This window comes from Periophthalmus magnuspinnatus, chromosome 14 (genome assembly GCF_009829125.3).
Source record: "Periophthalmus magnuspinnatus isolate fPerMag1 chromosome 14, fPerMag1.2.pri, whole genome shotgun sequence".
NCBI classification, from domain to species: Eukaryota; Metazoa; Chordata; class Actinopteri; order Gobiiformes; family Gobiidae; genus Periophthalmus; species Periophthalmus magnuspinnatus.
In genome coordinates, this window is record NC_047139.1 from 31,938,843 (window position 1) to 32,079,981 (window position 141,139).

A 141,139-nucleotide genomic window follows, 5' to 3' on the forward strand; every position below is an offset into this window, starting at 1 on the left:
CCTGTCCCAGCACCTCCAGGCCCAGTCCCAGCACCACCAGGGCCATAGCCTCCAGGTCCTGTCCCAGCACCTCCAGGCCCAGTCCCAGCACCACCAGGTCCGTAGCTGCCAGGCCTGGTTTGGCCTGTACATTGGGAAAAAAAAAAAAAAAAAAGTTTTTGTTTGGAAGTATTTTAGGAGAGAAAAAGTAAAATATTTCACAAATGTTTTACCGTATTTTGCTTGTTTTCTTATTCCAAGTCCTTGGCCCCCAGGGATGGCACCTATTGCACCCAGGCCTGTCCCAGCACCACCAGGCCCTGTCCCGGCACCACCAGGTCCGTAACCGAGACCAGTCCCAGCACCTCCAGGTCCGTAGCCTCCAGGACCAATCCCAGCACCTCCAGGTCCGTAACCTCCTGGCCCTGTCCTGGCACCACCAGGTCCGTAGCCTCCTGGCCCTGTTCCAGCACTACCAGGTCCATAGCCTATTGGTCCTGTACTGGCACCGCCAGGTCCGTAGCTTCCTGGGCCAGTCCCAGCACCACCAGGTCCTACACCGGGCCTGGTTTCTAAGCCACCAAGTCCAAATCCAGTTCCACCACTCGGCCCAATGCCTCCAGGACCGACACTTCCATAACCTGGACCAGTACCATACCCACCAGGACCAATATTTCCATAAACTAGGGGGAATCCAAAAACAGGCACACACTAGGTCAATAAACATAATGCAGTTTTTGTTTTTTATCGTTATATTTGGAAAAAATAACAAACCTTTCCCTGGTTTACCAACTGCTTGTCCTGCTCCAGTTAGATAACGTTTGCCTATGGGGAGAAACAGATTTAACGTCCACTCATCATTATTGTGACACAAATGTATAGCGTACCTCCACCTGGCAATACCCCAATACCACCAGCACCGTAATAACCTATACATGTGCACAAAGCATTAAAAGTAACTTTGACAAACAAATGAAATATTTTGACAATGCAAAAACAAGCTACTTACTTTTTCCAGGTTTGATGACACTTGCTCCACCAGGACCTGCACCCCCAGGACCCCCTCCCACACCACCAGAACCCCCAACTACACCCCCAGGACCCCCTCCTACACCCCCAGGACCTCGTCCTACAACCCCAAGACCTCCACCTACACCCCCAGGACCCCCTCCTACACCCCCAGGACCTCCTCCTACAACCCCAGGACCTCCACCTACACCCCCAGGACCCCCTCCTACACCCCCAGGACCTCCTCCTACAACCCCAGGACCTCCACCTACACCCACAGGACCCCCACCTACACCCCCAGGACCTCCTGCTACATCCCCAGGACCCGGTTTAGGTGTCACTCCTAGACCACGGGCAGATTCTCTCTCTCCATCAGGTCCACCTTCACCATCTCCTTCACCTGGAGTGTCTCCTCTGGGAATCCCTTCACATGTTGTAAGTAGAAATGACATACAAAGGGTTATTCTACAGTATCTTAACAGGTAAATCTGGCCTAGAGTGCTTAAGTTTTTCTTTTGTTTTTTTCCCTCACCTGGAGGTTTAATGGGCTTAGCTCCAGGTAGTACACTAGTTGTATCATTACTTGAACCTAAAAGGCAAACAAGTTCTCATGAGTCTATATTAATATAAAGTTTGTATTTTAAATAGGGATGGGCAATATTGACAGAAATGAATTTCACAAACCACCTGATTGCACAATTCCACCTTGAACTGTAAAAAAAAAGAAAATTGTAAAAAAAAAAAAAAAAAAGTATGTTTAATTTTTTTTTTTTTAATACTTTCAAATTTTCTAAGTTAATCTAGCAACACTAAGTTAAATATAGGGATATTAAGTACCTACCAGCCGTTGCACCGGTAGCCCCTGAAAGAATGAGGGAGATACAGTAATGCTATTAATATAAAACTAGCTAAGTCAATCAATCATTGTCATGTTATTTGTTGCCCCTCACCTGGTAGTGATGTCCCATTGAGGTCTGTTTTATGGAGAAAATAGATATCTCAAATAATTTAGTAAGTAATGCTGACAAAATAACAAAAATACATATACCTGGTTTTGCAGCGAGTATCGGAATTCCTGTTGCAATTAGACCATCTTTCTCGCCTCCTACAGGTCCTCCAGTCACACCTATCCCAGTTAAATATTGATGTTGCATTTTGTGCATTAATAGTAAAACAACCAATTAAAAATAAATACATGTTTGCATCAGTAGTTGACTTAAATTAACTGTCCACATAAAGCAAGGTTCAGACTCCAGCCAGTTTAAACACACCTTCCACTGAAGAACCTCCAGACCCCTCAATTATACTCCCCACACCAATCTCACCTGCAATAAAACAAATTCAAAATCAACTGTGAACATTGCTGTATGAAGTGAATATAGATAACATAAATACACATATTAATCAAATTAAAATAGTAAAACTGAATAGTATCAAAATCTCCTCAGCATTGCTTACCTCCGTCACTGTCTTTTCCATCTCTTCCTCTCGTACCCGCACGCCCTTTAAGAAAAAAAAAAAAGTTCTGTTTAGAACTTATCTTATAATTCTTGAAGAATAAACAAGTGCTGTTAATCAGATACCTTCTGATGTTGGGGAAGTTGTGACCCCTGTTGCTCCAAGTCCATCCTGCGATTCACCTATTACTGTAGACAGACTCATTATAACATTATACCACTTCCACCTTTATGATGCAAATAAATCCCACAATCTTAGTAGCTTTAAATTTTCAGGACTTGTAATAATAAAGGCAAAAAAACCAGCATACCTGTAGTTGCTACTCCACTGATTGGTCTGGTGCCATTCCCTGACACTCCTGTCCCATTTGCATTAGTAGCTCCTGCAATGCCTCTCCCCCCACTAGGCACAGTGCCACCAGGCTGGCCTGAAAAACAAACAGGGCTACGTTATCACAAAACTCTATATAGTACAATGTACAAAACATTGTATGATTTTAACTGTATTTCTGCCTTTTTGACCAAGCTGTGTCAGTGTATGCAAATACCAAAATCTTGTTACATCATGTTCATCCAGTGTTCAAGCATAAGTAATGATAATTTTATAATTTACACTTTTAGAGACCTGTAGGGGGCAATATATGAATTCTGCTGAACCAATGTTGCGATTTGTTTTCAACTGACCACAGTGTAACAACTTAATGTATAATGAAATTACTGACCAGTCCGTCCTGTTCCTTCTCCTAGGACTCCACCACCCCCCGCATGTGGAGCTGTAAGATGAAGTATATCATCAGTCATTATTTCCTTTATCACATAATTTTAAAATGGGTTATTACTCTTACTATATTTGTATGGCTTCTGTCCAGTCCCATATCCTGAAAGAAGGGGTTAAGGATTTAGAAGTATAATTTTTTAGACTAATGCTCAATATTAAAAATTTTGACCTGGCCCAAATCCAGCTGGTCCAAATCCTGTCCCCACACCTCCACCAGGGCCAAGTCCACCAGGGCCAAGTCCACCAGGACCAACCCCACCAGGGCCAAATCCACCAGGGCCAAATCCACCAGGACCAACTCCACCAGGGCCAAATCCACCAGGGCCAAATCCTGTTCCAGTCAGTGCATTAGTCCAGTAACACCAATGGGATGCTTTCATATTGTTGTTGTACCTCCAGTACCACCAGGTCCAAATCCACCAGTACCCACTCCACCAGAACCAGGCACTCCAGCAGTCCCCAGTCCAGCCCCTCCACCTGTTGTTATCCCAACACTTCGCCCTGGGATACCTCCTCCAACTCCAAGCCCAACAGATCCTGTACCCAGAGCACCCCCAGCTCCACCTGGCAGTCCTTATGTAGTAAATGACATGTAGTTGGAAAAGAAAAAAACATTTTGGTAAAGATTAAAAACTAGCAAAAGACAGTGTTGCATCATGTATAGGTTAAATGATATATTATCTACCATATCCACCTGTTTACTCACCATATTTACGCGTTTTGGCTCCAGCATAACCTGCAGCATACAGAAAGTTCAAATCCTCAATTGTCTTGTTTATGTTCAAATACTATTCACATTATTATATTAGATTTCATAGCATGATGAGAATGATAATAAAATATGATATATTCATTTTAATATTATATTAATTAAATAATAATATAGGTTTTACCTCCAGGCCCATAACCGGCACCACCAGCACCAACTCCTCCACCAGGTCCAAAGCCAGTACCAGTCCCACCAGGTCCAAAGCCAGTACCAGCTCCACCAGGTCCAAAGCCAGTACCAGCTCCACCAGGCCCGAAACCGGTACCGGCTCCACCAGGTCCAAAACCGGTACTGGCTCCACCAGGTCCAAAACCAGTACCGGCTCCACCAGGTCCAAAACCGATAGCAGCTCCACCAGGTCCAAAACCGGTGCCAGCTCCACCAGGTCCAAAACCGGTGCCAGCTCCACCAGGTCCAAAACCTGTGCCAGCACCACCAGGTCCAAAACCTGTGCCAGCACCACCAGGCCGAACTCCTCCCCCTGGTCCAAATCCAGTGCCAGCTCCACCAGGGCCGATACCAGTACCAGCACCACCAGGTACTCCCAGGGCGCCGCTCAACATGCCTATCAAAATAGATAAACTTTGAGATGTTTTTCTTTGAGTATTTATTAAATTACATATTTATTACCATATTTACGGGCTTTTGCGTCAGCATCATATCCTGAAAAATCAAGCAATAAAGCAAAATTTAATAACACATATAACACAGTGATATTTCCCCTGTTATGAATATTACCTTGTGATCTGGTCCCTCCACCAGGTCCAAAGCCAGTACCAGCCCCACCAGGACCAACACCAGTACCAGCCCCACCAAGCCCAAGGCTGGTACCAGTTCCACCAGGTCCAATACCAGTACTAGCACCACCAGGACCAAAGCCGGTACCAGCTCCACCAGGACCAACACCCATACCAGCACCACCAGGTCCAAAGCCGGTACGAGTCCCACCAGGTCCAATACCAGTACCAGCACCACCAGGTGCAAAGCCGGTGCCAGTTCCACCAGGACCAACACCCGTACCAGCACCACCAGGACCAAAGCCGGTAACAGCTCCACCACGCCCAACACCTCCCCCTGGGCCAAAGCCAGTGTCAACTCCACCACCAGGTCCAACACCAGTACCAGCACCACCAGGTCCAAAGCCAGTACCAGCACCACCAGGCCGAACTCCTCCACCAGGACCAACACCGGTACCGACACCACCAGGTCCTCCCAGAGTACCGCTCAACATGCCTTTTAAAATAGATAAAATTATTTTATTTATGTATGTGTGTGTGTATGTATATATATATATATATATATATATATATATATATATATATATATATATATATATATATATATATATATATATATATATATATATATATATACACACAATAAAATATTTATTTAATAAAATATTTATTACCATATTTACGGGCTTTTGCGTCGACATCATGTCCTAAAAAATTAAGCATGACGCCAATGAAGCAACATTTAATAACACATACAGCATAGTAATTTTTTTCCCCTATTTTCCATATTTACCTTGCGATCTGGTCCCCCCACCAGGTCCAAAGCCAGTACCAGCACCACCAGGCCCAACTCCTCCACCAGGTCCAAAGCCGGTACCAGCTCCACCAGGTCCAAAGCCAGTACCAGCACCACCAGGCCCAACTCCTCCACCAGGTCCAAAGCCGGTAGCAGCTCCACCAGGTCCAAAGCCAGTACCAGCACCACCAGGCCCAACTCCTCCACCAGGTCCAAAGCCGGTACCAGCTCCTCCAGGTCCAAAGCCAGCACCAGCTCCTCCAGGTCCAAAGCCAGTACCAGCTCCACCAGGTCCAAAGCTGGTACCAGCACCACCAGGCCCGACTCCTCCACCAGGTCCATAGCCGGTACCAGCACCACCAGGGCCGACTCCTCCACCAGGTCTAAAGCCGGTACCAGCACCACCTGAGCCGACTCCTCCACCAGGTCCAAAGCCGGTACCAGCACCACCAGGGCCGACTCCTCCACCAGGTCCAAAGCCGGTACCAGCGCCACCTGGGCCAACTCCTCCACCAGGTCCAAAGCCGGTACCAGCGCCACCAGGACCAACTCCTTGACCAGGTCCAAAGCCGGTACCAGTGCCACCAGGCCCAACTCCACCACCAGGACCAATACTGGAACCAGCTCCACCGGGGCCAACTCCTCCCCCAGGCCCAAAGCCAGTTCCAGCTCCTCCTAGCTGACCTAGATGGTTTAACACATAATTGGATGAAAGTTTCTCTATACATATTGTGCAAACATAGCATTTATATATCACCGCAATGTTACCTAAAGAGTAGCCTTACTTATTCCTGTTCCAGGTGCTACTCCGCCACCCCCGGGCCCAATTCCAAATCCTGCCCCACCCAGTGCACTGCCCTGACCAAGGGTTCCTGATCCACCTGGTCCTCCAGCTCCACCTTGGGATATGACATGAAAAGATATTCCTATATGGTATTTTCTTATAGTATAGACAATATTTGTATCTGAAATAATATCCATACCATATTTTGTTGCTGCTTTACTTGCCTTTTTCGATTTTCCTGCACCTAGAAAAATGTTTTATTTGAAGATGCACACTATACTTTGTAAATGTTTGTAAATGTGTTTTACCTGTTTTAGGTGAAATCAGAGGGTACCCACGAAACACTCCAGGTAGCGGCTGACCCCGACCATCTATAGAATAATTATTTAACAGGATTTAAATGGGCACTATATAATATTCAGGAAAATCTTAGGAGCAAAATATAGGCATATATATACATTGAATCTATATTACTTACTTCCAGTGCCTGGCCCTGCTCCCCCTTGGCCAAGTACTCCAGACCCTGTGAATGTAACAGATTTAGATTTTTAAATAAAGTTTGTTATTGGTATAATTGATTTTATACAGTTAAATTACTACATTACTATATTTGTTAAGCTTTGTTTTTATACTGACCGCTCTGAGTACCAACTCCAGCTCCAGTGACTACTCCAGGTAAAACACCACGACCTCCGAAACCTGTTCACACAAAAATAATGTTGCCAATCACAAATTGAACAGTTGTTTCCTAAATTTAATGTTAAAAACTGACCTTGACCTGGAACATAACCTCCTTGGTAGAGTCCTGGCACTCCCACCCCTGTTCCACAACAAACTGATGTGTCAATAGCCTATAACATTATAAGTAATGGCATCTTCTGGTGACACTCTTTTAGCCTGGAATTTACCTGGGACTTGTTTTGAGGTCTTAGGTCCAGTTTTCCCCCCAGGCCCCACTCCTGTGGTTCCAGTTTGTGGTATAGCTGAAATTATATGTATAAAGATTTATAAAGGAAAAAAAAGAGTATCCAGCGTCTTACAACTGATACATTTATTTTACATAAAAAAAAAAAAAAAGTACCTCCTCCAGGTCCAACTCCTGTACCCCCTGGTCCAACTCCTGCCCCACCTGGGCCAAAACCGATTCCACCTGGTCCAACTCCTGCCCCACCTGGTCCAAACCCGGTTCCACCTGGTCCAACTCCACCTGGTCCAACTCCTGCCCCACCTGGTCCAAACCCGGTTCCACCTGGTCCAACTCCACCTGGTCCAACTCCTGCCCCGCCTGGTCCAAAACCAGTTCCACCTGGTCCAACTCCTGCCCCGCCTGGTCCAAACCCAGTTCCACCTGGTCCAACTCCTGCCCCACCTGGTCCAAAACCAGTTCCACCTGGTCTAACTCCTGCCCCAGCTGGTCCAAAACCAGTTCCACCTGGTCCAACTCCTGCCCCACCTGGGCCAAAACCAGTTCCACCCGGTCCAAATCCTGTACCACCTGGTCCAAAACCTGTTCCACCCGGTCCAACTCCTGCCCCACCTGGTCCAAAACCAGTTCCACCCGGTCCAACTCCTGCCCCACCAGGTCCAATTCCTGCCCCACCTGGTCCAAAACCAGTGCCACCAGGTCCAACTCCTACCCCATCTGGTCGTACCCCTCCCCCTCCAAGTCCAGCTCCTGAACCTCCAGGTCCAAAGCCTGTCCCGCCTGGTCCAACGCCTGGTCCTGGAGACACAAACATCATTTGATCGAGTTTTAAAAGTGAACCTAAACGCATGTTGTTAAACTACTCTACCTGTTTTAAAAGGTTTGACTCCACCAGGGTATTGTCCTGTGCCAACTCCACCTAAGGGACAGTTCAACAAAAATCTATTACTTGACATGACTTGACTAGGTCAAGTCATCAACCAATCTCTAAAGATGGTGCAGTTTATCAAACATACAGTTCTGATGGAAAAATGTAATTTCTGAAGTTAAGATGTTTTAGATTGCTAATGTGTTTTATAATGAACAAAATGTAAAATATATTTATCTACTTCCATGTGCGCATTACTAAACACCAGAAACGCATAATGTCTTCTTTTTAAAAAAAATGCAATCATTTTAAGTCATTTGACCCATGCCTCATGAGCCCTATCAAATTAATTTAATGTTATCTAAAACATTTAAGTAAAAGGTATCGTTAAATCTAAATTTCCTCTACATCTGGGCCCCTCGATAATGTAATCAAATTATGATGAAGCTGTCACTTTTGATCATGAGATATTCAAAAAACACAAAATGTGCTTTAACTGACCTATTTCTTTAACAAAATGATTGGACAACATTAAACAGTTCCACAAACCCAGTACATAACCCCGGGAATAATTTCGATGCTGTCACCAATAACATTTGTCCTGTAAAGTCATCGCACATGTGCGCAGGATGAAAACCAAAGTGGAGTGAAATTCTTCAGCAGAACTGTTATTGTGAGTGATGTGATGACTTCTGTCCTTTATCGAGGGGCTGTCATGCCTAATGCATTAGCCATCACTGCACCAAAATTTGGTATATTAGATTGAGATAATGAGGAAATGAAATAATATGTCTGTGGCTGAATCCTGCTCCTCTCAGTTTGTACTGTACAGTACTGAGTACTGTACAGTACTGAGTACTGTACAGAACATGATCTCAGTGAGGCTTTGCTGCATTGATTAAAAAAAGTTTCTGTTGTTGGTGTAAAAGTAATCTGTTATCTGCTCTTACCAGGTCCATAGGTTCCAGGTCTGACTCCTTCACCACCAGGCCCTACTCCACCAGGCCCCACTCCACCAGGGCCTACTCCACCAGGGCCTACTCCACCAGGCCCCACTCCACCAGGGCCTACTCCACCAGGCCCTACTCCACCAGGCCCCACTCCACCAGGCCCCACTCCACCAGGCCTCACTCCACCAGGCCCCACTCCACCAGGCCCTACTCCACCAGGGCCTACTCCACCAGGCCCTACTCCACCAGGCCCCACTCCACCTGTCAGAAAAAATCAATATGCAATAATTGTCACGCACAGGCTTTCCATCTTTCCATCTGAAGATTTTAAGACAACATATTATTTTTCACTTACCAGCTCCAACACCTGGACCATAGGATCCTGGAATAAAACCTCCCACACCACCAGCACCACCTGGACCAATACCCCCTGGTCCAACTCCACCTAGTCCTAGGCAGGGGAGATCAAATGTAGTGTTATAGTGTTAGAGGCTTTTAGGGATTTAGAATTATTTGCAATCTTTGAGAGGCAGTAATTGTGAAAGGTTTTACCTCCTCCAGTTACAGGACCAAGACCCCCTAAACCAGCACCAGCTCCTCCTGGTCCATATCCTGTCCCTGCCCCTCCAGGACCAAAGCCAGTTCCAGGACTGACACCAGTACCAACACCAACTCCGCCTGCTCCTCCGGCTGGTATGTAAATGCCTGGTTTAAGCAAGCCAGTTTAGATTCAGTAAATGGGAAAGCTTGACAAAAAGCCTCACACATTTATTCCATTTATGAGTCATCTGATAAATTTAACAAGACCAAATTCTTACGAAATCGAATAACCTAATTAAAATACCATCTCAGTTATCTACCATTCTCAATTTTTTTTAATCAAAACATTACCTCATACAAAAGGCATTCTTTATACGATCATTATGCACCCAAGTTTTATTTTACAAATCATAACAATCATAACAGACAAAAATAGAAACAAAGAGAGCCAACACCTATATAAGGAAACATTTCCAATTGCCCAGATGTGAGAGGAAGTCTGTAGGGATTCCTAAAGAATGTGAGCAACTCTGTCATAGTAATCCTGAATACACCGCACCAACAAAACAGTAAATAACTGTGCAGCTTGATCATTCAGCTCACCACGCTCGGGGCAGACTCTGGCCAAACTCTGGCCAGAACATGATCATAGCAGCTATTCATTGTGTTGAAAAAAGGGTAAAATGGTATTCACTATATTTTGATGGCTACAGTAAAAAGGTTAAAAATGCATGTTGGAATCACAAAACAATAATCCAGTAATCAATTTAGATTCACTAACTCTAAAAAATTGTCATTTTTTGTAAATGAATGCAATCAATTAAAGCTGAAGTCTTTACTCTGCTCTTCTTAAAACAAACCCTTAGGTGCCATTTATAATGAAATTGTGAATTTTGAAAGGTGCCATGGCTTTGATCTTAACTCATCCTGATTCTAAAGAATCATTTCTATATTCCATATAGATTGAAAGGTTAGACAGGTTTACTAGACAGCAGGATTACAGTCAGACTGAGTTACTAACAGTCACTCTGCACTACAACACTATAAAACCATGCTGGGATGAGATCAGGAGACTGCAACCAAATTGAAAGCCTTTAATTAGCCATCACACTTCATTAACAGCTCTAACTAAGACAATGTCTCTCTCTCTTTTTTTTTTTTTTTTTTAAAAAAAGGAAGATAAAAATTACCCCAGTACTTTGTAGAGAATCACTGATCTCACATTTACTAAGAAAATCTATATTCACCAAAACACCTGGCTGGAAGCAAGGGCTACATATATCCTATTATTATAATACAATATTTCACCGTCAGTCGGTAACACTAGCTGAATGTTGAAAAATGAATGAAAATATAGACTGTAATTCCAAATAAAAAGAGGAATGCATATGAAAACAAATCACAGTCAGTTATAAAAACACAGTTATAATCTAAAATGAATGGGTCACTTTTCTTCACATATAGTCATAGTGCATTATTTTAATGTACTCAATAGAAATTACTTGTTGCAAACCTTTCACATGACAAGAAGTACTACCTATCCCCTACTCACTGTATCCATGTGTGCATAAAATGCATGCCAGTAACACAAAATAATAATGTCACCGGTTCACAGAGGTAAAGCATGCACTAGAGATGACCCACCTCCTTCCAGCGAGGGCTTCCACTGCGCCAGGAGCAGCACTCCAAGAAGGTATGTAACTGCCGCCCCTTTCGCCATCTCGCTCCCAAATGTCCCTCTGTTCTCCCAAACTGCAGGTTTTATTCCCTGCAAGCCTATCAGTGCTTACCCGGACCTTTTAAAAGAAGGAGGGCAAAGCCAAAAAAAAAGGGACAGGATGTTAGACAGGACACAGTGCAATTGCCCAAGACACACACAACTCAAGGAAAGCTAGAGCAAGAGAACACTGACTACATCACCTCATTAGACCAAAAGGGTTGTTCTAGCCCCCCAAAGACTGTTAGCCCACATTTATTTGGTTGTCTACTGCCAGGAAACTGGGAGGATAGGGAGTGTGGGGGGGGACTTTGGAGAGAGGGAGATACATACGGGGGGAGCAAACACATGTCATGCAAAGGTTGAGCTGGATTCCTTTTCCTCTCCTCTAGAGACTGAAACCTCAGATACAATAAAATCATTCATAATGACCAGATTGATTATGACATACATATAGCATCTTAATATGTAACAGTGAAGTGGTGCTCAGTCATGTTTTTATAAAGGGGGTGGAGGTGACTTGGCAAGCATCCACATATTGGAAAAGAAAGCACGCTGTCACTGATGAATGACATGTATGAATGAAAAATCAAGTATAGTTCAATAATCTTAATACTACTGAATTACACATGTCTAATGTAGGACTTTGCTCACATCATTTGCAATTTTGAGAGGTGAGATGTATGTATTTGATGGCTTGTGCAATTCTTGCTGTAACCTCAGATGAGTGCTGAGTTTTAAGTGAGCCACCCCTGTATTTCTCCTGTGCCTGCTAAAGCCCAGAGCATCACACCAGGAGATGACGGTCTTTAGATCAAGTCTATTTGGACACAAGTGTAGCCCACTCAAGGGGCTTCTCTTTTATCACCCTGCATTATGATTTTGATGCACACCATGCAGTGTCAATACTGATTAACAAAGAAATCAATCTGCCTTATAGTTGATGAAAACCTGTTTACAGTTCGTGTTGAAAAATGTATTACTCACATGGATTTCTGTTGTGTGTAGCAGAACTTGTACATGCAAAGTTAGAACAGCAAACACACACAAATCATTAATCATGTAGCACCATGTGGAATCTGAGAATATGATAAACTTCCTACTCTGGCCATTAGTGTAATTCATTATTTACTATACTATATTTTCTGTATTCTTTTCAGCAAAATAGTAACAGTGAGCAGACTACTGCTCTGATGAAACAAAAACTATATAGTAATGTAAGTTTAAGATCAAAATTAACTTTTTGTAGTGTAGTATGTGTTATGCAAATGTTCTGATTATGCACAATGGTACACAATCTATATTTTTATCTAATGTTATCTAGTGTTTTCCAAGACAAGTTATGATGTCAGAATGCCTAGCACACTTGAGGCTTCACAAAATAAAATCTGATCTGTAAAATATAATCTCCAAAGAATCTGGAAGAAGTCTGGGTTGTTTATACATCATGTAGTGCTATCAGAAAGGGTTTTTCCATGTTTGGGCCGAGTCAACCTGGGCTCTCTCTAGTTTCTGAATTTGGCCAAACTAAGGCAGCATTTTTAAGTCTTGAGGCAATTAAAACAGGTTAAATAAATATAATGATAATAGTAGCATTGTAAAAATACAGTATAAAGATATATTTATTCAGTCTGCTGGGACAGAGTGAACTTGAAGCCAGATAGTGTCTGACATGTATGTGAGTCATTAAAGAGCAATAGTAATACAGATCTGCACATAATGTTGAGCCTCAGATAGCATCGTTTGTCAAAACAATGTCCTTTTGTTGTTTTACATCAGCTCTTGGTTTCACAATATTTTACACTAATTTAGAGTTTCTCTCTAAATCAGTAGCAGACAGTGGAGTTACAATGGACAATTGAGAAAAATACCTCTCAGATGTGAACTATCCCTTTATAGAATTGTGTATTTATATGTCTGTGTTTGGTGAGCGAATGTGTTTGTTTGAGCAAATGGCAGGGCTACCTGAGCCATAATTGGTCTTAAATGGCTCTTTTATTGCCCTTTTCTAGATTTGGTATGCTTTGAGTTGAACTTTGATGAAACTACATAGTTGTGCAATGAAAGAATACAAAACAAGAGACAGGAACAGGAAAAACTTTATGTTGAGGCTCATATGCATTTTTTTGGTTGTGTGTCATTACATTACAGGTGTGAGTTTGTTTGTCCAACAATTAAACACTGTGAACACAGCAGTTTATAATAGCCTGATTAGAATTACCTTTGGCAGGTTAGGTCCATATGCTGAGAATAAGTAGTTGATTGATTCATAAACTCACTGCATGCTTTTACTAATATGTACAATCATCTTGCTCTACAGTTTAGTGCCTCAGAAAGTGAACCTTTGTAAAAACAGAAATGAAGCCATTCATTTGAACAGAGCATTTTCCACAGGCCCTCTTCCATCATATGGTGGTGACGTCGTGTTTTAGCCTGGTTACTTGTGTGCCACAGTGGCAGCTCGTTGGCACTGGGCCCAGGTTGTGTTCGCCTAGAAGATGAATGAAAGCATCTTTCATATTGGTACTACAAAGTGTTTATTATCATGTATTACTTCATTAGTACTGGGTAATGGTAAAAAGGGGCCCATGGTCAACCACAGCCTCACTTAATTAAAGCAAGAAAAAGTTTAATCCATTGAAACACCCATGTAGTTAAAGTCAGAGGTGTTTACATTAAAAGGTGATCTTTTTTTATTGTTTGTAAAATATTTTATGGGGTTATTATAGCCTTCAGTTAAAGTGTGTAGACGTGACCTCATGGAGTGTGCAAACATCCATTTGTGGTCAAAGGAATCCAAATAAATACAAAAATGAAGCCTCAATTGTTATGTCCATAAATAGTTTTGTTTCTAAATATTCAGATTCACCACTCCTTTCATCCATCAGTCAGTCTAATCCACCTGCTGCATGGACCACCAGGTCCTGCAGCCTTGTTATGCAGCGTAATGAGACAGAATGCTGTTACAAGTCAAGTGGCCAAGATTCGTTCTTTGAATGTTTTGAGTTTACCTCATGTCTACCTCGAGTTTACTGAATGTCTGCTGCCTATATATGGCCCTGTGCTCTGTGGAGCAGTGTGGAGACCCCCTTCGGCCTGGCAAAGTGCCCCTTTGGGTGGGATCCTGATAGAGAGGCATGGTTTGACGAGCTCGGCCTGGATTGTAGTGACCTGCTTTTGTTGCTGTGAGTAGTTGCTCATCTACTTAATATTAGTATGTAGATAATTTTCCTTGAAAATATACAACAGCCTGCAACAGAACCTAGCCTAAAATTATGAAAAAGGTGGTTAAGAACAATAAAATATGTGTTATTAGTGATCTAGGGGTTTGTAATAGACCGTTTCACATGAATACGGTAAGCATTTACCTAAGTGGCCTAATTAAGTCATTGGGGCCCAAATTACTTCATGATAGCATGGGAACACTTACATGTCCCTAAGTGTTTTCTTTCCAGTTTTGGCAAACAAAGTCTCAGACAACAACCTAGTGCAAGCATTGTTTAGGGGGATCCATATACATGATAACAAGTGCACATTACACATAGCTAAGGCCAGTGCGTGACATCAGAGGAATAACTAGCCTGGCTCTTCCCATGACTCATAGACCCAGTGCACAGAGGGGAGAGGCTTCACCACCCAGGAGGGCTGAAACAACACCATATCAAGAGCAGAGCACTACACAAACACTGCTGCTCCAACACGCCGCTACATCATCCATCACTGCTGCAAACACAAAACAGAGGAGTGTAGTTGAAAGACAAGAGGGACAGAGCAGAGCACAGAACAGACCTGAGGGTACGGACCCCAGAGCGCGTACCTTGTAAAAGTGAGGGAGTGTGCGCAGTAAATGTCACTATGAATAACTCTGCTCTGATATCAATTATGGTGGAGATACAAAAGGCCAGGTATAATCTTAAAGATATATTAAGACATTTGAGATGAGATCCCTTAGAGTTTTCAGACACCGTACCAACTTGTACTTGAGTGGCATATTTTATTGAACAGTACTCTTACTCAAGTAAAAGTTTTGGTTACTATTCCCACTCTTAGGTAAGTGGCCAAATCTTGATGTTGACAATATTAAAGGAACTGAAGATTCAGATTTTGTTTTTTGTTTTTTGTGGTTTATTCTTTGAAAATGAATGTAAGACTTTTTCCTTCCAATTACATCAAAGCATACAGCTCAGAGTGACTTTCAATTACTTCTTTAGTTGTAGTGTCTCCAAATACTCTGATGCTAATTTCTTGGAATGAAAGAGAGATATGTGTAGCTTATACTTATCTAATCTATGTTCTAATTTTGTTTCCTCATCACAAACATATCTGGAGTTTAGCTTTGTTTCATTCACTCATGTTTAACACACAAATCCTGCATATTAAGGCTGAGTTCTCTCAACCACATGTGATGTCATGTGGTAATATAAGAAGTGCTCTACCATGTTTTTAGACTCCATACACCTTCACTAAAATCATTTGGATGATTGCAGTCCTAGAACTGCCAATTATTACTGAACTAAAGGTAACACGTAGCTGTTAACTTGAAAACTGCCATTACATGACATCACAATGTGGAACAGAGCTTTTGAGACCAATAATGCAGGATTATTCAAACATGTGTGAATGAAACAAAACACAACCCCAAGTATGTTTTGATGAGGCAACAACACAACTTGGCTAAAAGCTTACGTGAGTCAGTTTTGCGAAATATGGAACCTTCAAGACTTCAGATGTTTTAGGTTTGCCCCTTCACACAGTTATGTTATGATGAAGTCACTGCTTTGCCCCTTGGTCTTGTACCACAAAGACTCTGAAATGACAAATCCTTAAATGTTGGACACAGGCGACTTGAGTACACAAATGGGGCTTCAGTTTTCAGCAGCACCAATAAATAAAGGTCTTTTGCAATAGAGGCCATTAACTCAATTACTTGTTTTATGTGTGTGGCAAATGCTCAAAATGAGAATAGATAACTTTCCATTGTGTTTAGCATTTGGTTGTGACATCACCCATTTTATTGTCTACACATGGAGGCAGCACGGTGGCTGAGTGGCAACACTCATGCCTCACAGCAAGAAGATTTGGTTTGATCCCCGGGTCGCCCAGGCCTTTCTGTGTGGAGTTTTGCATGTTTCTCCCCGTGTCTGGATGGGTTTCCTCCGGGTACTCCGGTTTCCCTCATCAACCAAAACATGAACGCCCTTCGAGGCAACTGTTGTTGTGATTTTGGGCGTTACAAAAATAAAATGAATTGAATTGAATTGAATTGAAATACCTTAAGCGTTGTAAGTATGATTGAGATGCAAATAATAATATACATTTATGAATAAATGTAGCTTTGACCATATAAACATCAGTGATAGTATGAAAGATGGTGAAATAAAGGACAAAGAAAGGCTGAAGTGGCTGATGGCTCAAAGGGACAAAGGGTAGGAAACATAATGGCCTTTACTGAACTTCTGCTTCAGCTTTATATTTGCCAGTACTCTTCCCTACATGTAGCTCTCCTTGAGTCTTGCAGTTTGTGAGGGTAAATGACAGACAGTAATGCACTGATTGTCTTACTTACAACAGACATAACGGACTGATGCGATGGCTCCAATTCTGCAGTCTGAGGTCACTGGCCCCCCGTGCGCAGCTCTGGGTTTAGTAGTGTCCTGACGATGAGCCCTCTGTGTCATCACTACTCCACTCGTCCAGATGGAGCCAATTTGAGCTTGGAAATAATCTCATTCTCCTGCAAACTTCAGAGGGGGGCTGCTTGCACCATCTACCCCCCTGCCCATGCCTGTAGGTACAACGCAACAACAGATCACTGATGGCTAGAATCTGGTGTAGCCTGGTGATGTAGGCAAAGCAGTCTCTGCATAAACATCATCTAGCCTATTTGAAAACAACCTTTTCTTTGGGAAAAGGGGATTAGCTAAAACAGTATTTGTCCCTAAGGTAATATTTAATTCTGTCTTGCATATCCATTCATAGTTGTGAATGATTCACAGATTTGTTGATTATTGGATTATGTCTGCTGTATTAACAGAAGTAGAGGACAGATTGCTGGCAAACCATCACAATACATGATAGCACTTTTTTTTTTTAACTTCATTTTCTCTTGACTGTAATTACAACAGGTAGTGTTCATAAAAAGGTAAAATGCAAACATAAACAGTCATATTAAAGTTATGTGTTATGTAAAATAATCCTGATGGAGTTTAAACTGGAGGTCAGTGTGCTGTCTATACCATAAATCTGACGTAAAGCATAAAGAATCTACCCTTAATAGACTGTGCTTTGGTGCCATAAGGTGAGTTGTGGCTACATCACCAGCCTTTCAGTCACTGCTTAAATATGTGTGTTTTACCTGAAGTCATTTTCACACCATGCACTTTTGGCTCTAAACAAGCTTTTCCCTTCATATTTGGCATTTGAACAGGTGTTATAAATACCAGTCCATCCATACCCAGACTTTGTTCTTGATAAGAGACGTGATTAAATAATTATTCCACCACTCCAGATCAACTTCAGATCACCACACTGATCACCTCTGGCTTCACTGTTTAAATTGTACCCCATGGTGTGGTACAATCATAGGCTATAAAGAAGTGGACTAATTAAGTGTGACGTCATCCATAGTCGTCGGCTCCAGTCAAATAAAACTCATCAAGGCTAGCAGTTATAGGGGTCAATTTGGGGCCAATCCCCATATTTAGAATTCCGAATGAGAATATCATAGCAACCAAAGAGCCAATCTGAAGCGAGGTTGTTGACGGTAATTCCCCTTCCTGCCTGCACCGCCGCTTTAGCAGGGAGCAGGTACTTAGCAATGCTGTCAATCAAACCTTTTGCTAGCGCTAGCAGGAGTAACATCATGGAAATAAGGCACCTTATTTTTCTGTTAATAATGTTTATATCTTGATTTATAGACACAATAGTGAAATAAAAAGCCCAAGATCATGTAGAGCAGGTTACTACGAACATTTAAGACCAAAATGATGAGTCTGACAGCAGCAGTTACAGAGAGAGGGGCCATAGTTTTTACATAGAAAGAGAATTGGAGCTGGAGTCGATGGAGCCAGAAGTGCACCCATGTTCACTTTCTATTTAGAATGGTTAGCAGGTTAGCTATGTCCACTTATTTATATCGTCTATGGGTACAATCTAAATAGTGAAGCCAACACAAAGTAGCGGAGTGAACTTACAAGAAAATTTAATAAATGCATAAAATTAAACAATAGTTTCCACATAGTGAAAGTAGTAGTCATTTTGGCACAAACCCACCCCAATCATCAATTTGTAGCGCATGTCTTTTGTATAAAGGTGGAGACAGGCCATTTCAAGTCATTCAACACGTAATTCATTAAATGATTTGCAAATGCTATACCAGGAGAACTAAGAATATCCTAACTAAAGAGACAAAGATGAACAAAAGGCACCTGGAATACATTTAGACAAAGTAGCATGACACACTGACTTCAAATTGTATTAATAATTCTGTGATAACATCTTTTTGGAGTTTTGTAATAGTTTGAGCAATGTGTTTTAGCCACAGACGTATTATGAGAAGAAACAAGTGCTACATACAGTATGAATCACATAGAGTGTATTTCACCAGCTTTTAATGATGCATGGGACAGCCTGCACGGGTATGAGGATTAGAATGTCACTGTAATGAATATCTATGCTAGAAAGCAGAGTATAATGAATTTGCTGCTGAAGTTTGACTGCGAGTACATTTTTTAACATACCTGACTAGGGTGCATTTTGGCTACATTGTCCAGTATTGTTGTGTTATCGGTGTGATTGATGCTATCTAAACCCACCATGCCAGAAGACTGGTGCCATGCATGTAGGTCTGTCACCAAAGACACAGAACAGAGCTATGCTAACACCATATCATATCAGCTCAAGACTGAATACATAACATCATTTATTCTTGAGACGTTTTATTTGGCACTTGAACATGTTAGAATTTCTGTTTTATTGTTGTCTTAACTACTGTGAGAAAGATAACACAAGACGTTCATGTGTTTGATTAAGTCTGGGATGTCTGATTGAATGGAGAATGCTGTCCCATAGAGAGAACCCCCATTGTGGCCTGTCATGGACAACACACAGCTGTAACACCCTGGCACAGATTTTGTGCAGTAGGAGAACATGGGCATGTTTTATGTTATGCAAAACAGACCACGCAGAGTCCATGGAAATAAATGAGGAGGTTCAGATAAGGTTTTATTGTACTATTGTACTTGTAAGTTATAAAGTCATAACATAAACCATGATGCCGTGCCATCATTAGTATCACATAATTTGATTTTCAAAAGATAATTTTGTGGTGATCTGAATGTTATGAGCAAATATATTGGTAACACACATTGGTAATTGTACATAAAAAGCCTATCAGACGTTTTTGTGCTTTCAAAGTTATGAGGTCATTGTACAAACATTGCTGTCAAGAGATAATTTTGTTGTGATTTGAACAAAGTCGGTCAAGTGACGTATACACAATCTTGCTGTCAACACTGCGAACAAATCATCACAAATCCTTTCCCTCAAAGCTACAAAAGAATTGCCGATGTTATACTATGTTTGGATCTAGGCCTGTCACGAACAAATTTTCAAGTGTGATATATGGCTGAAGGAAATATAGATGATAAATAATAATACTGAAACCAAACCATAAAGCAGAGTAATCCATCAAAAACAAATTTAAATATACAATATGGTTAAAAATATGAGCTGCAATAAATAAATAACAGAATGCAACACTTAAGTAGTTAGTTTGAATTCACAATGAGCCATAGAAGATCATAATTCAATCTTCTACAGCTCAAATCTCATTGTAGAACAGAAAAATAACCAAACTTCTCCCACTAGTGCAAAAAAAATATGCCCACGATGAATACTGACCCACGGAAAGTATTATTCCATCTGTCATGTGCTGAACAATAGGTCAATATTCACATTATTCCACTCCGCCCACTTTTGCTGTAAATACAACTAAACTGTGCTTTCTTTGTGGCGGCACTTCCGGTTCAGCAGGAATCCTGTTGAATAGTATGTATTGTGACAGGCCTGTTGGGATCTTATATTGTAGACTGGAGAGGCATCAGTGAACATTTACCCACAAATCGTACGTACATGTTTACTATAGCTGCTGTGTCCAAGCCACAGCTGTGTGTCATTAGCTCCATGTTACTGTGTTTTGTAGATAGTTTCCTTGAGCTTTAAATCCTTCATAACCACGTAACGTGACTCATTACCATTTATGCTGCTTTAAGACGCTTTGTGCCCAGGTTTGACATCACTCGTCATGTCTTGTCTTTTAAAACTCTTCCTCTGGCCATGTACAAATGTTTACAGAGCTCTCTATTGACGTTGCAGGCAGTTATGGCTTCAATGGAATACAGAATAACTAGTTTAGCATTAAAACATAAAAAGGATAACTTCATCAAATAATATCTCCCAGGCTTCTTTGCATGTGATCACTTATATTTACATCATGATCTCAGTCCAGTAATCTTCTCTTAATGTGAGTTTTTTAGAGAGTGGGTCATGCAGATTTATTTAGGTTGACAAGTCTTTCAACAAAAGCTTTTGGCTGAGCACCAATGGGAAAAAAACTAAAAGGTTAGGAACCCTACCTTTTACTCACAGAGATAAAATATGAGACTAACACTTTAAGAGTGGTTAAGAATGATTAATAGCTGTCAAAAACTGCATTAACAAGAGTAATTTATTTATGCAGAGGAGGTTTTGCAATAAAACCTTGTCTACCAAAGTAGTTGTAGATGATTTTTAGGAATGATCTATTGTTTGAAAAATGGTAGGTTTTATTCTGAGATGGGGTGAAATATTTGTGCTAGAATCACTTCGTAAATTAGTGCCTTTGCGGTGGTCTGTCTGTACATATTGTTTCTAGTTTCTAGTTTAGTTTATTATAAAATGGGTCATTAATCTCAGCAGCATATTGCACAGCTTGCCCATCATAAAAAAGGTCATTAGGAAAAGAGGAAACTGCCAAAATAGTTTCAAACAAAACAAAGTAAGCAGGCATGCAATTATAATCCTGATTGCCCTTTAGCACATGTACAAACTTAATTACATCAGGTGCCTAAAATTACAAAATGAATCAAAAGTATCTCCTTCCATTAGCTTTCACCACACCTGACTGCGAGCATTGCTTTTTAAAACACCCACACAACTCCAATGTTAGTGTGTCAAACGCCATATGGAGTGGCTTTGCATGCCTCAGCCATGACCAAAACCAATCTGAAGTTTGAACTGGGTCCAGAATGTAACACAAGGAGGTAATTGCATGTAGACACAGAAGAACTGACAAGAAAACAACGTGAGACAATTGGAGCGAACTGCCACTCTCCATTTTGGCAGCTGCAATTAAGGCCTCTGCTTGTGGCGCATACCTGCTCTAGCCTGACCATACATAGAGCTAGGCACAATCACAAAACCATGACATAAATATTGAGTGTATACTTTTTGGCAGCAAAGATGCAGATGCTAATGCTGAAACTATGAACAGCTTTGAGAACCGTTTCTTGGAGAGCAAATATGAGAAAATAAAAGTAATGAAGTTACCCTAATCTTTTTATAGATTATCGGAGCAGTCTGGCCAGTGCCATTAATCATGCACAGACATGAAGTGTTAAAGAAAAGCTATTTTGGGCACTTGTCAATGTGTCCATATGTCTACATGTTTTAGTCCTTTCTAGGTGATATACATTTGACTACAATTGACTTAAAACATCAGGTCTGGACACCACAGTTTTTCTAACATGGAAGTCAGCAGATTGTTTCTTTGAGTCTTGCGTACTTTAAGTCATTTTAGAGGAATACTGCGATTTAAAATGTGCCAATCATAACAATGATCCATGGGTGTTATAGCAGACACAAGCACAATATGTCTTCTTTAATTATGTCTCTAAGGAAACAAGGAGCTGATGCAATCAAGCCAAGTGACAAGTCAGATCTGTGTTTTTTGTTCTGTTTTTTAGCAAGACAATATCCGTAATAAAATAACTACAAGAAAGATGCATTTAATTTCATACTGAGGAAAATTCCAGACATAGCAAGAACATGGAACATTTTCTTGTAGACTCTCTGTTGTGTTGTAGATGCCTGGTCTCAATTGCCTTTCTGCTGCATCCTTGAAGTATGAGGTGTGTTGCTGAAGGCTACGAGCTGTCCACATGTCCATGGTCTAGATTGTAGTCCAGGTGCTCTGTTTAACTAATGTGGAACCAAGCCAAGAAGTAAGACTAAAACTGATACCATTCATTGAAGCTTGCAAACACACATCAATGTGGGAAATGTTAAAGACACAGCACAAAAGGAAATATTAACGGGGAGAACACTGGATTTTATAAGGTTTGTTTTGATTCCAGCCTGAATTACAACAACATTTGGTTTCAGATGGTCCATGCTTTTTAGAAAGACATTTGTCCCATAGATGTACACATTTGGGTCCTTTTAGCGTTTTTTTTTTTTTTTTTTTCTGGCTAATTTTTTGAAAAACTTTGCCAGATCAATCCCTCTAAGCTGTAAACTTATTATTAGCTGCCGTCACCCTGCAAAGTTGGACAAAAATTATGCAAGTTGACAGGAAACCGCTAGGGGCTAAAGGCAAATGAGATGATGATACAAATCAATAATTGGACATGGCATTCTTACAATTTTGGCAAAAGATTCAAATTGTATTGTAACATAAAAATAGCTTGCCGCCAATTCTATTTATGCTCCTCTTCTCATACTTGGTGATAGCATTCCTCTCATTTTACCACACTGACCTATCAAACCCACTACCTCTGGACTTTGGTATGTGCTGTGAAAAGCCCATAGAGAGGAGAATTTGTCTTTTCATCAACAGTTTAGAGATACCGCTGTTATCTGCAGCGGTCCCTGTGTCTTGGGCCAAACCATGAGCTCATTTCTCTGTGGGAAATGGCAGAAGATCTCCAGGACTCAGCCATGTTTGACTCTCGCTGTTAATGATAGGGATTCTCTACTCACTCCTTATCAGACTAATGGATTTAATTATCTAGTAATCGTCCATGTGCTGAAGACACATCTTTGGATAGCATTAAGGCAGTGTGCTTTATGTATTAAGAGGCTATTGTGCTGACTTTTTTGAGCTTTTAATCATGTTTTAATGCTGTATCCTCATCATCTCCCTGCCTAAAAAACTTGCCCTCTCCAATATAAAGTCAAAAATGTTGACCCTATTTAAAAATATTATCATGTGAACTTATTTCATTCATTTTTTTTTAAAGTTGATCCAAAGTAAGTAATTTAGAATTTATTCAAAATCCATTTAAGATGTATACATTAAATATGTCACACAGAATATTATTGCAGGGTCAACATTTTTTTGAGTGAACATCATCTGTTCTAATCCATGAAGATACATTCAGTACCTTCATCAGACTTGTGAAGTAAAATGTATACATGTATACTGACCATACCATCTGGGTTTTTTGAATAACCAATGACGCAATGCATTGTGGGTCTCTATCTATACCAAAGATATTGACAGAGCTGCTCGTGTTGTAAACTATATCATAAATCCTGTCCAGTGATGCTTCTTTTGAGGGGAATATTCTCTTTCAGCGTTTCCTGTAGAGGTCAGTTAGCCGAGACAGGAAGCACTGATGTCATTGTCCGGGGAATATCTCTGATCCCTCCTGCTATGCATATTTTATTTAATGCACAAACTCGTACCATATTGTCAATATTAGATGTTTCATTCTACAGTGAATATATATATATATATGCTCATGGAAGGACATGAAGCATCGGTACAGTAATGCTGACACAACTCACTGGACTCACACTTTCCACGTCAGGCATGATTTTAGACATGCTGATGCATGCTGACTGTAACATATTTAATATACTACAGAGTGGGTTTGTGCACTCACTGTATGGCTCACTGTATTCATGCAGAGGCCAGCCATTGAAAAATTGCATATATTTAGTCCTTACTATATACATTTGTCCTTCTACTCAATTTTCAAACTATATTTTGTTACTAAGTGAAAGGCTCAATACTCAATAATGATTTTGATATAACAAAAAAACACGTAGTAATTCAATTCTAATTCTAAGTCAAATTATTCATTTAATCATGTGCCAACTTCTAAACCTGTTATTGCTCACCTTTGTCTTCATTATGGTTGTATGGATTATATGGATTTGAATTTGTTTACAATAATGGGCAACTTTTTTTTGTAAATGCCGTGCTCAGGACCATTATGGGGTAAAACAACGAAGTTAAATCTGTCAACTGGACAAATCTTGTAGGAGTGAAGACGTTTCGCTGCTCATCCAAGCCGCTTCTTCAGTTCTGGTCAGAATGCTGGTGGCCACTGCTTTTAAATCTAACTGAGGGGAGGGGCTAAATACACTGAAACTGTAAACAGCCACTAACCACTCCTTTGAAGATAGTGAAGTTCAGATCTTAGCCAGAGAAAAGAAATGGTTTGAGAGAGGAGTTAAGGAAGCTATTTTTGTTAGGAAAGAGAATCCTTCCTTAAACAGAAATGGGGACCTGAGACATAATCTCTCCCCCATCTACAACTTCATCCTCAAACCCAGAACAATGAGAACAATAGCAGGGTCGTTAAGGGCTGAATAGGGTAGTTTCAGCTGAAACTGGAGACAATAGCTGTTTACAGCTGGTTTGCTATGGATCAGACCTGGATGACTGAGGGTCTACACAGACATTATGGGGTAAATAAAATTTTGATTGACAGGAAACTTGACAAACAATCAGTAAATGAAATCTTCACTTTTTAAATAATACAATCCTTATGTGTGTCCTGTATTCTAGGCTACTAGGCTATGTTAACGGCCTACCATCACCATAGAAATTAAGCAATTCAAATCAGAATATCTTCCCCTTGAACTGCCAACTTATCGTGGTGGGGGAGTTTGTGTACACGAATGATCCTAGGAGCTACGGTGCCCAGGGCATTATGCCCCTAATGGGGTCTCCCATAGCCAACAGGTCCTAGGTTATGGGTCAGACTACTGTTCAAGGAGGTCAGTTCACAACACCTCCATGAACAGTAAAATATCAAGGACCGTGACATCCCCCGGTATGGTGGAGTCGGGGCCCCACCCTGGAGTCAGGCCTGGTGTTGGGGCTCGAATGCGTGCACCTGGTGGGAGAGGACACCACCCACAGAGGGTTTCATAGAGGTCGGGTGCGAGGACGATTGGGCAGCAGTCGAGCACAAGTGTCTTGATGGCCTTGTCCACAGACACAGCATCTGGCTATGGCAAAGTGGAACATCACCTTACTGGGCTGGAAGGAGCCTGAGCTTGTGAAGAAGGTCGAGAGGTACTGTCTAGATATAGTCGGGTTCACAGCTTGGGTTCTGGTACCCAACTCCTTGAGAGGAGTTGGACCCTCCACTTTTCTGGTGTTACCCATGGGGACAGGTGGTGAGCTGGTGTCGGCTTGCTTATAGCCCCACAGCTCTGCCCCCATGTGTTGAAGGTCACCTCACTGAATGAGAGGGTCCCTGCCCCTTCAGATCAGGAACAGGTCTCTCACTGTTGTGTTGACCTACGGGCCGAAGAGCAGAGTACCTGGCCTTCTTGGACTCCCTGGGAGAAGTACTGGACAGCGCATCAATCGGGGACTCTGTTATTCTACTGGGGGACTTCAATGACCATGTGGGCAACGACATTGACACCTGGAGAGGGGTGATCTAGAAGAACGGATGACCTGGTCTGATCTGAGTGGTGTTTTGTTACTGGATCTCGGTGCTTGTCACATTTTGCCCATAACAAACACCATGTTCAAGCACAAGGGTGTCCATCAGTGAACATGGAATGGGATACCCTAGGCCAGAGGTTGATGATCGACTTCGCTGTCATTTCATCTGACCTCCGGTCGCGTGTCTTGGACACTCGGGTGAAGAGAGGGGCAGAGCAGAAGATGCCAAGATGGTGCCACGTACGGTCGCCCTGGTGATTTGGCGTCCTTACCGGACTCTTTACTAATCATCTTGGGGGATTTTAATAAAGGAAATCTGAGCCAGTAACTGCCCAAGTACAAACAGTTTATTAAATGCCCGACAAGAGAGCAGAAGACGCTGGATCATTGTTACACAACGGTCAGTGGAGCCTACAGAGCCGTGCCCCGCGCTGCTCTGGGATTCTCTGATCACGTCATGGTTCACCTCATCCCTGCTTACAAACAATGGCTGAAACTCTCCAAACCTGCTGTGAGGACTTCTAAGAAGTGGACCAGTGAGGCTGTGGAGGAGCTTCGCACGTGTTTGGATACTACAGACTGGGATGTATTCAAGGCTGCCACAGACAGTTTGGTGACAGTACACAGACACTGTGACATCATACATTCAGTTCTGTGAGGACAGCATCATTCCATCATGCACCAGGGTGATTTTAACAACGACAAACCCTGGTTCACACCCAGACTGAGACATCTAAGGAGGGAAAAGGAGATGGCTTTCAGGGCAGAAGATCATGAAGGCTACAGGCGTTGCAAGTATGCTTTTAGCAAAGAGGTGGAAAAGGCTAAAGCAAAGTACAATACACATCTGGAGCAGCATTTCTCCACCAACGACTCTGCTTCTGTCTGGAGAGGGCTAAGGCAAATCACCAACTACAGGACCAAAGCCCCTCCCGCCGTGGACAACAAACAACTAGCAGAAAAGTTAAACAGCTTTTATGCAAGGTTTGAAGTTTCACACCCCTCCCCCTCCTCCCCCACCATCATGGACATTACCTCCAAACCCACCTTGGACCCCCCTCCTCCCCCAATGCCCTCACAGTTTTGGAGCAGGACGTGACTAAGTTTTTCAGGAAGCAGAATCCCCGTAAGGCCGTGGGCCCAGATGGTGTCTCTCCTTCCACCCTTAGACACTGTGCTGAGGAACTGGCTCCTGTCTTCACGGACATTTTTAACACCTCCCTGGAGTCATGTCATGTCCCAGCCTGCTTCAAGCTGTCCACCATCGTTCCGGCCGCAAGAAGCCCAGGATCACTGGACTTAATGACTACAGACCTGTGGCGCTGACATCCGTAGTCATGAAGTCATTTGAGTGCCTGGTCCTGCACCACCTCAAGTCCTTCACCTCCCCCGTCCTGGACCCTCTGCAGTTTGCCTACAGAGCCAATCGTTCTGTAGACAACGCCATTAACCTGGCCCTTCACTTCATCCTCCAGCATCTGGACTCCCCGGGAACCTACGCCAGGATCCTGTTTGTGGACTTCAGCTCTGCGTTCAACACCATCCTCCCTGCTCTGCTCCAGGACAAGCTCGCTCATTTCAATGTGCCTGACTCCACCTGCAGGTGGATCACTGACTTCCTGACAGACAGGAGACAGCGCGTGCGGCTGGGGAAGAATGTCTCGGACACTCGGACTATCAGCAAGGACTTCCACAGGGCTGTGTACTTTCTCCCCTGCTCTTCTCCCTGTACACCAACTGCTGCACCTCCAGCCATGACTCCGTCAAACTGGTTAAGTTTGCGGATGACACCACCCTCATTGGACTCATCTCGGACGGCGATGAGTCTGCCTACAGGAGGGAGGTGGACCGGCTGGTGTCCTGGTGCAGCAGCAACAACCTGGAGCTTACCGCCCAGAAGACAGTGGAGATGTTTGTGGGCTTCAGGAAAGTCACAGCCCCCCCTGCTTCCCCTCACCCTGACGGACTCCCCCATCACCACTGTGGACTCTTTCCGCTTCCTGGGCACCGGCATCACCCAGGATCTCAAGTGGGAGCCAACCATCAGCTTCCTCATCAAGAAAGCCCAGCACAGGATGTTCCACCTGCGGCAGCTGAGGAAACGCAAGCTGTCGGTCCAGATGATGGTGCAGTTTTACACGGCCATCATTGAGTCCATCCTCACCTCCTCCATCACTGTGTGGTTCGCTGGGGCCACTGCCAGGGACAGACAGAGACTGCAGCGCATTGTGCGCTCTGCTGAGAAGGTGATTGGCTGCAGCCTTCCATCTCTACAGGACCTGTACGTCTCCAGGACTTGGGGGTGAGCAGGCCGTATCGCAGCTAACACTTCTCACCCTGGACATGGACTATTTGAGCCACTTCCCTCTGGCAGGAGGCTACGGTCCATTGGGACCAGAACCTCTCGTCATAAGAACAGTTTGTTCCCCTCTGCAGTTTGTCTCATGAACACTTTATAATATTTGCACAAAACTGGACACTTTATAACACCGGCCACTTTAATAAGTCTTGTTTGCACTGTTGTTCCGATGCTGCTGTTGTATATATTTTCTACCTTTAAGTAGTTTATTTGATTTTTAAGCATATCATTTTTTTTAACTTCGTGCATGCCCTTATTTGTATTTGTATTTATTCAGTGTGTTTTATGTTTTATGTTGCACTTTATCACCAAAATAAGTTCCTAGTTTGTGAACTGTGTTCACAAACGATGGCAATAAAAGGATTCTGATTCTGATTCTGAGCTGTCAACCAATCACTACATGGTTGTGAGTTGGATCCACTGGCAGAGGAGAAAGCCGGACAGACCTGGCAGACCCAAGCGTGTCATCAGGGTCTGTTGGGAACGTCTGATGGAGCCTTCTGTCACGGGGGGGCCTTCAACTCACACGTCTGGGAGAGCTTTGGACCATGTTCTCCACCTCCATTGTCAATGTGGCTGCTCGTAGCTGTGGTCGCAAGGTCTCTGGTCCCTCTGGTGGTGACAACCCCTGAACCCAGTGGTGAACGCCGGAAGTAAGGGATGTCGTCAGGCCCTATCAAGCCCTGTTGGCTTATGGAACTCCTGAGGCAGTTGACAGGTACTGACGGGGCAAGCGTCTCGCAGTTTGTGCTGTTGCAGAGGCAAAAGCTGGGAGAAATGGGCCATGGAGGAGGACTGTCGGTCTTTCTCAAGGATATTCTGGCAAGCCATCCGATGCTTCAGGAAGGGGAAGCTGTGCTTCACCAACACTGTTTACAGTGCAGGTGGAGAGCTGCTGACCTCGACTGGGGATGTTGTTGGACAGTGGAAGGAATACTATGAGGATCTCCTCAATCCCAATCCTTCCGAGAAGGAAGCAGAGACTGAGCCTCCAGAGACCACAAATGTTGAACCTGATCATTCCTATTAATGACTAGACCCAAGACCTCACTCTATGACAACAAAAATCTGGATTTCAACAATATTAATTTGAACTGCCCCACATCTGTAATAAATGTTATTGGATAGAATGTAGAATGTTGTGATATCATCTGAATCCCAGCAGTTGAAAAGTCTAAATACATGCGGTGTGATACCAGTCATTCCTGTATTTTGGTCCAATTTGCAACATATGTTTTTCAATCCTGGACAGGTCAATCACTTATAGGCTTTAGTATTTTTTAATATAAAATGGTACTGACACATATTTTAGACAAGTGTTCTCTTTACACACACATTTGATGCAATAATTTCATGTCTGTCAGAGCTGAAATGTAGACTGGTCCACACCAGAGTAAATACATCACTGTCTAACCTTATATTTATTTGCATGCAAAGTAAGGAATAAACACGCCCTATTCATTAATAATGTAAACAGAAAAACTAAAGCAGTCTGTAGCAGCTGTTAGAACTTGTAGCAACATAGGCTTTAATGTGACACAAGGCCAAGCAAAAGACATTACTCAAATAATGCTCACCTTGTCCATTCAAGATTTCCTGATGTGGCGATATGGTTGGTTGGTAAATAACTCAACAGGCATCAGCAATATCCATGTGTTTTTGTTTGTCATTTACACTTATTTGACACCACATTGCTAAATCCTGATTTATTTTAAATACATTTTGATTAGATAAGCCTTTATTGTCTTTTTGTTGAGCAAATGTTGTGTTTTGTGCCCATTACTTGCCCAACAGGAATGTATCCATAAGGAGACAATAACGGCTAATCTAATCTAAATTTATGAAAAATAAAATCACGATTAAATATGACCTAGCAATGTGGTATCAGTTTTAAGTTTTTGTAAATGTTATCAAATCAAACACACAGAGCAGTACTGGATATTGTGGATGCCTGTTGAGTGAACTCCCATTCCAGAGTCCCGATTCCAGACAATAGGACCATGTGCCATTAGTACTTTTTTCCACAGATTATTAATTGTTCACTGAGTTAAACTAAGCAAGGAGTGAAACAAAAGCCTGGAAAAAGAGACAAACAAGTCTCAGGATAACCATCTTTTAACATCCAGCGCAGAAGTTTGGCTGCAGCCCAAAAAGGGGAACACATTTATTCACCTTTCAGCCGTCTACTATGAACAGATTAGCTTCTCAGTAATGACTAACTGCTATGTTATGTTAGCACTGCCTTGCTTTTTTCCTGTCAGCCATGCCTCTCCCTTCCTCGCTTCTTCTATGCTATCACAAGTTAAACTTTTGACTTCAAGAACAAGCTCGACAACCTACAACTTACATTTGAAAACCTGATAAATTTCACAAACAAAAACAACATGTAGAATAATCTCTCAACCTATTTTAGCACTTGCCTATCTGTGCTGCCACAGCAATTCTCTCCTATTGTGCAGTAATTCATACACGAACTTGGCATAGATTCTGCACCTGCACCTGATCTGGGCAACAGTGGCTCAGTGGTTAGAGCTTTGGTCCCCCAACCTGAAGGTCAGAGGATCGAGTCCTGCTCGGACCAAGACACTTCATCCACATTACACAGTATGAAAGTGGTGTGTGCGTGAATGATTGGTGGTGGTCGGAGGGGCCAATGGTGGAGATTGCCAGGCTTGCTTCTGTCAGTCTGCCCCAGTGCAGCTTACCATCACCAAGTGTGGAAGTGAATGAATAGTGTAGCACTTTGATAGGCTTCGACAAGCCTGTAAAGCGCATTACAAGTGTAAGTGTAATTTATTATTATTGAATGTACTTCATAATAACTTCTCTTCTCTAGGGTATGTTATGTCTCAAATTAATTACAGTTATATCTTGTTGCCACTAAAGGGGCACTATGTAAATTTTCAGGTGGAGAGTTAGTTACCTGCTTGTCGTCATGGATGTCATTTCTTTTGCCTGGGATATTCCACAGTTTATCTCCAAGGAGGCTAGTAGATGTCGCCATCAGGCCAGGTAACAGGTCAGATTAGTGGAGAAGTGACCCCATTCACAGTAAGAATGCATATTTTTCAAGGTATTTTTGCAATAAAAACACCTGCAATAGAATAAATGCAAGATAGATGCCACACTTTGTAACATTATAGGCAAAGGAATGACATCTCCTTAGAGGCAAGCACCAGAAAAATTACATAGTGCACCTTTAACAAAAGTAAATATTGCAAAGTAAAGTACGTCATTTTGTCACGGTACAATGCTCAATCAAATGTACCCCATGCACTGACCACTAAAGTACATTTAATTAGCTGATATAACGAATCAAATCAAATCAATTTCAATCTGTTAACAAATATCTATCGAGGGGTTACAAATTGAACATAGCTCATTAGTCTAGAAAACTGGCCTGATTTTGTGATTCTCGAGAGTATTTTATCACACCAAGCAAGTGTGTGGGGGGCTGTATGTGTGCTATCAGCCCCTGGATTATGTAACTTTTCCACATGATTAAAAGGAGATAAGGTACTGTCTGGTCTGCTCCATGAAATATGCATTATCTTTAGGTAAACATTGTGTTATGTATGTAATTGACACATGTAGATTGAGGTCCTGGCTTAATGAAAGTAAGTGTACATTTTTTTGGATTTTCCAAGGTGGAAACCATCATTGCATCTTTGATTTTACATAACTGATTACTTTTGTGTAACTATTTTGAGCAAGCAATGTACAAAACAATTGGGACTTTGTGAATTGTCTCGGTGTTTTTGTATGAGACAGGCTAAGGCTGGCCAATGCAATTTTGGCAGAAAAGTACCAGCCTTGCACTGCCTTAAATGGAAAACACAAGCCCCAATCTGAGTTTTACTACAACATGGTCCTGATTAAATCCAGATTGGTCCAACTGTGGTGGAGATCAATAGTGAGGGCCTGCTCTGGGCTACCACTGTTTAAATGCACACATATTAATCTGTGTTAAATTTCCTTCATTGTAAAGAGATGTTAATGAATGCGCAATTGTCATACAAGCAAGGATGAACATGCTGTTTTATTTGATCACATCCCTGTTTATTCATATCAACTTTAAGATTATTGGAGTGAGTAATTTTGTTTATAGACAATAGTCTATAGTTGATATTTTTAACCAAATACTACTATTACAGTTCTTCACATCCAAGAAAAGCAGTGATTTGGTATAAACAAATTCTCTTCATCTCAGAGATATAATCACCTCGATTTCAAGGGTTGAAAAATAAAGTGTCAAAACAAAGAATGAATAAATAAATAAATAAACTACATAACTGTATATTTCATAATTTCTCGTCCTATTCTTTATTTTGGGGGGAATATCGTAGTTATATAGGTTTAATTATGTCTTTCACTTTGATTTGTCCTTCGTCCTTTGCCGTACGTACGTCACCAAAATATGTCCCTCTGAGTAGCATGAAGGATGCGACTCGCGTTTGACCTTCAGTTATTTAATCTGCATTTAATTTAAATTTCAGTCAGTAGTGATTTGTGCTGATCTTGCGTCTCTTTTAATTGCTACAAGTGCTACAAACAGTTATCTTCTTTTCTGGTGTTTCTAAGGTAGGTTTAACCTAATAAAAAGCTAGCGTTAGCCGCTATGATACTTTTAACTGTATTCTGGATACCTAGAACTTGCTTGTAAGGTCAATGTTGATAATTTTTGTGATACTTTCGTAATGTAATAATTAAATGTACTTTCTACGTCTGCGGGTGCCTATGAATAAACGCCCTCGTTTAAATTTCAGCTGCTACTGTGAGCTACATGAATCTAGGAAGATGTCTGTGAAAAGACCTGCCGTTCAAGCCACATGGATCATTGGGAGAGTTATAGGAACCAAAATGATAAAGACTGCCAAGGTTAGAGTCACCAGACTGTCGCTGGACCCTTATCTGCTCAAGGTAAATGCTTTCAACTAACTAAAATGTTATGAATAAGATTGACTTATAAATATGCAAATAATTGCATATGGTATACTAAAGGCAAAGCAAAGCAAAAAGTATATATAACTAAAACATATACAAGCAATGCCATCCCTTTTATTTGACATAAAGTCTAGTGAGCAAAATTATTTTATTGTTTGCAGTACTTCAACAAGAGGAAGACCTACTTCGCGCATGATGTCCTGCAGCAGTGCACTGTGGGAGATATTGTCCTTCTCAAGGCTCTTCCTGAACCCAGGTCCAAACATGTGAAGCATGAACTAGCCGAGATTGTGTACAAAGTGGGCAGGGTAGTGGATCCTTTGACAGGCAAACGAGTGGCAGGAGCAGAGTTTATGGAGCCTCTGACAGAACCTACAGAAAGTCTCTTGGAGAACATATTATCAGACAAACTGAAGGAACTGAACATTTCTGCCACCTCCAGTGGAACTAAAGCTTTATTATCTTCACAGACATAATAAAGACACGAATCGTCTGACCCTTTTTTGGTTATTGAACTGTTTGTGATTGCTTTGAGCCGACAAAGTGGGTACTAATAAACATATTTTCAAACCTGTTCTCCTATTGCTCTTTAATGTGTTATTGATTGACGACTGTAGAGCTACATAACCAACACAAGCCGTAAAAAACAAGTCTAATATCTTCAATAGACGAATGGGATATTCAATGTTGCGTTGATATAATTCAATTTTTTAGTAGGTCGGTTTGCAAGAGTCTTAGATAATAGTCTGCAGGTCATTACATTTTCCAAGAACAAATACCTATATAACGAAGACAAATTGTGTGTCGGCAATTACAAATGTAATAGATGTTTTTGCCCGTGAGTGGGCCACAGCCCTCCTGTCGCTCAGAGCTGAGAGCCGTTGTCAGGTAAAGATGGCGACCAGGGTCCTTCAGACAGTCGGCAGCGGCCTGAAATGCACAAGAAATTGGTTTGTGGCGAACGGACAAATCATTATAGCCACAAGGTAAAGGCTTTTGCACTGACTGCCAGCATTCCAGGTGAAAATACAAGATTAGATTTGTGTTTCCTGCGTACAGCATCAATGACAAAGTACAGTATGCTATGTGGCTAAGCTAACGCTAAAGTTACGCACAGCGCTACCCAACGTTTGTCCAGTGACATATGATGCTAACATTAGCCGCAGAAATAAGTTATATATTGACCTTTTAAAACGCTGCAATTCCCATCCTGGATTATCCGATGTTGAAGCAAATACAATATAAGAAGTGCAGTGAACGGTGTAGTTTTGTGACTGAATGTGCATCTAGTTGTGGCGTTGTAAACGGCTCCCCAACTCTATGGAAACTTGAAGGTCAAAATGTCCCGAAACACTTATCAGAAGGATTTGATCTGTCAGTGAATTTGCTGTAACATGCTTTGTCCACCCTATTATTCAAATTTTGTTTGGGATTTTCGTTATTTTATTTTCATGATGTATCATTGTTTTGATTATCCAATGTATTACGTATTTTCCCAGAACACCTTAGTTCAGGGTCCTGTAACAAGTAGCTTTACTCTATTGTGCAGCCTATGCATCTTACTCTTAGTTTAGGCCAAACCTAAGAGAATGTTGTTTATAGATAATAGAATGTTTACTTTAGTCGTGAAAGTAAAGGTGGGTCATTATCTAAATACAGAAATGTACAAATACCCCTTTTTGTGTCTTTCAGGAGCATCTCTGGTTCTCCTGACAGTTGGTTCAAGTCTCTGTTTGTGAGAAAGGTTGACCCTAGGAAAGATGCTCATGCCCAACTGCTCTCCAAGAAGGAAGACAACAACTTGTACAAAATACAATGTATGTAGCAACATTTGGTATTTTGAGTTGTTATCAGAAATAGCAACATAATTAATAATTAACTTCAGCTAATGTCAACTATCATTAAAACTACTGGTAATCAAATGTAATTCATGTGAAGTATTTGAAGACGTCAACTTGTAATCTCAATTGATCCATATATTATTTTAATTCGTTGTCTTTTGTTATTTAGTTCACAATGTCAAGCCAGAGTGCCTTGATGATTACAATGAACTTTGGTAAGGATCTCCTTATTTACTTTAGGTGGTTATGTATATGCCTTCATGTGACAATGTTATTTCCCTTTAGTGAAGAAGTGTTGCCTTCAATCCACGCTAACCCCGAGTATCCCTGTGAGCTGGTGGGGACATGGAACACATGGTACGGGGAGCAGGATCAGGCAGGTATGAGACCCACAAACAAATATGTCAACTATGTGTGCAAGGTATTATAAGATTAGCCTCCTTACAGCAACTTTAGAATGTATGCCAACCAAAAAAACAACAACATTACAACAATACAAATCCATACATCGGAACCAACTATCAGTACATCTAGCTACCTAAAAGATTAAAGCAATGTGTATATAAGGTGAACTTTTTTATTAAATGCATAATTGTTAGATCCTGATAAATATGGCATACTCTAAAGAAACCAAAGACATTCCCTCAAATGTACTAGCTTCCTCTTGCTATATTACAGTCTTATTTGTGTTCCAATATTCTTCTGTGTATATTTATACTTCATGTGGCATCCAAACAATTTCTGTTAATTCATGAATAAACAATGATAAAGAGGTGTCATCATGAGAGAGCTGCATTATTGTTGGCTCTTCTGCTGCTTCTATTCCAGTTCACCTGTGGAGATATCGGGGAGGATACCCAGCTCTCACCGAAGTCATGAACAAACTCAGACAGAATAAGGTAACGGGTGGTCCAGATTAGATCCACAACAATGAGTACCCCCATTTGGCAAAATAAATTTACCACCCAAAAGTAATTAGTAATTGAAGTGCTTTGCTAAACGATAAAGTAGGCAAAAGGTTTTGCTGCTATGACACAATTTGATACCTACCAATATTGTTGTTTTTACAGGATTTTATTAAGTACAGAACAGAGCGAGGGAAGATGCTGCTGTCCCGTAGGAATCAGCTGCTACTTGAGTTCAGTTTTTGGAATGAACCCACTCCTCGCCCTGGACCCAACATCTATGAGCTCCGGTCTTATCAGCTCAGGGTAATTTTCTATTCATGTGCTGTTATTTATTAAAATAACTTTCAGTTTCATCTGTTTCTATAATGTTTTTGTTAGCCAGGAACCATGATTGAGTGGGGAAACTATTGGTGAGCTTACATTTTTTTTAAATGTATTTGTATTTCTTTTGTGTTGTCGACTCATTGAGTTTGTTTGTTCGAGTAGATGTCCTTGACCAGTATTTTATTGGTTTTTCAGATTAAGCAGAAGTTAATGTGACTCAGCGGTATTTTATAGCAATTTAGTTCATGCATGTTTGAGTATGTTTGCTCATTAATTATAATTGGTATATTCAGTACTTTTTATGATTAATTATGTGTAAATTGGCCTGGTAATAACAAATGCAATTCCTAACATTACGTTGAATTTAAGGAAGGTAATTGAGTGTAATTTACTATCATTAATTATGAATATTTGAATATAACTCTCTAGGGCTCGTGCCATTGACATTCGCCAACAAAACCAAGAGGCAGTGGGAGGCTTTTTCTCACAGATTGGTAGTCTGTATCAAGTGCATCACTTGTGGGGTAAGTACTTTACTGAATGGATCTTTCAATAACTGTTTAGTACCTCTTTCAGTAAAACTAAGATATGTTCAAATTTGAATTACAGCATATAAAGATCTGCAATCAAGAGAAAACACCAGAAATGCAGCCTGGCAGCGAGAGGGTTGGGATGAGGTGGTCTATTACACAGGTACTACCTTGTTCAAAGAGTTATTCAAATTGTAATGTAACTACTATGTTATGTTTTCATTATTTTTTCAGTGGGAACCACTTTTATGTTGTAATAACTGACACATGATTCAAGATGAAATTAATAGTATGGTATACATACTTGGCATAATTAGGTCAATGTAACCTGACTCTTTGAATTGGCAGCTGGTCTCTTTATGTCCTGTTCATAAAAAGTATTACTAACTTCCCTTTTTACCTTTCTTTCCACAGTCCCTCTGATCCAGCACATGGAGTCTAGAATAATGATTCCTATGAAGACTTCACCCTTAAAGTAACTATGGCTTATCCGGATGCTGTACAACCATCAGGCCTATCAATATTTTAACAAACCATTGGAGTGTGCACTGCCAGTGAAAAAAGCGGCATGTCATGTGGGGTTTCTATCTGCTTTTCTCTTTTTTGTGTTTTTGTATCTTTGTAGGGCTAGCTCTAGCTCAAAACATACATGTTAAGAGTGACATCATGCAAAAACATACCTGTTGCAAAGGTCACTGACATTGTGTTACTGAATTGTTGTATGCAAACAACATTGGCATGCTCCTTCTTTACTGTTGCTATTTTAACGGTCAAATTTCAAGCTCCTCTAATGATAATTAACAAATTACATCACAGAAAATGAATCAAGGTTAAAATGTCTTAATTTTTTAACAATAATGTATGTGTAGTTCTCTGTAACATCAATCTTTTATTTTACAACAATACGCCATCTCAAATAATAGAAATTCAATAATTTGGATATTTTGTGTCAAATGTTTGGATTGTCTGTTCTGTATGTCTGAGAGGAGCCTGCTGTTTACAAATGAAAGCATCTCAAAATGATTGTAATGTTCTTTTGAAAATATATTTATTTGTTCAAAATATACCCAACTGGGGGAAACTGCAGGATGTTGAAGTACTGTTAACTTGCTGTGCAATTAGGTTTGATGGCTGAAATATTGTTGAATGCACAATTGAACAAAAATAAGCTTTGTTTTAGTATAAATATTTATTCTTTCAAAATCTTAAATATGACTCAAATTTCTAGCATCTCTGGTATTGTCTTATGTTTTTAATTGATCTCTTTAACAAAAACTACATTTGTATCGATTACTGCTGTACACAGTCTGAACTTTGACATGGATTCAGTTAATGTCAACTAAATGAGAATATTTTTTTCAAATGATCACAGTACCTAATTGAGTGATTGGCTCCCCAAGCGAGCCATTGTTACTGTCCGATTTTAACTATAAAATTAAATGGCTGCCTAACTTTAAAATACATCAATAAAAGACATGACATGGTGGGGAAAAAATTGTTTTTTGCAGCATTTAGGTTAGAATGCTTTGCCATGTATGCAGAAAAAGAAAAAAAAAAAGGCTAAAAGAGAAATAAGAACTGTTATTTAAAGATGAGATACAGTCGCATATAGCAAGAACAAAAAAGGAAAAAATACTTAGAGATTTTTTTTGTAGAATTTATGAATTTGGAATTGTTTAAAGGGTAATTTCTGATTTATGATGATGTTTCCTCATCAAAAACATAGAGTTTTGTTTCATTGTTTCATGTTACATGTGTAACACCAAAACCCTGCATATTTAGGCTTTTTGAGAGAGTTCCTCTCAAAAAGAAAACTTTCTGATTCAACTTGTGATGTCATGCGGTAATACAGGAAGTGCTCCACTGTGTTTTTAAACCTCATGCACCTTCTCTAGAATCATTTGGATTTCAGCTCTGGAATTGCCAATCTCTACTGATCTAAATGTAAAAGGAGCTGTTAACTTGAAAACTACCACTACATGACATCAGAATGTGGAACAGAGCATTTTGACCTTTGGAGATGTAGACAGACTAATAATAAAGAATTACCTAAACATGTTTATGGAACAAAAGACAACTCTGAAAATGTTTTTGACTATTATAACATAGCTTGAAGCTCACAAGAATCAATTTTCTGTAATATAAGACCTTAAATGTAAATGTCCAGATTGTTTTCTATTGTTATTGCCTTCTGATCCGGTCTGTCCTTCTTCCATCAAAAGAAGGCAGTGGCAGATGGACACTCCTATGCTTCTTACATAATCAGCTAGTTGTCTTTAGTGATGCCTTCAAGTTCAACTAGGAAATAACGGAAATTCAATGAACAAATTGTAAACACATAATCAAAGTGGGTAATCTTTATTCTGAAAAATAATCACATTCACACAGATAAATTCCCTAAATCCTAACTGAGTTAAACTTTTATGGGAGATAACACAAATCATCAGGCTCAGGCTGACTGAGGTAGATATCAAGCATTGTTAAACCATAAACCATGGAAGTTCAACATTAAAAGACTTGGATTTCATATCTATTATTTCTCTATTATGAGAACGTTGCATGATACACACATTGTGACTTGAATCCTCTATTTGAGAATTTGGGTTATATAATAACAGAAATCTTAATACATCTATTTGATGAATGCTTCTATTTGCGGCTTGTTAATATTTCAAGCCCGGTAAGTCAAAGTGAAAGTATTGACCTTTAGAGTATCTGCATTCCCACTCTGACTGCTGCTCATTAAACGCAGCCTCAGAACACGTGTCGGAGCCTTCTGGAAGCTGCTTCTCTTCCCTTTAGCCTCTGAGCTGAGCGGTAGACACTCCTTACCGGCGTTACTTTTGACTTAATACCGCTGGTAGAGCTGCTTCGCCATGGCTGCGGTAAAAGCCTTGAACCCGAAAGCGGAGGTTGCGAGGGCCCAGGCCGCTCTGGCGGTCAACATCAGCGCGGCTCGTGGGCTCCAGGACGTGCTGAGGAGTAACCTGGGACCGAAGGGAACCATGAAAATGTGAGTGCGTCTTTGTGCAGCACGCGCCGCTAAGCTAACAGGTTAACAACGGCTAACGGGCTAACGACGGCTAACGGGGCTTAGCTTCAGCCCGGCTTCTTGCACATGAAGCGTGGTTGTTATCACAAAGCGCATAATGTGCACATGGTTGTAGCTGCGATGTGTATTCTGTATATTCAAAATAAGTTAAGAAACCATATATCCCCCAAACTTTATAAAACTATGGCCTCCGCTTTAGATGTAAAATCGTGTCTATTGCACTGTCCTGCCCAGTCATCGTTGTAAGCACCGCCACTGCGCTCATCAGCATCATCCCAGCTCCTGAGCAGCGTACAAATACTATGATGTCCGGTAATGTTGTGGCAGTAAGCATTCAAATGGATTCTCATTGTCACTATTCATCAAATGCCATTTAAAATGAAAATGAATCAAGTAGAGTTTCGTTGAGGAAGTTCAAACAAAGGATGCATTTGGCGCATCTTGTCCTTTTACGACAACGACTCATCTTAAAACCTGACAATTCTGAGTTATTAGTATAATTTCAGATCTGAATATCACAGCGTGCTACAGTTTATTCATTGTTTACATTATTTTTGATCTTGTCTTGTTCACAGGCTGGTGTCTGGTGCTGGAGATATAAAGCTCACCAAAGACGGCAATGTTCTGCTACACGAAATGGTACATACTGCTCAATTTAAACTACTTTCTAACATGACTTTAATACTAATTTTATAATTATATTCTGCTTATAGGTGGCTATAACATTTTACTCTCTTGCAGCAAATTCAGCACCCAACAGCATCTCTCATTGCCAAAGTGGCAACGGCACAGGATGACATTACAGGAGATGGTACAACATCAAATGTTCTTATCATTGGAGAGCTGCTGAAACAAGCAGACCTGTATATTTCAGAGGTGAGATGAGTTGATCATTGACCATTTTATACTGGTTGTTTGAGCTTTGTTAATACCAGATTTTACTAATGCTGTAGGGTCTACATCCAAGAATAATCACAGAAGGATTTGAAGCAGCGAAGGAGAAATCTCTGGCCGTTTTGGAGGAAGTCAAGGTGACACAGGAAATGAACCGAGAAACACTCATCAATGTGGCGCAGACTTCACTCAGAACCAAGGTCCATGCAGAACTGGCAGATCTCCTCACTGAGGTACAACTGAAGGCTGCTCTTTTATGGAACTCACCGTCTTTTTAAACTGTAAAGTGTTTGAGCAAATGGAAGTTCTACACTGGCATTTGTGCTTGACCGTAATAGTCCTATAAGATATGCCTTTATTAGTCCCACAGTGGGGAAATTCCAGGTAATTCCAGATATATATCTGTATCATCACAAAAATGTTTAGACTCTAGCCTATTGGCTCAAATAACTTCATAGAACATTTGTACTTTTGTTGAATTAATATGGAATTTAGTGTTTTTAAAGGCTATAATAAGTGGATAAGGCTTGGATTGTACAATGAACACCTAAGGCTGCTACTGTGGGTCTGAAACATCTGTGCTACAGAAACACTGGTTTATACCTCTGCATTAAGAGAGCCCCATCTCTCCTACTTGTATTCAGCTAACCAGGATAAAATAATGCCATGTTTTGTAGCTAATAGGGCTTGGTCAACCAAAGGCATTCCGTGCTGATCAATTAGTCGACTAAAAAGGGGCTGTGGGAAAAAGCCCTCAAAACTATATGCGTTTCTGTGTCTGACCCAAACTGCACTCTGAAGACTACACCTGCACGGGAGTTCATGCAAAAACAACTATTTATGCAGAAAGAGGTATTAGGAAATGATGTATAAATACAAATTAATCAGTTTAATCTGCCTTTTTACATCAATGCCAAAAACAAACAAAAAAACACAGAATCTCCACCTAACTCAGTCACAAACCTCTCCTTTTGGCTGTTGTCCCTATAAATCCTTATAATCTACATAAAGTTATTAGTCTAACCAATTTATTAGTTGATGTTGTCTTAGTTGACCAAAACTTGTATAAGTAAACGCTAAATGTCTACAGCCTAGAGGCTAATAAATCAGAAGCATTCGTCAAAACAAGTAAATGTTTGTTCATGTTAAATGGGGAAAGGCACAAGATGACAAAATAGAAAATAAAATTTTAAATTGTGTTTTTATTGACAGGCTGTAGTAGATGCTGTGCTGGCCATTGCTCGACCCAATGAACCCATTGACCTGTACATGGTAGAGATCATGGACATGAAACACAAGATCGACTGTGACACACAGTAAGTGGCTATTCAGTCATTCACAAATGGTTTAAACAAAACATGACTATCCTCCTGCTGCCTTCAATTAGAATCATTGTCTACATCAGTCATTTTTTTGGCTGGGGGTACCTCTCTAACACTTGTGTCTTTACCCACAGGTTGATCAGAGGTTTGGTTTTGGACCATGGTGCCCGACATCCCGACATGAAAAAGCGAGTGGAGGATGCCTATATTCTGACTTGTAATGTGTCTCTGGAGTACGAGAAAACTGAGGTGAACTCTGGCTTTTTCTACAAAAGTGCCGTAGAGCGAGAGAAACTGGTGGCAGCCGAGAGGAAGTTCATTGAAGACCGTGTTCAGAAAATCATTGCTCTGAAAAACAAAGTATGTCCCAATGGAGAGAAGGGCTTTGTCGTCATCAACCAGAAGGTATGAATAAACAGAAGAAAAGCACATGATGGATGGTCTGTTAAAAGAAAGTAGCTTTTACTATACTTTTTACTATCCTAGTAAATATTCAATCTGTAGACAGTTCTGTCTTATAAAACAATTGGTCATTGTCTGGCCCATGATTTCTCAAACATTTTCAGTTTTGTATTTCAATTTACTGGTGCCCCCTTAAATCTTTAAACATTCACCCTCTTTACCAATTATTGCCAAACTTTTACACTAAGGATGGACAAAATTAATTCTGAAACGGTTTTCTTTCCTTAAATTATTAGTTACAAAACATTAACTCTTAACTGCATAGTGAACACCCTAGGGTGCTCCTGTAGGTACCTCTGGTCAAAATGTCTGTGCCACAGAAACTCCGGTCTGTACCTCTGCATTATGAGGGCTCCATCTCTCCTACATGTATTCAGTGGACCAGGACTAAATGCCAACCTTGTATCAAAGTACAGTCAGGTGTATGTTCTTAGATATTACATCTTTATTTTGTGTGTTTCTTGCAGGGTATTGACCCATATTCTCTCGACGCTCTGGCTAAAGAAGGTATCGTAGCTCTACGTAGGGCCAAAAGGAGGAACATGGAGAGGTGAGTCCAACCCATAATTGGACTATTGGATTTAGTTATAATACACATGTGTATTTTTATTTGTTGTGGTTGATTTTGACCCTGTAAACTAAGAAAAAAGTTTGCAAAAGAATTATAAAAGTATTACTTGGAGGGTTTCTTATTGTTTTATTACTTCAGCCATAAAAAATGGTGACACGGTTCTTCAAAAGCACCATCAATTCTTTAGTAATTGTCTTTTGGAGCGTGTTAATGGTATTGTTTTTACCCCCAGACTGACCCTTGCTTGTGGTGGCATTGCCATGAACTCTGTGGAAGACTTGACTCCAGAGTGTTTGGGAAATGCCGGTCTCGTTTATGAACACACATTGGTAAGGATCTGCTTTCTCTTTTTTTTTTTTGAAAATGTAGAAGCTTTGTTAACTTGAGTTAATTTTGAGTGTATTTTTTTTTTTGTCTCAGGGAGAGGAGAAGTACACATTTATTGAGAAGTGTGGGAACCCTCGGTCGGTAACACTGCTGATCAAAGGGCCAAACACACACACTCTAACACAGATCAAAGATGCTGTAAGGGACGGACTTCGTGCCGTCAAGAATGCCATCGAAGATGGTACGCGTCATGTGGGAGTTCATAGTTGTATGTGTATAGTTTGTATTTTGCACAGAGAACACCCAGAGACGCTCCCGTGAGCCTCTCTGGTCTTGAATCTGTGCTACAGCAACTCCGGTCATTTCCTCTGCATAAAGACAGCTCCAGTCTCTCTTTCATGTATTCAGCTGACCAGCACAAAATAACTATGCTCATAATACTAAGGACTGTTGAAATAATTTTAGGTATAGACTAAATTTGATTGTTACTTCAAGTTTATGCTTGCTCCCTCCTGTAGGTTGTGTAGTCGCGGGGGCTGGTGCATTTGAAGTGGCTGTGGCTGATGCTTTAGTAAAGCACAAGCCCAGCGTCAAAGGCAGAGCTCAGCTGGGAGTCCAGGCCTTCGCAGATGCCCTCCTCATCATCCCAAAGGTAAAACACAGCCTTGTAATATGATAAACTCTTGAGCGAAATTATAAGACTGTACAGTTTATCAATGTGTTCTTTTTCATTGTAGGTTTTAGCTCAGAACTCTGGGTACGACCAACAAGAGACTCTGCTGAAGCTGCAGACTGAGTACAAGGAGTCTGGGCAGCTTGTGGGAGTAGACCTCAGCACAGGTCCAGTATTTACTATAGACACCTGGGGGCAGTATAGTCATTATGTAGTGAGCCTGCTCAGCAATAAATTAGTATTACACACTTCTTTGAATACAATGAGGGAGGAAAAACTTTAATATGACAAAGTAACTCAAAATAGCATTGTTAGTGTTTATGTACATTATTGTTTTTCTGTGTAACGTTGCCCTTTCTAAATTTACAGCTATTTTTGGAAGACCTGTTTTTTGTAGTTATTGGTCTGTAGTGTTATGAGTAGGCCTACTAATCTTGAGCATGTTTGTTTTGCAGGTGAGCCCATGGTGGCAGGAGAGGCAGGTGTATGGGATAACTACAGTGTCAAGAAGCAGCTTCTTCATTCATGGTACCAGTCTAAATTAAAATGATAAAACCATATTCAGTTGTACTGAAATGTATTAATGTGCTAATCCTACCTACCTGCATTGTGTTTTTGCAGCACGGTCATTGCCAGTAACATCCTGTTGGTTGATGAAATCATGCGAGCGGGAATGTCTTCACTCAAAGGTTAAACTGGACAGCAGCTGCAGATGTCAGTACTTACTGAGTTTACCGATGGTTTAGGTTTCCACTCCCTGAACCACTTTGGTCTTGAGGACAGCCTGTGACCATCTTCTATCAAATATAAATGTTATTCATGGATTCATCAAAAATCCATCTGAAGCAATGAGTTTCTTTGAGATTTAGTTTTGACCGGTTTTGTTTCTACACATTAAAGTGTTCTTGGCCCTTGGACTGTTTTTGGTGTGTTTTCATGTTTGTGTAACTATATAAATCTTTATGTAAAACTTTACATAAGTGGTGTCAGAGTGAATGAAGTCATAAAAGGGAGACTTTGCTGCTAACCTGTAAAATATTATTTTTATCCTGCCATGCTACAAATTTGCACTGTCTACATTAGACAGTATCCCACATAAGTTCAATAATTTACTGTAATTCTTTAAAACTTTTTAGAGTTACATTTCGTACCGGCTTTCTGATCTAAATCATTAAAGGTGAAGCACAAGCGGAACTTTTAGTAATGCTGCGGTACAACACGGAACCTTTTAGCGGTTGGGCAAGTTATCGCGTTACCTCAACAATGTTACTTCAGTATTATTCTGACCAAGTTTAACTCCATCCACAAATATCAGTTCTTGTGTAAACGTAAATCCTCAAAACGACATGTGAAGGCAAATCGCACACTTGGAAAAATGCTCGTGATTTGGATATGTTCAGCTGTATATTTGCTCACAGCAGCAGCAGGTAATTCATTTACTCAAACTTACCTTTTTACATTATGCATTGACTCGGTTCTTTAAATTGACTGCAGAAGATGGGGCGGTGAAAATCACTGGAGGAACGTTGTTGATGGGGGCAAGTGCATCTGATGGGAGAGAAGGAGAGTCCCCAGTCAGAAAAGTCAAAGTCCAGACTTTTGTAATAGACAAGTATCCTGTAACTAATGCAGACTTCAGGTATTTGAATTAATCAGTTTGATCAGTTGTTGGTACAGTGACAAAACTATTGAAATAGTATGCATTAATTTAAGGGAGTTTGTGAGAGCAAAAAAATACAAAACAGAGGCAGAGACGATAGGATGGAGTTTTGTGTTTGAAGATTTTGTGCCAGAGGTGACCAGGAGCAAAATCACAGAAAGGATAAAGGTACTTTTAAATAATACCTCAATGTCATATTTATCTATCACTTTTAAGGCTTGAGTCCACCTATTTCCTTGCGTTTCTTGCAGTCAGCGCCCTGGTGGTTGCCTGTATGGCGTGCATTCTGGAGACAGGTAAGGCCACATATTTTGGGTCAGGTATCAGATATAGCATTTAGATTTAATTTTCTAGAGCACTTTTTATGTGCAGTAAGTACAGTGTGGAAGGTACATTACAGAGAACACAGCAACACTGATTTATGTGCTCAAGTAGGATTGCATGCTGTTTGCTGGATGTTTTTGTATAAAGCAACCCCTGCTTAGGTCAAGTTCCACACAAAAAAAATTCAACTTCAAAAGCGTATTTATTCTACCTCATTATGTCAAAAAGTGATATTGGTAATAGATTCCCCCAGTTTTTAACAACATAGTTTTAGCTGCACGACTATACCAAGCTTTAGTGTCCAATGATTTGATGCTAAAAACTTGTGTTTAATTTTTTCAGCCCGCAGGTCCTGCTTCAGGGATAAAAGAGCGAATGGATTTCCCCGTGGTCCATGTGAGCTGGACCGATGCCCAGACCTTCTGTGAGTGGAGAGGGAAGAGACTACCCTCAGAGGAGGAGTGGGAGTTGGCTGCACGAGGGGGGCTGGAAGGTACTTATTTAATATGCTCAAATCTGCAGTCAATATGATTTGAAATTATGAGTTATTACCAATATCCAGCATAAAGCTTTGCATGCTCTGAAAATAGCATGGTTTATTTTTACCATGTGGTCACATGGTAAAAATAAACCATCTTAAAAAAACAGGAAACATAAAAAGCTTTATACCTACATCATTTTATTGTGTGTTTTGAAAATATGTAGAACTTTGTATATTATTAGTAAGTAATTTTATGTTTCTTCTCAGGTCAAACATACCCATGGGGCAATAAGTTTAAAGCCAAAAGGGCCAACTTATGGCAGGTTTGTTTCTTTCTGTGATACTCGTTATTTGCTGTACACATTATCAGCAGTCGGTTTGTGGTTCTTATAAGAAATTCACCAGATCTAATGCACTTTCCAACCACCTGATATGAAACTATGCCCTGAAACTTCTCACTCTCAAACTGTGTGTACTGTTACTGTGTAGGTGTTTACTCCTTAACAGAACCAGCCACAACTATTTAGTTAAAGGTTAAAGAGGAGCTTGAGTTTCATGCACAGTACATTGATCTGTAAATACTCAGTCACTGTAAAATGCCCCCCAAAAAATTCAATAATACCTTGTAAAAAAATTTTAAACATTAAAAAGAAATTATTAGTGATTGAAGGAATATTCAAGGGTTTCACTTTCCTCTTTATAGGTACCATTTTGAGTACATTTTTGATAAAGAATGCATATTTTTATTTATTTTTTCCACAATATTTTTTATGTAACATGAATACTGATATTTGTAAGGCAGTGGTATTGAAGCCACGGATCCCCTGCAATGTGGGATGTGGCTGCATTGATTTAAGCAAATTCACAGTAATGGACCTCATTTTTTAGAGGCTCTCTCAAGATTTGTCCTGCCTATGCTGCTGTTTCAATGATTCTAAGCACGTTTGTTTAAACTTTTTAACATAATGGGGGAAAAGAAATAGCAATTACTACAGTCTTATCTATACTCTTTATGTTTTAGGGAACCTTTCCTGACAATGACACTGCTGAAGACGGATTTCATGGCGCCTCTCCTGTGACTGCTTTTCCCCCTCAAAACAGTTATGGTAATTGCAAGATTTGATACTACCATAATTAACAATGTACATAAGCCTAGATGTCACACTATGAGCGCTAGTGAAGGTGGAGTTAAAGTTAAACGTACATTGCATAACTTTTCTGGTGAACGATACACCTGGAGTCTGTCTCCCTGGGCAGGTTATTATTTTTCTGATATTTCACAGTATGGTATTAAACTAGTCAAGACAAGCAGGTGGCGGCATCAGGCTAAGTTACATCTAAGTGGAGAGGGACCCCACTCACAATGAACAAGAATGTTTGTATTTAAAATAATTTTAAAGCCCCACCATGTAGTTTTTAGCTAAAAAAAAACTTACGAAACTTTCATTTAGGATGTTTTTATTGCACTGAAATGCTTGTCACCTCTGCAAACCTGACTTTTATTTTGCCTGGCTCCTTGTGACAAAGTGGGCCTTTGTCCCTTTTTTAATATTTACCATTTTGTTTGTGCACACTTTCAAATGGTCATTTTCAATAATTTTGCAATACAAAACTAAATAGAACTATCCCAGGTTTGTTTAGTTTAGTTTTTCAATTAGTTAAATCACCACACACTTGTTAGTTTAAACATATTTTATTTAGTTAAATGTAGAGATGTTGCGCTCGAGCCTCTCAGCTCGACACTGTACTGACCCTATGAAGTGGAAGTGTTGCCGAGCGTTGTTTCGATATGCGCTTCACCACGCCAAAAATCACGTGACCAGTCAAACCGAGGCCTCGTTACATCAGAAGTGTCAGAGATACGTGTTGAGCTCTGCTTTCAAGCTGCTTTGCGGGAATTTTGATGGGGGTGGCTTATAATTGTGTCAAAGCTTTAAAAGAGTCTGAATCCCCCCCAAGAATTGTGGGTATTGAGAGGAGATTTTGTTGACGGCATTTCTAACACTATACTAGTTATTCAATAAGGGAAAGTTTATATTAAAGCAGGTAAGAATAGATTACACCTAGTACAGATACATTTATATACACTTGGTGTATATAAATGTATAACACTTACAAGATACACTCCACCACATACACAGATTCACATCAATATACACCTAGGCCTAAATAATACACAGTCATAGTTTTAGGTAGGTGATATAGGTAAGTAGTAGGTAAGTGTTGAGAGTGAGTGAGTGGTTGAAAGAGTGTGAGTGAGACAGTAAGGAGGACATATAGAGGGACAGCCATTGCCACCAAAAAGAGCACGGTCATATGCATGGGAGCACTTTGACTTAATAAACCTGAATAAAGTCAAGTGTTTGATTTGTGCTCAAGAGAAAATCTTTAAAACTTTATAAATACCGTATCTCACATTTCCCCACTCACATCCCTGACACCTTTTCCAAAAATGTTCCAATTTCAGAAAAACTACAGTTGCACAATCACTATCCCAGTTGCTTAACCACATCATTTTATTCTCCAATTTTTCCAGTTTAAAATGCCTCTGTAGCTGCAAACTCTTTAGTTGGCCGAGTCCGAGTAAAACTAATGCATACATACAAGTATAGGACACAAAGACACCAGTTTGAAAAGTTTTTTTTATTTTTTTTTTATTAGAAAATAGCTATTTTATTTGTATACCACATTTAAAAACGTGAGTTGTGCCAAAGAGGGAAAAGCAACTTTATTTAAACACAAGTTGACACAAAATAATGCAAAACAATATCATAATAAACAGGAGAATAAGTTATAATAGAATAAAAATAAAATGGAAGCTTTACGTCACATCCACACAAATGCATTACAGAAAAATCCAGCAGATGTCGCTCTTCTGACTGTGTCAAATGATTTGAAGCAGTGTGTCATTTTCAGTGCAGTTGTCTCAAAGTGGTTCAATGTTTCATGAGGTTTCGGTTTTACCATCACTAGTTAAATGTGTCAATTCAGTTTAATACATCAAGCCACTTACCTGCATCTCCACATGGTCCAAACAAAGAGGGGGCGTGCCCTTTGGGTGTGGTCGCGGGCCAAACCATGTGGAGGGAAAACTGGTTTAAGTTTATTTTTTGTGTTAATGTCTTATGTATTTTGGTTTCAATGTTTTAAGTGTTTATGGTTATTGTGTTAAACACTTTAGTTTAGGGACTTGGGGGTCTGAGATATGGCTTTACATTTAAGATTCTGCTAATGTTACACCCACAGCACCTGGGGAAGCGATGGTGTATACCAGGGGGAGGTGCTTCAGGTGCAGGAGGGTATTTTAGCAGGGCTAATTAGACAGAGTAGAGACATCAGTGTAGCCAGGGTACATGTGGCTTTTTCCCTTAGTTGTTTAAGTTCTGTTGCTTAGTTTTGTTGAGCACCGTTAATTTTTGTAAATATGTATGATTTTTTTTGTTGATGGGGTACCACAACGCTGGAAATTAATTTTTTCTAATGGGACTTTTTTTTTGAGTCTGCCTCCTTCCTACTTGATCGCTTCGGGCCAGCTTCCCCACACTCCTCCTGCTTGTTTGCATGCGTGTTATTCCTTTGGCTTCAATATTCCACAGAATGGCAAAAAACGAATCCACCTCCATGGTGAACTCATGATGATCTAAAGTATGATTTTAACTTTATATCCATGAAATGATGTAGGTGATGTGCCACTTCAAGAAAGTTACACAGTGTTGCTTTAAAGCCATGTAGACCAGGAGATGCTGTAACCTGGCTATGCAGTTAATTTTTAGATGAATAGAAAGTCTGAGAAGAGAAATTCTGATGCTGGGGGACTGGGGCAGAGCATCTCCAAAGCTGAAGCTCTTGTGGTGATCTGCACCTGTCAAAAGCGGTTCAAGGATAGGAATGCTAGAATAAACAGTGTAAAATTATACCTAGTTGCCATACTATAAAACATCTTCTTGTTTTGAAATATGTCATTTTACATTATAGGTTTGTATGATATGTTGGGAAATACCTGGGAATGGACCTCAACTCCATTTCCTGAATCTCAGAAGATGTTTGTGCTGAGAGGAGCTTCATGGATCGACACTGAAGATGGATCAGCCAATCACAAGGCCAGGATCACCACCAGGTCAGTCCATACAGGAAGTAATTGATGTAAAGTAATAATACAATAAGATTTTGTCTTAAACATTCCGTTGTACTGTTGTTTAGGATGGGAAATACCCCTGATTCTGCATCTGATAACCTCAGCTTCAGATGTGCTGCCTCCATTAACAACAAAAAGGACAAAACTCATAACAGATCTGAATTATGAATTATGTTTACACTAATAATAAAATGATTTGTCTAGGGTTGGGTATGCAGTACTGTGAATGAAGTGACAACTGCATTGCTCCTTTGGAGACTTTAAATATATTTGTGTTACTTGTATTTTTATTTATTTTCTTTATAAACTTTTACTGTTGATTTAAAATGGCATTTGTCAAACATGTTTGCAACAAAAATATTTTGCTGCACAGTTTGTTTCATTACTGTGAATTTATTTCTAGTAAACAACCAAAACTTGACTTTTGTAACATTCCCCATTCAGTACTTTTAAGAAGTTCATCTTTTTGATGTGACAAAAGTCCAGACCAGTTTTGGTCCAGGTCTTTGTTTCCTCTGTTTGCTTTCCCATGTGTGATTGAAGGGGCAGAAACACTGGGCCTGATTTATAGAAGGTTTCAGGTGACTGTGCAAACACAGAAAGACGTCATTTAAAATGCCAAAGGATCCAATTTGACATGAAACAAATTTTAACTAGAGTATAAAATTAAATGGCCCATATTACATGACATATTTGTCATGTTTCCATGTCATGTTTCCATCAAAAAAAATGTGACCATCTGTAGCTTTTGTTTATTCTACAAGGCCATTTAACCCCTTTCTTCCAGTAATATTCATTTTAGGGCATAAATTACAAAAATACTGAAAATGGGAAAATATATGTACATGATGATTTAGTTGTTGGTTTAGGAGGTAACCAATTTTCTGCAGACATTAAGGACTCAAAGATGACGTAAAATGTGTAATTAATGCTAAAGTTTCAATCTATAAATAGCAACATTTTTACTTTGTCCAGCGTCATCACTTCCTTTGTCACTGTTGACTTGAACACATTCATAAGTTCACACTGGAGTTATTAAATTCTTCGGCAATTGAAACACCGCACCAATTACAAACTTGCAAAGATTATGCATATTACCAATTTATAAAGAAGGCATCCAGAAATATGTCTGTAAATGCACAATAGGTGTACTGCATAACAGACTTATTAATGTATATTAGCATTACATCAACATGCTTATCATGTCCTACTTGGGCCCAATCGTTGAGGTAAACCGGTACTTCCTGACAGATATTTTCAGCAGAATGTTGACTCACTTCTATCTTTAATGATCACCAAAATTAGCCCCTATGTTTCCTAAAGGTCTGTTTGTTCATAGAATTCCCCACATGATCATACATAGCTGATGACTAAGTGTGGTAACGTTGCTTTTTTTATTTTTATGTACTGACTTTGTGATTGAAAGTTCCATAAATGCTTTTTTGCCAAGAAATCAGAGACCAGTTTAAATATGCTGTTTATTAACAGGACAACAACTTTCTGAGCACAATTTTGGGAACATTCTTATTAACTAAGGAAGGGATATTATTTGGCATAAACGCCCTACCTATTCAATATTCTCTAGACGTTTTTGTATTATGAAGGGCAGTGATAATGCCTATATTTTATTTCATGTTTTTATATAATGTTTATCAATGTTTATAGATAGATATATTAGACTGCTGCAGCAGTGCCATTGTTTTCCAGACATAGTTCTCCAAAGGGAGATAAAGCCATAGGTCTATTTTGCAGTAACCACAATAAATAGGTAACTTGTATTATTTTCATTTTTGTTTCATTGTTTATTTTCATCTTCGTAATACCATCTGTTGTTGTGTATGAGTGTATCTCTTGTTTGTGCGTCTAGCAGCCTCCAGCCACGTTGATTAGACTAAACTGGCATGATTGTTTTGATGGTATAAATACACACTTTTCATTTGTCAGCTGAGACGACACTGATAGGGAGAACAGCTCTTTGATGATTGTGCACAGTTGATTCAATAAACCAGACTTTTTAATTCAAGACAACTTCTCTGTTGATTTTATATATATATATATATATATATATATATATATATATATATATATATATATATATATATATATATATATATATATATATATATATATATATATATATATATATATATATATATATATATATATATATATATATATATATATATATATACACTAGTTTTATTCCTCAAGGCAACTAAGTCCAAAGTCTGAACATGGGCTGTTTTCACTATAACTCTTTCTATACTTTCTAGTTTTTATTAGGTTTTCTCTTCTTTTTCACTTCATTATTATCCTGGTTACCAAACACACTGAGGTTTTCAATACGTCAAACCAGTCTAATTTTATTCTTTCTCTTGATCAAAAGGTCTCCTCCCTTTTTCAGAGCCAAGCCAGTGTCAGGTATGTTTGCACGTCATTTGTTTGAAACCACGCACACGCACACACACACACAGACATACAGGTCTGTCAGGCCACATCCTCCTCTGACGTCACATCATCTCATGCTTTCTAGATCAGGAAAAGCAAGTTTGTGCTCATTTCTGACTGACTTTCCTTTCTCTCCTCTCCCAGATTTAACAAATACAGTTGGAGCAGACACTTGATGTTTTAGTTTAGTTTTTTTTTATTCAAAGATGGACTACAGTCAGCCATTTTCCATTTTGAACGAGAGACTACGACCACGTGTCAACACTACTAGTCAAATCTACTCCTCTCTCAACAGACTGGAGGACAGGTCATCACGGGCAACCTCAGTCTACTATACAAAACCGACAATGACACCAACAACGGCACCAATGCCTCCAGAAGACACTGTCCAGAATCAAGATGAGTTGGACAGTGAGTTATCTTCAGAACCTCCTCAGCTATTTGAAGACGACTCCACTTCACTGTCTGATTTGGGCCTGAATGAAGCACGGGATGAAGATGACTCAAGTTCTACTAAATCAGAGGAGAAAGATTGTCCAGGGGAGCTTCCCATGGACAGGACGGGGGAGAATCCGGTGTCACCGGTAGCAACAGAGGAGGTTGAGGGAAGCATCCTGCACAAGGCGTTCATTGACGGGACACTGCCAGACCTCATCAAGAGCGGGAGACCCCTGGGGAGGAGAAGGACACTTGGACATGTCAATGATACAGTAAGATCAACTCAGCTGATATGTGTTCATTTAACGTTTTTGAAATATGTATGTTTTACATGTGGCCACAGAAGGGAGGTAAGTGTAAAGTTGCTGCCTTTCCTAAACCCGGATAAAATGCATGACTTCAACTGGACAGTGTGCTGTAATAGTCTTGTGATCAAGGCTGTTACACATATATCGTTATACACTGTGTGCACAATTATTAGGCAGGTGAGTATTTTGACCATAGCATCATTTTGATATTGTCTAACACCAAGTTGTAAACTTGAATGCTTATTGGATTTACACATATATATGTTTATGTGTCACACAGGAGGGTGCAACCTAAGCAGATCAACACCCTATATTAAGGTGTGCATAATTATTAGGCAACTTCTTTTCCTCAGGCAAAATGGGCCAAAAAGAGATTTAAACTAACTGAAAGGTCAAAAATTCTAAAAAGTCTTTCAAAAAGGTATGCAGCACTCATGAAATTGCATGATCACAGAACAACAATGTCACAAGAAATGTGTTGAGAATAAAAGACACAAATTAATTGTAAAAGATTTGAGAAGAATCAAATGTGAAGCTACCAGGAATCCATTATCTTCCAGCGCTGTCAGATTGAAGAACCACAAACTACCTGGATGCCCAGAAGTAAGAGGTTCAGAGTTTATGGCCAAGGTAAGGCTGGCTGAAACAAGATACATAAGGTGAAATGCCAAGATGAGATGAGAGTGATTCTTGATGGACCAGATGGATGGGCCCGTGGGCACAAAACTCGACTTCGGACTGGTATTATTGAAGATGAGCTAGTTGGACCTTTTAGGGTTGAAGATGGACCCAAAATGAATTCTAAAACCTACTGCCAGTTTTTAGAAGACACTTCACTCTTCAAGCAGGGGTACAGGAAAAAGTCTTCATCTTTCAAGAGGACCATCATTTTTCTGCCGGACAATGCTCCATTGCATAGCTAGCCAGTGAAGACCTTAAAGTTGAAAAAATAATGACATGGACCCTTCCTCACCTGACCTAAACCCTACTGAGAACTTGTGGGCCCTTCTTAAATGAGATTTACGGTGAAGGGAAAGTACACCTCCCCGAACAGTGTCTGGGAGGCTGTGGTTGCTGCTGCATAAAAAGTTGATTGTCAACAATCTGGCTCCATAAATGCCAGGCTTATGGCAATTATTTAGAAGAACTGTAGCTATACTGGTTACAGATTTTAATTTAATTTTTTTTATTATTATTATTCTCACGTTAACAGATGAAAATAAACAAGTGAGATAAGTGCAACAATTTGACTTAGTTAAATATTGAAGTTAGAGGTTTATTCATATTTTGGATTGACCAAGAGCACTGTAGTTGTTCAATTATAATCTTCGCCCCATTCATGCTTATATATGTCCTGTACAGTAAAGCCTTTATCTTTAGTAAATAAAGTAAAGAAGTCTCAAAAAGAGAGGTAATATTTTATAAGCTCTGGAGCTAAAGTCTTAACATTTTGTTTGTTTTATTCTATTTTGGCTATTGTTCACTGTAGACTAGTGATAGTTTTGGATTTAGTCAGATGGAAAAATCGTTGCCTATTTAAACTCTAAATCAATATTTAATACAAATATAAATCCACCCTTTACGATGCCAGCGTGTCTGTTACTATAAGGGACCATTATAGAAGCATTAGTGTAGGGGGAACAATACTTCAGGAACCAGTTTCCAGCATTTATTTGATAATGCCTGTACAAAAAAGTCCCTGGAACAACAAAGTGTTAAAACACTGTATTATAGCTCAACATCACACAGAAGGATATCATTTCTCAACATTGTCAACAGAAACTGCTCATTTAGATTCTTCTGTCAAACTGGAAATACTAACCTTTGTCATGCCAGACTCTGATTCACATTGTCAGACAAAAACAACTGCTCAAAGGAATTTGAATGGTTAATTATGTATTAAATTATGTTTGTGAGTACACATTTTGTAACTAGACAAAGAGCAGATACATGGAGTACCATGGCTGCTTACCTGCTAGAGCATTTTAGATCCTTGCACAATTTGTATGTTTAGTCTTCATATTGTAGCCTACCCTATGTGTGATGAAAGATTTGCACTGTTTCCATAGCAATTAACAATAACATTGTATAATTTCTTGTTAAAAAATCTAAAATTGCATCTATAATGGGGAAAAAGGTTAAATGAAATCCATGTTTATATAAAAGGGTTAAATACATTAAAAAATAAGATCTAAGGACAAAACCAGGTATGAAGACAGCAGAACAGAACTACACATAAGAACCAGCTGTAGCCTGGATTAAGAACAAGACATCTTAAAAGCTGATAACTAAGAAAAGTCCCAACATAATGACACCTACATAATATATGGCTCTTGTAACTGGTCAAATATTTGATAATTTTAACTGGTGTTTCGTGCATTCACTGTTGTTGGAGACTAAATGACAGTTGAGATTGTTGTCTGGTGTGACAGGTCGGGCACAAAACCAGTTTGAAGCCGTAAAGATTTTACAAGCCTTGGTTGTTGTTGTTATGGAGAATATTTAACCACTTATCCAAGTTTGAAGACAAGTGTATGCATATAAAAGAATATGATTATGAAGAATAAGATGCATACTATGAGTTTTTGTACTGTAAAAGGCAGAGGATATATTAAATGCCAATGCTCACAAATAAGATGAGTTCTCGAAAAGAGCTGTTATATGGAGTTACAAGTTTCTCAAAAAGAACTTGTTGTGCATCTTAATCTAACTATCTGTTTTTGTTGAAGGGAACAGATATATTATTATAGTTCACAGATAATACAAAAGATAATAAAAAAAAAATGCAGTACCTTTTTATTCAGCTGTATACCATATGATAAAAATTGAGGAAAAAAAAAATATGCAGAAAAAAAAAAAATCTTTTTTTTTTGTTTGTCGTTAGTTGAAGGAGGTGCGGAGGGAGGTGGAGCTGTCTCGTCGGAGGAGCATCAGACTTAAAGCCCAAGTCGACAAACTCCAGGAGAGCCACGAGGGCCACGGCTGGAGCCAGGACCGAGAGAGGGTGAGGGGTCAGAGGGTGTTCACGTTGTGGCTGTATTGTGCTACTACAGATATTTACTACTAATTTATATCATCTGTCTACAAATTAGAAGAAAATGCCTGGAATGTTCCATAGTATTCTTGCATCCATTCAGTTACAGGTGTTCGCAGGTTATTTAATGGGTACAGGTTTTGTTGCTGAAAAATATTGAAAAAAAATAAATAAAATATATGTATATATATATATATATATATATATATATATATATATATATTATATATATATTATATATATATATATATATATATATATATATATATATATATATATTATATATATATGTATATATATATATATGTATATATATATATATATATATTATATATATATATATATATATATATATATATATATATATATATATATTTTTTTTTTTTTTTTTTTTTTTTTTTTTTTTTTTTTTTTACTGTGAATCGGGCGCATCTCTATAGCTATGACCTTTAACATGGTCTGTTGATATCACTTACCGGTACTTGTCTCCCTAGAGATAGATCCATTTAATGCCATACTGTGGAGCACAGCTATGACATCTCGAGGGTGACAAGGAGGTGCCATTCCCACCATCAGGAAAGTTACAAAGTACACTTTAAAGTGGCTCCAAAGACAAAAATAAAGTAAATATTAACATTTAAAGAAGTAGATTTATTATTAGTAAAAGACGAAGTTAAATCTGTGAAATGGACAAAAGTTGTAGGAGTGAAGACGTTTCGCTGCTCATCCAAACTGCTTCTTCAGTTCTGGTTAGATTGCTGGTGGACACTACCTTATATCTATCTGAAGGGAGGAGCTAACTACACTGAAACTGTAAAAAGCTATTGTTTACTGATGGATAGATGGATTATTTTGAGGCTGTTTACAGCTGTTGAATAAAGTTATCATTAAACCTTTGAAATCAAACATTTTCTAACATTTCTCTTATTCATATCTGTGTGTTAGGTGACAGAGGAGGTGCTGTCTATACTGCGTCTCCTGCACCCTCTCACAGAGCCGGAGGCGGGACCCCTGAAGGTCCCTCAGGGAGACAACAAGCTCGATGAGGCTCTACTCCAGCTGCAGTTTGTGTCCCGAAAACTGGCCATGGACCACACCACACAGGTCTGTGCTGCCAGGAATCCTGCTCTCCGACATGGTCAGAATTTGTAGTGTTTGCTTTGAGTCAACACAAGAAAGGCAAAGGTGGATTAATATTGAGACATTAAGTTTCGCTATGTAACTCATGCGAGGGAACACTTTACACTTGTAGTTTAATCAGCATATAGAGTATAAATTCATGGTTTCATCAATGTAATGTATGAATCTTCTGATATACTGGCGTTGAGTGAAACCACATAAAAATTAGGACTAAATTCAACAAAACACAGTGACTTTCAGTTGTGGCTCAAAGAACCTTGACACCAAGGACAATGATTATCTTATACAAGAAAGTTAAAGGTTCAATTTCTGCTCTGACCAGTGCATATTGTTGTGTTGAGCACAACACTACATCCTAGCATAAATGTGTTTTTTGAGTGTAGCCTGCATCCTCTGGCTAAGGGAGGGACTGAATAAGGCAATGTTAAGTGCTTACACCAATAAAATTGTGATTAAATCATGATTAGCAGATTACTGTTACTAGCCAGGTGTTTTTAGTTTATGTCTCCCTGTGATCCTATGGCAGTAAAAACATGTGGCCTGGAGAGTTTAGACTTGGAAGAAAGAGATTGAATAACTTTGTGTGTTATGACATTAAAGAGGGAAGCTTTGATTTGCGATTAAAGATGAGGTTTATTAATTTGTTAACTGTCTGCCTTGTTTTTGTTCATAAACATTCTTGCTTAATGTTGATTTGTTTTTCAAAAGAAACCATGAAATCAAATGGAAAACGGATCAATATGAGGACATAAAAGTAATTTTTTTTTGAGGAGGTAACAGCATTCTGACACAGTTTAAAGCTCACAAGAGTCAGTTATGTGTAATATAGGAGCTTTAATTCCTCCCTTCATTTATTTTTTATGAATGAGACAGTACATCCTTCTAATGTAAATAGTCTCTTTCACAACTCAAAGGACACATTGTATAGTCAGAGGCTCGGGTTCCTCCTGGATGAGAGAGTTGTTAAGGCACCTCAGGTATGCAGCTGCTCCGGTTCACAGGTGTCTAAATCTGATCAGAGAAAAGGTCGTCACAGTTTTAAGTCACGCTTAACAACGTCTAAAGCTAATCAAACAGGAATGTGAGATTAAAATAGATAAACACCAGACAGATGTTACACGCAATTATCTAATTAAAAAAACAAAACAAAAAACAGCCAGGTTCACAGCTGATATAAATTAAATAAAGTAGAAATAAGTTATGACAAAATAAATGACAAGAAATTCATTTCTTCTGAATATTTAATGTTAATAATAATTATAATATTAATATTTCAGTTTAAATATTACTCAGGTAAATCTAGAGTTGGTGAAAGGTATTAGTGAAATGTGTTATTATTATTATTATTATTATTATTATCATCATCATCATCATCATCATCATCATCATCATCATCATCATCATCATCATCATCACCATCATCATCATCATCATCATCATCATTATTATCATTATTATTTCATGTTTTAATTATTATTATTGCATATGATTAAATTAAGTAACTTGCATGTAAATTACTTAATCAACATGTAATTTTTTAAATAATACATTTCCTGAAGTGTAAAGTTTAATTTGAATATGACAATAAACATTTATGTATGTTTTTAAGGACAAAAGTAAATCTGGTGAGAATAGAGCAGAGGAGACTGCGATTCTTCAACAAGCTCTACGAGACAGAGACGAGGCCATTGAAAAGTAAGGCCACAATCTAATGGATGTTATAATGAATCTATTTTAAATCATGTGTCCTTTTTTGTGTTTAGGAAGAAGGCCATGGAGGCTGAACTGTTGCGCAGTAAGACTGAGATGATGGCTCTGAACAACCAGTTGCTGGAGGCGGTGCAGAAAAGACTGGAGCTCTCACTGGAGCTGGAGGCCTGGAAGGTGGGTGCCAAATCCCAGGCATTAGCGTCTGAAAACTGTAAATGCAGCCTATCCCGCAATGGGAAAAGTCAAGTCAAGACAGGTTTATTTGTTAAACATCATTCATACGCAGTAGGTAATCTATGTAGTATTAATTTCAGATTTCAATTTCAGAGCTTTTTCAGTCCAGATACTTTGCAAGTATTGGAATAAGTGTATTGGAATTGGGTATTCAGTCTATCTGGTCCATAAATGAAAAAAAACAACGGATGCACTTGGAAGGCATCTTGCAATTGTAAATATAATTCTTTAGCTATGAAGAGTAGCAAAGGCCAGTAGAAAAATCCTGCAAAGATGCAAACCTGCCGACATGAAAAATGTGTTTACTTTCAATTTATTTTCCTGTTCATGTTATAAGTTTGAGGTGGTTGTGTTTCGAAGTCGGGTCTGAGAAAAACTCTGTAACACTGCTGTACTCCTTAATCAAATTCCAGAAGGAAATAATATTTAAATGTATTAGTTTGGTGAATTTCATTACATAATTGGGTTACCTATGAGATTTAGGAATTATTAAGATGCTTCTATCTCCTCAATAATTATGCTAGATGATGCTATTGTGTATAACTGATGATGACTTTAAGAGTGTTCATGTATGTGTGTGTGTGTGTGTGTGTGTGTGTGTGTGTGTGTGTGTGCGCGCGCGCGCACGTGTGTGTGTGCATGTGTGTGTGAGGGGGGCTCATGTTTCCTTCCCTTTTTCAAACAAAATCTTAACTAAGACAAATAGTGAAAAAGGCTGAGAAGGGCAAAAGTAGTGTCTTAATCATCATAGAAAATTTAACAAATAAGTCACAGCAGTAACTCTGGTCAACAGTGAGTTAAAAATAATCAGGTCTATATTGTTATGAGGTAATGTTTGAATACTCCTTTGACAAACATTGCATTTGATTCAACACCCTGACATGTTACATGGTAATTGTATTGTTTTGGTGATAAGAAAATATAATACATCATAAAAACTACTAGAAATGGCAGATGTTTTTGACCTAGTTGATTGTTAAAGGTGCCCTATAAATGTTTATTACTTTGCCAGGCATGTCCACAGTATGGCATAAACTTCTTTAGTTTCTATGGAACATTCCAGGCAAAATTACAACATTAGAGAACCCATGGAGAGACGATGGTGACGAACCCGTCCTAAAAATGGATATAGTACCCCATTCTCTCTAATTACTTCGTCTAGCCATATGATACAAACACTGGTTAATTTGTGAATTTTCTGTTTATTTCTTTCAAAAACAACAGAGTTACTGAGATCTCCCCTCCATCTTAAATCATAACACCAAATTGGACAATGTCAAAAATAAAAATATTATTTTATAAACTTCCTCTTCACCCTCGCTATAGGAGGATGTGCAGCTAATGATCCAGCAGCAGGTCCAGATTCAGCAGCAGCAAGCTGAACAATCGCCCAAGAGAAACTTCCGGGGCATCCTGAGACGAAACAACAAACCCCCCATCCAACGCCCCAACAATTACCCCGCGCCTGCGCCGCCTTCAACAACCCATGCAAACCACATCTATATCAACAAACCCGCCAGCACCACCCCGACTGCACCCCCCCAAACCCAGGCTCCTAAACCAGGTCCCATAGCCGCATCCACATCCGGGACCCTCCCACGAAACTGGAGGCTGAAGAAGAAGTCGGCACGTCCAGAGCAGGAAGGGGCTGATGATGGGTTTCAAGTCATATCACTGGATTGAACTAAAGATATTTTGGTACATTAATGATCATGCACTACTATTTTGTAATAAATGGTTATGTCAGTGAAGTGTCAATGGAAAGATGTAGAGGGACAAGTGCAATCTGACTGTTGTATTTAAGTGTGTTAAATGGTATACATGTTTTACACATGTGTCTTTGCAATATGTAAATAAATGCTGTTTATAAGATACAACCTTTGTCTTTTCGGGGTTAACTGGTTTGAAATTGAAAAGTTTCTCGGTATTTGTACAGGCAAGTTGGAACTGTACATAACTGAAATTATTTAAATGGGCATTTAGTTAAAAAATATTATTTGTCCATAAATTAGGAAACAGAATGCATCAGATATTTAGATAAATATACCATTCTTCTTATATTCTGAAATTATTGAACAGAGTGACTAAGCAGGAGGAGCAGCTGTGACACTGAGACATACCACCTCATGTAATGGGCTGGATACTCTCAGATTTATAAATAATGACTGAAACCTGCAATCACTGATCAATACTGAGTCACATCACTCCTTACAGACATATGATTTCACTTTTTAAAAGTTAGTTAGTGCAAGTGAATGAGAACTAAAGGCCCTAGTTGTACTAAATTAAAAGCATTAGATTGGAAGTGTCTACTATAGAATTATGGAAATAGAAATAGCAACAGTAGCAGTTTGTCTATATTGCAATAATATTAGAGTCGATTCAATATCTACACAGTGGCTTCAACATAAAAAAACAACAAAACTACATTAAACCATTTACAATAGGTAAATTCTGAATTCAATTCAATTCATTTTATTTTTGTAATGCCCAGAATCACAACAACAGTTTTCTCGAAGGGCGTTCATGTTTTGGTTGATGGGGGAAACCGGAGAACCCGGAGGACACCCATCCAGACACAGGGAGAAACATGCAAAACTCCACACAGAAAGGCCTGGCGACCCGGGGATGAACCAAACCTTCTTGCTGTGAGGCATGAGTGTTGCCACTCAGCTACCGTGCTGCCTACACACAAAAACAAACAGGAAAATCAAACAACAGGAAAAATCTGACAAAACAAGAAAAATCGGCCAGGCGAGGAGGAGGGAGGGGGGCGGAGGAGGGCCAGGCGAGGAGGAGGAAGACCAGGCGAGGAGGAGGAGAGCCGGGCGAGGAGGATGAGAGCCAGGCGAGGAGGAGAGGGAGGCGGGTGGAGGAAGGCCAGGCGGGGAGGAGGAGAGGGTCCAGCTGTCATCGGGGCATCTGAAAGAGTTACACTACACAGTGGGAGTGGGACAGGGGACAACATGTGAATAGCATTGCTGATGAGAAAATAGGAGGAAGCAGAGGATAGTGCTCAGGTTGCCATACTTTCCCCAGCTAGTTATCACCTACTGCAGCCTATCTTATCCCGGGTTTTAATGTCACTCCCTAACTCCCTCACTAAGTAACCTGGTCATAAGCTATACCGAAGAGGAAGGTTTTAAGCCTGGTCTTAAATACAGAGACTGTGGGGGCCTGTTTAACATCAGCAGGGAGTTGATTCCATAGCACAGGAGCTTGGTAACTAAATGCTCTCCCTCCCACTGTACTTTTGGACGCTCTAGGAACCACTAATAGTCCTGCATTCTGAGAGCGGAGTGCCCTGTTTGGCTGGTACGGGACAATAGCATCTTGCAGATAGGATGGGGCCATACCGTTTAGGGCTTTGTATGTCAGGAGGAGGACTTTGAATTTGATTCTAAGCTCGACAGGAAGCCAGTGCAGATATTTTAGTACAGGACTGATGTGGTCTCTTCTTTTAGTTCCTGTTAGGACTCTGGCCGCTGCATTTTGGACCAACTGGAGGCTCCTTATAGTACTTTTGGGGCAGGCGGCGAGCAGAGAATTACAGTAATCAAGTCTGGAAGTAACAAATGCATGGATGAGTTTTTCAGCATCGTTTTTAGGTAAAATATTTCAAATTGTATTTATATTTCGCAGGTGAAAGTATGCGGTTTTACAAGCTAGGTTTATATGGGCTGTGAATGAGAGATTTTGATCAAATAGGACTCCAAGATTTTTTACAGTAGGGCTTGAAGCTATACTCACATTGTCGAGTGAGATTATCTGGTCTGACAGAGAATCTCTTTGGCCTTTGGGACCAACGACAATGACCTTTGTTTTTTCAGGATTTAAGAGCAGGTAATTCAAGGTCATCCAGGTTTTGATGTCCTTCACACAGGCACTGAGTCTATCTATTTGATGAGTCTGATTTGGTTTCATTGATAAGTACAGCTAAGTGTCATCAGCATAGCAGTGAAAATTAATGCCATGTTTTCTGATAATGTTACCCAATGGCAACATCCATCTATCCATCCATCCATCCACTTTCTTCCGCTTATCCGGAGCCGGGTCGCGGGGGCAGCAGTCTAAGCAGGGACTCCCAAACTTCCCTCACCCCAGACACATCCTCCAGCTCCTCCGGTGGGATCCCAAGGCGTTCCCAGGCCAGCCGAGAGACATAGTCCCCCCAGTGTGTCCTGGGTCTTCCCTGGGGCCTCCTCCCCGTGGGACATGCCCAGAACACCTCCCTAGGGAGGCGTCCAGGAGGCATCCTGAGCAGATGCCCGAGCCACCTCAGCTGGCTCCTCTCAACGTGTAGGAGCAGCGGCTCTACTCCGTGCTCCTCCTGTGTGACTGAGCTCCTCACCCTATCCCTAAGGGTGTGCCTAGCCACTCTGCGGAGGAAACCCATATCGGCTGCTTGTATCTGCGATCTTGTCCTTTCGGTCATTACCAATGGCAACATATACAGAGTAAATAGGATTGGACCAAGCACAGATCCTTGTGGAACACCACAGGCTACTTTAGAACAGGGAGAGGTGCTCTGGTTTATACTAACAAACTGGTACCTATCTGATAGATAGGATTTAAACCATTTGAGGGCGGTCCCTCTGATTCCAATGTCACATTCTAACCTCTGCAGTAGAATGCTGTGATCAATGGTGTCAAACGCTGCACTGAGGTCCAGTAGGACCAGGACTGAAGTTATCAGCAGCTAGTAGTAAGTCATTTGTTACTTTACGCAGTGCAGTCTCTGTGCTGTGGTGAGCTCTGAATCCAGATTGAAATTTTTCAAATATATTATTGTCCTGCAGGTGGCGGCAGAGCTGTTTCACCACCACTCGTTCTAGAATTTTTGAGAGGAAGGGAAGATTAGAGATAGGTCTCTAGTTGGCTAGTTCATCAGGATTTAGGTTAGGTTTTTTCAAAAGGGGTTTAATCACAGCATACTTAAAGGACTGAGGAACGTAGCCATTTTCTAACGACATTTATTATGTTATGGATGGAATCTATTATTAGGGGGAGGGCTTCTTTGAGGAGTCTGATTGGAATAGGGTCGAGGAAATAGGTTGATGGTTTGGATGACATGATGGCTGAGGTAATCTCCACCTCATCAATAGGAGTAAATTTATCTAATATTATTAGAGGATCTATGTGGGATATTGGTATTACAGACTGGATTTGCTCAGAGTTGATTTTAGGAGTAGCTTTGTTGATTTTGTCTCTAATGGTTGTAATTTTGTAATCAAAGAATTGAAGAAAGTCATCACAACTAATGTTCGAGGGGATAAGAGACTCATTAGCAGTGTGGGAGTTTGTCAGCCTGGCTAAAGTGCTGAACAGAAATCTGGGGTTATTTTTGTTTACTTCTATTAGATTTGAATAGTATCAAATAGTAAAAAAAAAAAAAAAAAAAAAGATTTGAATAGTATCTGGTTCGGGCTTTCCGCAGAGCAGCCTTATAAGTGAGCAGGCAGAGCTTCCATGCCTTCAGACTGCTCAGAGCGCGAGCGGCGCCAAACCTTCTCTGTGCATCTTACATGTTGTTTGAGTGACCTGAGCTGTAACGTATACCATGGAATAGACAGAAACAGTTGAGAGACAGTATTTTTTTATTCTACATAGTTTTAGAGGGGCAATAATCCTTTATAATTATAATCCTTGCTCAGGGCGAGGGCTGGTCTGGCCTCTCAGATGAGTTGGTCTGAGAAAGACTGTCGACAACAGCAGCAAGAGCTCACTTATTTTTACTTTATTTCTCTCAAACCTTGGGCACAAAACAAGAACGTAAATATTTAAGAACTTATGTTGAGGAATAGACTGAAGCCAAATGCCTACTCCTTTAAGTATTCTCTAAACTTTAAAATGTTACATTTTGAGCAACACTTGAAATGATTTCGATGTCATGTCGACCTAGAACAATGAACACAATTTTTTTGCTGTTCTGTCCGTGAATGTGAAATGGTTATGGAACAAATAGGTCAAATTAGAGCAACTTTTACTTTAATACAATTTATTGAATACCGTCAGTGCATACACCTCCATATTATTTACTCTACTTGTACAGGAAATCCATTGCTCACACTGAAAGACATGACACTTTAATATTGAATATTAATATATATATAGCTCTTAGTTATATCTCATTGTGTAATAATAGCTTTCTGATCTCAGTATTTAAAAACTGATTGCCGTCTACATGTGCTGGGAATTGTCAAACTTGGCAACCCAGCTGCCATTATAAAGTCTATACTTATATGATAAAAGTGTATATATCAAGTTTTATATAAATTTAAGATCTAGACCGAAGAGGCACATACACATCAACAACACCCTGGTCAAGACAATTGGCAGTTTACCACTGGTCTTCCCAAATCCACAAAGAAACAATGATATTTTCACAACTACATCTAGACAAGAATGAATAAGTTGCAGCATATATTTATACAAGAGCCATATAATACTTGCTGTTAAATTACAGACATTACAGGTACGGATATTTTGATATTCAACAACATGAAGAGACCAACTGGATACAAAGACATTATAAGGGCACATTGCTGAACAGACAGGGAAATATCAGTGCAGGTCAATAAATTAGAAAAATGTGGAAACCATGTGAGTGATTAGAAATGTAAAATGTAGTAGACAATTATGAAATATTTATATGTATAGATTTAGTACATAGCATATAATATTCACTCACAATTCTAATAAGATTTTGAGATTTTTAGAACTGCGACACTTACATTAGGAATATGCTATTTATACAGATACTTTGATATAAAATGTTCACTGTACAGTATTATCATTGTATTCGTGTGACTATACTTCTTTAGTGTGCCACTGCAACAAAACAATTCATTTAGACATTAGCGCTTGCACTTTTCTCAATACAGTTTTGTTGCATTCCTATTATCCAATTCATTTAAAAATATTACACTTCACATAATAAAACAAGTCACTGAGCACTTTCTGTCAATGTAGAGGGAGGAGTTGGGGGAAACTACAGCATAATCACATCAACAATAATTAATATACCCTAATTGACAATACAACAAAAGTTTGAATAAAAAGAGTACATGAAATATTTTGCTTTGTATACTAAATCACAGTAACTGAAGAAATCAATTGGACTTCCCACAATATTCTAATTTATTGACATGTGCTTGTATAAGTAATAAGATTACAGTCAGATCCATTTGTTACCTGAGAAACATCAGGAAACTAAATGTACAGCAACAACAACACCACTGCTGTCACCATGTCAACTGTTAGCTTTACCATAAAATGCATACAATTAAAACTTCATCACAGGAGCTGCAACTGAATGAATGTAAACATTAGAAATATGGACCATCAGCTTAAATACAGCAAACTGCACAAAATATATTGCAGCACTGGCCAAGTTTAAACCCACCAATCACAGCGCCAGATGTGCTTTTATATATAAACAGTTTTATGTGTGTTCCCCAAAGGTTTTTAGTTACAAATGAATACATCTTTTACCTTTTCAAACCATAAGCCATATAATTGAGCCATTGTAATCTAGCTTTAATCGTAACAGTACTTTACAGTCTTTGGATTAGTGTATCACCACCTAAACAATATTATTCTACACGATTGCCACTCTACCAATGTACAAATTTAAATGTTATAGATCTAACTACTCAAGAAACATCACTCAATGTTAAAACTATTTTACAAAATTGAACAGTACAGTGTTTTACATAGCTAAAATAATAGATGAAGTTAAAAGTTTTGGTCCAGCATAGATAGACTGCAGTAACATAAACTAGACCCATCTCTTAGAGACGTTTTCTCTAAGATGCTGATATAGTTGTGTGGTAGTAGCAGTAGTAGTAGCAGTAGTTACAGTACGAATAGAAGTGGTTACTAAGACTGTAGAAAGGAGATGATGGAGCTGATGAAGTCCAGAGGTTTGTCGGCATGGATCCAGTGGCTGGCATCCGGGATGTACTGGATGTCAGCATATGGAAACAAGCGCTGGATCTCTGGGTAATCATCAGAGCTGGAGAGACAAGGGGGTGTAGTTTCATTTGAAAAAGTGATACTACCAGACATAAAAAGCACACAAAAAACACACACATTTTCACATAGTATCATTCAGATTTGAATTGCAGCATTTCAGATGACATCACATTATTCTATTAATATTGTCGACTAGATTTTGGTACCAAACATTATTTTTTACTAAAAGATTTACTAGTTCCATTATAGATCGAGACAATTATAAAAACTATTCAGGAATGTTTTTTATTTCAATATAGGTAATTAAAATGAGTATATATTGCTGGCATACTAGTTTTAGTAACATTAAATGGTAAATGGTCACATTTTTCTATAGCGCTTTTCCACCTTCAAGGCACTCAAAGCGCTTTACAACAAGGAACCACTCACCCATTCACACACACATTCATACACAAGTGTACACAGACACTGAGGGCAAGGTGGGTTAAGTGTCTTGCCCAAGGACACAACGACAGCATTCATCTGTGTGAGCTAGAATCGCACCGCCAACCTATGGATCAGTGGATCTGACCACTCAACCAATGATGTTTTTTATGTCAAGAGCGGGTTTTAGTAACAATTATACCTGGGTTTTGCAGTGAAAAAAAAAAAAGAATTATTGCATTAGTGAGTCAACAGAGTAATCTACAGGTGCTCTGCTTGAATGTGGCTAAAAGATATTTAAAAACAGATCATTTTTGTCCAGGTCTGCTCCATGAGTTTATTTTTTTAAATAATTCTGTTGAAGAATGGTTGAAAAGCAATGTCTGACATTCATTGGTTAAATTTCATAGAAATAACTTGAATCTGACAAAAGTAATAATAAATACAAATTCTGTGACCATTGTGAGTTTTTCTTTCATTAACCAAAGGGTACCAACAATTTTGTCTATGTGTGTATGTTGTACCTGATGTAGGCAGAGCTGGCCCCTCCCAAGAACAGTGTGGGTCCCTCGTAGGGCATTTCAAAATGAGGGAAACTCAGGAGGGTCTCGAGGTGGGCTGAAATGGCGTCCAAATTCACTCTCCAAGCGTAGTGTCCGTTCAGCTCAATCAAGTTTGTGAGCAGAAACTGACGCACCGAGTGTTCCTGAAGAAAGATATTAAATAGTAACAGATCCATGGGCCAAATTTTTGTTGTTAGGCTACATTTATTCACAATGTTCATTTGTTACAAGATGCAAAAATGTCTTAAACATCTTCACATGTGTCATGTGTGATGATTAGACTGGATCAGAGAGCATGATGATGGGCTGCTCCAAGTCTGCAGTGGTTAGAAGAATTGTCAAAGGTTATATTTGAAGAAAGTGTCCCACTCATACTGAGCTAGAATATTTGGGGAAATAGCAAGTTCAATTGAACTGTACATAAAAAGATTCCAATTATGAGAAAATTTCCATGGATAAGATTAAGTGCAAATGTTGACCAGAATGTGTCAATGCACAATACAAAATGTGTTTAATTTGCCTTTTTCCCCTGGGAAAATTTTTTTGGGCATGCCGCTAAACAGGCAAGTGGGAAAAATGTTACAACTGATACATTTACACATTATAAAACTTTTGATAACTACACTTAAATTAGAGTTTAAAAGCATGAATTTATTAATAATGAACTAACTACTTAATCAAGGGCTCAAGGTATTATAAAGGTGGAAGTTATTATAAAGTTGTACCCCTGTGATAAATGCTCATTATTTTAGTCATAATAGTAGTTGGCTAATGCATGTTTAATGTTTAAGGCTATATTTGGGACCTTGACAGAGGTGCGGAGCTGGTCCTCTGCCATCCTGCGTGCTGTGGAGCGTGGGATGTCTGAGGAGATCTGGACAGCCTGCATGGCCTGGATGTAGAACCTGAAGTTTGTGCGAGTGGCACTCTGAGACGGGCTGATGTCCACCACCACCAACCTCTCCACCAAACTTGGCTGAAAACAGAGACACAGGAACTAATTACATCTATTTAAATATTTTTACTATTAGTGATTTTTTTTTGCTATTACTTTCTTTTGGAGATATGCTATTTTAGAGAATAATTAGATATTATCAATTAGTAAAATATCTTCCACATCTGGAAAACATAAGTAACATGATCTCTGAATTATCCTCTTAGAACTTATTTGAGGTAATTGGACTAAACAACTAACTAACTATTTGTAATGGAAATTTAAATATTGTGTCATTATTTTACCTTTTAGAAATCACATGGTCTCGTAACTAAAACTAATTTGGTTTGGTCGTCAAAGACAGTGTTAGAAAAACCTTTCATGTCAACCCTTTTGTTCCTTCTTGGTGGCTAGACTTGTTAAGATGTGTTGTAATGCAAGTGAAAGTAGATGCAACCAGACCATACAGTCGGCCTTCAATCCCCCCCTATTGACCCCCTGAGGGGACCCAGCTCATGAATATGTCCAGGAGCCAGTCTGATCACACCTCAGCAGAAGTACCACACTCTCTCCCCTGAAGTGTTCCACATCTAGTATTGTTTCTACTCCACATGCTACTTCACACCTTGTATTGTCTCTACTCCAAATGTTACCTCCTGAGGAGAACGGCTCCTGAGTGTCTCCAGGAGTCGGTCTGACCACCCCTCAATGGAAGTGTCACATGCTTACTTTGAAATGTATGTCCTCTGGTCATCTCAACCTATATAAACTGGGTGCTTTCCAGCATTCGGGTTCTGACATAAGGGGGAGATGCTGTCGGACCTATTTCTTGCAAGAAATAAACGCTTGTCTATGCTTCAACATTCACCAGAGCCTGCAAAAGGAGTCTTATTTCCACGACAATTTAATGGTGTCAGAAGTGTCTTTCCTCAATCGGTCGTCTGGGACAAAGTGGTACAGGGACTGGCCATCCTAGGATGATTTTTTCCTTTTTTCCTATCCTCTAACCTCACATTTCGAGACGGGAGGACTGCACCCAATGTCCCAGATCATCGTTGCTGGAACAACGAACTCAAATTGTAATTGGACAAAGGCCTGGTGAGTTTGACACATTGACATAATTATCTTTTGGGGTAAAAAAAAAAAAAAAAAAAAAATTGAAAAAATTGAAAAATTGAAAAATTGAAAAAATTGAAAATTTTAAAAATTGAAAAAATTGAAAAATTGAAAATTTTAAAAATTGTGAATATCTAGCATTTGGGCTTGCATGGCTTTTTGCTTCTCATAATAGAGTAAAAAAGACAAAAAATAAAGAAAGGAACTTTGTGGGTTTGAGTCCCATATACGCCGGCGACTAGCAATACTACTGTCTAGCATAAAAACAAAAAAAAAACAAAAAAAATAAATAAATAAGGGGGCTAGCAGTATCCAGGTGAAAGTCCTGAGACAAGAAAACAGGAGCTGAATGAATTAAGGCAGCCACAGACGTCCTGTGAAATACATCTATAAAATGGGAAGCACAAAATCAAAGGAGAGTGCACCTCCAGAAAGTCCAATTATAGATATCATGAAAGCAAAATATGGGGATAAAAGTGTTAAATATTTGCATGTATGGGCTGCAGAATATGGTTTTCCCATAGGGGGTACTTTGAAGTTAAAGAATCTGCAAGCATTTGAAAGCAAATTACGTGACACCGAGTCTGAAATGAGGAAAAAGAGGAAAATGTCTGTGAAAAAATTTGAAAAAATTGAAAGTTACCGAGAATGTTTAGAAATGTGGAAAACTGAAGCTGAGAATAGAAACAGAAAAACTTTGCAAAATCAACTACCTTTCTCAAAAGACAACAATCAAATGTGTGATGTGACTGCACCCCACTCGCAAAAGATTTCTTTGTCTCCACAGTTGACAGCACTGAAGCTGGATCCTGATCTGGACGGTACCCATCCGACTTGTCACACCGATCCTCCACCGTACACAACACCACAGCCAAATGGACAATTACAACCCCAGCCGAACAGAAGTGACCTTCCTCAGCAAAATGAAGTGCACTCACAACGGACAATCTCACCAAATGCACCCCTTGCTGTTGCACTGCAGGAGTCACCTTCCATTGCTCACAGATTACGCCAACGACAGGAAGAGACAACATTTAACATGCCCATGGTTGAGGTCTCAGGACCAGAAGGCCCAACGCTAGTTTTTCGCCCTTGGATCACATCAGAAATTGCAGCTGCTTCACAACATTTGCCAAACCCCACCCACTCTGGTGAAAATTTTGCTAAAGAACTTCTTACATTTTGTCAAGATTTTAAACCCACTATGAGTGAACTCAAAAGAGTATTACTCATGAGGATGAAACCAACTGACTGGCACAAAATTGCAAATCAACTCCAAAATACTGAACTGCGGTGCAATCATGTGGAATGGGAACATGACTCTAATGCTTTATACAGAGACTCTTTAAACAACATCTGCAGTGCCATCACAAAAGCCTTCCCTGTTACTATTGACACTGACAAAATTAATGCCTGCAAACAAAAAGAAGATGAAGAACCCGAGGATTTTCTCACACGATTAACTGAACTGTACAACACTCATAGTGGATTTACAAGACCTGTTACATTAGGGGACACTCGTGATGTGTGGGAAACATACTTGTGTACCTATTTTTTAAATGGACTAAAGCCAGAAATTGCTTCAGCTCTCAAGCAGTCATGTATTGGGTGGAATGCTGCCCGTCTAACTGAGCTTAAAAGACATGCCACACATGCACAAGAACAAATACTCAACAAGAAAAAAACAAAACAAGACAAAATGCAAAAAGAACTTCATATGGCTGCAATAACCATGTACAAGGCAAACACAAGACAGGACTATGGAACAACACACATTTTCGTCATGGGGGACACACAAGGCATGAACCCAAGAGAAGATCAGCCCTTCCTCATGATGTATGCTATCGTTGTGGGCAAAGGGGACATTGGGCACGCGACTGTCCACTTTCTTCAGAAGCTTCTTCAAATACGAGACTATTGGCTATAACTAACACATCAGATTGACTAGAGTCGGATGGGACCGGAAGGAGACGGACTCCAGCTGATGAGTCTGATCAACCTACAACTTCAGAGAAAGGTAGTGCACCACATACTCCCACAGTACAAAATAGTACCCCTACAACATATGGTCAAATGTATGTTCAATATACATCTCCAAACTTAAAAAAAAATCCCACAATACTGTTTAACAATCACAGATCAAATTGTATCGTTTTTAGTAGATTCAGGAGCAACACATTCTGTCCTAAAAGCCATACAATTTAATCCTAAACTTCCATTAAGTGGAAAACATGTGTATTCAATTGGGTCATCAGGTCAAACAATCAAAGAAAACATCACCATTCCGCTACAATGTGAGGATGGGCCAAATTCAAAATTCACACACTCATTCTTACTCTCACAACTATGTCCCATCAACCTCATGGGAAGAGACCTCATGTGTAAATTAAATCTGTGCTTAATCTCTACACATGAAGGCATTAAAGTATGCAAAATGTCTGATTTGGCTTCTAAATTCTCCAACTCTTTTGTACAATGTGCCACTGAAAACCTCAACTATACATACTATTGGCAAATGCAAAATTTACAGTTTTTTTCCACACCTTTTAAAGATATTCAAAACAAAATTTGCCCAGTGGCAACAGAATTTCAAACACCGGAGAACCTGCAATGTATCTCCCATGTATCAGCCAGACCTGATGAGCCATATGAGAAAGGTTGGTGGAGAGAAACGACTGACACACTTTCACTTGATCATGTCTACTGGAACCAAAACAAATGTGCTGTGTCTGTATCTCTCACACCAACCCAACTCACTTTCTTTTCTATTACTAGCTCTGTGCCACATATTCCTATGTCTAAACGCACCTCTGATAATTGGTATGATTTGGGCCCTTTTGTTAAAAGGTGTCAACAAGCAACTGATTGGACACAAACGTCTGATCCGGTAATTTTTTTTTCTCCATCATTGCAATGTTTTTGTAAAAAAGTACAAGCTATTGTGCATGCATTGAGAACAGTCCAGCTGGCACCTAAAAGCGTTTATGAATCAAGCTGTTTCCTAACGGAAGAACAAGCTGCAGTTGTTCCAGCCCTACAAGAAGTTCCTAAAACTCTGTGGGCTGTCAGCAAATATGATGTTGGCCTCATCAAAAATTGTGAACCTGTTGTGATCACACCAAAATCTGACTTCAAACCATGTAAGCCACAATATCCCCTAAAGCGTGAAGCAATTGAGGGAATAACACCTGTTTTTGAATCTCTAAAAGCATCAGGAGCAATTGTTCCGTGCGATGACTCCCCTGTGCGAACACCTCTATTCCCAATTAAAAAGATTAGAGAAAAAGAACAGCCTACCGAATGGCGTTTTATTCAAGACTTACAAGCAGTAAACGCTGCAGTTCAGCCTCGAGCTCCGAACGTTCCTAACCCGTACACTATTCTGTCCCAAGTTCCTCCTGATTCAAATTACTTTTCTGTTGTAGACCTGTCAAATGCCTTCTTTAGTGTACCAGTTCACCCTGACAGTCAATATTGGTTTGCATTCAACTTCAATGGCCGAGCTTACACATTTACTCGGTTTTGTCAAGGGTATTGTGAAAGCCCGACCATTTACAATGATGCGCTCAGGAAAAGTCTTGAATCCCTAGTCCTCACTCCAGGGACAGCCCTACTTCAGTATGTAGATGACATAATGATTTGCACTCCAACTAAACAACAATGTGAAAGGGACACAGTCAAACTCCTGCAACACCTTGCTGAAGAGGGCCACAAAGCTAGTCTTTCAAAATTACAATTTGTTCAAGAAAAAGTCACATTCCTGGGTCACATCATTACATCAAAAGGTAAAAGTCTGTCTCCGAAACGCGTTGAAGCCATTCAAAATCTTCCAAAACCAATTACAAAAAAACAAATGATGTCTTTCCTGGGAATGTGCTCTTATTGTAGACAATTCATTCCAAATTATGCAATTTTAGAAGCCCCGCTCAGCTCCCTAATTCACGGTAAAAATTTGCAATCGCATGACAAACTCACATGGACACCTGATCATTCATTTACCACATTGAAAATAGCTCTCCAAACCACTCCCACTCTTGGGTTACCAGACCCAAACCGACCATTCACACAAATGGTTGATGAACGTAATGCTTGCATGACATCTCTTTTGTTACAGGATCACGGGGGAAAAATGCGACCTGTTGCTTACTTTTCAGCCAAACTGGATCCTGCTGCTGCTGGCATGCCAAGATGCCTTAGAGCAGTAGCTGCTGCTGAAAAAAAGCCATAATGGCATCTAGGGACATTGTTGGTTATTCTGATTTAACTCTTCTTCTTCCTCACGCTGTATCAATGATTTTATTTGAACAGAAAACATCTCATCTCTCAACCGCTCGATGGCTACGTTAAACACTGTGCTTTTAGACATGCCGATCATCACAGTGAAACGATGTAATGTGTTTTATTTGTTACAGGAGATGTGGATGCTGCATAATTTCTTTTTTTTGTGTGTCTTTTTCATGTTCATATGACATAATCACACACTAACAACACTAACAACTAACCAATAACAGTTTTGGGCTTCACAAAATGTTCCTTTCAGAACAGCAATTTAAGTGTTCTCTTGCAGCAGAAGATAACTACGCCAAAATTGACACATGTATATATACATATATATAAATGTGTCAAAAGGAGGGATGTTAGATGTAATAGCGGCGGTGGAACATTGGTTCACTAAAGGTTTCTCAACATATGCGCAGAAATACTGCCAAACGTGCATTATCTGTGCTGCGCATAATGTAGGTAAGACAATTCCAATGACACAGGCTGCTCATCCTCCACCAGAACATCCATTTGAACATCTAATGATGGACTGAGTGAGGATTGACACCGGCACAAGGTAAGAAATATTGTTTAGTAATGGTAGACATGTGGTCAAAGTGGGTTGAAGCATTCCCAGCTAAACATCCAAGCAGTCAAGCAGTAGCAAAAGCTTTATTAACTGAAGTTGTTCCACAATGGGGAACACCAACCAAAATCATCAGTGATAATGGAAAACATTTTGTTAACACAGCAATTACACAAATAAGCAACTTCCTTGGCATTGATTTAAGAAAACATTGTGCTTATCATCCAGCCAGTGGAGGGGCTATCGAAAGAGAAAACGGCACTCTAAAAAGTAAATTAGCCAAATGTTGTGAAGAAACAGGACTATCATGGATACAAGCCTTACCTATTGTTTTAACTCACATGAGAAGGCAAAAGAGGTCTAGAGTAAATATGAGCCCTTTTGAAATCCTATTTGGCAGACCACCATCTCTAGGACTGGGTCCTAGTGTTAGACCGCTCCCCTCCACTGGATTATGCGAAGATGATATGTTACAATATTGCAAAAACTTATCTCCCACTCTCTCATTTCTCAACAGATGAAAACAGCCCTTCCAACTCCCGCATCCAAACACCTCCACAACTTCCAACCTGGTGACTGGGTGATGGTAAAGGACCTGTGGAAGAAGCATTGGTGTTCCCGACGCTGGCAAGGTCCTTTCCAGGTTCTCCTGACAACACACACGGCCGTCAAGATTGCTGAAAGAGCAACGTGGATACACAGCAGCCACTGCAGGAAGGTCCCACATCCCAGAGACGACCCAACATCTACAGAGAACCTCCAAGCACCAGCCGCAGAACCAGCTCCCCAAGGCACGGCCATCTAACGACTACATCTACTGCAAATGCAGATCTATCTACCCATCTTCACGTCTCAACCGGCACACAGCTGTACAACACAGTATGGATCATATTGGTCATTTTACCTTTGCCCTTGGATACACGAACACTGTCAAACCTACAAACACCCGCCAGCCGTGAGAGTGCAACAGAGATGGATGAGAGTTTTCTGGGAAACTATCATGCCAAACAAGCTCTTACTAAATGCAATCACAACACTGCATGCGCTCTGGCACTATTGAACAAACAGGACTTACAGAGTGATGGGAACTGTTGGATTTGTCATGCACTGTCAAACAGATGGCAAGCAGAACCATTGACAGCAAAGTCAGTGCTACAAACTCAAACAATACAGCAGCCCCAGTCATCTTGCCCTATTCCCCATGGAATGATGCTGCTGCTTCCACATCCCAGATGAATTCAACAATATCACAGACATTATTAAACACATGCAAGACTCCATTCAGCCCCCCAGACTGACAGACAACTCATGGCTCTCGTGGCTTCAGTCCTGGAGCCAAGACTGGCTGTCTTGGATCTTAACAACGATCATGCCCATTCTAATGATATTTTTCCTTGTATGCACTCTAACCCAATGTATACTGAAGTGCATGGTTAATGGCGTGGTCAAGAACATGACAACCTCTCCAACTTTCCTGCAAGAGGACTCTGAACACAATGTTGCATGGGAAGCGTCTTCCCAAGTCCCAGAGGAAACCGAAAATCAAAAAGCCTATTAAACGGACTCTGACTCAGATGATGAATTATTTGTATTGAACTAGTCACATGTGTGTCGTAGTACGGACTGGACTTGCAACACTGTGAAACAACAATGATGATGCATTTTAAATTCATTCGGAAATAATGTGTTTGATAACAAGCTGTTTTATCCAAAAATTGCTTTAATTGTATATACATTTTAGTTCATTTTTATCTTTTGCGTTAATATCTTTGCGTTATTTTAATTTTTGTTTTTTATCATTCTTATTGGTCTTGGTATTATTATTATTTTTGGTATTTTTGTTGATTATGTTCCCAATACAGTATTGTTGAAGTAAACATGTGGCATGATTAATGAATAATCAAAAGGAGGGATGTGTAATGGAAATTTAAATATTGTGTCATTATTTTACCTTTTAGAAATCACATGGTCTCGTAACTAAAACTAATTTGGTTTGGTCGTCAAAGACAGTGTTAGAAAAACCTTTCATGTCAACCCTTTTGTTCCTTCTTGGTGGCTAGACTTGTTAAGATGTGTTGTAATGCAAGTGAAAGTAGATGCAACCAGACCATACAGTCGGCCTTCAATCCCCCCCTATTGACCCCCCTGAGGGGACCCAGCTCATGAATATGTCCAGGAGCCAGTCTGATCACACCTCAGCAGAAGTACCACACTCTCTCCCCTGAAGTGTTCCACATCTAGTATTGTTTCTACTCCACATGCTACTTCACACCTTGTATTGTCTCTACTCCAAATGTTACCTCCTGAGGAGAACCGGCTCCTGAGTGTCTCCAGGAGTCGGTCTGACCACCCCTCAATGGAAGTGTCACATGCTTACTTTGAAATGTATGTCCTCTGGTCATCTCAACCTATATAAACTGGGTGCTTTCCAGCATTCGGGGTCTGACATAAGGGGGAGATGCTGTCGGACCTATTTCTTGCAAGAAATAAACTCTTGTCTATGCTTCAACATTCACCAGAGCCTGAAAAAGGAGTCTTATTTCCACGACACTATTCATAGAGCATACATGATGCATGTTACCCATTCACAGCCCCACGCTCACCTGGGTCAGTGCGGTCGTCATGGCGGTCTTGCCTCCCATGCTGTGGCCAATCAGGACGCAGCGGTCGATTCTCAGTTGGGACAGGAGGAGCTTCAGGTCTGCACTCATTATCTCATACGTGAGCTCTGGGCAGTGGGGGCTGGTCCCATGGTTACGGGCATCAACTGTCAGCACCTAACTGACACAGGACGGCTGTTAGGACATTTGGACTATCTGTAGCAAAAGTTAATTCTGGAGTTCTTAAGTTGCAGAATAGAAGCAGTGTGAATGAGCAGCAAAATGCCTTCACTCCTACAACATTTTGTCCAGTTGACAGATTTAACTTTGTCGTTTACTATGGATTAGACTTTGACGACTGAGGGGTTGCACAGGTATCTATGTAACTATCTAAGCACCCTGAAACCAAAATTAAAAATATACATTTCTACTGGTGGCACAAAATTTTGTCCCATCGTTACAGGTTGCAAAATGTATTCTAGTATTGTCCACTGTAGTGGATATTTGTCTTTGGGTCAACATCACATGAAAACAAGAATCATTCCATCACAGCTTAATAGTCAATAAATAGGTTAAAATATTCAATACATTTAAAAGAAGTGAAGAAGTAAGTGTGCTGCACATCAACATACATTTATTTCACGAGAAGCCGACAGCATTTGGCACAAATGTATCTTTATTTACCTTCTTTGTTGCTCAAGGCATTCTGTACCTGACACCCTGATGGCATCAACTTAAACTCATCATACAGAGGATGCTCAACGTCACTAGTGATGGACTTGGCCATCCTGTGCACAGCTGACTGGAAAAGGAGCTCCATTTTTTTCATGCTCTTTGCAAATGATGTGTTCCCTGCTTTCTTTCCTATTCTGTTGAGCTTGTTGTTGTTGTAGCCACGGTCAGATAACCAAACCAAAAAGATGTTGAAGGACGTAAACGTCATTGCTCATAATATTAAAGATTAGACTAAAAGGAGGTTTAGGACTTTCACGCAACACTGCACAAACAACACTCCATTCTTGCCCTATTGCATAGAAAAGAACGTACTGTGACAATAGATAGATTGTGTAGCATGTCCTCCCAGATTAAGCTGTTACAGATAACGCTGCGCCAGTGGGGCGCCTGGAGGGTAGAGGAGTGCCAGAAGGAAGAAGCAGATGTCCACACCCAGCTACTGAATATTCATGATTTATGTTTAAATGTGGCGTTCAGGGTAAGGCACTCAGATCAAACCGGGACTGCCCCTGAGATCTCCGTGCACGTACTAGGGACAGCATCACGCCTGACTTGTATTAGATTGGATGTATAGGAACAATAAAACTCGAGTGATTCTACTCTCTGGTCTCCAGAGATTCTTCTGACCGGATAAAAGGAACATGCTTACAATGTTAAAGACAAGAACACTTTCAATCAGGCTCACATAGACCCTCTCCAGAATCTGTGAGCTCACTCCAAAGCCCGAGAGTGTTCTGATCATATAAAGTCTGTGGTTGCATTTCTTATAGATCTCATCCACATTTTGTGTGAAATTTAGCTTGGCATCTAACACATAGTTACAGGTTAGATTCTTGTTAAATAGATCAACTATAGCCATATCATTTGCATATTTGAACAGCTTAACATTACTGTCTGTGATCTGCAGAGCGTTAATTTACAGAGAGAACAACAAAAGATGCATCCCTGTGGTGCTCCTGTGTTTAAAATGACCTCCTCAGACACAGAGCCCTTCATGTGCCTTGATCAGTTAGGAAGTCTCTAAACCACTGAATTAGCCTCCCATTCACCCCCAGAGAACAGAGCTGTTCGATCAAAATATCAGTTTGCATTGTATTAAAAGTCAAATCAATAAATAAAAACTGTGCATAAGCACTCCTCTGCTGCACGTGACTAGCCACAGTGTTAATCAGAGTCGGGGTAGAGTCCTCTGTCCTCCTACAGGGCCGATAAGCTAACTGCAGATGGTTGAAATACAGAGGGTCACAGCAAGTATGTTAATAAGTAAAAAGTGTTCAGTTGCTTTGTACAACAGCACAAAAAAACTACTGTGTGTGCTAGAGATTAACCATTTCAAACCCAAACCTAGATTATACTCTGTTTGGGTTACAACCTTAAGGTGTCAAGTAACATGACAGTTAATGATGAGTCCAGCAACACTGATGCACCAGTGCAGGTGTCGAGCTTATAAAGTGAAGCTCTGTATCGATGCGAGTGTCACTTTAAGAAAAAGACAAGTGACCGCTGCTGTTTCGCTTGCCTCCCATGTGCCAAACTGTGTTTAAAAGGTACTGCATGTGCATCTGTCAACAGGATGAATCACTGTTAAAAGAAGAAAATTATCCTTCCAAAGAATAAAAAAGACCTTTCCCTTCTACATCAACAAAATGGAGCCCGAGAGAAGAAGAAAAGATTCCACTGTGTGGGATCATTTTGATCTTTTAACAGCAAATAAGATATTTCCTTATTTCCACTTGATCTACCAGGATTTAAAAAACAAAAAAACAGCAATGTGACTCTTAGTATAAATTATTTATTTAATTTTATGCAGGTTAAATGCTGCATCTGTTCAACAGAGCCGTCATAGATCAATAAAAGCACCTCATCAATGCTAAGGCATTACAGAGCAAAGCATGGAAATGAGGAGGTGACAAATACACTCAGACTGAACACAGGTATACATACATTGAACAATTTACTCAGGGTTGCTATATTAATATGTGTTTTATTATTATTATTATTTTTTTAAGTAAATATTTGAAATAGATTAGATGAAAATATCAAATATTGTAGAACGTTGAGCCATTTCAAAAGTTTGTATAAAAACAAAATTATAAATTCATACAGTGGAACTGAATGCTGAATTATGTTCTATTCTTCTATTTATTTTATTTTTTTTGTCTTTTCTTAAAGTAAAGTAAAGTAAAGTAAAGTAAAGTAAAGTAAAGTGAAGTGAAGTGAAGTGAAGTGAAGCCTCTAGCTAGTCTACCTATCTTTGCAATTTTTATGTATCCCAGCTTCCTCTATGCCCTGTGAGCATGTATTTTCAAAAGCTGGGGAAATAGCGTAAACCCCCCCCCCAAAAAAAAAAATTAAAAAAAATTGACTGAATGTCAAAACACTGTTGTTGTTTTTTTAATAAAAAATTTTATTAAAAAAACTCCCTGAGTCAATGACATTTAAATTAGCAAATTACATTCACAACACTTTCACTTTAATTTTCACATAAGATATAAAATAATCCCATAGGAAATACCATAACTTAAATAATATTATGTATACAAACATGACTAGGTTATTGAATCAGTGTGCCTTGCAAGTCTCAACTAAGCTGCCTACAATGATGTACACCTTAAGATCCAACAGGTGTCAGTATAGAGCAACACAGCAACACTGTACTGGCACAGTATCAATACAGTTTGGGGACACTGTTCCCTCTAAGCTGCGCGCGTGCGCAATTGCGCACTGCTGATACGGTCTTCGCGCACAGAAAATCTGTGCTGCGCACAAAAAAATCGAACCGGAATTGAAAATAAAATAAACACACAACAATTCATTCTGCGCCATTTGTCAATGTAAGTCAGTGAGTGTGACTGGCGACTAGCTGCTCTAGCGAATTGTGTGATTCACATAAGTATTTGCTCATCTTATTAACGCAGTGGTTCTTAACCTTGTTGGAGGTACTGAACCCCACCAGTTTTATATGCACATTCACCGAACCCTTCTTTATTGAAAAATAAAATATTATTTTTTTCAAATTCAAGACATATATATGTTTTACTGGTGAACAAAATTAACCGTGCATTAACATCACTGTGCTCAAAGAATAAAACCAGTACAGTGCATGAACTCACAAAGACATGACCTTTTTAATACTACCATACTGAAATCATTTTAATTTTTAACCTTATGTATTCCAATAATGAACTTATTGTATTTATGCTATTTATTCTTTTTAACATTTTAACACACACCCATCACCTAATTTCCATCAGGCTGGAATAATAATGAATATTTACTGCAAATCAGTGTGACTTCTGCTGTTGCCTTTGAGAGACCAGTTCAGAAATGCATGGCTTCACCTTGGCCACTCTTATGTCATTTTCACAGCAAAGTCTGTTCCTTTTCTTCGTTTTTATGCCGTTCGAACGGCTCATTTAAGTCAGGCGGTTACTTCGATAGACACATTAAAGGGTGCATTTGTCGAACTGGGACACAGCCAACATCTGGAGACGCTCGCAGTCCGCGAATCATATGAGTCGGGTGCGTGTCTTGACCTCCGCCGAACCCCTAGGGTTCGATCGAACCCAGGTTAAGAACCACTGTATTTATGTTATTGACAGGCATCCTCATGTGCCGCTACCAGTGTTTTAGCTGATGTGGCCGACGTGGAGTGAAGACTCGCTAATGACGCTAAGTGCTGTTTAACCCCTTAATGTTCCAACGGCCCGCCCTTGGGCGCACTGTTACGCACTGTTTTGCAGCAGTTTTGCATTTTAAACATGACAACATGGACAAAACAAAGGAAGTACGCGACCAAGGACACTGTGGATGTTTGTACAAGTTAAACTAGAGGTATCTCAGACCCGGAGCGGTTCGTGGAACCAAGTGAAGATCTCATGATGGACCCAGGATTAGAGGGCAAAAGCTTCACACAATGGCTTATACTCATAATACAAGTCAGAGCTTTATATTAAAATTGTTAAGTGTGTTTTCAACATTGGAGTTTACAGTTGGCTTGGTTTGGTTGGAAGCTCATGTTTTGCCATAGTTAAAATTAAATATTTATACTTCCAATAGCATTAACATACTACACAGTTCATGAGCAAGATTTTTGTCATGTTCATTGTATAAGTGCGCACGTCTGATGTCGCTCACAGTGGTTCATGGGACCGCTCAGGGAGTTTGTGTGTTTGCTCAGACTCTTGAAAAATTAGAGGGAACATTGTTTGGGGAATGTGCCGAAACGCTTCACGAGGCCTCATCTACCGATCGCATTGCCAGTTCCCAGTTATTCTTTTAATAAAACATCAAACCTGACATTGCACAGCTGACCCTTCTCACCCTGGACATAGACTATTTGAACCAGTCCCCTCGGGCAGGAGGATACATCTCGCTACAAGAACAGTTTCTTCCCCTCTGCTGTTGGACTCATGAACACTCACTAACACCTGTCACTTTAAAACACCAGTTACTGTCACATGAGACAACTGCAATTAAGCACAGATTGTTACTCCAACCATACTGTACATTTTGTATTTGTATATCAAAGTATTTTTATTTACCTTATTTTAATGCATGCCCTTATTGTTATTTTGCCATAGTTACTGTTGTTATTATTCTCTGTTTTATGTTGCACCATGACACCAAAGCAAGTTCCTAGTTTGTGAATTTTGTGGCAATAAAACATATTGTGATTGTGAGGTATTTCATCACAGCGTTACCTTTCGACCTGTCCTCTGCACCAGAGACTTTGCAATGGAGTGGAAGTTGGACTTGCTGCCAAACAGTCCATGAAGAAACACCAAGGGAGTGTCGTCATTCTTCCCATCAAAGACATCATAGGACAAGTTCACCGCACTGGTAAACAAAATCAAAAAAATAAAATCACATTGTCTTTTCATGACATCTTTATACAACATGGAGACAAGGAGCATACTACAGAATCATACAGTACAAGAGGTCATTTAAGTAGTCATAGTGGACAAAATGAAGACAAATAAAAATGACCTGATAATGTAGGGGTTAAAAATGTGATAAATGCAATTCACTTATTCTGTTAGCTTATAGAGTGAGTGTGACATAGTCTAAATGAATATTTGCTTCCATCTACTGGTTAAAACTTAGATGAAGTCACTCTAATTCACGATTAAAAAAAACAAAGAGAAATGGATAGTCGGGCGCATTGGTGGTGTGGTAAAGATGAGCTGAAAGTGCACAATGTTGGCCTGAATGTCACCTCACCGTGTCTTTACTCTAAAAACACCAAGTCGACTTATATAGCAAATAGAGTAGACTTGCAAAGAAAATAAACTACAGCTCAGCCACAGCGAGAGTATGGGGCGGACTGCATCTGCAGCGGAGCAGAGGAGAGGGATACCTGGCTGAACTGATTGCGCGAACCCCGGGAGGAAAACGACACGACCAGCCGGTGAACAGAAGCCCCCTCTGAGCGAGCCTACACAGGGCACTCATGGCAACATCAGATCCCGACAACAGCGCTCGATAAACGGCATGTGCTTGAGAATCCTCCCCTTAAATCACAGAGACGGGGCAGGCGCTGAACAGGGGAACCACACCACTAGAGAACTGGTGCTGGAGGTCGCCTCTGCCAACAGCTGATGTGCGTCAGGACGTCACAAGCAAGGGCACGTCTTTTTTTGTTTTAGGTACATTGCTGCCACCTACCGCGCTGGAGTATACACACACATAGACGGTCAATGTTATTATCAATCATCAATTATATCTCTGTGATGGATCATGGAGCTATTAAAATAAAGGCCCATAAATTCTTACTGAACAATAAGAGAGAAATGTGAGCTCCCCTCATAGACAGAAGAAGAAGAAAAAGAAAAAGAAGGAGAGGAGGAACCACAACCACAAACAACATAGTGACGCATGCGCATATCCATCATATCGATGCTCGAGGGACGTAAGTGGTGGAAATCAATCTCATTTAGCGAAGTCTAACATCTCGTTATGATCTTGTTTGCGTAATTTAACGTGTTTAAGCGTCTCGATGAACTGACCACGAGCCTTGTATTTAAAGTTGTAATCTAATTCTGACGAAAATAGCTTCAGATGATAAATTTCTTGCTTATGGTGCTAGCTAAAATTACCTTTTATGTTATCAACTTTAAAATCAAATGTATTCAATTTCAAAAGCAGTATTATTTGAGAAGATAGTAATATAGCCCTGTCCTTTAAAGAACTGCGTCAATATAAAGATTATTCATGTCAGTTAAAAGCTGTTTAAGATTGTAAAGTCGGTGTACTTTGTAAGTTGCTGTTGTCACTGTTCAGTATTACAACAAGCTAAATCATAACTATCTTTTTCAGTTTATTCAATTGCTTTTAGATAATGATACCAACATATCGCTGCAGTAAGCTTTAACAGGGTAGATTAGTCTTCTATACAGCATATGCTTAACACTATAAATATGATCCGAGGATTGATTGTATCTGACTCCATCTTTTCTTCCTCCAGATGGATATCACAATTCAGAGAGGCAATTATCTTCCAGAGTTTGAACAGTGTACTGACTGCTGCCAATATTTCCACTGTCCCTTCTGCTCCCCCAAATGGTTCCTGCCCAACACAAAGTCAAAAGTTTTGATACATCTAAAGAAGCACTTCAATAGATCAGTAGCCCATGGAGGTAATATCTGCAATTAAATTAAATATGATATCAAACAACAGTCATGTGAATTCCTATGTTGTTGTCTTTCAGGTTACACCATACACCGGTGTTGTCGCCTCTGTCGAGACTTGCCACACTATCACTGTCCTTACTGTAACTCCACTCTCCTGAGAAGAAAGGACTTTAAGAGGCATTTGGAAGTGTGTAATAGTAAAAACGGTGACACTGCTGTACAATCTCCCTCAGCCAATGAAGACACCTCTGAGCTGATACCAGTCTCAGAAAAAACACTTCAACATCAGGACATTTTGAAAAAACGTATACAAAGCAAGCAAGTACAAAAAATGGACATATCAACCTCCTCCCATTCGAAAAGTAAAGAATGTGTAGTTGTTGTTCGTCACCTTAAACACGAGTTGAGCCCTACGATTGAAGAAAATGGTGAAGAAAATCAAAATGTAAGTTGATCAAAGTTCATTTAATCACTTCAACCCAATAGCTTGCATTATAATAACATTTATTTCAATTTGCATATAAATTATTTTGCTTGACTCTATGGACTGGAAGGAGTTGGTGGCGTTTGTCTGAAAAAGTATCTTCTTTTCTTCCTCAAGATGGATATAACCATTCAAAGAGGCGATACTCTTCCAGAAGTGAAGCGATGTACTGATTGCTGCAGTAATTTTCACTGTCCTTTTTGCGCCCCAAAATGGTACCGGCCCACTGGAAAGTCCAAGATAGAATTACATCTAAAGATACACTTTAATCGTGCAGTGCGTTTTGCAGGTAACCTTTATTATTGAAGCAGTTTTAATATTACAGTTTGAGCAGTTTGCTTCTGATTGCTTAATCATTGCTGTTGTCCTTGTTGAAATGCGTATTGTTTTATTAACTATTTTATTGGGTTTTTTTTATTTATACATATGCAATTGATGCCTTGTTAAATATACAGATGCTGTTTAGTTTAATAACAATTCACAGGGTAACAACTATGCATTGTATGCTACAGTGCTAGCATTTAATATATCTGCCTTTCATAGCAATACAATAAAACATTTAAAACCACCTTATTTACTTTACTGTATTTTCTTTCAGGTTACACCATACACAGGTGTCGACGCACTTGCCGAAAAACATCACACTATCACTGTCCTTACTGTAAATCCACACTCCTGAGAACACTGGACTTTACAAGACACTTGCAATTGTGCAGAGGTAAAGATGCAGCAGAGACTGCTGCTCAGTTCTTAACTGCTGAAGACACAACTGAGCCCGGTAATGCCACACCAGTCAGCAACAAAGAAGAAAAAGAAAAGCCAAAGTGTGCTCCCCAGCTGTGCACTGCCGGCGAACAAAATGGACAACCAAATCAAAGCGTAAGTAGTAAAATTTACATTTGTCCAAGTATATTTTTTATTAATTTGCCATAATGGTGTTGATATGAAACTATTTGTTTCTTTTTTTCTCTGGCAACAGTGGTTTTGGTATAGTTTAGCTTCATCGCCATTTTATGATGCAAAGATGAAAGAGGGGATGATTGGGACTGTGGGGCTGGTCTCAACATTTCTCTCCTTCTTTCTTCAGGTGCATGTAACAGTTCAAAGAGGTGATTCTCTTCCAAACCTTGAAAAGTGTTCTAACTGCAGCAATATTCACTGTCCATTCTGCTCCACAAAAATGTTCCGGCCCTCTAAAAAGTCAAGGATTGTAGAACATCTAAAGAAACACTTCAATTATTCAGTGAAATTCGAAGGTAATATTTGTCATTTAGTCATGCATGTGAATTTACAGCAGTCATTAAGTCATATTGTTGTTTTTCAGGTTTCACCATTCACCGTTGTCGTCGCACCTGTCGCACCGTGCCACACTATCACTGTCCTTATTGTAAGTCTTCAGTCCTGAGAACAATGGACTTTATGAGGCACTTGCAAGTGTGCAAAAGTAAAGATGCATCACTCATTGCTGTTCAGTCCCCTTCAGCTGCTGAAGACATGTCTAAGATGGCCAATGCCACACCAGTTTACAAAAACATCACATGGAAAAGGCCAAACTTGAAACAAAAGAAAAACACACATCTCAAATGCCCCAAATGTCACTTAGTATTTTATAGGAAAAATCTGAAAAAGCACATAGAACGCAAACATTCACTACAAGAGTTGGACATTTCAGCTTTCTCTCATTTGAAAAGTGAGTGTGTAGATCCCCAGAATGGAGTGTATGCTGTTCACAATATTATCCGTGGGGTTTCAAGGCCTCTCCATGTCCAACTCAAAATGCAGGGTGAAGTAGAGTGCTTTTCATGTGATTCTAGCTTGTGCCAAAGTAAACTTGAACTGGCACGGAGTGAAGTCAAGTCATACAAATGCAAACATCTCCAGTCTGTTTCAAACTGCACGTCCTTCCCGTCCTCACCGGTGCTGCCACAAAGTATACTTGCAGAAATGGCAAGGAAAAAGTTGTTTGCAAAGAGTAAAATAAAAGTGTGTACCGATCGTCAAATCCTAGCCATGCAAAATAATGTGCCACTTTCTGTACAATTGATGATGGGGAATCCACCATACAAGAAATTTATATCAGTTTATGAGCCCAATATCTCAGTTTACAGCCGACTGCGTAGAATAATTGTGTCATGTAATGAAGAAAAGAATTTGTGGTACTGTCCTTGTTCCAGGACAAAGAGAACCTGTGTTCATAAATATGTTGCAAAATGGCACCTATTCCAAACAGATCGAAGTATGTTTCATAATAAAGTGCAGACTCCTAGTAAACCACGAAATAAAAAAACAAAAATACCTAAAGCACAGTCAACTCAAACAGCAAAACTACTGTCAAAACAAAGGGCAGAAGCAGATGTTGAAAGTGATGAGGATACGGCACTGGAAACCATAGAAACAATGGAAGCTATAGAGCCCATAGATTCAATGGTGGCTGCAATGGAGACTAATGTCACTTACCCACCAAAGGATATTCAAATGATCAGAAGCATGGTACAATACCTCCTGATCAATAAAAGGTTACCTGCACTTTTCCCTGAACATCTCTCCGTGCCTGTGGAAAAGGACTACCCTCGACACCTGGCGCCCACTGAAACAAACTGCCTTTATTGTACTGACGAGGTCATCCTGAGTCAACCAGTCCTCATCACACACAAAGCCAAAATCCTCACATACTCAAGGATTCTTCAAGGTGAGGCTTTCACTTTTAGTTTTTTTGTAATAATGCTGCAACCAGTGTTCTGTGTACCTGTATAAACTCTCAAATATTTGTATTTCTAGATTTTTCTACCTACTATAAATTCTGTCCTCGCTGTGGAGTCCCATATCGATATCAGGAGTGGGGAGATGGTCTGCATAATTTCAATGACCATTTACTTTTGGATCTACCCCTTTGCCTCATGATCAGGAACACACTGCACGTGAGTTTTGTATAGTTTTACCCTTGTATGTCGTGTTAATATAACTAATAATAAGCAATAGGTTGCATTCACATGACCGTATTTGATGGTCATAATTTCAGATGGAGGGCAGGGGCCTATAAACTAATGGAGATTCAAATGTTAAATCCTACAATTACTTGATAGGGATCAGCTCCACAAGCTTACTGTGTTTGTGCAGCTGACCAACAATCATATCTTTGGAGCTGAATAATGGGACAACATTTAAGTAATTACAGATATTAAACAGCTTAAACTATAGGCATTCTTGCTTGTTGTGATATCACACTGAAGAGCTGTAATTAAAAGTGTTTATTTACAGGCCCACACCAGTTTTGGTCAAATAGTGGAGTCTTTGAAGTCAAATAGAGGTGCCTCGTTCCCGACAGCCGATACTCTGCTCCGGGGGTATCTCCATTTTGAGGCCCTCACGGACAGTCAGAGTCAGTACTCCTGTGTCACCTATGGCAACCGTCCACCTGTAGTGGTCATGGAGCTCAACAGCAAGACATTTCATTTGTCAGGTAATCCTCCATCAGTACAGAAAGAAATATAAAATTAAAGAAGAATACAAAAAATATCTAGAGTATGAGGGTGTATATGGGCCAAAACAGCAGAAGTAAGAGATGTGTAGAAAAATTCATAATATTGAAGTTCTTGATCTAATGTTACTCGAAAATAGAGTGTATATATATATATATATATATATATATATATGTATGTGTGTATGTGTGTATATGTATGTATGTATGTATGTATGTATGTATGTATATATGTATGTATATATATAATGTATATATATATATATATAATGTGTGTGTGTATATATATATATATATATATATATATATATATATATATATGTATATATATATGTATATGTTTATATAGAAAATGCTGCAGAAGAGTAGAACAAAACAGTGATATTTCTGTACTTTTGTGGGTCATCTAATGGCCTATTCCAATTTTGTGCAATACTTGAATCTCTACCAAGACATTTACAGGCATTTCTTAGGACAGTTCTGAATACTGTCATTGGGATAAAACCAAGTAAAAAAATAAAAACAATTGACACAGACGTTTTTGGCCAATATCACCCACCCCATTTGATAAATATAAAAAAAATATTCTATGAAGTAGTGTAAAAAGTTTGAGATTCCCTGTTTTTTTAGGAAGGGACCTTGCTGAGCCAACAGCAGATTTAAATGGAGCGGGGGACATGGACCACTTATGGAAGGCATTGAAAGAGGAAAGGATCGCCCGTGGGCTGGTTTCTGGTACAAAGCAGCCTGTTTTATACAAAATAATGTGATCACGCAACTCTTAATTAACTCTTAATTTTACTGATTTTAATAACATTTTTTCATTTACTGGTAATTTTTTTTTTTTTTTTTTTTTTTAATTTGATAGGGACAATGCACATTAATGAACATCTGTTGTGAACAAATGTAAATATGCCGGATTATAGCTACAGAGCTAATTTACATCCGCAGTCCCCAGGCAGGTAAAGAGTTTTGTATTGTATTTATTGTTTGTGTCGCCTGCACCGGGTAACTCTTGTGTACTGTATACTTTTTCATATTATGTGCAAACTGTGTATAAGGCCATTGTCATAGAAATATATTTTATTAAGCCTTCTGGTCTGTCCAAATACACTTCTAAGGAATAATCTCTTTGAATATTTGACTGCAACTTTATTATTGTTTTTGTTTTACATACGTTGTTCGAGACAACATACTGAAATATTGGACATGATGTACTACAGTATTGACATTTGAAAATACAGTCTCAGTTATGTTTTTGTTGCATATTTCTATCTATAGTCTTAATGGGGTTGTTCCTGTACAAAACCTATAGGATGGCTTAAAGCATGTGCTGTATTAAACAGGTCATGGGACGCTGTATTTAAAAAAATAAAAATTATATATATATATATATATATATATATATATATATATATATATATATATATATATATATATATATATATATATATATATATATATATATAATGGCCTTTAGAGATTTCTTTTTTTAGATGAAAGTGTGTGAGCGAGTTTGCTCTGTTCGAGGGGGGGGACTATATGTCCAATGTCCATATTGTCCCCAAGGTGGCGCCAAAATCACCCGATATATCCTGTTTTATTGAGCAAAACTGGTAGGCCTACTTCAATGAAAGATGCAAATTTAAAATTAGATGGAAGTTTTTCAAGCCTATTACTTATTCTGGACCATACAATTATTTTACACAGCAAATGAATAGCATGTTGCACTGACTGAAGCCAATTTGTAAACAGGTAAAGTAGAAGCACGGGGTCGTACAAGCCACCAAGACTGAAAAAAAGATTGGGTATGGGTATATCATTATGTAATTATCTTCTGTTAAATTCTTGCATGACATTTAAAATTTTTGTGATGTTTGCATCAATTAACTCACTGAAACTGCTTTCTCCATTTTTATTGTGAAATGTATTTCCAAAATGGACTGCATTTAAATGTAGGGCTCTAAAGCAAAGACATCTCTATGGTGGCAGACTCCCCCACCAGCAAAGTTTATAGGGCACCTTTAAATTTCATATGCCATAAAATCAATTATCATTATTATTGTCAGATATTTTCAGATCATCCCAAGGATGTTCAAGTTATAATTGTATTTTTTATCAAACTCACTCTACCCCTTAAACATGAATTGGTTTTGCATTTATTCCTCTGGGAGACAGTCAAGTTGATATGGGAGACAGTACAAATGAGACCAAGAACTTCATTGTGTCGTCACGGTGATGGCCCAGAGAAGCAGGAGGACTCACCAAGCATCAAAATGCAACTATAGTTTAGGAGACCTAAATATCCGGATGTTAACAGCGGGCTAAACTGAGAATGGTCCGGTAATAAGAATATGATAAAGACTTGCAATTTACAACTTTGCCATAGCATCCCTGGGATAGACAACAGAACATAGACCACCACCATTCACTCACACACCACACTGCACCTGAGTCACTGTCACCCCTGGCAACCAACATAAAAGGTTAAAGGGCCCATATTATGCTGTTTTCTGTCCTATGTTATAATGTTTTTTCCTCATCAAAAACAGACCTGGAGTTGTGTTTTGTTTCATTCACACATGTTTAACACACAAACCCTGCATATTTAGGCTGAGTTCTCCAGTTCCACCTTCTGATTTCATGTGGTAATACAGGGAGTGCACCACTGTGTTTTTAAACTCCATACATCTTCACTAGAATTATTTGGATCATTTCAGCTCTGGAATTGCCAATATCTACTGAACAAAATGTAAACAGTAGCTGTTAACTTGAAAACTACCACTTCATGACATCACAAGGTGCAACAGAGCATTTAGAGCTTTGGAGATGTAGACAGACTAATAAACCAGGATTACTCAAACGTGTGAATGAAACAAAACACAACTCCAGGTATGTTTTTGAGGAGGCAACAACATTATAACATGGCCTAAAGCTCACAAGACTCTGTTTTGCATAATATAGGACCTTTATTGTTGATATTACAATATAATTTTTAAGGTAGAAAATAAGTCATCTGGACAGTGTTGTTTTTGAGAGATTACACCATCATAATATAAGTCTGAGTACATGGAGAAATGAGTTGTCAAACTATCGTAACCCGAGATGAGCAGCCAAATTCCATGTGGTCACCCATGGATACTCTAGTCTGCATCCTGCAAACAAAAGGCTGAGCAAGGTTGAATCTAAGGCCACAGTATCTCAATCAGTGTAAAAACATATGTGGAGGGAATGTGTATATCAAAAGCTTCCTGTTGAGGTAAACAGACTGTCCATCCCAGAGTGCCCTTTTCATTACACCGATTATTATGTTTACGAAGAAGAACAATTTCACACATCACACAAGTATTTCTGTCCAATTAGCTGTTTTCTCCTCTTTCACAAAACCCTCCAAGTTTCTGGACTGTATTTATTATTATAAATAGCTTGACCTCTCATTAAGCCATAAATAAAGCCTCAAAGCTCTGATAAAGCAGATTATCAGGAGACGTACGAGATCACTGCATGACGTACACAAACCAGGCCAGACAAGAAGTAATGGAAAATGATAACAAGTGTTGGACATTTTGAGATTGACATTTTGCTGGATAAAATGTAAACTTTATCTCATGGGGTGTTACATTTTTACAGTTTTTATAAATACTTGCCAAAACTTGCATCACGCTCATGTAACTATAAACATCCCAAGTTCGTTCACCTCTTGGGTAACTAATTTTGTAGTATCAACAGTGAAACGGTCCTCTTAGCTGAACGTTTTCTAAGGGCCCCTGTGTATGCATCTCCTCTTACTTTAAACAGTGATATGCGGACGCCAGATAATTTACCCAAATAATTTGGTTTCTCTCTTCCAGGTTGGTACTTGTGTGAATAAGTCAAAGGTAAGTCCTTAGAACAGCTTTTTTTACTCACCACCCCTTCCAGTTCACCTGAATTTGAGACTCTAGTGGCAGTGAAATAAGCATATTAAAGGCATCTGTCAAATTCTTGGCTCATTGAATATCACTAGGAATATAACTAGGAAGAGGCAAGAAACAGTACATAAAAACCTCTTTGAAATACTTATTGTGTACAAAAAAAAGTTTGCCGTTTACAAATCAGTAGCTATTTTTGCATGTTGTGAGGTCTATCCCCACAACCTACACTGATGTAAGAAGGTTAAGGGTCATCAAAAGAACATGACAACGCCAATCACCTCTCTTGGTTTCTAAAGTCACGTTTTTGGAGTTTATCCCACTTCTTTAAAGCAGGTGTACAAGCATTTCTCCAAACCCCCCTCCCTCAAAATAACGAATAAAAAAAAAAAAAAAACTTAACTAAAAATAACAAAAATAAATAAAGTAAAATAAAAAAACAAACTCAAAATAAATAAAAAATATGATAAAAATAACTTTAAAAACCCTCAAAATAATGAAAAAAAACCCTCAAATAAAAAAAACAAACAACTCAAAATAGCTAAAAAAAACAAACAAAACCCAAACTAAAACAAAATTAAACTTAAAAAATAAACTACGAACTAATAAACTATTAATATGAACATTTAAGACCAAAATGAGTCTGACAGCAGCAGGTACAGAGAGAGACAGATTTTACCGTATTTTGTGGACTATACGTCGCTCTGGAGTATAAGTCGCACCAATAAAATGCATAATAATAAAGAAAAAACATGTAACATTCATGAATTCACAGCTTTTTGCTGCATTTTGAGCAGATTTTTTTTGTTTTGACATGAGAAATTTTGCCTTTGGGATTAAATATTGTAATGAAACTAAAATCAAAAAGTTGTACAAGTGAAGACGTTGTCTGCGTTTGGAACATCGACACAGAAACCACCAAACCATATCGCCAATGTAAAGGCGGCCATTTTGGATCAACAAACGCAAATGTCCAAAATCTCCAAAGATCTTGTATTTTCACAAACTCGTCCTACAGTTTTTATCCGACAGACTCCAAACTGAGGCAGCATCATCAGGACAGATCTGGGGTCAAAAGTTCCATCCATCCATCCATTTTCTTCCGCTTATCCGGGGCCGGGTCACGGAGGCAGCAGTCTAAGCAGGGACTCCCAGACTTCCCTCACCCCGGCACGCTCCTCCAGCTCCTCCGGTGGGACCCCAAGGCATTCCCAGGCCAGCCGAGAGACATAGTCCCTCCAGCGTGTCCTGGGTCTTCCCGGGGCCTCCTCCCGGTGGGACATGCCCAGAACACCTCCCTAGGGAGGCGTACAGGAGGCATCCGGAGCAGATGCCCGAGCCACCTCAGCTGGTTCCTCTCAACCTGTAGGAGCAGCGGCTCTACTCCGAGCTCCTCCCGTGTGACTGAGCTCCTCACCCTATCCCTAAGGGTGCGCCCGGCCACTCTGCGGAGGAAGACCATTTCAGCTGCTTGTATCCGCGATCTTGTCCTTTCGGTCATTACCCAGAGCTCATGACCATAGGTGAGGGTAGGAACGTAGATTGACCGGTAAATCGAGAGCTTCGCCTTCCGGCTCAGCTCCTTCTTTACCACAACGGACCGATACAGCGACTGCATCACTGCAGACGCTGCACCAATCCGCCTGTCAATCTCCCGCTCCATCCTTCCCTCACTTGTGAAGAAGACCCCGAGATACTTGAACTCCTCCACTTGAGGCAGAGACTCACCACCCACCCAGAGAGAGCAAATCACCTTTTTCCGGTCTAGAACCATGGCCTCGGATTTGGAGGAGCTGATTCTCATCCCAGCCACTTCACACTCGGCTGCAAACCGCCCCAGTGCCTGCTGCAGGTCCTGGCTCGAAGAAGCCATCAGGACAACATCATCTGCAAACAGCAGAGATGAAATCCTGTGGTTCCCAAACCAGGCCCCCTCCAGTCCCTGGCTGCGCCTAGAAATTCTGTCCATAAATATAATGAACAGAACCGGTGACAAAGGGCAGCCCTGGCGGAGTCCAACATGCACCGGGAACAGGTCTGACTTACTGCCAGCAATGCGAACACAGCTCCTGCTCCAGTCATACAGGGACCGGACAGCCCTTAGCAAAGAGCCCCGGACCCCATACTCTCAGAGCACCCCCCAAAGGACACCACGAGGGACACGGTCGAATGCCTTCTCCAGATCCACAAAACACATGTGGACTGGTTGGGCATACTCCCATGAGCCCTCAAGGACCCGATGGAGAGTATAGAGCTGGTCCAGTGTTCCACGACCAGGACAAAAACCACACTGCTCCTCCTGAATCCGAGGTTCGACTATCGGTCGGATTCTCCTCTCCAGTACCCTGGAATAGACCTTACTGGGAAGGCCGAGGAGTGTGATTCCCCTGTAATTGGCACACACCCTCCGGTCCCCCTTCTTATACAGAGGGACCACCACCCCGGTCTGCCATTCCACAGGTACTGTCCCCGACCGCCACGCGATGTTGCAGAGACGTGTCAGCCAAGACAGCCCCACAACATCCAGAGACTTGAGGTACTCAGGACGGATCTCGTCCACCCCCGGAGCCTTGCCACCAAGGAGCTTGCCAACCACCTCAGTGACTTCAGCCAGGGTGATGGACGAGTCCGCCTCTGGGTCTCCAGTTTCTGCTTTCTCCTCGGAAGACGTGACAGTGGGATTGAGGAGATCCTCAAAGTATTCCTTCCACCGCCCGACAACATCCCCAATCGAGGTCAGCAGCTCTCCACCCGCACTGTAAACAGTGTTGGTGAAGCACTGCTTCCCCCTCCTGAGGCGTCGGACGGTTGCCAGAATCTCTTTGAGGCCGTCCGATAGTCCTCCTCCATGGCCTCCCCGAACTCCTCCCAACCCCGAGTTTTGCCTCTGTGACTGCCCGAGCCACGGCACGCTTGGTCCGCGAGTACTCATCAGCTGCCTCAAGAGTCCCACGAGCCAACAAGGCTCGATAGGACTCCTTCTTCAGCTTGACGGCATCCCTTACTTCTGGTGTCCACCACCGAGTTCGGGGATTGCTGCCGCGACAAGCACCACAGACCTTACGACCACAGCTACGAGCAGCCGCATTGACAATAGAGGTGGAGAACATGGCCCACTCGGAGTTCATGTCTCCAACCTCCCCCCGGGATCAGGGAGAAGCTCTTCCCGGAGGTGGGAGTTGAAGACCCCCCTGACAGAGGGCTCCGCCAGAACGTTCCCAGCAGACCCTCACAATGCGCTTGGGCCTGCCAGGTCTGTCCGGCTTCCTCCTCGCGGTCGGAGGTCAAATGACACGACAACAAAGTCGATCATTGACCTCCAACCTAGAGTGTCCTGGTGCCACGTGCACCGATGGACACCCTTGTGCTCGAACATAGTGTTTGTTATGGACAAGCTGTGACGACTAGCACAGAAGTCCAATAACAAAACACCGCTCGGGTTCAGATCGGGGAGGCCGTTCCTCCCAATCACGCCCCTCCAAGTGTCACTGTCGTTACCCACATGGGCGTTGAAGTCCCCCAGGAGAACAACGGAGTCCCCGGTTGGTGCACTGTCTAGTACCCCTCCCAGGGACTCTGCTGCTGCCAAACAGCAGTACTCTGCACTGCTGTTTGGCCCGTAGGCCGACACAACAGTGAGAGACCTGTCCACGACCCGAAGGCGCAGGGACGCGACCCTCTCGTTCACCGGAGTGAACCCCAACACGCAGCGGTTGAGCTGTGGGGCAATGAGCAAGCCCACACCAGCTCGCCGCCGCTCCCCGCGGGCAACGCCAGAGAAATGGAGAGTCCAACCCCTCTCAAGAAGTTGGGTTCCAGAGCCCAAGCTGTGCGTGGAGGTGAGGCTGACTATATTTAGCCGGTAACGCTCAACCTCCCGCACAAGCTCAGGCTCCTTCCCCCCCAGCGAGGTGACATTCCACGTCCCCAGAGCTAGTCTCCATGTCCGGAGATCCGGTCGTCGAGGTCCCCGCCTTCGACTGCCGCCCGGATCTCTCTGCACCCGCCCCACATGGCTCCTCCCGCAGATGGTGGGTCCACGGGAGGACGGCCCCACGTCGTTCCTTCGGGCTGGGCCCGACCAGGGCTGGGCCACCAGGCGCTTGCTGCCGAGCACCCACCCCAGGCCTGGCTCCAGGGTGGGGCCCCGGTAACACCAGTCCGGGCGACGTAACTGGCCTTGTTCTTTTTCTCTTCATGGGGGGCTTCTGAACCGCTCTTAGTCAGACCCGTCTCCCAGGACCTGTTTGCCATGGGTGACCCTACCAGCCCCCGACAACATAGCTCCCAGGATCATTCGGGTGCTCAAACCCCTCCACCACGTTAAGGTGGCGGTTCGGGGAGGGGGGGGGGGGGGGGGTGTCAAAAGTTATTTAAATAATTTACATAAGTGTCAGGGTCAGAGGTCATGACGAGCTCTTAACGGCCATTTTGAAAACATAAAATTCCAAAACAAACATCGTTCGATTGAAACAGACACATAACAGCATTTTTGATTTTGATGAACTGGACATAATGATGTGAATTAAACTTATATGTTTGAAAATGTCTCTCCAGCGGCGCCCCCTGCAGAGAGAAAATGGGACCAAAACATTTATCTCCAATGTGACAGCGGCAATTTCTTATCTGATATGAAGATACTGTTGGACAAATGAACATGTGATTTTTTATCTTTGTCTTAATGTTTGAAATAAATGTAACCAAACCAAAATGTTTCATTTAACAATAACACAAACACTGGACATTATGAAGAAAACAGCACCACAAAAAACATAATTTACATTTTAAATTTTCAAGTTTTTATGTTTATTGAACAAATATTTTTTAAAGAATGGTTCAAACTGAGTAAAGACTTAAAGCCATGACCCTGACTCTTCATTGAGCCGTTACTACGTCTGAATCATCCATGATCAAATATCAGTTCCTCTGCTCTGTTAAGACAAATGTCGTTATCATAAAGTGTCACCGCTTCTTCTTCTTCTTCTTCTGCTCATTTACAATGTTATGGCTGGTTTTAAAGGTGTATTATGTCTGTGTAGACCCTCAGTCGTCCAGGTCCAGAGCAAACAACGAAGTTAAATCTGTCAACTGGACAAATCTTGTAGGAGTGAAGACCTTTCTCTGCTCATCCAAGTCTCTTCTTCAGTTCTGGTCAGATGCTGGTGGCCACTGCCTTTAAATCTGTCTGAGGGGAGGGGCTAACTACACTGAAACTGTAAACAGCTGTTGTCTCCAGTTTCAGCTGAAACGACCCTATTCAGCCTTAACGACCCTGCGATTGTTCTCATTGTTCTGGGTCTGAGGATGGAGTTGTAGATGGGGGAGAGATTATGTCTCAGGCCCCATTTCTGTTTAAGGAAGGATTCTCTTTCCTAACAAAAATAGCTTCTTTAACTCCTTTGAAGAGAGTGAATGTGAGAATATGTTAATGTTAATGTTAATGTTAATCTCTCTCTCTCTCTCTCTCTCTCTCTCTCTCTCTCTCTCTCTCTCTGTCTATTCCTTACCTCCTCCTCGAACCACCATCTTATCACGGTGGAGAAGTTTGATGATGAGGAGAAGCTATGTTGTGAGGGGCAGGTTTTAGTTGATGGGTCAGACTAAGAGTAGTTCAAAATCCCCAAATGAATGATGAAAATAAAAATGTGTGTTTTTTAATTAATGGTTAGTGATGTTTATGTATATATTGTTAATTATGTTTGTGCATAATGATATATACTATGTAGCTATTTTGTTATATATAATTGTAATGTTTCGGTTTGAAATAACAACATGGTATACTATTATCTATAAAGAGTGAACTGTAAAAGAAATTAGTTTTTCAGTGCCACAGTCGTGATGAGATATCTTTTTTTTTTATTGAGAAAAACTAATACAGTTTTATTGATTAACATTATAAATGGTCTTTGGCAATATTATTTAGAACTGGTAAGATAAAAATCTTTTAAATGAATCAAATTTTTAGTTATTTAAATAGAAATGTAAAATAAATTATGTAAAAAGACAATGTTTTAACACATTTTGACAGAATGTCTAACGTTTAAATAGAGCAGCTTTCTAAACAGAAATCTTTGGATTAATAAAGAGAATCATATTATATTTGAGGGCAGAAAAGTTTAAAACACCACACACCTTTGTAATAATGCGAGATGTTTTTTAGATATATTGGGTGGTATATTGGGCTTTATCATGGTTGGATAAACATGTTTTATTGGTCCCATTTGGTTTAAATGTTCATAATATGGGGCCTCCAGCAGCATCAGCAGGTGTCCTGTAGTGGATGAGGGCTTTGTCTATTATCTTCCTTGACCACCTCCTCCGGAGTCCAGCAGGTGGCCCCGACAGTTAGGAATCAGGTGTACAGAGTGAGACCAGTCCATATTTATGTAGTGGGGATGTCTGTTTTCCCCTGCTGCTCTTGAATGCACCTCTGTGGGCTCCACAATTTAGTGCACTGGGATCATAAGTAAGTGCACTCTTCATTTGCTGTGCTGTCTGCGTCTATTGAGGTGTGTGTGTGTGTGTGTGTGTGTGTGTGTGGTGTATCTTCTGTTATTCATTTCCAGCTCATTTTCTGACACTTGCTGCTACAGTGGTGGAGATACTGTATCAGTTTTACCCAACTTTATGGCCAGCATCAGTCATTAGGGGTTAGAAAAATGTCAGATAACCTCACCATGTTGCTGCTTCTGGCACCTCCAAATGAACTGTTGGACTTTGCAGTTCGGGTCACCATCATGTTTGTTACATCTGCTACCTGTCAACTTCACGTGTTCCCTCCCCTCGCACAGATAATGCTGTCACTGACATGTGTGTCTATACAGGAGCAATGGGCAGTTTTTATTATGGACAAGTTTCTAGTGCTATATTTTTGGCATAGCTTTCAATAGAAGCAAACATAATTGATCATTTAAAGGGAAATGTATAATGTTAAAAAATTGACTTTTATGAGCTTTTACCATGTTACAACGACATTCCCTCATCATCGTCTTACTCAAAGCTGTACTGTGATAGATTCAGGCACGTATGAGTAATCCTGCATTGTCCTGCATTTGACGCTTGAATGCTAGAAAATTTTCACCTATCCCCTGTCTCCACCCACTGATCTATATGGTGAATGTAAAAAAAAATCCAACTTCAGGTCATACATGTGTATTCAAAAATAACACTTTTCAAAAATAAAATAATAATAATAATGATAATAAATAATCAGAAATAATCATCATAAAATTAACATTAAAACAGAAGAGTGCAGAATAAAAACCTTTCAGTCATACGCACAGCTAAACAGAATTGTTTTGAGCCTGGATTTAAACATTGTCAAAGTAGTGGCCTGTCTCACATCTTCAGGAAGACTGTTCCAGGTTTTAGTTGCATAAAACAACATGTTTAGTCCTGGTCTGGGCACCAGCAGGAGGCCTGTCACTGAACTCCTCAAATTGAGATGGTTCACGTGGCACTAACATTTTGGAGATGTACTTTGGACCTAGGCCATGGAGAGACTTATACACAAGCAGAGCTGCTTTAAAGTCTATTCTTTGAGCTACAGGAAGCCAGTGCAGAGACCTGAGCACAGGACTTATGTGCTCGTACTTCCTGGTTCTAGTCAGGACCCGAGCAGCAGCGTTCTGGATATACTGCAGCTGTGTTAAGGCTCGTTTGGAGAGGCCAGTGAGCTGGCCGTTACAGTAGTCTAACCTACTGGAGACAAATGCATCGATAAGTCTCTCTAAGTCTGGCTTTGACAGTATACCTTTGATTTTTGCAATGTTTTTGGTGATAAAAAGCTGCAGATGTTATTGATTTGATGTGGCTGTTAAAGTTCAAGTCTGAGTCCATTATTACCGCTAGATTTCTAGCCTGATTTGAAGGTTTTAGAGAAAGAGACTGGAGGTGACTGCTAACAGTTTCTCTATGTTTCTGTGGGCCAAAGATGATGACTTCAGTCTTGTCTGAGTTTAGTTGCAGAAAGTTATTTTGCATCCACACACTGATCTGTTGGATGCAGTGGCAGAGTGAATCCACTGGTCCATATTTACCTGCTGCCAGTGAGACATAGATCTGAGTGTCATCTGCATAGTTGTGGTAGGACACATTCTTGCTGCGTATTAACTGGCCTAATGGCAACATGTAGAGAGTGAACAACAGGGGTCCCAGGATTGGCCCCTGGGGCACCCCATATGTCAGGGACATTTTATCTGAGACACATTTTCCAATTTCAACAAAGTACTCCCTGTTTTCTAGGTAGAACTTGAACCAGTTTAGTGCCGTACCACAGATGCCCATCCAGTCCTCTAGTCTCTGTAAGAGGAAGCAGCACTCAGATCTAACAGGATCAAGACTGAGACTTTGCCTGCATCAGTGTTCAGGCGGATGTCATTTGTTACCTTGATAAGAGCAGTCTCAGTGCTGTGGTGGGGTCTAAAACCTGAAAACATCAAAGGAGTTGTTCATTTGGAGAAAGTTAATAAGCTGTCGGTAAGCAACCTTTTCAAGGACTTTGCCTAGAAACGGCAGATTTGAGATTGGTTGGTAATTGTTCAGTATCAATTCAAGGTATCAAGACTGCTCTTCTTTAGGAAAGGCTTGATAACCACAGTTTTCAAAGCTCTTGGGAATGTTCCAGATTGTGAGAGGTGACAGAAAACTGTTGAGCACAGACTTTAGAAATTTAGTAGGTAACACATGGAGGCAGCATGTAGATGAACTCAGACTGGTGATGATCTCTTTGACAGTTTTGGCAGTTACAGGTGCAAAGTAAGTCAGCTCTAAGTATCTAGGTGGGTGCTAGGTTGTTATTTGCGTCGTGGAATTAATGGCTTTTTAATGCCCTGAACCTTGTCATTAAACTCATTGCACTTAGATGTGGAAATTAGTTCTAATGGCAGTGGAGCTGCGGGGTTTGTTAATCTGTTTACTGTTTCAAACAGGACACGAGAGTTGTTACTACAACTTCCAATAATGTCAGAAAAATACCTTTGCCTTGTTCTACATAAACTGTGGTTGTACATGTGCATCTTTTCTCTGTAAATCTCATAATGAACCTGGAGCTTTGACTTGCGCCATTCCCGCTCGGCCCTCCGGCACTCCCTTTTCTGTGCCCTGACCGAGTCATCATTCCGCCATGGCGCTTTCTGCTTATCTTTAACCATTTTAACCTTCATCGGGGCAATGGTGTCCAGAACATTCAAAACACTCGAAGTTACAGAGTTCACCAAATCATCAACATTAGAACATGAGGCATTTTCAAAGTGTATCATTTCCATGAACAGTGCACCTATGTTATCATTTATGTGTCTCCTTCAAACAACTGCAGGACCAGCAGCTGGTTTGGGAATAACAGACAGGTCAAAAAAGACACAGAAATGATCAGACAGAGCAACATCCACTACACTGACATTTGAAATATTTACTCCTTTTGTAATGAGCAGGTCCAGAGTGTGTCCTCTGTTGTGGCTTGCTGACATGCTGAGTCAGACCAAAGGTTTCAAGGACAGAACTGAGCTCTTTAGTGTTTCTGTCAAACACATTATCCACTTGTACATTAAAATCACCTGTAATGACTAAACCATCAAAGTCTGTGCATATGACTGAAAGCATCTCAGTAAAATCATCAATAAAACTCAGACAGTGCTGGGGAGGTTTGTATATGACTAAGTAGAGTATGGAGGGGGATTGTTTTAGCTCCATTTTAAAAGAAACATGCTCAAAAGATGAAAACACCCCAAATGACAATCTGTGAGTGTCATGATGCACCCATTTTCTGCCTCCTGTGTTGTCTCCCGGTGTGCTCTCACCCTCCCTCACCCGTCCCAGCCTGGAGCTAGGTGGAGTTCCTTGCACCAGCCATTACGACAGTGAGTAACTACATTATCTCTAAAAAACGCACACACACACACACCACCACCTTTTTTGTTAAGTCGTGTTTCAGATTCAAATTTGAAGTTGAGTGGAGTTGACTCCACTAGAATTGCATTACCTGTGTTTTTGTCGAGCCGTGTTTCAGTTAAAAACATAAAATCAAGAGTAAAAGAAGAAATAAAATTATTAATTAAAAAGGACTTGTTACATAAAGATCTGACATTGAGCACAGCAAGTTTCAGATTACTTTCAGTAGGGCTGGATGTTATCTTCTTACAGGGAATGTGAACTAAATGTCTCTGATTGGACAGTGTAACTGTCCTTCTGTTAATCACTCTACGTGGTGTAACTGTAGATATAGCTTCAGAATGATATTATTCATGATATTATTTTTATCATGACTGTATGTCCTGAGACAGCAGAGGCCCTCTGGTGGTGTTGCTGAATCCCTTGCTGGCGGAGATGGTTGTGGTGCTAGTGATGACTCTTTCGCTGGGGGAGATGGTTGTGCTGCTGGTGGTGATTGCTTTGCTGGGGGAGATGGTGGTTGTAGTTGTGGTGCTGCTGGTGGTGCTGACACATTGGCTTGGTCTCTAGTTGGTGCAGCAGGAATGGTTCTCTCATTCCTTTTTTCTCTCACGGGGCCAGGACCCTGTCCAGGTTGGTGCCTCAGAGTGTGGAGGAGGTTATCCGTCAACGCTCTGACTCCACCTCTGCTCAGGTGCGGGCCATTTCCCTTGAACAAGTCCTCTTGTTTCCAGAAAAGATCAAAGTTCTCAATGTAGTGCAGTCCTCTGGCTGCACATTCGTTGAACAGCCATGTGTTTAGCTGAAGCAGCCGGGTAAATTTGTTCACCTTTCTTCTGTCTATGCTAGGAAGAGGTCCACTGATGAATGTCTTAACCTCCATTTTATCAGGCTCCTCGAATAATATAATGAAATTCTTTTTCAAGATTTAATTCTGATTCATTCCAGTGTCAACTGCACCCACGTGCACAATCAGCTGTTTAGCTCCTTGGTATTTTGACAAAACTTTTGGGAGGAATTTTGTAATCTCAGAGACAGTGTGACTGGGGTAAGAGCAAGTTTGGATTCCTCTGTGGCTCACATCTCTGATAACTCCGTCTCCTAGCAGCAGTGTATCTCTGACCTTGATGTTTGGCACAGATCGCATGTCTACCACCGCCAACTTGTTACTCTGGTTTTGTGACAAAAATCAATTTTCTGTTTGTATGTTAACGTCAACATCAGTCTGTGACAGTGGTAAAAATCTGTTTGTCAGCTGTATTTTGGGTGATGTAACTATATTAGCATTGTCTCTTATCACTTTTGCATTGGCTTGGCATTCTTGTCTTTACAATGTTTTGGAAAAAACACCGTATCACTCAGGTTTAAGTTGAAAGTAGCAGTTTTTTCACTGTCTTCTCTAAAAGTAACTGTAGGCTGCTTACCACTGGAAGTCACAAGGAGCGTTCGGTGAAGTCCTTTTTAAGATTCTAAAACAAATATCCATGCTTATAGCTCATTAATTTGTTGTTGATAGTTCCGACAACGTTTTCACAAATAATTCCTTTGGTTTCTTCCTCCAGACATGTCGCTGGCTCATCAGAAATTTAGTTAAAAAATGTAAAAATGGTTTAAAAGTCTTGGTTTACTTAAAAGAAAATCATAACTAAACAAATCTTCACTGGAAGCACTGGAAGAGGTAAAATGATTAAAAAAGTAAGTAAAGAAGGAAGCAGCAGAAGCAAGCAAGGTTTGCATCTGCACTCTTCAGAAGCAGGAAGCAAAATGTGATAGTGTCCAGACATGTTTATTCATTCAATGACCTTGTAATTGATAGACTTTATTGTACAGATTTTAGAATAACAGTTAGTGCTTTGGACAGATTTGTATGCTTTTCTAATTATGACTTGTTTTGGGGGGATAGTACCTGTACTAAATATTCATTATAATTTTACATCAGTTAAGTGGCAGAAATGTAAATAACCAAAAGTTGGAAAATACAGGAAGTATCTGTGAGTTCTAAAACAGAATACCTAAAGTGCAGGAGGGTATTTTTCTGAAAGTATAAACCTTCATTTAACAAAATAAAGATGTTGTGTATTTGTCAAATTGTAACTAGACCCTTGGCCCTTGTTAACATTATGGTTGCTGGTAACTGCTGAAATTTCCTCAACATATGTCATCTGCTGCCTGTGTCCAACCAAGAAGTAAATGTTTAAATTAACCAAAATGACAATTTTTAAAAGTAAAGTCTTTAATATAATGATGCAACTATGTGAGATGAGCAGTTTAACCTATCCTATCCTATACACTTTAAGTAATACTTTACCCATCTCCAGATCTTGAGCGAGGATCTTGTTTAGGACTTTAAGTTGAATATTTGAAACATATTTGTAACAAAGATGGCTCTCCACAAAAGTCAAGGATCATTAAATTCGTTATGGTTTATTGTTTCAAATTGTTTGTAACTACCAGAAGCTGCCTTGTTGTTTATACTGGTAACAGCAAGTCTCCTTGTTGTCAAAACTAAAACTTCTCATTATTATCAGTTCTGCCACACCTTTGTCCAAACCAGCTGCTCCATGGTGGCAAAACTTTTGAAACTTCAACACTTTTTACAGGATAAAATTTCTTCTGTTTTATACACAAATAATTAAAATCAATGCACTGCAGCTGTGTTGACATGTTTTACAGATGTGATTCTGCTGCATTCACTGACACTGCTCTATTCATTACTTAGCATGGTCCTTTGTGTTTTTATAACAGAAGTGTAATGTTCCCTGACAACTCTAACTTCAAATCAAATATAAAAAAGAAGATTATCCACGATTTACTGCTACAAGCTGCAAGTAAAAGGCATGTTTCTGAATGAATATGTTCTAAGGAAATTACAATGATTTAGCTTCATTGTGTAAAGATCAACTAATAATTTTAGGCCTTTAAAAATGGCACAGGTTTTCTATAGTGTTGAATTTTAAAAGTCTACACTGAATTAAATGTCAAATTACTTCAACTTTTTTCCACATTTTACAGAACTTCAGGTGTGACTTTCCAAACTTGTGGCATTCACCATTGGCCCAGTTGTTCCTCTCCTCAATTACCCAGTTCCTCTCTGTACTTCTTGTGTCTAGTCTTGTGTGAGTTTCAGTGTTGCTTTGCCTCAGGTGTTTCTGTGTGATCTGGTTTACCTGTGGTCTGAACTCACCACACAAAACCCAACATGTCCAGCTGCTGTCTCTAATGTTTTCTGACTTTGTTGTCAATGGTATAATAAGGCTATATGGAGATATACTAAAAGAGTAAAGTTAGGCTACAATCGACCACATAAAGCAAATGCTAAAACAGATGCAAAATTAGTACTGGTATATGTCATAAGATACACAATACATATTTAATTAATACTACTACTGCTTTATATTTTTTCAATACTGATACACTGATATAATTCTAATTTTGAAATGCACCTTTTTTTTTTCAAAGCAGAACTATTGTACTTGTGTCTGCTCTATAGTTATAATCTATGACACCCAGGGATTATTATGTTTATATGTGTAATTTGCACATTTTATATTGCAATATTTGCACTCTCATTTGAGGCGGGATAAATAATGACAGTTAATGGAACAGTATAGACTTTGCATGCTGCCAAATCTTACACCTATCATCAATTAAGAAAATTTAATTGGAGAACAAAGTAAGTACAGAGCAGTGGGTGTATTCTGGTAGCAGTGAAAACGGGGATTGATCAGCAATTTGGCTTCTTGAAAATAAGCAAATAAAATTGTTCAAACGTGGGCGAATCACTTCAAATACAACTTTCAATGAGTAAATGAGTTAATGCTTGTGTATAACCCTCCTTGGCCTAGCACCAAAGTACATGTCCCACATGTTAGTGCCATATGAACCATCTCACACTCTGAGGACTTCAGGGACCGGCCTCCTGCTGGTGCCCAGAGTCAGGACTAAACATGGTGAGTCTATGCAGCTAAAAACCTGAAACAGTCTTCCTGAAGATGTGAGGCAGGATTCTACTTTGACCATGTTTAAATCCAGGCTCAAAACAGTTCTGTTTAGCTGTGCATATGACTGAAAGTGTTTTATTCTGCACTCTTCTCTTGTAATGTTTATTTTATAATGATTATTTATGTTTTGATTTGTTGTATTGTGATTTTAATGTCTTTCTTATTCTGTAAAGCACTTTGAATGACTTTGTGTACAAATTGTCCTATACAAATAAACTTGCTTCATCTTGTTAAAAGCTAGCTGTTATTAGTATTAGTTATTAGTGTTACATGATCAAAGACAGACATAACTTTATATCTACATTTTATTGAAATGTTGATTACCAGTCTATTACACATTTGTCTTTTTGTAAACTATGTCCACAATAAAAACAGCATCTATAGAAAATATATATTACATTGTTTTTTTTGTTTTGGTACATTGACCTCAACATCCTCCTACAAAGGCATACATCCTATAGCAGTCACAAAAACTCTGTACATTATATAAAACAAAATCAAACCAAAAATATTTTCACATGGAAAAAAAACGTGTAATTCATAACCTGCTTTCTCCGATGAGCTCAAAATCTGATATTAAAGGGACAAAGATGTCACCTGAGGCAAGCATCTACAGTTTCAGTCCTTGTTGAAACTTACTAAGCAAATAATACGCAAATTCACACTCACACACACACACACACACACCCACCCCCACACCCACGCGCACACACACACACATGCACACACACGCACATTCAAACAATCGGGCAAACAAATCCATGTAAACTGAGAGACGGTACTTCCTGGTCAGAGATACTGGGCTGAATTTAATGTACAGTTTCAGTGAAAGCTGACACCGTTCAGCTAAAAGCTAATTATAGCGACAGGTGGTTTTTGAATAGAGGTGACTCTGAGCCTGTACATTATAGTCTTAAAGCAATGGGTTTCAGCTGGTGTGGATGTTACAGACAATTCAGGGCCTTTTGATGAATTCAAGGGTACAGATGTCACGCAAAGTAGAAAGAGTTGAACATATCAATAACAATATTAGAATTTCAATTATTTGCATACATTTATGGCCCACATTTGTTCTGTTATACAATTTCCTGTTCTCTTTGAACCACTTTTGGTCCTGAACCACCAGGTAAGAACCACAAATTAAAAAAGCAAAATTTTTGTTGGACAAGGTGGATCAATATAAAAACGGCTTGATATGTTATATTTGAAACAAAAACATTCACTATTTACAAAGGTCCCTTCAAATCGGAGTCTCTTTTGGGGCTTTCCCCCTTTCAACAGCATTATTTAACATAAAAATAAAAAGACGAAAGAAACAAATGTGTGCAAATAATGAAGGAAAATTAACATAACACTCATTGGTTTAGACATAATCTTTGCGGTCGTACCCTCCGCTACTTCGGGGGGCAGAGTAGGCCATCCTGGGGGGCTTGTACTTCTGCTCTTTTGGTGGACAGCTGGTGCACAACATGGCTCCTCCTAGTAACATCAAGGCAGCGGCACCCCATCCGATGTACAGCGACGCTCCCAGTTCCCTCTTCTGAGCACTTATCAATACCGGGTTGTAGAAATCTCTGATGGTCACACTGGCCGTCCAAGACACAGGAATCAACACTAGAAGTCCTCCCAAAATGAAGAAAATTCCAGCTATGATCATGACTTTGGCTTTGGAGGCTTCGTCTTCGATACAGTTGGTGCATTTGGCTCCCACGATTGAAATCATAATACCAAGGATGCCCAAGATGATGGAAATGATAGTCATAGCTCGGGAGGCCTGCAGTTCTTGAGGTAAAGCCAGTAAGGAGTCGTACACCTTACACTGCATTTGACCTGTACTTTGGACCACACAGTTCATCCAGAGGCCTTCCCAGATGGTTTGCGATGTGACGATGTTTGCGCCAATAAAAGCAGTCACCCTCCACATTGGCAAGGCGCAAGTCACAATAGCTAGAATGAAGCCTACGGCTCCCAGTGCGATGCCAACTATTTCCATTCCCATTGACATTTTGGTGAGGGTTTATTCTTCTAAAGGCAAAAAGAGCTCTTCAAATCTGTCTTGTTCAGGCAGTTCTGTGGAGTGGTGGCACCTGTTCAAGGGCGTATCTTTCTAAGAGATGATGCTATAGGAACGGCTTTATACCTCAAGGGAGTAACAGCAAGGAGGGGGAAGGGAGAGAGGAGGAGAGGGGGGAGGAGTCATTGCAAATGAGCACCTGAGCACACACAGAACAGAGCTGAGGAAAGGCCCAGAGTGTGGTCAGTAAACAAATTAGACAAAGTGAATAGTAGCCCATATTTAATGTTTTGTTTATAGTTTGAAGTGGGGTGCATTGTAATGAATGAGATGACTGAAAAACACAATACACTCAAGTTAAGTATTTAACTGAACGTGGCAGGACATGAAGAAGACATATCAAAAGTATAGTAGAAGTAACAATTGTAGTAGAAGTGGCAATGCTGTTTGCAATGCTTAAGTTGTAAGTCACTGTCAATAAGATGAAATGAAAGAAATAAAGATAGAAGAATTAAATATAAGCACAGGAGGTACTGGAGGTTAAGGGTAGTCATAAAATACATTACTTGATAATATCTAATTATAACTAGAGTAACATTTCTATTTAAGTAACAGTATTCTTACCTGAGTTAATGTGCTGGTTCCTCTTCTCACTGGGAGTAAGTTTACAAGTTACAAGTTGACAGTATGAAATGATTTGAACATTTATGTTTCTTGCAGCTCTCCAGATATGATTCTATCCTTTGAAACGACCATATTTTGTGCATTATTTAATGTTTTATTTGTCTAGTTACATTCACTTTAGATTGTAAATCAGATGTTTCGTCTCAACAGTTACTCTTACTTAAGCAGTCCTTTACTCTTACTTGAGTAATTTATTGCACCACTACTTTGTACTTCTACTTGAGTACTATTATTTTAAAGTAAAGTTACTCTTACTACTCTGCCCACTGATGCAATGTAAATGTCATAGTTTTATTTGTGAAAGACTTAAAGGGGTACGTATAAGATTTGTATTTCAACATAAATAGGACCTATCTCCTCAGATATGATGTTGAAATCATGTACAGCTTTTACTGAATAATTTAAGTGTGGATTTATTCTTAATTACAATGATGACCTAGTTCAGACATGGGTAAACTACAGCCCGGGGGCCACACACGTCCCCACCTGAAGGATTATTAGGGACACCATACTAATACGGTGTTTCACCCCCTTTCGCCTTCAGAACTGCCTTAAATCTACGTGACATTGATTCAACAAGGTGCTGATTCATTCTTTAGAAATGTTGGCCCATATTGATAGGATAGCATCTTGCAGTTGATGGAGATTTGTGGGATGCACATCCAGGGCACGAAGCTCCCGTTCCACCACATCCCAAAGATGCTCTATCGGGTTGAGATCTGGTGACTGTGGGGGCCATTTTAGTACAGTGAACTCATTGTCATGTTCAAGAAACCAATTTAAAATGATTGGAGCTTTATGACATGGTGCATTATCCTGCTGGAAGTAGCCATCAGAGGATGGGTACATGGTGGTCATGAAGGGATGGACATGGTCAGAAACAATGTTCAGGTAGCCCGTGGCATTTAAACGATGCCCAATTGGCACTAAGGGACCTAAAGTGTGTCAAGAAAACATCCCCCACACCATTACACCACCAGCAGCCTGCACAGTGGTAACAAGGCATGATGGATCCATGTTCTCATGCTGTTTACGCCAAATTCTGACTCTACCATTTGAATGTCTCAACAGAAATCGAGACTCATCAGACCAGGCAACATTTTTCACCTTTCTTTCCCATTCTGACATTCAGTTTGGAGTTCCGGAGATTGTCTCGACCAGAACCACACCCCTAAATGCACTGAAGCATATATATATATATATATATATATATATATATATATATATATATATATATATATATATATATATATATATATATATATATATATATATATATATATATATATATATATATATATATATATATATATATATATAAAAGCCTCGTTTGGGTTGCTAGTTTCAATGCTGAAATCCAGTTGGTTAAACCTAAAATGCTTCTCTCTGATCTGAATTGTTCCTACCTAAACCCCAGCACCTGCAGCGAATCATGAACCAGTGCTAGTGCAGCCTCTGCAGCTCAGTGAGTGAAATGTGAAAGTTCTGAGCTTTTCATAATTATCTTATTCCTGAACTTGCCTTGGGCACCACCATCGTCATTCAGGTTGCATTATTGCTATCTTTATCTTTTCATCATTGTCTCATACTTACTTAATATTTTAAGTTTTGCAAATATTTGAAAATTTCAGTTAGCCTGTTCAGTATATACGGTCTTAAATGGACTTGCTCCATCACCCTTGGGTGAGTTCATTATGGCCAAAACCAGTACTAGTGGTAAAGTAACAAGAGCCTCTACCAAAGGTGACTGTGTAATACCTACATTTAGTCAGCAGGTGTTATCAGTCAAGGGTACAGAAATCTGGAACAACATCCCAGCTGCAATAAGAGACTCTACGACATTCAGTACATTTAAAATTAATCTGAAATGAGGGCTCAAAAGGAATCAGAACAGTGATCATTAATGTTATGCTACTATGTACATGTCAGTGTTGTATGTTACGATTGTGTTTCATTGTGCTGTTTCATCCCTGTTTGTCCTATGAATTGTAATTGACAATCTGTTGTTATGTCTATTGTATGAACTTGTAGCTTCTTGTTGTTTCTATCTCTGTAACCTGCCAGGGACTACAGATGTAAAACAGCCTTCGGGCTAATTCTGACATATTTACATTTATATGTTCATGAATATGCACTGTTCCATTTAAATAAATTAATTTAAAAAATAAAAAAGAGGCAAAAGTCAGTCGGGCCAAATAAGGTCAATACTGAGAACTTGTATTTATCATCAGTGGAGGTTTGGTTCTGACTGTATTGCTACACACTCTATAGAAAGTAAGTACTCTGTGAGTATAACAACATACCTTACAATGTGCCTTTACAATCAGCCCCAGATTGCAATGTAATGTCAATTCTGATAAATATCTTAAAATAATAAATTTTCTCAAGACATAACAGCCACATTATAATAAATTGTTATGAAACTAATATTCCTTTTTACAATCACAAAAAAGTGTTGCAACACAAACAATACAAAATGAAAAGAGTCAAAAGACCATCTGTCCCAGGCCTAACGGTGAGCCTTCACAGTAGTGGTTGAATTTAATCCCCCTGTGGGCCTCGGAGCCATGTTATTGGTCCAAACACAAAGACAATACAAATCTATAGGACCTCGTGTGCATTGTTTAAATTCTGTGCTTCCCGGCATTCTGGTTTCGACAGTTGGGGTTTCATTTTTGGAAAAATGATCTGAGAGCTCTGAGAAACTAGAAGACCTACACCTAAAGCAAACATGAGTAAGAGACACCTTCAGTACACAGACATGGAACATCTAAGTATCAGCACAAGACTTTGACCAAACAATCACCACAGTGGACGTTAGTGCAAAAACTGCTGGGTAATCATGTCAGAACAATACAGAAAAGGGTTCCCTTTTTGTAAGTAAAGGTCATTTAATTGAATGGAAACTCATTGTCTTTAACTGCATTAAAAAACTTACTTCTATATGGCTATTGGAAAAAGAGAAGTCAAATATTAAAGGTGGACTAACTTTTGTGTTGGGGATTCACCACCTGCATGTCTCCATGGAGAAAAAAACAACAAGCATTCTTATTATATTTGGGTTGCCTCTCCATAGATCTGACCTGTAACTTGACATTGTGGTGTCACTTGCTTCTTGCTGCTTATACTATACTGTGGAACATTCCAGGCAAAACAATAACTTCTCCATGGAGAGAAGCAAGTGGCTAAGTTAAGTTACACATGGGTGCCTTTAAAAGAAAATTAGTCTGAAGAAGAGCTAACCCTCACATTGTCACGCAAATGTACTATTCAATGGTAAGTTCATTGTAGTAGAAAGTACTAATAAGTACAAGTACAAAACATCCCATTTGTGATTAAAAGGCAACAGATATAACCAGTGAAACCTGAGTCAAGATCTACCTGAAGAAAAAAAAAGGTAAAAAGAAAGGTGAGTATACAAGTAATAGATGACTTTGCCTTCCACTCAGATACCCTCCCTGCTGTGGTTTTCAAACAGGATTTCAGCTCTGGCTATGGCATTGCTTAATCAAAACAAAGAGCTTTAACAGAAATTCACCGTGTCCACATACTGTAGACAAACCTTTAATAAACACTGACATCATAGGGCTGTTTTCAAGTGTCATATTTCATTTAGAATTAAAAAAAAACAAAAAAAAAAACAAAAAAAAACATACTTCAATGTTTGAATAGAGACTATTAAAAAAAAAAGTCTGGTGAAGTGTTACAGAAATCCTGTTTTCTGATGTAGTTTAATTTGCAAACAGTAGCTCACCTTTAGTAGTAGCCTGGTGGTCCGGAATGGGATGTATTCAGGAAATGACCCAAAAGACAAACTCTAATGGTCTAGGTATTCTCTGAGCCAATAAGAGAAAGACCACAAACAAAGAACATCTATATTTATACTGTATAGCACTATGGAACTATAGGACGGTCCCTTAACACATCTTACTTTTTCAGGCTTTAAGTCCCAAGACCTAATTTCAGGATGTCGCACGCATCTCAGTGTAAGCCTGTGATCTTTGTCACCTATGTGTCTTGACCCTTCAAAAGGGAGAGGAAGGAGCACATGGACCTGATAATAAATGGCAGTACAGATACCACACTGATAAATCACCTTTAAAAAAAATAAAAATAAAAATTAAAAAAAATCAACCATTAATGTTATTATTCACTGTATTTACTTTAATACAGTTTTTTATAGGTACAATATGTGACTTTTCTGGCAGGGCCTTTTAGCAAAGGCTGTAATGTGCATTTATAGAAAACACAGTCCAGGCCACCCAAGATTTAGTTTTGAACTTACACCCAAACTTTTCTGCTATACTCCTGACCATGTCTACTTATACACAGCGTATTTAAAAAGAATTTATAAAGCAAAACTTTGTTGAGTTCTAAACCCACGTACTGTAGATTGAATGTCTGTCCTAGAAGATTTGCCTTTATTCAAAAAAGCACAACGTCTGTATCAGGGTGTGTAGACTGTAACCAGTGAATTTTGACAGAAACTGCACAATGCTTATCTAATCTACTGACATGTACCGGATAATAGTGTGTTTTAGTACTGAGTAATTACAAGATAAGGCTACAGAGTAAAAAAAAAGGTTTATTATAATATAAGATAAAATCCAATCAAACAGAAAATGACATATTTACATTACATACAAGCATTATGTTTAACCAAATACAGGCAATACATTTACTTTAGTCCTTTCATATACAAGTCAGCCATTTCACTGGACCCCCATTTCACAAAGTTATGTAATATTTCTAATGTGTGACTCAGTTTGGACTTTGTAATCCTTGTCACAGGACCAGGAAAGAAGACAGCATGTGGAGTCAACAAATTGATATATAGAAATCGCTTTAACAAAAGAAAAAAGTATATTAAAATGTAACTATAATTGTATCTATATACAGTGATCAGTACATAATCTATATACAGTGATCAGAACATAATAAATATAAATCTGGAACAGTGTTCCAAAACAAAGTCTTTCAAATGTATCTTACCAAACTGGTCTTAAGCTACTGCCAGTGCTTTTAACCAGGGGTAATTGTAAACAGTCACTGCCTTTTGTTTTTCACGACATCTGAGAGCATCACAGCTGATTAATCAGGCATATCATGTGACCACTGTGGTCATGGTGAATCGCAGGTTTCCAAGATATTTCAGACAACAAATATACAAATTGCCAAAACTGCAGCTTCTGGTCTTCCATGGTCTGTAGTTATCAGCCTTCAACAGTGGGGAACAGGTGAAGTATCCAAAAGATGAGTGATGGTTGTGGTTAAGAAATTAGTTACCAAAATGTAGTTTCAGGTTTGACCACTATAGATAGATAACAATAGAAAGGTGGTCACAATTTTCTGGTGTATTTTCAGCATGTACAGATGTCCTCCCTTTCAGACATAATCCTTCCTGTTATATGAGCTCTGAGCCACTGATCTTGGTGCGGCCGAATACGCCACTCGACTTTGAGGGGGAATGCTGTACTTGAAGGTCTTTTCTTCTTGTGGGGGGCAACTACAGCAAAGGATACACCCTCCGATCATGAGCAGAGCGGCAGCAGCCCATCCAAGGTACAACGCTACCCCGATCTCCATCTTCTGTCCAGACGGGATTATGGGACTGTAAAACTCAACCACAATTGTATTTGCAGACCAAGACACTGGAACAAGCAAAGCGAGAGATGCTGTTATGAAGGCCCCTCCCGAGGAAGCCATGACCCGAGCTTTCACCCCTTCGTCTGGGATACAATTGGTGCACTTGGCCCCCACAGTTGCGATCAGAAGTGCAAGGATTCCAATGATTATAGAGACTACGGTAAGCGCTCGGGCAGCTTGGAGGTCTTGAGGCAGAGCGAGCATAGAGTCATATACTTTACACTGCATTTGCCCCGTGCTCTGGAACACACAGCTCATCCATAGGCCTTCCCAGTAAACTTGAGCGGTCACAATGTTGGCGCCAATGAATGCAGAAACCCTCCACATAGGCAGGGCGCAACAAACAATACTCAAAATCCATCCCAGAGTGGACAAAGTGACACCAACAATTTCAAGAGCTAAAGACACCATTGTTTCTCTGGAAAAATATAACAACCTTCTGGAAAATCAACTCCAAAATCTCACAATTTTGCAGTGGCTGTTGGCTGCGGTGTCTTGTCCTTTGCTGAGAACTCCAAAAAGTCCTGTCTTGTCTTCAATTTTCCGTCACAAAAAATGTGTTCTTGTGCACATTGACTGTGATATTTTCTCTTGCCCGATCAACCTTATCTACTTATTGTTTTATTGCTCAACGGTCAAGCCCACCTGCGGAGTGACATCATTTGGTAAATTCATCCAATCAGATTGGATGCTCCTACGTGTGTGTGAGAGAGAAAGGGAGGACCACAATGTATTTTTTAAATAAAGAGTAATTTTATGGATTGACCCTTTACCCATGGTCGTGCGGGGTGTGTCTACTTTATTGCTGTGAGGAGGTAATGAGTGTCCAAGGAAATGCGTGTTATAGTTGATGGGTGACCACGCGCATGTCACACAACATAAAAAACAGGCTTTTTTTGTACATGTATGAACTAAAAGGTGAAATGAAGTTGCTGTTGCTACTGTTTTTGAATAGTTTTGAAAGTTCTGGCAAAACATTGAATTGGTAAACTGCCTTCATTTGAGTCATGGTGCATTAAGCTTATGATGTTAATGATTAACTAAAAGCTAAAAACAACTTTTATGGATAGGCTGGGCTGTGCTCAGTTCCTTTCTGCCATATGTTCAGTCTGTTGCTATCTGTGATGCAAAACAGTGTATTTTAACATTATCAATCTATCTTGTCAGCAATTCAACAGCAAGGAGTGAGAAGCAAGCTATCTGGAAAGATACATCAGAAAACATGTAAAAATGTAAAAAAAAAAAAAAAAAAAAAAAAAATTAAAGCCGCAAGCGGCATCAAAAGGCTGACCCGGCACTCCCTGTGAGTGGTGCTAACGTGCCACTTGCCTCTGTTTTATTGCGCCGTTGGCTGCACTTGTCACCCAACAAGTCAAAAGACATTGGAAGCGCTGATGCACAAAATGCAAACACATGGGTTTTCCAGGCATCGCCATGACAACACTGTGCAAAATACAAACTTGGCCCCCAGACTTTTTTGACGGGGACGACCTGAAGGATCACTGTGCCAAATTTTATGTTCATTGTTGACGGTAATAAGTCATTATAAGACTTTGAAATGTATGAAAATTTTGAAATTTTCCCATTAGGATAACATGGGCACTTTCACACATCGCCATGGCAACCCAGTGAAAAATACGACATAGGTGCCATTGACTTTTTTGATCAGGAAGACATGAAGAGGCAAGGTGCCAAATTTCACTATATTTCATTAAACTAATATTTTTCAGATGAATGGGAAAATTTGGGAGCATTCCCATTAGGGTAACATTGGCATTTTGGCACATTGCCATGGCAACACGGTGCATGAAATGGAATGGATCTGATTGACTTTCTTGACGGGGATGACCCAATGAAATTTTGTGTCAGATGTGGTAACATTTCAGAAAACAAAATTTTTTGACCTCCATACAATTATACCAGATGTTCTGTAGGGGGCGCTATCATGCCAGTTGAGTTTCTTTCATAATGAGTAGCTTTAGGCCAAAAAGTTTTACAAGTGATTCAAATTTGAGCCAAATCGGACTTTGTATGCGCAAACGGGAGCAAATTTTGAAATTCAAAAATTGCAAAAATTCCGATGGAATTTGCGGCTTCAGCGCACGGAAACCGTGATAGGCATCATCATAAATTGGATAACTTTTGATGCCCCACTTGTCTAGATGAGGTACAATGAATTTCGCCCATGCACTCATCATTGTATGGGCTCGGGCCTAATAAAAATTAAAGCCGCAAGCGGCATCGAACGGCCCTCGTGGGCCGTGCTTTGCACTTGGCCGACCCCGCACTTTCTGTGGGTGGCACTGACCCGCCACTTGCCTCTGTTTTATTGCGGCTTTGGACTTCATTTGGCACCAAACAAGTCAAAATACAACTAAACTGCCGCAATGCTTGATGGTCATAAATCAAGGTGGGATTATGTTTAAGTTACCTTCTGAGTAGCTGCAGTAGCCATAAGACTGATATGACTGTGTTTTTACAGCCGCCTCTTTAACCTCTGCATGAATGTTTGGCAAATACATAGTTCTATGTGTGTTCACACTGTACAAGTAGGATTACCATAACGCTATAATTATTTGCTGTCAATCAGCAAAATAATACAACCTGAATGACGATGGCAGTGCTAAAGCAACTTCCAGAGTTGACAAGTTCAATGCTATACTGTGGAACATTCCAGGCAAACCAATTACATCCCCATGGAGACCAACAGGTCGCAGACCATTAGATGGTGCACCTTTAAATTCAGTTCATAATTTAAATAAGGCCTGCATGAAATATCTTCCTTAAATGCACAAATGTCATTGATATCTTTTAATTGAATTATTTCAAATTGGTAGCACCCCATTACACAACTGGATCAGCTCAATGGGACTTGGTTGCAGTATCATATATCATCATCATCATCATCAAATTAAATGGTGATCCCATGCAAATACCTGTGCCATATCCCCAACGTAAATTATAACTTTGAGACCAATAAAATAATATAACCCTTCTTCGTATGACAAAGTCAATCACACATTTCCAATAGTAAACCTTTTGTACCTGAACCTTATAGATTTTACATCGCACCAGTAGTCTTTGTAGTTGATATCTTTAATACTATTTCTCTGGCATTACATTTCTCAGACACATCAGTGTTGATGACTTAATCTCACATAAGCATTGATAATTGAGTTTCGGTGAGAGCAGGATTATCTCTTTCCTTGTTTGTTCAGAGGTGTGGACAGACTGTGGTGCAGGTAAATACAGTATCAATTCTTCCTACAGGCTACTACTGCTTAACATGACCTAAAATGAAATGTGGCAATAAGTAATGTATTGTGTCATTACCTAGTTTCTATGATTGAGTGAAGGTTTATCAGATTGGGAAACTGTAGATTACAACCAAGCCAGAAGTAATCTAAATCCAGATGTCATAAAAGTGTAAATTATGGCTCCAAAGTGGAAGTACTGATATCGAGAGACCAAGTCCAATGAAGGTAGGATTTTAAGGATTTTAAGGATAGGTTTTAAGACAATCAGGAATGTCACCACCAAAAAAAAGGGTAGCTGAAACTCACATGCAGCAGTCCAGGCAGTCCACATAATGATTTTGTACTTTTTATTTTCTGTTGTGTAACTTTGAGCAGTATTGCAAAAATCCTGCATGCTGTAATGTCTGTGTCATTTTCTTATTTATCCTTCTTTTAAGACACAATTATAATGGTTCTCTCTGTTTTGCACGTTTACTAATATTCTCCAGTAGAAAAGGAGCAGGTCAGTCTCTGTGTCATTGATACTGTTGACCTCATAAACCAGGATCTACCCGTGTTTAACTGCTCTTTCTGTTTGAGCAACAGTATCACCACAGACTCTTCACTACATTAACCCATCACTGACTTTCCACTTTACATGGGGATTTCCGTTTTCACGGTTTGTTAGCTCATTCTCCACAGGAGGGCGCTGCTTATGAAAAATACTAATTTAGTTTGTGATAAATCCTTAGAAGTCTCTTTAAAATGGTTTCTGTGAACTGTATGGACAGACAGTTTAGTTGTAACAGATGGTTTTAAACAGTCTCAGCTTTATATTCTTTTGGATATGGGGTAAAGAAATTAGTTGACATTCATATTCTGTGGTGTTCAAATGCTGTAGGTCTTTAAAAAAGGACATATATATATATATATATATATATATATATATATATATATATATATATATATATATATATATATATATATATATATATATATATATATATATATATATTACTATAATTGTGGTTTCTGAATTTGTATCAAGAATTGAGTCTTTCCGATGTATCACATTTAAGTACGACATTTCTGAGACAACCGTGCACAGTCTGTGGCCAAGATCTCATGTTGTTTTCTAATTGTGCTCCAAATGATTTTTCATAAATGTTGAGAGAAGACAACTTAAATGCGTGTATGTAAAGTGTGTGCATTGATGCTGAGTCATATTTTACAGTACGTGCTACTGGTAAAAAAAAAAAAAAAAAAAAAACTACCTAGAGCAAATACGTGAAAACAAATTTCATCATCTCTTGTGTCATTCATTCATTTTGACCTAAATATGCAATCACCACACCTCCTGGGCCACAGTATCAATGGAAGAGCTGTGTGTGTCCCAGGAACTCTCTCAACTTTCAAATCCAGGGCACACCTTAGTAGTGCAACTGAAACATGCCCACTGCCCTCTAATGGACAGAGCTTCAACTTTAGAGGTTTTTCTTTGATTCCAGAAAGGGCTGCAAAATCCTCACACACACACACCTACACACACACGTACACCCCCACACACACACCCCCCCCCCCCACCCCTACACACACACACACACACACACACACCCCACACACCCCCACACACACCCCTACACACACACACACACACACACCCCCACACACCCCCCCACACACCCCTACACACACACCTACACACACACACACACACCCCTACACACACACACACACACCCCCACACACACACACACCAACTGAACTGAAAATGACCCCATGTTGTATCCAACCCTCTGATACTTTTCCTGTGAACTACATGAACAAAGTCTGTGTTCATTCACTAAACAATTAGCCTTTTGTGACTGTGGCAAAGAGGTCCCCAATGAACTATATTTCAATCTCACTGGTGCTTTTCGTTTTTTTAAGTGTCTTAACTTTAAATTTTACATGCAAAAAATCATCTGTCCAACGAAATATCAAAAATAATTGTTGACTGCTAAGATTCACATGAATGGGTGTTATGCGTGAGAGGGTCTGTGATTAGGGTGACCGCCTGACCCTCTTTTGCTATAGGTCAAAACAGCAATTTAGCCCCTGCCCACCCCACTTATTTAGAAAATGTTCCACTTTTTCATTGATACCACATGAATTGTTTCAAAAGTGAAATTACTAGCTATCTTGTAATATGTTTGCACTAATTATTGCTATTCCAGTTTCTCTCTGTTAAAAGCTGAAATTCATACAGTATTATTTCAGTCATCATCGAGTCTGTTCCACCACATTCAATAACATGCTCCTTCCTCTTCTCCATTATGAAGTGGTCACTCTATCAATTATTGGATATGGATTTATGACAACAATAATGTTCTCCAAATGACCTAAATGGACTTGGTATTTATTTAGTCATTTAAAGAATTTCTAAAACATTATGAACATTCAAATTGATAAAACAACTTTTCCAACAGTACTATTACCAACATCAAATATGTAGGACCAGTGAGTCATTGTCAACAAACAAATAAACATCAGTATTTATGCCATATGAAAAGAGACACCTGTCCCCGTCCCTGTGACATCATCATGTGACATTACTAACCAGAAGCCCATATTTGGTCATGGAGGCTTCCCAAACACAGCCATTGTCATTTAAAATATATTTATGTCGACTTCCTGTTACTTAAGGTGAAACTTGAGACGAGGAATGGAAACTTTTTGTGAATGCAGAACTATGAGGACTTCTCTTTAAGAATCATTAAAAGTAATTCATACTGATTAAATAGAATGAATACAGCATGACACTATTATAAAATAAAGCACAGGCAAAAAATATGTGAAAAAATAATAGTCATTAACTTTGCAATAATAGATGAGATAAATCCAGCTCTATTTCATCAAAAATAAATAAATAAATAGATAACCAAATGTGTATGGAGCTAAGAAACCAAAAAAATGGGTATTTGTGGGCAGGTCTATTCATTTAAAATGCCAATAATGTTTTATTATTTTATTTATTTACATACAGAGAGAATGGTGTTTTCCCATTTTGTATACAGGTGGGGGATGGTAAGATACACCACAGGAGGTGCATCTGAGGGTGTGACCAGCAGGTCCCAGCGGATTGTTTTGTCTGTTGTTTTTTTTTTTTTTTTTAGCTCCTCCCCTTTTCACAGGGGAGATCATATCCACCTGCTCCTTTGTGTCCTTACTCAAAGACAAACTCACCTGACTGCAGCAAAGACTGAGACTCTCCACAAATCTATTTTTGAAGAACTTTTACACCAACTTTGTCTGAACAAACATGGTGTCCACGGGTCTACAGATGTTGGGTGCTGCTCTGGGAGTCATAGGATGGATTGGCGTTATCATCGTCTGTGCTCTCCCCATGTGGAAAGTCACTGCCTTCATTGGGAGCAGCATTGTCACCTCACAGACGATCTGGGAGGGCGTCTGGATGAATTGCGTTGTCCAAAGTACTGGTCAAATGCAATGTAAAGTCTATGATTCTATGCTGGCCTTAAGCTCTGATCTGCAAGCAGCTCGAGCTCTCACCATTGTTGCCATTGTGGTTGGAGTCATGGGAATTCTGCTTGCTGTTGCCGGGGGCCAGTGCACTAACTGTGTGGAAGACAAGCAGTCAAAAGCCAAAGTTGGAATTGCTGCGGGGGTTGTTTTCATCGCTGCAGGGGTCCTGTGTCTCATTCCTGTGTGCTGGACGGCCCATACCATTATCAGGGACTTCTATAACCCTATGATGGTCGATGCTCAGAAGAGAGAGCTAGGTGCGGCCCTCTACATCGGATGGGGGGCATCTGCACTCCTGCTGATTGGAGGTGGGATGCTCTGTTGCGGATGTCCCAAAAAGGATGATGGGCCTTACTCAGCTAGGTATAAGGCTGCAAAATCGGAGGCATCAGCACCGTCTTCAAAGGATTATGTGTAAATAATTTAGCTGTTTAAATGGACAGAACGGTGCTAACCGGGTTTGATTAATGGTCAACTGTGGTGTGTTGTAAGGCAAAATGAAAAACCTCACGTGAGAAAGGTTTAGAAATGAGCGGTTAACAAAGGAACCACACCTAATGGGAGATTTAAGGCTTTGTATGCACCACTGTGTTTTTGTGTTTTCATCATAACTTCACAATATGTGTCATTATTCACAAAGTTTTTTTCTTTAAATAAGGGAAACTGTAAGATGTTAAATGTTTGTTAATGTTACTATTTTGTATGTTGCTCTTTGTCTCATTGCAAAATCACTGTTTTGAATGTGTTTATGATTGTCTGTGATTAAAATGTTGCACTATAAATAAATATTTTGTTTACAAATGCTTAAAAATTGGATTTGTTTCATAATTTTTACAGAATAGTAGGATCCAGATGTAGGGCTGGTAGTTATAGTCAGAGAAGTACATGTAATGACTAGACATAATAAAACAGGAATAAACTATATATCAGCGGGACACAGGCACGTTAAAAATCCACTTCAACGGCATCCAAGACACATCTATTGTCTCTTGTTTTTGGTTTAGCAGGTTTGGGTGTGGCAGTAAATTAAACTGCTCAAGCTGAAAAACTGGTTTCTGTTCATGGGCCTATAGGCAACGTTAAAGTGAGTCACATGAATACAACGGCTGCTTGTGGACAATGAGCAGTGAGGGATTCTATGGCCATAATATTTGTAAGTCTATATCTTTGAAACCAATGACAGAGACTTATTAATTGTTACTGGGGAAATCAGACAACCAACGCTTGAAAAAAAAAAATGTAAAAGGAGGTCTAAATATAGCACAAAATATTATAGGGATAAACATAAAAAAAGTAGTTTGGTAGCATTTACACAGCAAACCAAAGTGTAAAATTGGGTTACAGACGTATTTACTGACAAAACATTATTTAACTACATACAGTGTTCCTTATGGCTATTTAGCCATTCTTTCACTCAACCATTGTCATTTGAATGTATGAGCCCTGTGAAGTCCAGTATTTGTCTGCAGCCTAGCCTCTGTTTGTGAGATAACAGGTGGGACTTATGCCATTGTTCCTGCTCTGAGCATTGCTTGAGGTAACAAAGACTATACGCATTGAGAACAATGCCCCAAACAAAAAAACTAGGAGCTTTTGGATATCAGGTCTCTATCTTTTGTGTTCCAAACTCCACCCTTAACCAGAAAGAGAGGCAGTCCAACTTTTATAAGACTAGCAAAACCAATAGACCATTTTAAAGCTGTAAACCCACAAGTCTTCACAGTCCCATCCCAGAGGGGTGCAACAATGGCTTCTCAGGGTCTCCAGATTTTGGGTGTCCTGCTTGCATTCATCGGCTGGTTGGGTACGATCATCACCTGTGCTATGCCTATGTGGCGGGTGACTGCTTTCGTTGGGGCTAACATCGTAACTGCTCAAGTTATTTGGGAAGGCTTGTGGATGACCTGTGTAGTCCAAAGCACTGGCCAGATGCAATGTAAGGTGTATGACTCTTTGCTAGCACTGCCTCAGGATCTCCAAGCAGCTCGGGCAATGGTGATAATATCAATAATAGTTGGGATTTTTGGAGTGCTCACGGCCATAGTTGGAGGCAAGTGTACAAACTGCATTGAGGATGAAGCGTCAAAGGCCAAAACGTGCATAGTATCTGGAGTGATTTTTATCATCGCAGCTTTTCTGATCATTATTCCGGTTTCCTGGTCAGCCCATGCAGTGATAAGAGACTTTTACAACCCCATCCTGACCCAGGCCCAGAGGAGGGAGCTGGGAGCATCACTGTATATTGGGTGGGGTGCGGCCGGACTGCAACTGCTTGGTGGAGGCCTGCTCTGCAACAACTGTCCTCCCAAAGAAGGCCGACCGTACATGCCGGCCAAGTTCATCCCAGCGAGGAGCATTTCCAACTCTAATGCAGACTATGTGTGAGTGAGGGATCAATATAGAACTATGGCGCTAGCATACACCAGGTTCTAGTCAGTCAATTATAACTTGTTCTGAAGTAGGTTCAATGTAAGCTATACTGCCATTACAAATGTTTCTTTGTATGTGTGTTGATTGAATGTGAGAAGGAACAATGTTATAAATCTGCCAAAATGATCATCTTAGTTCATAAACACATTGAGGATTAAGGCATTTTTTTTATTCCATTCATTTTTATTTTTAAATTTTGTATGTAGATTAAAATACTAAAAATGACTAGTATATTTGTTTTTTTTCACTGGACAATTTATTTTTAACTGTTGCAGTTTCTCTGTATTGTTGTTCTTGGTTTTACTTAAACATAACATAACATTTTGTGTACATTGGATGAATCAATGAACAATGAACAAAACTAACACATGTCACAAAGCCATAGATATTTACATGCACTTATATAATATGGCATTTGTCATTCTCTTAAATTAGAATGAAATGCAAAGTTTGTGAGATTTTGTTAAAAACCAAAACAAGGAAAGTCTAATGTATCAGTGCTGACTGGAACTGATTAACCACACTCACAGTTAATGGGCCTTTATTGTTGTGAAACATGATCACATTTAATGTCATTTTAAATATTTTGTCCATGTTTTGTAGTGATCGAATAAAAAATCATAACTTGTATGTTTTCTTTTCCAATTTCTTGTGATTTAACAGTATAAATAATTACCTTTTCCAAAAAAGTAACATTTTCTGTTTGGCTATCATGTAATTGTGTTTGCACATTTGCTACTTTAGGATACACAATGTTTTATATGTAATGCATGTGTTGTGTATTTAAGGTTGCCACTAATTATTCATATTTACTTATTTTAATTGATTGCATTCACATACACACAAACTTCACAAAAACAATGATGAAGACCCTATATATCTTTGCCCAGTATTTTCTGTGCTCTGCCCACCACTCCCCCTCACTCACGCTTGTGTTCAGGAATTTACAATCAAAATCAGGTCTGAACTGGACCAGACCGGAGACTACAGTGGACCCAGTATGCTAGTTGCTAAGGAGCAGGTTACTCCCCTGAAAGAATTGTGATTTATTTACTCTGGGCCAAATAGGAGTAACATCTGTCTAGGCGCTGAGAACCTCCTGAATCTTATAAAGTGGTTTTGCCTCATTGACATATTTAAGCATCCAGACAGATAAAACAAAAGGGCTCTCTCTTAGATGTAAAATATCAGACAGGTGAAATAAAAGGCTGAATGGAGTGGAGATGTTTTATTGTGTCCAAGGCTGCAGACTGACTATAGTAGATAGTGAGAGAAAACAGTGATGATAACTGATTCATGTAAACTTAAATATAGCTTTAAGTAGGATATAGGGTTTCTCGATAAGTCTGAATGCAGAACACCGTTTTATCAAATATGATCAAATGTTTTAAGTATACAAGCTTATGAAATCAAATCAAATGGAAAACATACACCAATGTCCTTGTAGAGGTGCAAATGCAAGGAGCAGCAACTTCGAAAATGAAAACAAAAGCATACCACAATCAGATGGTCATTGACCAAAACTTTTTTATTTTTAGATTACATTTCATTTCTTGCTTTGGTGCATAGAGTCAACATTTATAATATAAAAAAAATATATTGAGATCAGTAATAATATTCAGTTTTACCAATACCATGATATTTGAAGGCCACGGTTTTATATAAAAGCAAACTTTGACCTTCTTCTCCAGCCCACATTAAGGTCAAGTCCTATAGTGTGAGAAACACAGCTTTATGTCATAATTACTATTGTTTAATTGATAAGAATAAAAGAACAGATGACAAATGTCATTTAAAGACAACAATGTTAGGCATTAGGTTAATGTTATTTATTTTTTAGATTAGATCAAACATATGACAATGGAAATAAAACATGCGCAAAACTAAACAGCGCAAAACTAAACAGGGCTGCACAAATAAAAAGATGAGTCTGTGTAGTTTGCATGCATTTAATCTAAAAACCCAAACCTGTTAGTCAAGTTAGTTTAAGAAATGTCTATTCAAAAGTTCCATTTCTTTCACACAAACTCTTTTGCAGGTGAGGTTGATTTAGGCGAGTACTTGGGTCCGTTGTATCTGTCTTCTCTGGTGGGACACTGGCAGCCAAGCAGTGCCCCTCCGATCAGCAGCAGCCCTGACGCGCCCCATCCTACGTACAGACACGCCCCCAGCTCTCTCCTCTGGGCATCCGGCACCAAGGGGTTATAGAAGTCCTTTATGATGGTATTAGCTGGCAAAGATACGGTTACCAGACACAGAGCTCCACTCAAAAAGAAGAAAATCCCAGCTGAAATGGCTACTCGTGCTTTCGTCCCTTTGTCACCAATACATGTAGTGCACTTGCCTCCAACCACTGACAGCAATATACCAAATAATGAAAAGAGGATGGCCATGACAACCATGGCTCTTGCAGCTTGGAGATCCGGAGGTAGCGCTAGGAGAGAATCATAAACTTTGCATTGCATTTGACCCGTGCTCTGAACTACACAAGTCATCCATAGACCCTCCCAAATAGTTTGAGCGACCACAATATTGTTCCCAATGAAAGCGGACACCTTCCACATAGGAAGCATGCAGATTAGGATATTACCAATCCATCCCAGAACAGCCAGACCGACGCCCAAAATCTGAAGCCCCAAAGATGGCATGCTCGCAGTTAGTCCTCTCAGTTAATGGATGCCGAGAAAGTGGTAATGTTTTATATGGGCTGCACAGTGCTGCCCCTATTCACTAGGTGGGCTGTGGCCTTAAACTGCAAAGACATCTATCACACTGACATTGGGTTCAGTGGCCCCGAGCAACAAGAAAGACTTCAACTGTGGGGCCTACAGTGTGGGCCCCATTCAAGAGGACTAGGCAATGGTTTTTAAGGCCACTTAAAAAGAAGGGTAAAAAAAATTCAAAGTGTAAAAGAGACAAAATCATGGCCAGTTGTTTGATGTACCTTGTCAATTTTACTAGTTTTCCAAGGTTTATTTGATGATCATGTTTAAATATTCACTTTGAAGACTATATAGAAATGTTGATGACACAGAATGATTGTTTAACAAGGTGTAAGCAGTTAATCTGTGTGCCTAATTTTATCTCATGCAACCAAATAAAGTTGAATAAATACCATAGGTTTCCAGATTAAAATCAAATCACTTGCTTTAATACCACAAAAATCACAAGACATATTTCGACTTGACAATACACATATTTCAGACTATTTAGACTTTCATTGTGCAATATAAAAATGTCAAGAACAAAAAGGTTTATATAATATACTAAAATATAAAAAGTTTATGAACACATGGCCAGTGCTAGCCCTTGCACATTATAGAACAAATTGGTCACATACAAATGTAAGAAAAGGGAATATTCACAAACCAGTAAAGGAAAGTCATAAAATCTCAAAAGGTTACACCCTATAGTCTTGAAAACATTGCAGCTGACACACTACAGATAAATTACAAAACAATATTTCCAGTAGATCACGTTGTTTTCCTGTCCAAAATTTAAACATACCTGAAATAAAATGAAACTTTGGGCCATAATTCAAAATCAGTGCTAAAAACTTGTCAGATAGAGGTGTCCAAAGAGACAGCTCCAGGCAGGTGACTGAAATGATCTGGATTAACACCAAGTGCAATTGAACTATGACAACTGCTACAACTACAAGGGAACAGAAATGCTCTGGAAGCTTGTTGTAGCCACTTAACAAGCACAGGTGTCCCCAATCTTCCAAGTCCCAAACCAACCAATCAGCAGCCAGCATTCTGTGCACCTGACCAGTTTAAAGGCTGCACTTTTGTATGTAGCATGCTCCTCTCTGCTGGTGTTGCAGACTTTCTATATCTTGGTACTGCCACAAATCTTTTGAAGCCAGTTGTACCATGGCATCTGCTGGCCTCCAGATCCTCGCTGTCTTTTTGGCTACTGTTGGGTTCATTGGAGACATCATCATCTGCGCCCTGCCCATGTGGAAGGTATCTGCCTTCATTGGCAACAACATTGTCACTGCTCAGGTCTTCTGGGAGGGCCTCTGGATGAATTGTGTCCAGCAAAGCACTGGTCAAATGCAGTGCAAAGTGTATGATTCCATGCTGGCTTTGCCCCAAGATCTTCAAGCTGCCCGTGGTCTGGTTGTCGTCTCCATCCTGGTTGTGTTCCTGGGTATGCTCCTTTCCATTGCTGGAGGCAAGTGCACCAACTGTGTTGAGGATGAAGAGGTCAAAAGCAAGGTTGCCATTGCCGCTGGTGTCTTCTTCATTGTTGGTGGCATCCTGTGTCTCATTCCTGTCTCGTGGTCAGCCAACGAAATCATCCGCAACTTCTACAACCCTGTTATGATTGATGCCCAGAGGAGGGAGCTCGGGGCATCCTTGTTCATCGGCTGGGGGTCTGCTGGGCTGCTCCTTATTGGGGGGGCTCTCCTATGCTGCCAGTGCAACAAGAAAAAGGACAGCAGGTACTCTGTCAAATACTCTGCTCCTCGCTCCACCACCAGCGGAGGTGCCTATGTCTGATTGCTGTAAAGTCTGCACACCAAGAACTGAATTAACTTTTACATGTGTTTTAACTTTTTTTTTTTTTTTTTTTAAATCAATTAAAACTTGTAATTCTACATTTTCTTATGTCTTTTATGAATTTTAACTTGGCATTTTAAGCTAGCACTGAAAAGCAAATCATACCCTCAATGGATTGAGCTACAGTTTGAGCCATTTGTCAGCCAACCACAAGGTTAACAGTAACTATCTAGACCCTAGCATGACTTTAGTATCTGAAATTGCTCCCTCTTAAACTTTTGTGGCTGTGCTATCTAGCAATAACTCTAAGAAATGTCCTACCCTGTCTATCCTACCAGGAAGCTTTGTTGTATTCTAGCCATGACTCTTACCAAAACGGCATGCTACTTTAAGAGGTTAAACTAGATTACCTAAAAACGTTTGCCATAAGCTGTGCTGGCAGTGCAGTAACTTAATAAAGAACATTCTGTGAATTATGGGAAGCTGTGCCAACAATCATCAAAATGAGGACTGTACATTTTAAGTGCCCATAAAATGTTTTTCTACTCTTGAAAGCTCAGATTCTCCAAAGATTTTTAATTTTTTTCTGAAGACTGCTTTGTTTCATTGACATGCCAGTTTTCAACTAAACTATCCTTTTGCACCTGCTTAGTTTGTTCAAGCAATTGGACACTCCACAGTAAAGTCTTTTGTCCTCCTCTCTCTCCCCCTATTCTTTCACACAGAGGAATCAGGATGAGCAAGAAACCTGATCTACAAATTGGTCTCCTCCCTTTTTGCTGTCATACCAACATTGCAGTGTGAAACTACCAGCAATACTGTTTACGCTAAACTTTTTTGGTTCTTTTGATAATTTGCGTTAATTTATGCATTTTGAGATCTTAAACATGCAAACCCAAGTTGTCGGGATCACCTTGTCCATTATTGGCTTTCTTGGCACTATCCTCATCTGTGCACTGCCCATGTGGAAGATGTCTGCTTTTATTGGATCCAACATTGTGACTGCGCAAGTATTCTGGGAGGGCATCTGGATGGCATGTGTGATCCAAAGCACTGGTCACGCTCAATGTAAAGCTTATGACTCTATTTTGGCACTATCTGAGTCTTTACAGGTGGCCCGGGCCCTTGTCTGTACCTCCATAGGGGTGAGTGTGGTGGCTATTGGACTTACAGTGGTTGGAGCAAGATGCACTAACTTCTACAGACATGACAGGAGAATAAAGCTCAATATTGGGCTCTCAGGTGGGATTGTGTTCATTATTGCAGGGGCCCTATGTATCATACCTGTAAGCTGGTCAGCACATAATATCATAACTGGATTTTACAACCCGCTCACCATAGAGGGACGGAAAGGGGAGCTGGGTGCATGTATTTATGTGGGATGGGCATCTGGAGCACTGCTGATCATCGGAGGAGGGGTTCTGTGTAGCACCTATGGGTGTTAGTGTGGCATTGACACGGACTGCAGCTCAAAATGGACATTTCCAGCTTTGTTTCAGTGTTTATAGGACTTTTCATTTTGCACGTTACTTAAGTTGGACTCACTAAGATTTCCCCCCCCCCCCCCCCCCCCCCATTGATATAGCATGAGACTGTAGAATAATCATGAAATATTAGACAAATTACAACTGTACCCCAGTATCACTTGCACTAATACCATGCAATATTCACATTTTGTTTTAAACTGTGCTCTTACATGATGCTCAAAAATGTATATTCTGCATAAACATGTTAATGTTAAAATGATCAAATGCAGCATGTATGAATAATAGTGATAATGGCAGAAGCTTGAATGAATATTACACCTATCGCTATTTGGCTGGATGATTGAAGTTTTTAATATTTTTTTTTTTTTAAATAAATACTTTTACACAAGTCAGTTTGTAGTAGTTGTCTTTGGTGGCATCTGGTGGTGAAACAACGTCATTCTAGCGCTGTATGGCTCACACCTCATTTATCTCAAATGTTAATTTGGTCCATATTATTTAAATGTGCTCTCTCTTACATTATTGTGAACCATGAACCTTTTTTTTTTTTAAAATATAAACCCACCTCTTGATGTGTATTAGTTTAATGATAATTTGGTTGGTTAATAAGGGGGATTTAGTTGTGGGATGTATACATAAGAGTTGTTGCACAAAACCCTGCAGAACTTGATTAGTATTTGACTCCAAGGTGTTGTCTGAAGATGCCTGCCTGCCTTTGTTTATCTATTCTCAACCGACTCAACCTAAAAGTGCAAATTTTACAGTCAAAAATAAGTCCCAGACACAGTCTGGAGAAAGCTGTAGTATTATTGCACATGAGTGATAGTGAACATGGCAGGATGGGGCAGGCAGTTGTGCGCTCTCACCCTGTGTTTTATTGGTATTTTGGGGGTGGCTCTGACATGTGGACTCACTGCTCAGTTGGTACATTGCAAGGATTCACTTGTTTAAGGGCTATATGGTATATGTATTACAATATGAAAATTACTCATAACAACATATGTATCCTTTAAAAATTAACCTCTATTAGTGATGTTTGGATCACTGTACTCAAGTACTCCCCTAGAATCACAAAACACATGCATCCTAGTGTGGGTGAAGTGTCTTGTTCCAACGTCAGTAATTCCTATGCACTGGTATGAGTTGGGATTGAACCGTTGATCTTTGGATACACATATATTTTCCTTTTTAAATTTAGCCACACATTGAAAACAATACCACTGAGATATAAAGATTATGTACCTCATTACTCATCACCTGCATGTTAAGCATTGATACTGAAACATTTAATAAAGATCACATGACTGTATAAGACGGGAAAGAGGAAAGAGGCTTTTAGCTATTTTGCTTAACAAAAATGGAATACACTCCAAGGAAAAGCAAAACTGGATACGTTGATGACAGTCGCAATTTAATAATCTGATAACAAACTTTTATACACACACCTGCTCCTGTTTTTAATGTTTTATACGGACCTTTATACACACACCTGCTACTGTTTTTAATGTTTTAATGTTGTTTTTATAAATAAATAAATAGATAAATAAATAAATTGGACAGTACTTTTAGTTTGGCATCTGTTAAATTGTCCATAACATTTAAAATGTTAATTTTAATAATTGACAATTTTAGTCCCATCCTGAACTGTGCCCTCAGTTTAATTCCCAAATGTATTTGTGTGAGCCCTCCTGCCTGTGTTCTGCAGGTGTGGGATGGTCTGTGGCTTCACTGTGTGGTGCAGGCAACAGGACAGATGCAGTGTAAGAGGCACACGACCCCCTCTCTGACAGCAGACCTACAAGCAGGGCGCGCTCTCACTCTCATCTCCATCATCTGCAGCTTCTTGGGCTTCATGCTGGCGCTACTCGGTAGTGGAGTGCTGAACTACAGAGGTGGCGACCCTGACCGAAACAGAAATGAGAGCAGTCTGACCAGGAAGAAGGTATAGATTTTGGTTTGTCTCAAGCTATTTAATTTCATGTCAACCTGAAAACCTCTAAAATATACTTTTAGTCTTTACAATGTAGTAACTCAGATAGGTTAACTCATGGTCAAAACTAATAATGATGATTACACTGTTTTTTTTGTTTTCTTCCTGTTTTATATTTATGCTTCTCCTTTTCTTCATTTTATACATTATTAATTCCCTTTATTGTTTCCAAATATGATTCATCGGGTATACATTATTAGAAACTATTGCTATGTTGTTTTGTACATAAAGCTTCAATCATCAAAACTAATATCATACAAAGCTATTTCTTTCATTGCTTGTACGCTAATGTGCTGAATTTTGTTGTAATGTAATGGCAATGTTGTTTGTTCAAAGATGCTTTTGGCTCCTGAAACTCATCTAATGATCTCATGCAGTTTCAGGTGTTTCACTCAGCTGTAGTAACACACCAAAACCACAGGTAGCGCTTCTATGGGAGCCCACCAGGAAAATGTCCTTATATGGCATGTACTTCTGAACGTTTTGAATAATGTGTGATCTCCCAATATGGCAATTTACTGCATACCACTACTACTACTATACTAGTACAACTACTTTGTCCAGTTGACAGAGTTAAACTTCGTCTTTTGCTATGGATCAGACCTGGATGACTGAGGGTTTACACAGATATTTTGAAACGAAGGTTTGAATAACAGTTTTGTTTTTCTGTTTGTAGGAGTGTAAACAAAATATGAAAAGAATAAACATGACTGAAAGAGGCATTCTGAGGGACTGTGTTAGTCCCTTCCTTTATACAGTACTAAGTCATTTACTTACTTTACTGGCATAAGTTCATTCAATAAAGATTAACATTTGTTTGTTTCCCACTCTTGAAAACACAGTAATTGGCTTTATTGCATTTGGAAATCATTTCATGTATTTTGACTGTACTCAAAATAATAATTTCATGTTTACTCAATATTTTTGAACTTATTACTGTATGGCTCACATTTGATTACAGACTCACAAGTTCAGAAACATCTATAGTTTTTATGTATCCATTGAACACATAATTTCACTTTTAGACTTGTCTGCATTTTCACAGAAACTATTGGCCCCACCTCCTCCTTCTACTACAAATACTTCACCACACGGAGCATTGTAAAACACTTCACCCTTAGCCAGCTAACTTGCAACTTGCACTGATTTTTCCTGCTTTTTTAAAGACCTAAACTTTTCAAAATGGTGTCCTCTGGTCGACAGATGCTAGGCTTGGTCTTTGCTATCATTGGTTTCTTGGGTAGCATCATCATTTGTGCTCTACCTACATGGAAAGTCACTGCATTCATTGGCGCCAATATTGTAACTGCTCAGGTTATTTGGGAAGGCCTCTGGATGAACTGCGTGACACAAAGTACTGGTCAAATGCAATGCAAAGTCTATGATTCCCTGCTTGCTTTACCTCAGGATCTCCAAGCAGCAAGAGCTTTAGTTGTCATCGCCATCATCATTGGAGTCTTCGGCATCCTACTTGGGGTTGTTGGCGGAAAATGCATCAACTTTGTGGATGAAGAGAGGCAAAAGTGCAAAGTGGCCATCGCATCTGGAATTGTGTTCATCATCGCAGGAGTGATGGTGTTGATTGCTGTCTGCTGGACTGCCAATAACATCATTCAGGACTTCTACAACCCAGTCATGACCAATGCTCAGAGGAGAGAGTTGGGGGCTTCCCTCTACATTGGATGGGCTGCAGCCAGTTTGCTGTTTTTGGGTGGTGGTTTCCTCTGCAGCTCATGCCCTCCCAGTGAATACTCTGTGAAGTATTCTAAAGCGGGCTCCATGGTCAGCAGCAAGGCCTATGTGTAAGACAAGAGACTGTCAAGACATGGATAATTTATGCTTTTAGTACCAAAACTATTGTATTTATAGTAAAGTTTTACTTTTGTCCACATAATTGTGCATAGAATGATAGTTTACATTAGAATAATATGTTAAATGAATGTGGTTAATATAGGAGAAGAACATGTCTTTCCTGTAAATATACAATGATTATAGACACATGTGTGAAATGGGCCTAGACTTGTCAAAATATATACATTTAACTTATGTAGAGGCAACATGCTACACACAGACAGAGGTGAAACAAATACGGTCAATAACATTTGTGGCCACTAGATTATCGTATTGTACTGTAAAAATAGTGACAATAAGGTTTTCACATAGTTGTAAATCCAGCATGCCTCAAGGTTATTTACCTTTTACTCAAGTTTTCTAGTGTGTTATATGTATAAGCCTTGACATGTCATTATATCAGTTGTGTTAATGAAAGCAGATAAGCCATTATGCAAATGAATAATGTGGCAAATATAATGCTCGTGGAAGAATAGACATGTACCGGTACTATATTTTTAGTAATAAATATTATATTTGTACTTTTTATGTTTATTGATTCCCTTATGTGTTGCACAGAAATTACTTTTCTTACTGACTTTTTAGTTTTTGTAAACATTAAACTTGCAAATTAATGTGACCGTTTTTTTTTGTTTTGTTTTGTTTTGTCTGAAATGCCCCCCCCCCCCCCCAAAAAAAAAAAACAAAAAAAAACCAAAAACAAAAACAAAAAACAAACAAACAAAAAAAAACTGTCTGTGTAGACCTAGAGAGCTGAACTTCAACTGTGGAAAAGGATTTTTAGATTTTCCAAAATACTGAAAATGTTTGAAAACTCAATCAGTACATTATATTTATTATCCCGATCAACCATTTTTTAAACCTACCACAGGGCATTGACAGCTTATTACAACATCAGATGGGTGAAATGCCTTGCCCAATGACACAACATTTGCAGCTGAATGGGTACCAAACCACCAACTCTCCAGTCTGGGGGTTGATTCTTAATATCTCAATATATATCACAAATCCTATGGACATATTATGTAAAATGGACTTGCACATTTAACAATAACAGCATTCCCTCATCATTAGCTGACTCAGAGTTGTATTTTGATAAATTCATGCATCAAAATAGATTGATGCATCAAAATACAATGTAGGATTGTGCTGCATTTGAGACTTGAATTCTCAGAAGTGTCCTGTTTTCACCTATCCCCTAACTCTGCCCTGGAAGCCAATGGAGCTGGTACTATTATGAAGCTGTTTTAGATACATACTGCAGTATGTATCTAAATGAACACAATGTATCTATAAAATTCATCCAATTGATTACTAAATATCCTTGCATAATATGTTTTCTTTAAAGTAAAGAGTGGTAAACTTCATTCTGGACAACATGATATGAGATGACCTGTAGAAATATTCAAACTAAACAGTCTGTAAAGCGGCCCATGATCCTAACATGTATTTAAAGACTGGTCTGGCACTGGGGGAGGGGAGAGCATGTTTAGAACAGGTTTTTCCGCACACGCACTCAGGTGACTAGAATGAAACAAATTTTGTCCCACGAGATTTAGTTTCACCACTTAACTCTGTTCTCGTTCTGCCATATAAAGACGTCACACAGATATTTCTATTTATTTTAAACATATGGTAACCTGTACTACATTAGAGCAGTCAGTTGCTCTAGAAAAACTCACTTTAAACTTTTTTTTTTTTACTGGAAGTACATTTTTAAAGACCTTTAAATGAATCAGGGGAAATATTTGAAAAGTAAACATAAGAGATAGATTTTATTTGTGTGTACAGTGTCAGATGTTTACATATTTATATCTGAAGATACATCATTATTCTGGAATCACATTTAAATAAACAATAACTAAGCAAAACAGTACATTCATGTGACATCATGGTTACACCTGTCTCTATGGCAGATCCTCTCAATAAAGTAGGTGTGGTCTGGCAGCACATGAACAGTAGCACAGAGACGTAGGTAAAGTAACACGCTTAGACAACACAATAGAGGAAACTCAAAAGAGGAAAATTAAAACTGGTTTTAGGCACTAGAACAAAACTACAAAACTGGACTAAAAATATGCTGAGAAAAAACTGGGAAAACTTGGAGGACAGACAGACTGTTCTGCGTTCTTGAGGAAGATACTATTTTGTTAGCAGACACAACAGAGGTATGTGAACTGCACTGGAAGGCTACAAAGTCAGAGGAAAGAGAGAGGAGAATTTGACTCATTATTTAGAGACTTTGAATATGGCGTCTATTGGGATTCAGCTGCTTGCGAGTGTCCTTTGCTTGTTCGGATGGGCTGGGATCATCTTTGCGTGTGCGCTTCCAATGTGGAGGGTGACTGCTTTTGTGGGGAGCACAATTGTCACATCTCAGACTGTATGGGAGGGCATCTGGATGACTTGTGTGGTCCAGAGCACAGGGCAGCTCCAATGCAAGCCCTACGATTCCATGCTCGCACTAACAGCCGATCTCCAGGCTTCCAGGGCGCTGATGGTACTCGCTATCACAACAGGTAGTGCTGGCTTGATTTTGGCCTTCATTGGAGGGAAATGCACAAAATTTTTGGACAATGAGGGTCCTGAGACAAAAGGCAAAGTTGCTGTTGCAGCTGGAGCGGTTTTCATTGGCACCGGATTGCTTTGTTTGATACCAACTACATGGGTAGCTGGTGCATTGGTGAAGAAGTTCTACAGCGCTGCGATTGATGCCCAGAAACGAGAACTTGGGGCTTGCCTCTACATAGGATGGGGGTCCGCCATATTGCTAATGCTAGGAGGAAGTTTGTTTATAACTTCAGCGTGCCCACTCAAGTCCCACAATTCAGACAAGAACCCTTCGGTGAGATACCTTGTGGTCCGGTCCTCAAATGGATCAAGTCAAGCAGGGTCCCACCACAGGCTACCATCAGTGCAAAACCATCCCGTAGGAGCAATGGCCCGAGTGCAAAGCTACAAAGAACCAACAAGCTGGTCCAATCATATGTATACCAGACCACAGGCAGAAGATGGTGAGCCAATACCAGAAGAGTCGGAGAGGTCTTGGGTGCCATCAACAAAGTCCCAAATGAAACATCCCGGGTCAGTCAAATCGAACCTAAGCGAGGAATCAACAAGAAAGTCCCAACTAGAACAAGCCAAGTTAAAGGAGGTGGCAGAGTTGGCCCGAAGTGACAATGAGGATGCATCAACAAATCCAGCCAAAACATACTTGTAATTTTTTTTTTTTTTTACTTAAACAATGTATGCTGGTTTACACTGAACAATTGTACTTACATTTGTTACATGTATGTTATTTTATTTTAAGTTTTATGAAGGAAAGAAACTAGATGTTTGGACAATGTTTGAATTTTTAAGCTGCTTAACCATCAATTGCTGTTTCTATGCAGCAACAAAGTGAATATCTGAAAGTGACATTTTTGTATTTGCTCTAGATTGACTTCATCAGACTTCTATATGCTATATCTATATAGTCTGTGGTTTGAATAGAAGAATTTTAGTCAGTGTTTAAGTTAGAATTTTAGTCAGTGTTTAAGTTGAGTTTTATATGCAATAAAGTTTGAGACCATACTTATACTTAATGATTTAAGTAATTTATATTTATACCTTTATACTAGTAAAAACAAGCTGTAAATATTCTCAGCAAAGTGGAGTAGCTGAAGTATTGATAAGAAACAATATCACAAGTATAGAATACATGCTGTAAACTATCATGAACATTTATTGGAGTGTCTGTTTTGAATACCTCTTCAACTGTAACAAAAGTGGAGATTGCTGTATGATTAAATGAGCTCAGTAGCACGAATGGCCTGTGTATTGATATGTAAGTGGCGATTGCACTCTCACATTCAAGTGGTTTTTGGGTTAGTCTGATGCACTGTGCACTGAGCACTGTGGGGGGAGTGATTGTTACAGATCTTACTCACTTTGTGTAACATGTTATGTTATTGTATTCATTGTATGCCTGCATTTTACATAGAGAGACCTTATATCAATAATAAAGAAGAAATCCTACAAATTGTGGGCTACTTAAATATTCTCTGTGTGATAGTAAACTATTATTAAAACAAATATTGGCAAGAACAATTAACCTAACCTAATACAGATTTTAACCATCAGTAAGTGGTTTTATGTGGGGCAATGCAGATTTACTTTATACGCATTAAAAAGATGTTTTAAAATTTCACATTTCTGTCACAAATGACTGCAAACTGTAAATTGGCTTTCTTAGTTTGATTACTCACATGCAGTAGTTGGTTTTGTACAAGCACCTTGTGTGTTTGTGTTATGGCTATTAACAGCTGATGGACAAACAGGTTTAACAGAGACTAGGTCATCCGAGTAGAGTACACAGAAGATTTACTCAGAGACAGAAGGGAGTTTCAGGAAATCACCATCAGGAAATACTTTGCTTTGGTTTTGCTCATTCAAATGTGACAACAGCATGAATGTTTAACTAACTCTTGCTAATCTTGAATTGTGATGACTTAAAAATATACATAGCATTGTTTTCATACATCTTTCATATAACAAATAAAAGCAGAAAAGGGTAATTAAAATCTGTGAATTTTCATCACTGGTGTATTGAATACGTTCCATAGTTTTCTGATGTCAGCTGAAGTAATTACAGTCATTATTATTAATTATTAATTATTTTACACATTATAGGCCTATGTGATTTACTTTGGCCTTGATAGGGCTTCTCCTAATACGAGAAGCATTTTTAGTGTGAGGTTTAACACAAATCAAATCCATGAATTACTTGGTACTGGGCTCATTCAAGTAAAGGCAAATACAGACAACTTTTCAAAAACCAGCCTTGTCACACACTGCCACCTGAAGGACATGGTGACGCACAACCATAGACACGTCACACAGTATTGAGACGACTGAAATTAACAGATTTTTATGTAAATAACAAAAACATAATACATTTTAAGTTACGTAGGCTATCTAGAAAATATTTTTGCTGACATTATGCCCATCAAATTAATGAACTGCAGTTAATTGCTGTGGGTGTGACATATTTGGTGCTTTATGCTTACATTTAATTTGTTTTATGGCTATGAAATGTTATTCATTAGTGCACTATATTTATCAATAGGCTCATGAAAGTATCATGGCAACAATGGAGAGTGTGTTTAATCCAATAAGACTTTTAGAGAAATGACAAATAAAATAGACAAACAGCAATAAAAAACAGCATCCATTCAACATGATTCTAACTTGCCATATAGATTTCAGATTAGAGTTTCTTGTAAAGATAGACAGTTCCAGGCTCATAGGTGTTGCTGTTCTCATTTTTGGAAGAAGACTTGCTCCAGCTCTGTACCTCATTGCGCTCCTCACAGACCCACAGTCTCTGCTCCTACATCTACCCCACCTACTGCACCAGCGCAGTACGGTACTCCATATTTTCACTGCACTACTGCAGGTCAAGCAAATGTGCCCACTTGAGGACACAGAAGTCAATGTATGGAAGCACAATCAACCAGCAACAATAAATGCACATTCTTATTGAGGTAAAACTGAACAGGTTTGGAGACATCACACAGCTGCTTGTCAATGCTGTAGTGAATGTGGTCTGCATTAAGACCCCCATCAATTATAACAACATTGAATGAGGCTGCAAGATATAAACAATAAAATGAAGGATTGCTCTAAATCATTTGGTTTCTTTCATGGTTCTATGGGTCAAGACAGTCCGAGGTAGAGATTGAGAGATACCAATTTCTTAAGACAGACCCATTACATGTTTATGGAAACAAAGCTGAAAAAGTATTTCATTCTTACATGGTATGCTGCTATTTTTTCAGCTAAGCAAACTAAGTGTAAGAAATTGTATAGAGTGAATGGCTGTGAAAACCCTTGGGGACTGGCAGTGGTCCACCTTCAATAATGTAAACCTTGAGTTATGTCCAGTCTCTTTGGCTCTCTGCAACATGCCTGCACTCCCATCATTTCCAGCTAAATCAAAGGAACCCTCTTTTTGCATCTTTGAATAGAAAATGAGGCCAC

At 39.6% G+C, this 141,139-nt stretch overlaps 15 protein-coding genes and 1 non-coding gene across 24 annotated transcripts in view; 10 read left to right on the forward strand and 6 right to left on the reverse strand.

Moving 5' to 3' along the window:
- The window catches only part of LOC129456780 (uncharacterized), a 6,732-nt gene extending 1,894 nt beyond the window's left edge, over positions 1–4,838 (reverse strand). Inside the window, exons 1-2 of one of the 7 annotated variants that reach the window (XM_055226503.1) lie at positions 4,832–4,838; positions 1–13 (exon numbers count right to left, since the gene is read on the reverse strand). The exon at positions 1–13 is cut by the window's left edge and continues 131 nt beyond it. Coding sequence is in view for 2 of the 7 variants with exons in the window: in XM_055226502.1 (XP_055082477.1) it covers positions 1–46 (46 nt within the window). In the remaining 5 variants the exon portion in view is untranslated. Of the gene's footprint in view, positions 71–91; positions 120–344; positions 374–416; positions 464–4,424; positions 4,436–4,831 lie in introns of those variants that run through there. The other 6 variants (XM_055226505.1, XM_055226502.1, XM_055226506.1 and 3 more) reach the window with 6 other exon arrangements.
- LOC117382035 (uncharacterized PE-PGRS family protein PE_PGRS54-like) overlaps positions 1–11,311 on the reverse strand; it is a 14,724-nt gene extending 3,413 nt beyond the window's left edge. The window contains exons 1-33 of the mRNA XM_055226905.1: positions 11,236–11,311; positions 9,407–9,502; positions 9,052–9,312; positions 8,102–8,152; positions 7,961–8,031; positions 7,573–7,908; positions 7,386–7,500; positions 7,217–7,291; positions 7,081–7,128; positions 6,945–7,007; positions 6,787–6,831; positions 6,617–6,679; positions 6,508–6,552; positions 6,310–6,423; positions 5,816–6,199; positions 5,591–5,761; positions 4,116–4,403; positions 3,929–3,958; positions 3,616–3,795; positions 3,392–3,553; positions 3,290–3,322; positions 3,167–3,217; positions 2,756–2,872; positions 2,571–2,633; positions 2,446–2,490; positions 2,036–2,113; positions 1,938–1,961; positions 1,829–1,849; positions 1,675–1,698; positions 1,520–1,576; positions 989–1,411; positions 273–451; positions 1–124 (exon numbers count right to left, since the gene is read on the reverse strand). The exon at positions 1–124 is cut by the window's left edge and continues 95 nt beyond it. Coding sequence (XP_055082880.1) covers positions 1–124; positions 273–451; positions 989–1,411; positions 1,520–1,576; positions 1,675–1,698; positions 1,829–1,849; positions 1,938–1,961; positions 2,036–2,113; positions 2,446–2,490; positions 2,571–2,633; positions 2,756–2,872; positions 3,167–3,217; positions 3,290–3,322; positions 3,392–3,553; positions 3,616–3,795; positions 3,929–3,958; positions 4,116–4,403; positions 5,591–5,761; positions 5,816–6,199; positions 6,310–6,423; positions 6,508–6,552; positions 6,617–6,679; positions 6,787–6,831; positions 6,945–7,007; positions 7,081–7,128; positions 7,217–7,291; positions 7,386–7,500; positions 7,573–7,908; positions 7,961–8,031; positions 8,102–8,152; positions 9,052–9,312; positions 9,407–9,502; positions 11,236–11,311 — 3,913 coding nt within the window. The remainder of the gene's footprint in view (positions 125–272; positions 452–988; positions 1,412–1,519; positions 1,577–1,674; positions 1,699–1,828; positions 1,850–1,937; positions 1,962–2,035; positions 2,114–2,445; positions 2,491–2,570; positions 2,634–2,755; positions 2,873–3,166; positions 3,218–3,289; positions 3,323–3,391; positions 3,554–3,615; positions 3,796–3,928; positions 3,959–4,115; positions 4,404–5,590; positions 5,762–5,815; positions 6,200–6,309; positions 6,424–6,507; positions 6,553–6,616; positions 6,680–6,786; positions 6,832–6,944; positions 7,008–7,080; positions 7,129–7,216; positions 7,292–7,385; positions 7,501–7,572; positions 7,909–7,960; positions 8,032–8,101; positions 8,153–9,051; positions 9,313–9,406; positions 9,503–11,235) is intronic.
- Positions 11,312–32,818: 21,507 nt separating this feature from the next.
- On the forward strand, positions 32,819–33,896 carry mrps17 (mitochondrial ribosomal protein S17). The gene is made up of 3 exons (XM_033978771.2): positions 32,819–32,979; positions 33,165–33,318; positions 33,504–33,896. Exons 2-3 carry the CDS (start codon positions 33,196–33,198, stop codon positions 33,816–33,818), a joined length of 438 nt encoding a protein of 145 aa, XP_033834662.1. The 5' UTR covers positions 32,819–32,979; positions 33,165–33,195; the 3' UTR covers positions 33,819–33,896.
- Positions 33,897–34,190: 294 nt separating this feature from the next.
- On the forward strand, positions 34,191–38,553 carry LOC117381760 (protein NipSnap homolog 2-like). The gene is made up of 10 exons (XM_033978770.2): positions 34,191–34,328; positions 35,035–35,159; positions 35,353–35,398; positions 35,469–35,563; positions 36,012–36,082; positions 36,254–36,394; positions 36,470–36,501; positions 36,845–36,939; positions 37,025–37,108; positions 37,360–38,553. Exons 1-10 carry the CDS (start codon positions 34,237–34,239, stop codon positions 37,422–37,424), a joined length of 846 nt encoding a protein of 281 aa, XP_033834661.1. The 5' UTR covers positions 34,191–34,236; the 3' UTR covers positions 37,425–38,553.
- A 1,126-nt stretch (positions 38,554–39,679) lies between these two features.
- Positions 39,680–45,161, forward strand: cct6a (chaperonin containing TCP1, subunit 6A (zeta 1)). Its single transcript, XM_033978353.2, has 13 exons — positions 39,680–39,958; positions 40,573–40,636; positions 40,739–40,873; positions 40,951–41,124; positions 42,104–42,207; positions 42,348–42,618; positions 43,143–43,225; positions 43,479–43,575; positions 43,667–43,814; positions 44,092–44,225; positions 44,311–44,413; positions 44,702–44,774; positions 44,868–45,161. Exons 1-13 carry the CDS (start codon positions 39,822–39,824, stop codon positions 44,938–44,940), a joined length of 1,596 nt encoding a protein of 531 aa, XP_033834244.1. The 5' UTR covers positions 39,680–39,821; the 3' UTR covers positions 44,941–45,161.
- LOC117382044 (small nucleolar RNA SNORA22) lies at positions 43,862–43,996 on the forward strand. Its single transcript, XR_004542278.1, has one exon. It is a non-coding gene; the product is annotated as a small nucleolar RNA SNORA22 (small nucleolar RNA).
- Positions 45,162–45,588: 427 nt separating the features above from the next.
- On the forward strand, positions 45,589–52,867 carry sumf2 (sulfatase modifying factor 2). The gene is made up of 9 exons (XM_055226380.1): positions 45,589–45,673; positions 45,744–45,885; positions 45,960–46,074; positions 46,158–46,202; positions 46,573–46,723; positions 46,979–47,034; positions 47,733–47,817; positions 50,687–50,828; positions 50,912–52,867. Exons 1-9 carry the CDS (start codon positions 45,622–45,624, stop codon positions 51,012–51,014), a joined length of 891 nt encoding a protein of 296 aa, XP_055082355.1. The 5' UTR covers positions 45,589–45,621; the 3' UTR covers positions 51,015–52,867.
- A 524-nt stretch (positions 52,868–53,391) lies between these two features.
- bicdl2l (bicaudal-D-related protein 2-like) lies at positions 53,392–62,030 on the forward strand. Its single transcript, XM_033978324.2, has 6 exons — positions 53,392–54,004; positions 56,925–57,044; positions 58,020–58,178; positions 59,824–59,909; positions 59,978–60,098; positions 61,485–62,030. Exons 1-6 carry the CDS (start codon positions 53,501–53,503, stop codon positions 61,839–61,841), a joined length of 1,347 nt encoding a protein of 448 aa, XP_033834215.1. The 5' UTR covers positions 53,392–53,500; the 3' UTR covers positions 61,842–62,030.
- Positions 62,031–66,142: 4,112 nt separating this feature from the next.
- abhd11 (abhydrolase domain containing 11) lies at positions 66,143–84,971 on the reverse strand. Its single transcript, XM_033978326.2, has 6 exons — positions 84,712–84,971; positions 84,056–84,191; positions 78,621–78,794; positions 69,927–70,097; positions 69,083–69,264; positions 66,143–68,175 (listed from the first exon to the last, which is right to left on the reverse strand). The coding sequence occupies exons 1-6, from the start codon at positions 84,804–84,806 to the stop codon at positions 68,040–68,042; spliced, it is 894 nt and encodes a 297-aa protein (XP_033834217.1). The 5' UTR covers positions 84,807–84,971; the 3' UTR covers positions 66,143–68,039.
- Positions 84,972–85,234: 263 nt separating this feature from the next.
- LOC117381996 (uncharacterized) lies at positions 85,235–90,746 on the forward strand. The gene is made up of 10 exons (XM_055226378.1): positions 85,235–85,263; positions 85,819–85,990; positions 86,063–86,172; positions 86,587–86,758; positions 87,068–87,348; positions 87,557–87,725; positions 87,794–89,158; positions 89,248–89,387; positions 89,728–89,929; positions 90,578–90,746. The coding sequence occupies exons 2-10, from the start codon at positions 85,819–85,821 to the stop codon at positions 90,715–90,717; spliced, it is 2,751 nt and encodes a 916-aa protein (XP_055082353.1). The 5' UTR covers positions 85,235–85,263; the 3' UTR covers positions 90,718–90,746.
- Positions 90,747–108,270: 17,524 nt separating this feature from the next.
- On the reverse strand, positions 108,271–109,836 carry LOC117381793 (claudin-3). The gene has a single exon (XM_033978813.2). It carries the CDS (start codon positions 109,750–109,752, stop codon positions 109,111–109,113), a length of 642 nt encoding a protein of 213 aa, XP_033834704.1. The 5' UTR covers positions 109,753–109,836; the 3' UTR covers positions 108,271–109,110.
- Positions 109,837–115,034: 5,198 nt separating this feature from the next.
- cldn3d (claudin 3d) lies at positions 115,035–116,724 on the reverse strand. Its single transcript, XM_033977996.2, has one exon. The coding sequence runs from the start codon at positions 116,500–116,502 to the stop codon at positions 115,831–115,833; it is 672 nt and encodes a 223-aa protein (XP_033833887.1). The 5' UTR covers positions 116,503–116,724; the 3' UTR covers positions 115,035–115,830.
- A 5,820-nt stretch (positions 116,725–122,544) lies between these two features.
- LOC117381122 (claudin-4) lies at positions 122,545–125,237 on the forward strand. Its single transcript, XM_033977998.2, has 2 exons — positions 122,545–123,104; positions 124,589–125,237. Exons 1-2 carry the CDS (start codon positions 122,629–122,631, stop codon positions 125,235–125,237), a joined length of 1,125 nt encoding a protein of 374 aa, XP_033833889.2. The 5' UTR covers positions 122,545–122,628.
- Positions 125,238–127,197: 1,960 nt separating this feature from the next.
- Positions 127,198–128,015, reverse strand: cldn29 (claudin 29). Its single transcript, XM_033977999.2, has one exon. It carries the CDS (start codon positions 127,928–127,930, stop codon positions 127,301–127,303), a length of 630 nt encoding a protein of 209 aa, XP_033833890.1. The 5' UTR covers positions 127,931–128,015; the 3' UTR covers positions 127,198–127,300.
- Positions 128,016–129,091: 1,076 nt separating this feature from the next.
- On the forward strand, positions 129,092–131,241 carry cldn28 (claudin 28). Of its 2 annotated transcripts, XM_033978381.2 has the most exons (2): positions 129,135–129,636; positions 130,662–131,241. In XM_033978381.2, exons 1-2 carry the CDS (start codon positions 129,158–129,160, stop codon positions 131,233–131,235), a joined length of 1,053 nt encoding a protein of 350 aa, XP_033834272.2. In that variant the 5' UTR covers positions 129,135–129,157; the 3' UTR covers positions 131,236–131,241. The 2 variants fall into 2 exon arrangements, with proteins under 2 accessions (XP_033834820.1, XP_033834272.2); XM_033978929.2 differs by lacking the exon at positions 130,662–131,241 and having other exon boundaries at positions 129,092–130,284.
- A 3,170-nt stretch (positions 131,242–134,411) lies between these two features.
- Positions 134,412–138,369, forward strand: LOC117381355 (claudin-4-like). Of its 2 annotated transcripts, XM_033978306.2 has the most exons (2): positions 134,412–134,932; positions 137,358–138,369. In XM_033978306.2, the coding sequence occupies exons 1-2, from the start codon at positions 134,450–134,452 to the stop codon at positions 138,336–138,338; spliced, it is 1,464 nt and encodes a 487-aa protein (XP_033834197.2). In that variant the 5' UTR covers positions 134,412–134,449; the 3' UTR covers positions 138,339–138,369. The 2 variants fall into 2 exon arrangements, with proteins under 2 accessions (XP_033834197.2, XP_033834860.1); XM_033978969.2 differs by lacking the exon at positions 137,358–138,369 and having other exon boundaries at positions 134,440–135,166.
- The last annotated feature ends 2,770 nt before the right edge of the window (positions 138,370–141,139 follow it).

Bases quoted from the DNA above. Each gene is read 5' to 3' on its own strand.
- cct6a (XM_033978353.2), top strand. From the start codon at position 39,822: ATGGCTGCGGTAAAAGCCTTGAACCCGAAAGCGGAGGTTGCGAGGGCC. The intron at 43,226-43,478 runs GTGAGTCCAACC...TTTTACCCCCAG, and splicing joins AAAAGGAGGAACATGGAGAG to ACTGACCCTTGCTTGTGGTG. The intron at 44,775-44,867 runs GTACCAGTCTAA...GTGTTTTTGCAG, and splicing joins AAGCAGCTTCTTCATTCATG to CACGGTCATTGCCAGTAACA.
- LOC117381760 (XM_033978770.2), top strand. From the start codon at position 34,237: ATGGCGACCAGGGTCCTTCAGACAGTCGGCAGCGGCCTGAAATGCACA. The intron at 35,399-35,468 runs GTAAGGATCTCC...ATTTCCCTTTAG, and splicing joins GATGATTACAATGAACTTTG to TGAAGAAGTGTTGCCTTCAA. The intron at 37,109-37,359 runs GTACTACCTTGT...TTCTTTCCACAG, and splicing joins TGAGGTGGTCTATTACACAG to TCCCTCTGATCCAGCACATG.
- mrps17 (XM_033978771.2), top strand. From the start codon at position 33,196: ATGTCTGTGAAAAGACCTGCCGTTCAAGCCACATGGATCATTGGGAGA. The intron at 33,319-33,503 runs GTAAATGCTTTC...TATTGTTTGCAG, and splicing joins TGGACCCTTATCTGCTCAAG to TACTTCAACAAGAGGAAGAC.
- cldn3d (XM_033977996.2), bottom strand. From the start codon at position 116,502: ATGGTGTCTTTAGCTCTTGAAATTGTTGGTGTCACTTTGTCCACTCTG.
- abhd11 (XM_033978326.2), bottom strand. From the start codon at position 84,806: ATGAGTGCCCTGTGTAGGCTCGCTCAGAGGGGGCTTCTGTTCACCGGC. The intron at 84,192-84,711 runs GTATCCCTCTCC...TTTGTTTACCAG, and splicing joins CGCGCAATCAGTTCAGCCAG to TGCGGTGAACTTGTCCTATG. The intron at 68,176-69,082 runs GTACAACATACA...TTGTCTCTCCAG, and splicing joins GCCAGCTCTGCCTACATCAG to CTCTGATGATTACCCAGAGA.
- LOC117381355 (XM_033978306.2), top strand. From the start codon at position 134,450: ATGGTGTCCTCTGGTCGACAGATGCTAGGCTTGGTCTTTGCTATCATT. The intron at 134,933-137,357 runs GCTTCCCTCTAC...CATTATTTAGAG, and splicing joins CTCAGAGGAGAGAGTTGGGG to ACTTTGAATATGGCGTCTAT.
- LOC117381793 (XM_033978813.2), bottom strand. From the start codon at position 109,752: ATGTCAATGGGAATGGAAATAGTTGGCATCGCACTGGGAGCCGTAGGC.
- cldn28 (XM_033978381.2), top strand. From the start codon at position 129,158: ATGGCATCTGCTGGCCTCCAGATCCTCGCTGTCTTTTTGGCTACTGTT. The intron at 129,637-130,661 runs CGGGGCATCCTT...TTAATTTATGCA, and splicing joins GATGCCCAGAGGAGGGAGCT to TTTTGAGATCTTAAACATGC.
- bicdl2l (XM_033978324.2), top strand. From the start codon at position 53,501: ATGGACTACAGTCAGCCATTTTCCATTTTGAACGAGAGACTACGACCA. The intron at 57,045-58,019 runs GTGAGGGGTCAG...TCTGTGTGTTAG, and splicing joins GGAGCCAGGACCGAGAGAGG to GTGACAGAGGAGGTGCTGTC. The intron at 60,099-61,484 runs GTGGGTGCCAAA...CCCTCGCTATAG, and splicing joins TGGAGCTGGAGGCCTGGAAG to GAGGATGTGCAGCTAATGAT.
- LOC117381996 (XM_055226378.1), top strand. From the start codon at position 85,819: ATGGATATCACAATTCAGAGAGGCAATTATCTTCCAGAGTTTGAACAG. The intron at 86,173-86,586 runs GTGTGTAATAGT...TTCTTCCTCAAG, and splicing joins ACTTTAAGAGGCATTTGGAA to ATGGATATAACCATTCAAAG. The intron at 87,726-87,793 runs GTAATATTTGTC...GTTGTTTTTCAG, and splicing joins TTATTCAGTGAAATTCGAAG to GTTTCACCATTCACCGTTGT.
- sumf2 (XM_055226380.1), top strand. From the start codon at position 45,622: ATGCTCGTGATTTGGATATGTTCAGCTGTATATTTGCTCACAGCAGCA. The intron at 45,674-45,743 runs GTAATTCATTTA...TGACTGCAGAAG, and splicing joins TTTGCTCACAGCAGCAGCAG to ATGGGGCGGTGAAAATCACT. The intron at 46,203-46,572 runs GTAAGGCCACAT...TAATTTTTTCAG, and splicing joins GGCGTGCATTCTGGAGACAG to CCCGCAGGTCCTGCTTCAGG.
- LOC117381122 (XM_033977998.2), top strand. From the start codon at position 122,629: ATGGTGTCCACGGGTCTACAGATGTTGGGTGCTGCTCTGGGAGTCATA. The intron at 123,105-124,588 runs GCTAGGTGCGGC...CCCATCCCAGAG, and splicing joins GTCGATGCTCAGAAGAGAGA to GGGTGCAACAATGGCTTCTC.
- cldn29 (XM_033977999.2), bottom strand. From the start codon at position 127,930: ATGCCATCTTTGGGGCTTCAGATTTTGGGCGTCGGTCTGGCTGTTCTG.